The sequence below is a fragment of the Ailuropoda melanoleuca genome, chromosome 2, assembly GCF_002007445.2.
Source record: "Ailuropoda melanoleuca isolate Jingjing chromosome 2, ASM200744v2, whole genome shotgun sequence".
NCBI lineage: Eukaryota > Metazoa > Chordata > Mammalia > Carnivora > Ursidae > Ailuropoda > Ailuropoda melanoleuca.
In genome coordinates this window covers 77,952,126-78,096,304 of record NC_048219.1, presented here as the reverse complement: position 1 = coordinate 78,096,304, position 144,179 = coordinate 77,952,126, and the positions used below count along the sequence as shown (strand labels likewise).

Here is a 144,179-nt window from a genome sequence, read left to right as displayed (position 1 = left end):
GACAAATTTCATTCTGTTTCTTATCCATATTTCTAGTTTAGTATCACTGGTATTTTCTGAAGATGAGTTTTTCCATTATGGTTTTAATTTTTTTTAATTTTTTAAATTTTTATTTTATTTTTTAATTTTTTTTTAGGTTTTATTTATTTATTCATGAGAGAGAGAGAGAGAGAGAGAGGGAGGGAGGGAGAGGCAGAGAGAGAAGCAGGCTCCTTTAGAGCAGGGAGTTTGATGCAGGACTCAATCCAGGACCCTGGGATCATGACCTGAGCTGAAGGCAGATGCTTAACCGACTGAGCCACCCAGGCACCCCATCAATTGGTTTTATTATTTTTAATTTTTTTTCATAATATTTCCTGAAATCTTCAAAGTCACTCTTCATAGCTAATCATTTTGAAAATGCTGATACCTTCTGTGTTAGTTTGCTAGAGTCCCATAACAAAATACCACAGCCTGGGCAGCTTAAACCAGAATTTTATTGCCTCACAGTTCTGGAAGCTAGAAGTCCGAGATCAAGGTGTCTGCAGGATTGGTTTCTTCTGAGGCCTCTCTCCTTGGCTTGTAGACGGCCACCTTCTCCTTGTGTCTTCACATGGTCCCCTGTGTGTGTGACTCAGTCCTAATCTTCTCCTCTTGTAAGGATGCCAGTCAGCCTGGACGAGGGCCCAACCTAATGACCTCATTTTACCAATTACCTCTGTAAAGCTATTGATCTGTTACTCTGTGTATCTAAAAATATTCGAAAATTTGACAATTTTTATTTTGCACGATAGAATATCACAGTTTGTTTTGGACACATCAATGAGTGATTTGTGGTCTCCACCCACACCCCAGGGCATTTCTGCTTTGTATGTTTTTTTTTAATTTAGAAAAAAACATTGTTTTCACCTAATGTACTCCACTAATACTTGACTTTATTATTATCACCAAAAAATACTTGCAGTGTTGAGCTTTTTCACTGGATTTACAATAGCATTTACAATAAGGTCAGATGTTTTATCTTTGACAAAATGAACCACCAAAAGCCTTACTTTTATTTCATGACATGGGTGAAAAAATTTCACCCATTATTACAATTAACTTACCTGCTTTTCTATGAAGCATCTGATGACTTGGCTATAAATTTGATATTACTTAAAGCCTTGTGAATTTGTTCTGTAAATAGAGCTTCACTTTTATACCTGTACAAACACACACACACACACAGAATAGAAAAAAAGGAAAAATTGATGTGGCCCAACTGTCACCAGATCTACCTAAATGTAAATTTATGCTTTACAGGATGACATAAAAAAACACCTTTGGCGACTACCTTTATTAAGTCACGAGCTTGAGGTAAAAATCCCCTTAAAATAATTAGTACTTCTGATGTAGAAGCTGGTGCTAAGAGCAGATTCCTTTGGTTTCCACACAGCGTCAGACAGCCCCATGGCAGAGAATAAATGCCAACTAACACACGTTATATATTCGTCTCGACTTTCTTGGAAAATGGAAACGGAGTACTGAGTTTTTCATTAAATAAGCATCTTACATTTATTTTCCTTAGCTCGTTGTTGACAAAAGCATTTCCTTGCAAAATAAAATGTGTTTTCAAACAATAAAATAAATACGTGGCCATAGACTTATGCCACACAATAAATGGCAAAGCAAGTAGCAAGAGCATTTGGAATACTCTCCAAGCTCAGTGGCAGGACAGCTTGGCTTCTGTTTCCCTATTCGTAGTCCACATACCCCCAACCTGTAATTTCCCACATTGCCCACTGATCCCACCACTGGTGGCCTGACAACTCCGTGCACCTCGCAGGCTATGTATGCTTCGTGCCATGGCACAGGTGACTGGTCACCAGGACCTCCCCATGCAGTCCCAGAGAGCAGACAGGTAGTTGTCCCTAGTCACTTCCACACGAGCAAATGTCAGTTGATCTGCAAGCACCCTGCTAGGGGTCATCGCAAGACGCTGTAATTTAAGCCTTGTTGTAAAGAGCCAGGAAAGGGAAAATTGGTTATCCCTAATGAACATTTAGATGCAACCCCGTGTTCAAGGGAGAACTCTGTGTACGGAACACAGCAGAAAGTGAAAGTATAACATGGAAGTCTATCGAATCCATTCCAGATCATTTTGATCCAACTAGTAACAAAAACATTCTTGTAGCAACATTGAAAAACCAGCCAAATTGCTAAGTGAATGGGAGGCTGGAACCACAGTTACCAGCCAGGACCACCCTCAGCAAATGGAGATGGCTACACATCCCGCTTGTACCCCAGCTGAGGGGAGGGGAGGGGGAAAAACTCCCCCCACTGTTTGTATGGCTTTTGTCAAAAGAGCATAAGCCAAAGAACCCTCCACCTCCACCGCCAGGGAACTGGTCAGTGTGGAAGCACCTCCTCGCTTGGTGAGCTGCACCCTTCCTCAGCTTCTTCAGCGGGGACACTGGCCTGGGAACGGGCAGAGGCCATGCTGTCCTGAAGATGGTAGGAACGACACCTCCACTCCTGCTGTAATGTGCCTTTTCCTTTCAATTTCTTGGTGCCTTCCCTGAGGGAACTGAAAGGTACGTTTGGGTGCGGTGTGACAATAAAGACGATAAGGAGGTAACTTTTTGTAAAGGTAATTTTGGAGTGAGGGCTGACAGTCTTTGTTCCTAACTTCACAGGTGTGGAAGTGGAGTGCTCAGTCTATCCCGTCATCATGCTCTGTCCTCAATCAACCAGTACGGCTGCGTGGGGTTTGAGCTCTGGAGTTGGGAGATGAAAACTTGGGGAAGGAAGAGTTCCTGAAGGAGGTGAGGCAGTAAATTAAGTGTCCTGAGTCTAGTTACTCTTCTCGGTCCTTCTGTAAGACCCTTTGGAGGCATAATTGTGGGAAGGAACAAGGACTTGATCCCTCTTTCTTCCCAGAGCCTCCCATTTCCTTTCCCTTCATCCTCAGGATGGGCCACAGAGATGCTCAAAGAGATCCCAGCCACGCCTCCGCCTTCCTTCCAGCCCCAACCTCTGGCGAGCAGGAAGGTGGGCTTCTCCGTTATATGCAGGGCAGAAGCGCACAGATTTATAAATCCAAACAGACAGCTGGCATTCTGAGGCAAAACCTCCATCTAATCATCCTTCCATCCTGTAGTCCCCAGTGGACCCAACAGGTGGATGGCTTAAGAATAGTTACAGCAAGAGCAGCTGGCTCAAAGACCAGGCCCGTCTGACAAGCCTCCTCATAGGTGTGCCCATCCACGTAGACATGGAAGGTGTGACGGGGGAGGGGGGCTGGGATAGAGACCCTTGGACCTCCTGGCACAGAATCCACTATCCCTGGCACTCCCACCCCAGGAGCCACCGTGATGATGGGGGCTGAGCTGGTACCCCAGTAGAGGTGGGCGCTCTGCAACTTGAAGAGAGTAAGAAAAGGGCCCCTGTGGGTTCTGGAATGGACTCCTTTCCCAGGATGAGTGCTGTGTCCTTAGGGTCACTTGGGGTTCCTCTCAGCCAAACCAGTGATTAAGTGTTCTGGGCCTGAATCTGTGCTATCCAAGTTCACGGCCCAGCTCTGCCACGAGCTGTGTGACCATGAACAAATCACTAACTTCTCTGTGCCTCAGTTTCCTCCATTTAATGCTAGGATAATAGTACTATCTCTTAGAATATTATTATGAATATTAATCCAGGAGGATGGTGGGAGGTGGATGATCCAATCATGGGGAGGAGGGAATGGGAGAGGGGCTTTCTCACAGTGTCTCTGAGGGACTCATGGACATATTTGTTTCCAAGGAAAGATTTTGGGACTGCCAAGGGGGAGAATGAGTCTTGAACTTCAAGCATCCCCTTCCCCCTGCCCTCTGTTATGACCAACCACCTTTGGAGAAGGCTTGTCTGAGTTGGAGCTTGGGGGGGTTGTAGTGTCATAAGGGACATAGGGCCCTTCACACAACAGGTGCCTGGGCAAAGAGACAGGGCTCCAGATGGGGAGGTATGGGGTGAAGAGCCACGGGGTTGGTCAACAGGTACCACCCACACCTGAGCTTGTAAAGATCAGGGGAAGATGCCTAATGGCCTGAAAGCTCTCTTGCCTCCTGTTTATATTTGACAGAAGCAGGAGGGGAGCAAAGTAGGAGAGGAAACTCTGATCTACACTGTGGTCTTTGAGCTGGATCAGGAGCAGAGCAGAGCAGAGGAGAAGACCAAAAGGGAGTGTCCAAGAGTTGGGGGGACAGGAAGGTGCAGGAGCTGGGGGGAAGGAAGGCAGCCAGCTGCAATTGCACAGGAGCAGAGGGGCTCCTCCAGTTGCCAGACTCTGCAGCTGGGTCATCAGCTCACCTCGAAACCTTAGGGCTTCCCTGGGTCTTGCGTCACCTTGCCTTCCCTCTCTCAGGTGTTCCTGGGGTTGTAATTCATCAGATGCTTTGGGAGGCGCTCTATCTCTCCCACGGAGCAGAAGGAGGAGTGTGGAGGGCCTTACCTTGAGGGTGAAGCTCTTAAGGTTTACATACACAATCCACTGGTCCCCCTTCTAGGCACAGGGCTCCTCCTGGGGGGTGTTCCACACCTTGGTGGCCCCTGTCAGGAAGGAACAGTCCTGGGGCAGGTGCAGGAGGACCTGTCCTGACTCCGATGTGCCCTGCTCTGCTCGGACCGCCTTTCCCTCGTCCCTCCCCTTCTTTTCTCTGCACCCCACCGATCCTTGCTGGAAATAAGAGTTCATGGTTCCATTTTCACCCCAGATCCCCTGCTTTGCTTCCAGTCCAGCGCACAGTGAAGAGGTCACTGACTGGAAACCACCATCTCATTTGACCTTCAAGTGATATTCAGAGAAATTAAGCCATTTGTCTGAGATCACCTAACTAGGAAGGTGGCAGAGATAGGATCCAAACCGAATTTCTCTTTTCCGAGATGTCTTCCAGCACACACCCATGTCCCTAGAGCTTGACCTTGCAACCTGTGCTCTGGATTCCCAACAGGACCAAAGTGCCAATTAACCGCTCTGCTCAGGCATTCCTGGGTTCTGCCCCTCACTAGTCTGTGGCTAGGGAAAGCTTTTAACCTCTCTGTGGTGCCTTCTCTTCAACTTTATTTTTTTTAAAGATTTATTTATTGGAGAGAGAGAGAGAGAGAGAGATAATGAGAGAGAGCAGGAACAGGGAGGAGAAGGAGAAGCAGACTCCCCACCGAGCAAGGAGCCTGATGCGGGGCTCGATCTCAGGACCCTGGTATCATGACCTGAGCTGAAGGCAGACGCTTAACTGACTGAGCCACCCAGGCACCCCTGTTTCCTCAACTTTAAAATGTTTTTTAGAACTTTAATACTCCTGCTTCATGGTGTTGGTTGTGAGGGTTACGTAAACAGAAAACGAAAAGCATCCAGCATAATGCTTGGCGCACAGTTGTCATCCGGTCAATATGCTGAGCGTTTAGCCTGCTCAAGACCCACGTTAGGTAGATCGGTAGCGAGCTCATAGGTAGCTGCGAGGCTGTGCTGCACAGGAAGACTGCAGCGTACCGGATCCACAATGAGTCCCTGGTGGACGGCACCTCCTGGGACAACATAGAAGGCAGTGCTGAGGACCTGGGGAGAAAATAATCCAGAAAAATGACAGCATCGCACCTGTCCTGGGAAGAGCGATGCTGAGAGCTCGGCTGCTCGGGGAGATAAATACTCTTATTATCCCCATTTTGCTGATGAAAAAACTGGGGCACAGAGAAGATAAACAACTTGCCCAAAGCTGCACCGCCAGCACGTTAGCGACCAAGCCGAGACGTGAAGCCCGGCAGTCTGACTCCAGCCTGTGCTGTCGAGTACTCTGCTTTTCTGCTTCTTTTTTTTTTTTTTTAATTTTTAATGCTTGATACTGATTTTCTTATTTTTTTATTTTTTATTTTTTTTTAATTTTATTTTATTATATTGTGTTAATCACCATACAGTACATCCCCAGATTCCGATGTAAAGTTTGATGCTTCATTAGTTGCGTATAACACCCAGTGCACCATGCAATACGTGCCCTCCCTACTACCCATCACCAGGCTATCCCCTTCCCCCACCCCCTCCCCTCTGAAGTCCTCAGTTTGCCTCTCACAGTCCATAGTCTCTCATGTTTCATTCCCCCCTCTGATGACCCCCCTTTTCTGCTTCTTGAGAACACAATGACCCGAGGAAACCACGAAACCACTTAGAAGATCAGAGAGCTGTCCCAGATAACGTCTACCTTATCGTTAGAAAATCTGAGCACTGGGGCAGTGTTTAGGGGGCTTTGGGGACTGAGTTCCCCTACTCCAGCAGAGCGTGCCACCCCTGTTCTGCGGTACGTACATCTGGTGTTTTTGCAGTCATAAGAGAATATTCAAAGCCCCTCAGAAATAAATCCCCGAGTGTCTGGTTCTCACTGCCTTTCAGATTGCATAGCCACCCCCAGCCGCTCCTCCGCAGAATTCCTGGTCTTCTGCTCCCTGAGCCCCCTTAGCTCATCTGCAGATCGGGCCTGTGTGACTTCCTTCGTAAGCTGTAACGATTAAATAGGCTCATGAAAGTAGGGTTCAAAGTCTAGGTTAAAATCATTTTTCTAGAAGGAAAAGAAGGGAAGAGAAGTGGGAGAATCAGGGGAAATTCATGCTGAAATGAAGGTGTCTGGACCCAGAAACAGCCTTACACCCTAACAGCCTTAGTGCCTGCTTGGGCACCATGCTTTAGAGGAAGATGTGCAAACTTTTCTATAAAGGGCCAGACAGGAATATTGTGGGCTTTGCAGGTCATACCGTGTCTGTTGTGACTTCCCAACCCTGCCATTGCAGAAAGAAAGCAGCCATAGGCAGTATGTCAACAACTGGGCATAGCTGTGTTCCAAAAAAATTTAATTACAAAAACAGGCAGTGGACTGGATTTGACCTACGGGCGACAGCTGGCTGCCCCCTGCTTTTGGTGGTTCTGCTCTGGTCCTCCTCCAACTGTACCCCTTGCCACAAGACGAGACTCCAGGGCTAAGGGCACATCCACCTGGATCGCACATCTCTCCTCTTCTAAACCGTGACATAGGATTCCTGTCCAAATAGCTTGGTGTCCACTGTCAGGGCTTGCCTAGGCCTTGGCCTTGGTCCCGTCATCCTGAGTGTGGACCCCAAGGCTGGTGTGCATACGCTTGCCCCAAAGGATCTTTTGTGTGTGTGTGTGTGTGTGTGTGTGTGTCTGTGTGTCTGTGTGTTGGGGTGGGGGTGGGCTACAGTTGAAGCTTGGGTGCCAAGACTGAGGTGCTCACAAGTGTGTGTGTGAAGCCCTTGCTGTGTGAGAAGCTGAAAGGGAGAAGAGGGCAGTTGCCTGTGGGCTGAGCGCTGAGCACATGCTTGTACCGAATTCCCTGGAGTGTGAGAACGCTAAATTCAAACCTGATCTCCTAGGCTGTTGTGAAATCCTGTTTGTTAACATGGGAGTATAAATTATATGTTAACAGCTCTTTTAAATATTTAAACATATGAAATGCAGACCTCCACGTGTGCCCTAGCCCTGGGCCCCACAAATAGTAAGAACGGGACAGCCTTACACCACAGGGTCAAGATTGCACAAATGAGGCCACACTTGCTGAAGCAAAATGATTTGTGTGTGTGTGTGTGTGTGTGTGTGTGTGTGTGCGCCTCAGGGAACAAGTCAGCAGCTGCAGGAGAACAAAGCCAAGTCCAAGATCTGGGAGGAAGTCAAGGGAAGGCCCCGAGGGGGAGATTTGGAGGGCCTCATCTAGCCTCCCCAAGAATCCCACACAAGAATTCCTGGAGACGAAGCACACAGTAAGGTCACCTTGCCTACTCTGATATAAGTGAAGCTTGGAAACAAAAAGAAATATTTCAAAGCCCAAGTTAGTAACCTGAGGCCTGAACTGAGTCACTAAAACATAGAGGCTCAGAAGGCGGCTGCCCAGCCATTTGGTCGAGGAGATTTCAAGATGCTCAGGGCCCTACTCCAGGACAGCATGGCCAGTCCTCTCTAGGTGTCCGTCTGCAGGGAGCCCCAGCCCACTGCTCCTCCCCTCTGACCATCTTGGTCTGGCTGGTGGGTCAGCAACAGCCCCTACCTGCCAAAGAGGCCATAGGATACCCATGACCCAGGGATGACAGGGGCAGCCAAGCCACCTGCCTCTAGAACAATAGATAGGCTTGGGCAGGAGCAGAGCAGTAATGACCGTGGGAACTCCTGAATATCTGGACTAAAGTCAGATCAACTGTTGATGGGGGGGAGCGAGCATTACCAATGATTAAGATTGGATTTCTCATCAGTCCAGTGAGTTAAGGGCACAGGATCAGATTTATTCTGATTTAGAAAATTAAAACTGATGCTTTTGTAATGAAGGATTGTGGTGGAGTCAGTGTTTACCCTACTACACATGTGGGGAAAAAAGCTCTCAACTCAGACTGTGCTCAGTAAATGGTAGTCAAGATTATTACAGTTATTATTTCAAAAGTCTAGGGGAAACCCACCAAAAGGACAGAACCATGTAATCAGTAAGAAAACAAGGTAGAAGTTTGCAAAGGACGTAAGAATGGATCAGCCCAGAAACGTGAAGATGATCTCCCCCAGGTTCCTGTGTCTCGCTCTGCCCAGCTCTCTGCCCTCTTCCCAGCCCGCCGGGATTGTGTTACCTTCAAGGTCATGACACTTGTTTGCAGACTTTCTGAAACAAGTCGCATTGCAGGTCCAAGTTGTGGATTCTGTCCCAAGGAAGGTTTTTTGCTATTGTTACATTGCCTATCCTGACTCAAAGCCGAAACTGAAGACATTCCTTCCCAGACTTCTGCTCTTTCCCAGTCACACAGACTGTCTGTTCTAAACTCAAAGCTCCACTGTGGAAGAGGAAGAGAACATGGCTGGAGGGGTTGGAGTCTAGAAAGGGAGGAAGACTTTTAATCACTCAGTATCCAACAAGTACCGCAAACTTCATGGGAAGTCTACACTTGGCAATGAGCTGCTAGGAGCTTATAAGGGATGAATCCAATCTGCGTCAAGGAACTTCACTCTACTTAGCGAGGCAAATACCTAAATACGAAGAAATATAATCCTATGGGGAATGAAGGATACGCTAAATAGAGTATCAGCCTTTAAAATGTGTAAAAGGAATAATGAATCACGGAACATTACATCAAAAACTAAGGATATATTGTATGGTGACTAACAGAACATAATAAAAAATTATTATAAAAAAATAAAATGTGTAAAAGAAAATCAATTCAAAATATATGAATGGATGGGGCATCTGGGTGGCTCAGTCGGTTAGGTGTCCGACTCTTGATTTCGGCTCAGGCCATTTTCTCAGCGTGGTGAGACTGAGTCCCACATCGGGCCCTGTGCTGAACATGGAGCCTGCTTGAGATTCTCTGTCTCCCTCTCCCTTTGCCCCCCACCAACACCCTCGCCAGCTTGCACGCACGCATGCGCTCTCTCTCTAAAAAAACAATATATACGTATCTATAGATATATAGATATAGATATATATGTGTGTGTATATATATATACACACATATCTATAGATATATATACAGTTCATATATGAATATATATTCATATGGAATATTTCTTTTTTTTTAAGATTTATTTATTTATTTATTTGACAGAGATAGAGACAGCCAGTGAGAGAGTGAACACAAGCAGGGGGAGTGGGAGAGGAAGAAGCAGGCTCCTAGCGGAGGAGCCTGATATGGGGCTCGATCCCATAACGCCGGGATCACGCCCTGAGCCGAAGGCAGACACCCAACCGCTGTGCCACCCAGGCGCCCCAACATGGAATATTTCATATGTACATATGAGTGGAGAATTTATGCCAGCTACTTTATAAATACAAATATGATTTGGTTCCAGCTTTCTAATAACTTACATCCTTAGGGGGAGAGACAAATACATAAACAAACTGTTCCTTTTTTCTCCAAACTGGAAATTTGAAAAAAAAATTATAATTGTAGCAAATGTGCATTGCAACCAAACTCTAAAGAATATGAAAGTATATAAGGCAGAAAATGAAAGTACTCACTGTCTTAAAAAATCCCACTGTTAATGGTTTAGTATATATTATTCCTAAATTTCTTTTTTCTCTGTCTCTGCCTATCTCTGTACACACACTTTCAACAGTCTAAGATAAAGCATCCTTACATGTCATCAATTTAGATATATCAATTTTATGCCCTTTTAATGGCTACAATCTCCCACTGATTTTAGTTGCTTCTAAATTCTACAATAACAGGCAATACTGCAATGCGTTTGTATAAAAGAACATGCACTTAACTATTTCTATACTACTCTTCAAAACGTGCTTCAGTTTATCTCCCCTCCACCAGTGTATGGAGTATGCCTGTTACCCCCATTCTAGCAAATAATGGGTATTACCAGTCTTTTGTAACTTTTATATTAAGCAATGATTCTTTCTTATTTTAACATATTAACATGAAAGGTTGAGCAAGTTATTTTAACTTATATTAACAATAAAGGTTAACTTATATTAAAATAAAGGTTGAGCAATTAAAGGTTGTATTCATTGGCCAATACTATTGCTACTCTGAGTTGCCTGCCCATGCCTATCGGACTGTCCATCTTTTTGGTACTGCTTTTCAGGAGTTCTCTCTGTATTACATATATTGATCTTTTCTCTCTCATATTTATTTCCATTTTTCCCCTCTCTTCCTTCATATTTTGTTTATATTGTGTTTGTGCAATTACAAAAATGTTTTTATGAAGTCTAATCTGTCAATCTTCATGTGTGGCTTCTGATGGAACCCGGGAAGGAGGACGTGGGCAGGAGTGATGCACGGTGAAGGAGGAAGGAGCAGGGGGTTGAGTCCGAGCAGCACAGCAATACCAACGGGCCAGAGATAGTGAATGGAAGGAGGGGACGCTCTGGCAGGGATCAGACGGCGTCCTCTGGAAAAGAGCTTTGATAAGAGAAATGAGTCAGTCTGAGAAAGACAAATCCCATAGGATTTCACTCATATGTGGAATTTATGAAACAAAACAAAAGAGCAAAGGGGGAAGAAAGAGAGGAAAACCAAGAAATAGACTCTTAACCATAGAGAACAAACTGATGGTCACCAGAGGGGAGCTGGGTGGGGGGATGGGTGAAATAGCTGATGGGGATTGAGGGGGGCACTAGTGATGAGCCCCAGGTGTTGTAAGGAAGTGTTGAATCACTATATTGTTCCCCTAAAATTAATCTTACGCTGTATGTTAACTAACTGGAATTTTAACGAAAATTTTTTTTTAAATGTGAGCTTTGAGATAGGATTGGAAAGACAGTCTGGGCATTGCCAGGGTGCAGAAGAAAAGTTATTAACATATTCAGCACTCAACCATCAGTGAAGTCTTGGGGGCAGGAATGGTCTCCCTGGGCAGACACAGGGAGCAAGAGTGACCGATGAGACTTTAGGGGCTTCACGGCAACTGGGCATTGCCAGATGGCCAGAGATGTGAGGACATCCATTTTTGGTTAATAAGGTCAGATTTAAATGACCGTCCTGGGTCACCTTGATTTACAGTGCCTAAGAAGGCAAGACCTAGCTCTGAAACCCCACGGAAGACTTGAGTCCCTAAAAGTGGGACCAAACCCAAGGTTTGGTCAGAAACCATATGCTTTAGTGATTTGCTTGAGTCGGAAATTCAGAAGCCTGTTCTGCTAAAGGAGCGAATAAGAATAGAAGATGGCATTTTATTAATCAGCGAGGCAACAGAGGCACTGCCACGTCGGGACAGAAACCTGGGTGGAGGGGCGCCTGCGTGGCTCAGTCCTTAAGCGTCTGCCTTCAGCTTAGGGCGTGATCCCAGGATTCTGGAATCGAGTCCCATATCTGGCTCCCTGCTCTGCTGGGAGCCTGCTTCTTCATCTCCCACTCCCCCTGCTTGTGTTCCCTCTCTTGCTGGCTGTCTCTCTCTCTGTCAAGTAAATAAAATCTAAAAAGGAAAGAAAGAAAGAAAGAAAGAAAGAAAGAAAGAAAGAAAGAAAGAAAGAAAGAAAGAAAGAAAGAAAGAAGGAAGGAAGGAAGGAAGGAAGGAAGGAAGAAAGAAAGAAAGAAAGAAAGAAAGAAAGAAAGAAAGAAAGAAAGAAAGAAAGAAAGAAAGAAAGAAAGAAAAGGAAAGAAACCTGGAGGCCCCTGCTGTGCCTCTGAACGCCCCCCCAGACTCCTTCCCCGCAGGAGGCCGGGGGAAGCAGCGCCCTCTGGTGGTGGTTGGCAGGCGGCTCAACACCTGGTGGGCTCCTGGGCAGGGTACTGTCCCCCCAGCCTCTCAGTCTTTTCTTGGGATAGGGTTTGTCTCGGTAAAGTGGGGAGGATGAGTAGGGAGAGAGGAATGAGTCTATAACCTGGCTCACTGTGGAAATAGGTATGGACCCAAAAGAAGGAGGAAGCAGAGGGGAACACCAGGGAAAGTCAAAGGGGAAAATACAGAAAAAGGAAGAAGAAATGCTCTGTTCTAAATATGGCAAGATGGGTTTTCCTTGCTGCCCCAACACGCATGCATTCCTAAGGCTTGACACCTCTCCATGTTGCTTTCTGGGACCTGGCTCAGGCCTAAACTTGGTATAACAGAAAGGGGCATTTTGTTTATGTGCCTATAGGCAGAAGAAGGGATGGGCTTTCTCAGCATTTGTCAGCCTTGGGAACACATGGGAAGCATGCTAAGAAAGGCTGGTCTACAAGACAGAGCACTGGAAAGGAAAAGAGGAGAGAGCAGCTTCTGAAAGAGGTATTTGTTCCTTGGTGAAAAGAGTGCACCTGCGAGACAAGTCCCAGCCCAAAAAGAACTAGGGAGGAACCAACCAAAGGAGATGCCCAAACACCCACCTTATCTGAGAACCCCTTCTGCGTGAGAAGTCACTACCCCACCTGAACTAAAAACCTCTTGTACGCCCTTCTGGACTTTGTGCGTGAGACTGGACTATATAGTAAAATAGTTGAATAATGGACTCTAACCCTTCTCCCTTCCCGAGGAATGCAAGGTCAAGACTGCTTCTCGCTCCCACCATTTCGTCAGGATGTATTTCTGACAAAATAGGATCTCAGTAAGTCGTTAAATAAACAAGCGTACTTCCAGCCAGCCCCTGTACCAAGTAGGGCCATCACTGGTCGTTCATTGTTGATAAATGGATGAATGAATGAGTGGCCTCTTGAGAACCCAGATTTGGTGGTTGCCAGACTAGCGGTAAGCTGAAAGATGTTGCATAAAGTCTTGCCTGGGTTGAACCACCTGTGAGAACTTCGCTCAGATACAGGATGTGGGCTGAGAGCTTCTCATGTTCCTTCTTTCAAGGGTGGGTGTTGGGCATTGAAAGTGTCTCTGCTTTGCTAGTGGGGCCAGTGCAGGGGCTTCCAGATCTGCAGAACTGAGAGTTGGGGGAGGAAGGAGGAAAAGGAGGATGTAAGCACCAGCCAGAGATGAGAAGGAAACCATTGTCAGGGGCTCATGCTGTAGAAGAGAGGGCCAGGACCCTGGAAGGAGCCTGAGACAGTCATTCATCACCTACCCTTGCACCTGCCCTGACTCTTCAGGGACAGAGGCTAGGGAAGATCTTTACAGAGTGGGGATGATAGGGTTACCTTTCCCGTGGGATCGTTTGTGGAGATTAAATGTGATCACGTGTGTGCAGCACAGTGCCTCGGCCCAGAATGTACACTCAATAAATATCTGATATTATTTTCCAATACATTCTGGATGTTCACTTCAATTTCCCATCACATTGGTAAAGAAGGGAGGTGGAAAGTTACGAGGAGCCCACACCTGTAGTATCAGGTCCTATGGCGTTATCACCCGTGGCCTCACCCTGAGGCCGTGGCTTCAGGAAACTTGGACTGTATAGCCCAGTGATGGTTCCTGGAGTCACAGATTGGGTTCTCTGGAAACAGATGTGGAGCCATAACTTGGGCACAGATCATTCACCAGGAATTGTCACCTTGTGAAAGGCTGGGGAGGAGGCAGGAGTGGGCAGGGGGAGAAGCCGAGTCACGATGAAGCCCTGACAAAGCTTTGGCTGACCTGGCCAGGAGCTCCAGAACAAGGGCTGTCCATCACAGTGCTCCTGCTTCAGACCAAAATGCCTGAGCCTCAATCAGTCACCTCATTCAGTCACCTAGTAAGGAAATGACCTTGGGAAAAGGGATCTCTGCATCAGAGCTGACCGTGAGAAAACCAGCAGCTGAGGCACCCCTGTGGCTGGGCAGCAAGTCCCTGGAACAAGCCCTTCTGGAGAAAAGAGGCCTTTTGTGACCCTAGCCCCTCATCGCCTGCCTCACAGAAGCAGATGTTTTCTACTCTAATTATTTTTTGATGAGCCCCATTTGCTTAAGTGTTGATGGTCACAACACATTTTCACAGACATGGTCTCCTCTTGTTGCAGGCTGGTAAGAGGGCCCTTTGGGGGAAATCTGAGGCAGATGTCAAAGTGGGGAGAATCAGAAACCTCATCCCACTGGTCTGTGATGGAGTGGGTCTCAGTCCTTCTAAATGGTCTGATGCACTGGGCTTGAAAGACCTTTCCCAGCTAGTCTGGAAGAAGGTAGGGGGAGGGGGTCAGTACCGCAAGTGTTAGAAGACAGGAATTGAGGGGGAGGGAGTGCTCAGAGGAGCTAAGCCGGGAAAAAGTGACATGGTTTGAGCATAAAGGTCAGCCTAAGCTCACAAAACACCTGGGCACTATTCCTAGCTCCAGCAACAGCCTTTGTCTTTAGGCAAATTAGTTCCCCACTCTGAGTTTCACTTCCTCTACCACATGCCAATGGACTCACACTCAACTTGGCATCCTAGAAACTAGCATGGAGGCTGAAACACACTGCGTGTTTAAGAAGAGTTTGTGGTTATATGGAGGTTCCTCAAAAAGTTAAAAATAGAGCTACCCTACGACCCAGCAATTACACTACTAGGTATTTACCCAAAGGATACAAAAATACACATTCAGAGGACACACCCTGATGTTTATATTCACATTTACAGCAGCAATATCAAAAATAGCCGAACTATGGAAAGAGCCCAAATGTCCATCGACTGATGAATGGATAAAGATGAGGTCTATATATACACAATGGAATATTAGTCGTCCGAAAGAATGAATTCTTGCCATTTGGCAATGATGTGGATAGAGCGAGAGTGTATTATGTTAAGGGAAGTAAGTCAGTCAGGGAAAGAAAAATACCATATGATCTCATGCATATGTGATATTTAAGAAACAAACCAGATGAACATAGGGGAAGGGAAAAAAAAGAGAGAGAGAGGGAAGCAAACCAAAAGAGCCTCTTAACAACAGAGAACAAATGAAGGTTGATGGAGGGAGGTGGGTGGGGGATGGGCTAGATGGGTGATGGGGATTAAGGAGGGCACTTGTTGTGAAGAGCACTGGGTGTTGTATGTAAGGGCTGAATCACTAAATTCTACACCTGAAACCAAATTGCACTATATGTTAACTAACTAGAATTTAAACAAAAACTTCAAAAAAACAAAACACGAGATATTCTGTCTCTTACACAGACTGAACACATACTCTCTTTTGGTGGTTACTGTGCAGGAAGGACCTGGGGACCCCATTCCGGTACTTGGAGTCACTCTGCTCTTCATAACTTTTTTTTTTAAGATTTTATTTATTTATTTGACAGAGAGAGAGACAGCCAGCGAGAGAGGGAACACAAGCAGGGGGAGTGGGGAAGGAAGAAGCAGGCTCCCAGTGGAGGAGCCTGATGTGGGGCTCGATCCAAGGACTCTGGTATCACACCCTGAGCCGAAGGCAGATGCTTAACGACTGTGCCACCCAGGCGCCCCTGCTCTTCATAACTTTTAAATCCACTCGAGTTCCATCCATTTTCCAAGGAGCTGCTGCCACCTTCACCTCCACCTTCTGCATCATTATTAATCGTTTCATCTGAAGGCAAAAATGGCAACGTGAAATAAAAAAAGCAGAATTCATTAAAAAATGTGTTTGTGGGTACTTCCAGTTATTACTGAGTAACCCTCATGCCATAAACGAGAAATCTAGATTAAATCTACGAAACTAGGTTTTCAGATGTTAGGCGACCCAAAGTGCAGGACTGTGAACTCTGAGTCCAAGCGGAAAGTGTTGGTTGAGCAGCTAAGAAATTAAATTGGGATCTCAGAAGGTTCAATGCTTAGTAAAGGACACATTGGCCCTTAAAGACGACTCTAGCCCTTCCCTGACAAAGCTTAAACACGAGCTGCAGAATGCTCGAGTCAATCTGTAAGTAACTGAACTGCCTGCCCACACACTCTAAACGTTCGACAGCGTTACAGTGTTCGGCATCCAATGATAATTATTAGATATGTCAAAAAACAGGAAACATGACTCAGAACCAGGGGGAATAATCTGTCTAGAAACTGGCCTAGAAGTGACAGAGATTAACCCACAAGGGCCATGAAGCAGCTATTGTAAGTACGTTCAAGGATGTAAAGGGAAACGTGAGTACAATGAAAAGAGAAACCCAGTTAAAAAAGGAAGTTAAAAAATGAAATACTCAATATGAAAAATTCAGTGGATGGGCATAGAAGTTGATGAGATTATGAAGAAAAAGATGGCAATAGAACTTCAAAGCAGGGTAATGGAAACTAGAGAAAATGACAAAAAACCTGGAGCTGAATCGTGCAGGTGCCCTGTAGGTCACTTTGAGGATTTTGGCTTCTACTCTGGGTAACCTGGGCACCACTGGAGAGTTTTGGTGACGGAAGTGATACCATCTGATTTGTCTTTGAACGGGATCACTCTGGCTGCTGTGTGGAGAACAGACTGCAGAGGGGAAGGTGGCCTGTTAAGGGAATGCTAGTAATATTCTGAGTGAGAAATGATGGCAGCTTAATCCAGGTTAATATCAGGGCAATGAGAAATGATTGAAATCTGGGATATATTTTGTAGTTTTGTTTTGTTTTCTTTTGTCTTAAGTAAGTTGTGCACCCATCGTGGAGCTCAAACTCATGACCCCGAGATCAAGCATCCCATGCTCTACTGAGTGAGCCAAACAGGCATCCCCAGGGATATATTTTGATGGAGGAACAGACAGGATTTTTTCATGCACTGGATTTAGAATGAAGAGTGATGGCAAGTTGTATACACTGAGCCATTGACCACTTCTTAAGAGCAAGAACTATGTATCTGTTAGGACTGCATTTAGGTGTGTGTAACAAAAATCCCAATGACATAAACAAATGGAGGCTTATTCTTTTCACATGACTGGTTAGACCAAGGTTGTTCTATTACTCAAGGTTACCATTGGTATCCCAGGTTCTTGTTATTTTTCTGTGAAACCATACTTTAACAGGCTGTATTTTTGCCCTTGTTCTTGTGCCTCATGGGCCCAAGGTGGCTGCTGTACTTCCAGGCATAGCATCAGTATTCCAGGAAAGAAGAAATGACAAAGGAACAAAACATGCCCTGCTGGTTGAGTTTGTCCCTTTTTTACCCAAGAAAGCAAAAGTTTTCCTGGAAGCCACATCCAGCAAACTTCTCCTTGTATTTCCTTGGGTCATGTAGCCAACTTAGGAGAATGAGATTCTATGTGTGGCCTAGGCAAACTGCAATTCATTCTTTATGGCCAGCATAGGAGGTCTTCTTTCCTAGAGTCAAAAGATTTCTGCTGGTAGCTAAACGCATGAGGTTCTGTTAGCAGAGTGAAAGGGGCATACTTCATGAAGAATGTTGGATTAGTGATTGACAATTTCTACCATTGATTGAATGCTTTTTTGCAATTTTGTTACAAAACAACTTTCCCCACTTCCTGTGTTTGGCAGGTATGTATCATAAACATGTCCTGCTACCATGTCGGCAGGATGGCATAGTGATTTTGAAAGACTTCACAAATAAGCTAGTTGAGAGAAAGACAGGAGAGATGTGAAGGGGGAAAGGGTGGGCGTGGTTGATCTCAGATTGCTAAAAACAGCAACAACAACAACAACAACAAACTGGTCTGTGAGAAGAGCAATGCACTGGAGATTCGTGAAGTCTGTAGAAGAGGGTAAGCCAGTGTGGCTGTCGGTTTGTCCATCTCATTCATTGGAGGTTATCTTGAGAAACAAGGGGAGGGCAGAGTGAAGCACCCTTAGAGCTGTGAGGGGGGAAAATGCATGTTCTGTTAAAGCTGGAGGCACAACCCCTTTTAGAGAGCTTCTGCTGTTGTTGTTGTCATCAGCAAAGCACTTGCCTAGCACTCGATTCTGAAAAGTTAGGTCCTAGGATCTGGTTTAGAGAGCAGCACATGGCACAAAGCAAGCAAAATTGCTTTGCCAAATAAAGAAGAATTTTGAGTTTTGGCTGGCCACACCACAGGAGGGGTAAAGGGATCCTGGGAATTCAAAAGGGAAGGGGAAAATTGAGATGGGTGGGAGAGACCATGACCCTCAGCCAGGAGGCATTACACCCTGTCCCCATTTTACAGGGAAGGAGTCCCATGGCTTTCACATGGTAGAGCCAGGATTTAAAGCCAGATATTCAGGGGCACCTGGGTGGCTCAGTTGTTGAGCGTCTGCCTTTGGCTCAGGGCGTGATCCCGGCGTTATGGGATCGAGCCCCACATCAGGCTCCTCCGCTGGGAGCCTGCTTCTCCTTCTCCCACTCCCCCTGCTTGTGTTCCCGCTCTCGCTGTCTCTCTCTCTCTGTCAAATAAATAAATAAATAAATAAATAAATAAATAATCTTTTAAAAAAAAAGGAATAGGATTATTCTATTAAAAAAAAAATAAACCCAGATATTCAAAAGACTGGGAAAAAAAACAAAAAACCAAAGAACCCAAACCCAGAACCAAACAAAAGCCTGGTGCTGTGCCTATCTGCAGCCCTGCCCCAGTCAGGGTCTGAGCGGGAGGCAGCTGGCTGGTCATTCACAAACCCTCGGGGCGTCTCCATCTCTGGAAAGGCTCTGTGGGGAAGGCCCACCTCAGTGTGAACTCCGGTGTCAGGTGCTCTGGCAGGAAGCTCTACGCCAACCTTGGGGAACAGGCAGTTTCCTCTGGTTAGGGCTGTGGGTGACAGTTCCCCCTCCTTCCCCAGAGAGAACTGGTAAACAACCTTGGCCCCAACTTCCACTCCCAGGTCTCCAGCAGCCAGGCCCCTGTTCCTGGGGCAACTGGTACGTTTCAATTTCCGGGTAAGCAAGGGGTTGGGATCTGTGCCCCCATAGAATAAATACCACTCTGAATTTGGTTCCCTTTGGGTTTTTTTTTTTTCTTGTATATCACAAAAAGCAAAAACGATAAAGCAAAAGCAAAACAAAGCAGGTTTAATTTCATAGCCCCGTTCACCCTGGGAACCTGATGCTCATGGTCTCCCACATAGTCACACCTTGAGTGCAGCTCAGACTTCTCAGCCGGCATGCGGTCCGGTGGGTGCTAAGTACTGCTTCGCTCCGCTTCCTCACGAGTGAGCTCTGTTACATACACCACTGAAGTACCGGCGCAATATTAGCTCAGATACTCCGCTTATTCAAATCATTTTCACAACTCACGTCTGCCCTGGGCTTTGCAAGAAGCCCACAGGTTACGTTGGGTGTGAAAACTCTGAGCGCTGAGATGGTGCGGCCTTGGCGTCAAGGTCAGGTTTGTGTGGCTCACTCTGCAGCACCGGGCGGCGTGCCTGGGACGCAGGAGGCGCTCAGCAAAGGACAGGTGCAGGGAGAGGTGTTAGAGTGACAGGTAGAAGTGATGACGTGGGCGTGGCGCATCTCAGCTCTCAGGTCTGGTACCGTGCTGGCCGAGGCTGAGCCTGACCCTTACCCTTGAGTCGGTGTCTAATTTCAAGGCACCAAGTTTGAGTGGCCGTATTCCGTAGAGGGTGGTTTTGCAACACACGTCAATGTGGTACCTATAGTTAAATAGACCCGTGCGCACCTATGTGAGTGTGTCTATCAGTCCAGACACACATCTTTGTGCATCTTCTCTTTAAGTATGACCGAGACATGAGATGGAATGATATTCTCTCCAGGAGCGAAAGGGAAGAGAAGAGAGCAGTCTCGGAGACCCAGGTGGGAGGCCATGGTTGTAAGGGTGACGCCAGTCCTACCCCCAGCCTCTCTACCCAACCACCTTTCCCTCTTCCCTCCAAGTCCCGCCCACTGTGGCTTTTCCTTTCCCTTCCCCCTTTCTTCACACGCTTGTCTTTCAAAGTCTTTCATCATTTCCTTAGCTTCCCCCACAATGGCCATGGTCACAGTTGTTCAGCACAGCTCCTTCCTGGGCTGGGCAGGGACAGAGGAGGGGAATTGTGGGGGGTTGGATGTCCTACCTTCCTGGGCTTTGTTATTAGGGTGAATGTGGACAGCTGGGTGTCGATGTCACTAATCAGTCAATGAACAAGTATTTACTGATTTCCATGCCCTAGGGCTGTGCTAAGTGCTCGCTGCTCTCTGTTGTCTCTGCTCATTAAGTGAATAAAAAGGAAAAAAATAGAAGATAGTTATTCATCAGATCCCTTCACCGGGCTGAAGATGGTGGGACAAAGTCATCTCGGATTCTGATCCTGACAGCCACAAACCAGTTGTGTCGTACAAGACTTCCCCACCATCCCACACACACCCTCCACCCCACTCCCTACCCTTCCAGGAAGGCCCGGGACTGGCAGACTCTCATTTTCTCAAGGTAGGGATTTTCCTATCCCCGAGACCGTGCCCGCTGACAGGCCAGCATGTGACAGAGACAGCCTGGAGCATAGGAATGCCTCAGACACAGTCCCTTCTGACTTGACAGTCTACAATTCTAGGCTTCTTCTGTCAATAAATGACCAGAATATGATGGTTAATGAGACAAGTGAGATGCAGGGGGACGAAGAGGGTGTGGAATTCAACCAGGCAGTAGAAATATTTCAGTGCAATTCAGACAAGGAGAAGAGTTTGGTTTCAAATTAGTCAATTAAAATTCGTGTGGAAGACATCTTGGTAAAAGGGTTATAAAGGGTTACCATTCAAAAAATCAAAACAGTGATAGAAGATGCACTATATTCTGAGAAAGGCATAGGATTGAGAAGACTTTCTGACTCTAAGAAGGGTTCAGCTTATTAGGGTAGGGCTCATCTAGAATGATCTTGGAATTATTGTGCAAGCCTTGTTTCCCCATCCAGAGTCTCAGACCAAACCCTGACTCTAAAATGTCAGTTACTGCTGTCATGACACTGAGGTGGTTTTTAAGTTGGTCAGATGAGAACATTATGCAGTTCTGGAAAATTGTACAGAGAAGCAGCGAGACAATAAAGGAATGAATACAGGATCAGTGCCTTCATAAATTGTGTTCATTCAGGGAAAGTAATTTGTCTTTGCGAGGCTGCTTCGGTTACGTTCTGTCTGCTTACCACATTTAGGAGGATGGTAGGCTTGATTTGCAAGACTTGTCCACCTGCTTGGAGAGATTGTGTTTATTGGATCAGAAGCTGGAAGCGTTGAAGAAAATCAGGTATGTCTCATTTCTAATTGTAGGTGGAAATGTCTAATGATCTTTGATGAATTACAAGCCCTCCCTGATCTTTGAGTCCCATTCCTTCCTCCTACAATGGTGAATGGTGGGCTCATTTCCCCAGCATTACAGAACGATACGTCTGCCTTATCTCTGGAGGTGTCATGTACATCGCAGGACTCCCAGCAGCTGTGACACCTATTATGATGAGCCTCTGTCCCATGTATGAAACAACAATGACAAAAAAACCAAAACAAAACAAAACCAACAACACTCATATGTAGTTTGGGGAATCCCTCAGTGTGGAAGGTATGGCATTTTGGGAGCAGTGAACAGACTGGTCTGACATAATCACACAGGATATCTGTTTGAGGGCATCATAGAAGGCTTTGAGTACTGGACTTCCACAGAAGATTCCATAGCAACTGCTGGTATACTCATCAGCAGTGCCCCACACCACACCCCAGCCCCCAAGAACCTAAAGATAAGGTTCTCATCTGAATGTGAATGAAAGGTGCACTCTCCCTGCTTTGTGACTTTGGGCTGGTTTCTTAACATCTCTGAGCCTGTTTCTTCATCTATAAAGCAGGGATAGTAATACCTAGCTCAAAGGATTATTAGTAAAGCTGATTGAAGTAATGTTTATAAAATGCTTAGCGTAGTGCCTGCACATAGAAAGAGTTCAATCCATGAGAGTTGTCTGTTCCTATTAAATGAATGGCCAGGGAGAACTGGGAAATTCCTAAACGTAATCAAAGGATTAGGATTATAGTTTAGTTCAACAAATACGTGTTGTGCATGTGTTAATGTTGTAGTCATACTGCTGGGAATGTATTCATATTCATTCAACAAATACTATTAAGCAGTTGCTTGTAAGAAATCGGTTCTGCCTATCGGTTGCTCAGAGCCCTGAATAGTGCCAAAAAGACTCTCAAATTCTATTCGTTCTTTTTCTTCTGAATGTATTCTGTATCTAGAAAGGTTTTTTAAAAAGTAAGTAGACATTGCTAAGTGAAAGAAGCCAATCTGAAAAGTCTACACACTGTATGATTCCAGTTCTATGAAATTCTGGAAAAGGAAAACTCTGGAGACAATACAAGGATCAGTGGTGGCCTGGGATTTCAAGGGAGGGAAGGCGGAATGGATAGGTACAGCACAGGGAATTTTTAGGGCAATGAAACCATTCCATCTGATACTGTAATGATGAATACATGTTACTATACATTTGCCAGATCCACAGAATGCACGGGACAAACAGTGAACTCCAAAGTACACTATGGACTTCACTTAATAATAGTGTATCGATATTGGCTTATCAATTGTAACAAACGTAGCACACAAAGGCAAGATGTTAATAATGGGGAAAACTGTGTGAGGGTGAAGGTGACGGACTATACAGGAATTCTCTGCACTGTACTTTCCTTTCGATTTTCATATACCTGAAATTTCTCTAAAAATTTGTGCATTACATTTTTTAAGTAGATAGAAATTTCTGATTTCATTTTATCTCGCAGTCCTACCTCTTGGAGATTAGACTTTATTTCTCGGGCTGGAATGCACGTTTCTCCTTCATGTCCCTAGGTTGCTGTGTGTTTCTCTTAATCCCGGTACTTCTGCATTAAAATATCTTTCCCATAGGAATGGAAACTCTGTAAGGACAGGGACCATACGTTATTCATCTTCATGAGATCATGTCAGTTTTCTGTTCAGACCTCCTAATCGCTCCCCATTCCAAGTGCTTTACGCATATTAACTCATTAAATCTTTAAAACAACCCTAGGAAGTAGGTACCATTCTTATTCCCACCAGATAGGCAAAAACTGAATCACAGAGAATCAAAAAACTGAAGAAACATGTCCAATTTAACAAAATTATCAACTGGCAGAGCTGAGATACCCACTTAGATAGTCTGACTTCAGAATTTACAGAAAATACCAGAAAACCACCCAATTTTTTAAGCAGTAGGTCACACACAATTTTGGGGTGGTGTAATCATTTTAAGGTGTCTCAATTATGTCTTTTAATTTTTTAAAAACTTACATATTTATTTTAGAGAGAGAGTGTGTGGGGGTGGGTAGAAGGAGAAGGAGAGAGAGAATCTGAAGCAGATTCCCCACTGAGTGAGGAGACTGATGTGGGGCTCAATGATCCCACCACCCTGAGATCATGACCTGAGCTGAAATCAAGAGCTGGACACTTAACTGACTGTGCCACCCAGGCACCCCACTCAATTATGTTTTTTGAAAAATGCAATAATAGAATGGAAGAAAAAAAGGAGAAATACCTTGCACAGAGTAGGAGTGGTATTGTCCTGCGTAAGTTTTTTCTTTTGTATATTACACGCGTGTGCATTTGTGTTGGATGCTATGTAAGATTATTTAGAAAGCTCACTGCCTTCATCAGGAGAACTAGTACCTCGTGTAACGAGAAGTGCAGAGTTGAGGCAGCTTCAGGGTCCTGCCAGCCACACCTGGCACCTGTCCCCTTACTCTGAGAGCATGTTGGCCTCGTTCTGCGCATGTGCTGGCTTCATCTCAGCCTCTTCTGTGTCCAAACCCAGTGATGTCCAGGGGCAGAAAAATACCATCCCTTCTAGAGAAACCTGTACCAAACATCCCTAGCAGATCGCCCCTTGACTAGAATAGATATCTCCTTACTAGTCAGAGCTGAGTCGTATGCCCCCCATAAATGAGCCTCAGGAAAGGAGACTGGGACTTCTATGATCGGATTCCACCCACGTGATACAACTCTGGCCAAAGACTGCCAGCAAAGATAAAAGGCAGAACGGGTGTTAAGCAACCTAAGCGTTTGCCATGAGTAGAACCCAAAAGAAAGAAAACATGTCAAGCAATTTCCTGTCTCCTTAGAGATGGAAGCTTAGGGCAGACTATCCTTTGATTTATCCATTCATTTATTCACTCAAATATTTACTGATTGGGGCGCCTGGGTGGCACAGCGGTTAAGCGTCTGCCTTCCGCTCAGGGCGTGATCCTGGTGCTCTGGGATCAAGCCCCACTGTGAGCCTGCTTCTTCCTCTCCCACTCCCCCTGCTTGTGTTCCCTCTCTCGCTGGCTGTCTCTATCTCTGTCAAATAAATAAATAAAATCTTTAAAAAAAATATTTACTGATTACCTTGTATGCTCCTGGGACACAGAATTAAGCCAAAAAGACACAATTGATGCCTCTTGGGGAAAATTCTAGAAAAGGAGAGAGTAGTTGTTGGAAAATCTCAGAAATACATGTTTAACTACAAATTGTTATAAGTGGTTTTACAGAAACAAAGGAAATGGTGTGAATTGAGGCTGTAGCAGGAGGACCTGATTTACATGGGGGAGGGTCAAGGTTTGATCAAGGTTATGCAAATACAGAGCAGAGACTCTTGTCTAAAAGAGAGATTTGAGAACTTTGGCTCCAGAAGCTCTTTGCTGTAATATAAAAGGTCATCTTTGTTTCCATTATTCAGATGTCCTTTACAAATCCTGGCCACCAGGGCTTTTTCCTGGTGGGTGTATGGGTTATTGCCCAAGTCATTTATCACAGGCGATCAGAAGCCAAAACTCCAAGATGGCTTGAAGGCTAGATAGTTGAGCTTCTGTTCACCTCAACCTATGAAGAGGAATTGTACAGGACTATTGATAATGTTATTCTGTACCAGAGAGCTCCTCCTTTGGAATGGTGTTTTATTTTGTTGTTGCTCTGGTGTCTTTGTGCCAAAGGGCAAGCTCACATCCTGTGTATGGGTCTGCATTCTCCCTGAAGATAATAAATACTGTCATCTTCAATCATTCTAGAACATGTGGATATGGAGGAAGGGCTGGACTCCAGAGCATTTCCACTGCAGTCAGGTCAGCTGGCCCCTGGAGCATGGGGGTGGGTGTGAGGGCAGGCAGAGAAGTATCCAGGAGAGGACCCCACTGCAGGCCCCAAGAGTAGTGATACTTGGGTTTTAAATTCCCTCTTTGGCAATATCCTTCTCATATCGTTAAGCCTTCAGCAAAGTCCTAACAAACCTTCTTTCCTGATCTTAGCAATCACTGTATGGAACTGGAGATAGGATCAATCTCCAGGTTGAGCAAAATGGCACAGGGGAGAGCAGTAGCAGTCTGTCTTGAAGCAAATGGGTATAACTGCGGAAGGAGACGGTAGTAGTTTGGATCCCTATGATGATGACAAGCCACTACCAGAATTGGTCTGTAGAGCATAGACACACTTCTTAAGGGTTTCTCAGGAATACCTGGAAACAGGAGCCTGGTAAAAGACAGTACTTCAAGGGGGGGCGGTAAACAGAAGGGGGAATGAACCATGAGAGACTATGGACTCTGGGAAACAAACTGAGGGTGTCAGAGGGTAGGGGGTGGGGGAATGGGATAGGCTGATGATGGGTAGTAAGGAGGGCACATATTGCATGGTGCACTGGGTGTTATACAAAAGTAACGAATCATGGAACTTTACATAAAAAACTAGGGGTGTACTGTATGGTGACTAACACAATATAATAAAAACATATTAATAAAATAAGACAGTACTTCAGCAACGAAAAGAGAGACTACGGTGATTTGGCGCATTAAAGTGATATGTGAGGTTTGGACGTTCAGATTGCAATGTATGCTTTCTAGTGCTCGCAACCCCCCTGCAAAGTGACTTTATTATCTTAGAGGCAAGTGAGGCTCAGGGGAATGCCAACCTCAGGCTACAGGGCAAGTAAGGGCTGAGTCCAATGTCAGTCCGTTCTGCCACGCTACCTCCCTGAGTAAAACTCACTTGGGAGCTTCCTTTCAAGACCGTCAAGAAAGAAAGGCTCATATCATTTTCTTCTCCTCCATCACCAGACTCTGGGAGAATAGCCTGTGGAATGATGTGGGGAATGGCATCTACAGGAAGAAAAGAAGGGGAAAAAAACTTTACTCTTAGCAGAAACTGAGGTGTCTTATTCTATCCTGTCATTTCCCACTTCTTCATCCACAAATCAATCAGCATCCATACCCATTCTCATCTCCTTTTTTCCCCTTTCAAATAAAGTTCTCTTTTCCCTTTTGAAGCCGGTCTTGTACGTATGCCCTCTCCCCTCCTTTCAGACCTTGATCCACCTGCCACTCTCATACTTTACATCTCGTCCCTGCTGTTCCCATCCCTGGGCTTATAAATACCTTCTAATCTTTCCCATTTTAATCCACCATTCAAGCCCATATGTCCCTCTAACTTAGCAACAGTTAACTTTCCTGGTGTTATCTGTACTTCCTCATTCTCAACTGGCTTATATCTCCATTTATGTCACCCTAAGGTCCTAATGAGTATTTTTAAAAATGCTTTAAAATTAAACTCATATAGGGGCACCTGGGTGGCTCAGTCAGTTGAACAGCCAGCTCTTGGTTTCAGCTCAGGTCATCATCTCCAGGTGGTGGGATCAGGTCCCGCACTTAGCTCAGGGTCTGCTTCAGATTCTCTCTCCCTCTCCCTCTAGTTCACACACACACTCTCTCTCTCTCAAATAAATAAAATATTTTTTTAAAAAATGAATAAAATTAAATCAAACTCATATACATATAGAAAAATGCATAGATGTGTACAATGCAAAGAATGATCTCATAGTGAGCACATCTATGTATCTGCCACCAGGTAAAGAATTAGGACATTCCCAGCACCCCAGAAGCCCTACGGTGTTCTTCCAGTCATTACTTCCTCCTTCCTCTGTAAATCTACCATCATCCTGGCTTCTCATATCATATATTAGTTCTGCTTGCTTTTAACTTTGTGTAGATGGAAATTTACATTATGAGCTCTTTTGTGTCCGGTTTTTTGGCTCAATGTCATGTTTGTGTGATGTCGTCATGTTGCAGGTGGCAGGGTTTAGTCACCTTTTCCCTGCTGTATAGTACTCCATTGTAAGAATGTGCACTCCATCCGTTTCACTGTTTCGGGACATACTAGATTATTTCCAGTTTGAGGCTATTTCAAATAGAATTTCCACGAATATTCGTGCATATCTTTTTATTGTGCATGTGTACATATTGCTTCATCTATGTCTAAAGGAAGGAAGGAGTTTGGTTGGCACCTCCGTAAAATAGGTTGGGAAAATTAAGGCACAATCGTACTCAACCAACTGGACAGGTTGCTCGTGAATAACCACTATACTTACACAGAGAAGCACAAGACACCAGGGCAGCCAAGAGAAGATGCTTGGGGAAGAGATGTGTCCTTGCGTGCGGGTGTAACACACAGAGAATAGGGAACAGAAACAGACCGTGTAATTAAGTACAAAATTGCATAGGCCCAGAGTACAGACAACTTTTAGAACCTCCTGGCAAGCTAGACAGTGTAATACCAGGGCTGCATTCTCTACTCTTGCTCACCCACCCTGTCTGTGACAGAAGAGGTACCTGGAGGCCATTCATGGGAGAGGGAAAGGAGCTCTAGGTCTGAGGGTCATTTCTATAGATCCCAGACATATTTCTGGCTGTGTCTTCTGCGCTCTGCCTCCCTCACTGAAACCAAGGCTAAAATCTCTGTGAATGGAGACACTTCAGATCCACTCTGCACACCCTCCACCCTTCCTACCCTACAGATGCAGGTCTGGGAGGGAGAGGGGAGCCCTGTAGATGCCCCAGAAGCAAGTGGGGCTTATCAGATGCAAATATTCACCCCTGACAACTAAAGCTTGAAGCCTCTGTGTGTTTGGAAGCCAATGAATATAAGAAGCGTGGAGTAGGAGCTGAAAGGCTGTAGGGGGATTTGGGATTAGAGCACGAGGGTGGCCAGCTGCAGCTGACATCATCATTATCATCACCATCACACCACCACCATCATCATCCTTACAGTTGTATTACATAAGAGTCTACAAAGAGCTTTCTGCTCCTTAGCTTTCACATCGCTGCAGGGTGGCAGGGCAGGAATTACCCCCAGTTCGAGGATTTGCCCCAGAACACTCTGGAGGGAATGCAGGGTCAGAACTCTAAGCGCTTCTCCTGTCCCTCCCTCGGAGCCCAAAGGGCAGCCGTTGGCTTGCTGGGTCTTAGGGAAGTGAAACCGGGAAAAGAGCGAGGGACACGTGCCCTGTGGGTGCAAGGACACAGAAGGCAAAAAGGTCTAGAAATGGCCAGAGGCTAAAGCGGTTGCGGGGTGGGAAGAGATGAAAGGTGGAAGGGTGTGCTGACTCAGAACTCTGTGCCCTCTGAGGTAAGTCCGGAGCCACCTGGAAGAGGCACCAATGTCCACAGGGCACTCCCAGCCGGTGCCGCGGAGGTAGGGCGTGACCGCGTCGCACCCGCGCGCTTGGGGACTTCGGGCTTGGGCAAGTCCATCTTCCCGGGGCGCCCCACGGAGGGTGGGAGCGCGGTGGCGCCGCCCCCTCCCGGACGCGCGTCGAGCGCCCTCTGTCACCCCACGCCACCCCGCCGGGGGGCCGAGGGCAGAGTCGGCCCGCCCAGGTGCGCCGGGGGTTGGCCCGCAGTCCGGAAGGTGCGCCGCCTCGTCCCGGGCCTGTGCCCTCGGCCTCCCCGCCTCGTGAAAGCGAAAGTGCCGGGCCCGCGAAGGGCGAGCTTCGGAGGCGGGGCCGGCGCGGACCCCGGACGGGCGCCGGGCACTCGCCGGGCCATGGACGGGCTCGGCCGCCGCCTCCGAGCCAGCCTGAGACTGAAGCGCGGCCGCGGGGGTTAGTGTGGGGCCGGGGCGCGGGGGCGGCACGGACGCCCGAGGCNGCGTGGCGAGGCCCTTGGGGGGCGAAGGGGAGGCGGCCGGCCAAAGGAAGCCGTTGTGGGGCCCCGGGGCCACGTGTCCTTCCAGCCAGGAAGCTTGCGGTGCAACCGCAGTGTGCTTGAGGCGCCCTCCCGGAGCCCCCGCCTCAGCCCCGCCCCGCCCCGCCGCTGGGCTCGGCAGAAATTCGGCTCTCCGACGTGACCACCCCCAACTGAGGGCGGAGGGGCCAGGGAGAGCGCGGCCCCCAGCAGACCTGGGACAGACCTGCTCTGCTGCTGCTTTAGAGTGTGCGAACCAGACAGGGCACGCCTCCCCCGGCTCCCGGCACCCGCTACCACCCTCCTCTGCCCCTCCCACCCCCCCAGGTGAGGGGACAAGGAGTACAGGGTTGTGAGGATTCAATTAGAAGTCACTGTACCTTCCCTTTCTTCTTAACAGGGACACTGGGCTTTGCAAGAAGGCTATTAGGAAATCATTCATGTTTTCATTCATTCAACAAACATTTATTTCGACTTGCCGGTAGCCAGTACTGTGGCTGGACAGCAGTAACCCTTAGATACTTGGCCCAGAGATCCCACCTACCGAGGAGAAAGGAGCCGATTGGGAAGTAAATCGGAGCCATTCCCAGCTTTCTAACATTGGCAGTCAAAAAGCTGAGTGAGACCCCTTCCTACTCCAGGACCCCCGAATTGGGGAGATCTGGGAATGAGATCAGTGCCCCTTCTACCATCATTCCCGCCCCACCCCCATCCCACCCCCAGTGCTTGCTGTTCTCCCTAAACACAGGCTTCCAGTATCTGGTCATTTCAAGGCAGAGAGGTCAGAGACCAGAGTGGGGGCAGGGCCTGGAACTAATGGTTGGAACAGAGTTGAGCCACTCTGGCGCGCCTGGTGTCCTCTTTTCTCTGGAGAGTACTGGTCTGGTCTTCCCTGGGCTCCCTTAACCCTCAGAAATCTATGTGAATGGAAGAGTTCTGCTTTCTGCAGCCCAGAGGAGACATTCCAGTTGTTTCCACTGACTCCAGCTGCCAAACTGAGCTGATGATTGTGCCTGGAGCGGCTTCCTGGGCATGGAGTGGCTGTGAGATGAGCAACCTGTATTAGCTGTCCTGAGGTCAGCCACCTGTCAGGCCAGGAGAGTTGCTCTCTTCATCTTTTACACCATCCTCCACCTTTCTGGGGAGTTCCCCATCCTCTTTTGCCCTTTTGGCCTCAGGGCAATTGTGTGATAAGAGGGTGTGTGCGTGTGTGTGTGTGTGTGTGTGTGTGTGTGTGTATACATGCATGTGTAAATCATCCTGTGGGAAGAAGTAGCAGTGGTGGTGGTCCTGAGTTAGGAGAAGCTGAACTAGAAAGGAAGGGCCAGCCTTCTAAAGCAGAGTTCCAGAAAGTCCCCTCACCTATATTCTAGCTGGTTGTGTGACTTTACTCAGGTGCCTGTGGGAGGGGCTTCCTGGTGAAGGAACAGGCGTAACCAGACCCATGACTTCCCCAAAAGGTTGGCTCCCTCCTCAACTAAAACGCTCAGGATAGTAATTTCATTCCAGGGCCCTGGGGATTAAATGAGATGGCCTATATTAATAGGATAGAGGGTTTTCTCTTCTGCTTTTCTCTTCTGTTGATAAACCTCTTTGAAAGGAAAAAGAAAACAATCTTTTTTCTGGATTTCTTGGGCTTCAGCCCAAAAATCTAGTAACTTCTTTTGTTTGATTTTGTGAGTTTTGCTGTTCTCCTGGCTCTCCTGATAAAGCAGGAGGAAATGGGCTGAACATGCAACCCAAAGGGTTTAGGGAAAGGAATAATTTCCTGAGGTTCTAGAATGATCAGTGAAAAGATTTGGGTTCTCAAAAGACCTTTGCAAACAGGAAGAACTCCACATTGGTGGGAGGTTTGGTGTGTACTGCATCCAGAAGGCGGGAGCATAGACATGGGAGCTCTCATAATTCCTACTCCAAACAGACTCTGTTAATAGTCCCTAAATAGTCCCTGAATTATTCTGTGCCTCAGTTTCCCCATCTGTATCAGGAAGATACTTGTTCCTCAGACTGGTGGTGAGGATTGTGCAACAAGTCTGTTCAGGTTGTGAGTAAGGCGTGGTGACAGTTCTGAGTGTTCTGGGTCATTGTCCTCACCATTACAGCATTTGTGACATCCTTATTTACTGTGATTGGGGTTCTCCCCACGAGTCATGCCTGGGGCCCTGAGTACTGGTTCTTACTGGTCCCACAAAAGCCTGATCTGGAGCTCATAAGAACAAGGCAGTCATCTCCCCCTATTCCAGCAATCCACTTTCTGCCAGAAAGCTGCAAATTCTTTGCTGGAGTGCCAGACACGGACACCAAATGCTTTGGCCTCCTGGCTCTAACCCCATGCATTTACTCATTCAGAAGTTTATGTGAGAATCCCAGGTGATTTATTGCTAGTTTTCCCACAGCCTCGAGACACCACTAGAGCCCAAGGGGCCAGCTGCTCTGCTCTTAGCTCGGGCAGAACTATTGACCTGACCCAACAGGGAAAAAAAGACCGAGCAGGAGTGGGGGTGGGGCAGGGATCACCCCGTTGCTTTCCACTGTCATTGAGAGAGCCTCAGGCTGCTGATGCAACCAGTCCCCTACTGTGGGCCAGGGAGAATGTCCTGAGTCCGTGCTTCCTATCTGGGAAGAGGGATTCTTTGCTGGAGCCCTGGAGCAGGTCCCGTGAGAGCAGTCAGTCTTAGGATATATTGCAGCAGGAGAGACATGTCCCCCTCTAGATCATTCTGACGTAGCAGGAACTCTCCAAGGCTCCAAGATGGATTTGCTCTCTCTTTTACCTCCAGGAGAGGACGGTTTTAGGTTCAGATCGATTTCCAGGACTCTCTCACTAGAAAAAATTTTCCATGGAGAGAATTAATGGACCGAGTCTATTTATCTTAATCAGGGGAGGCAGTGGCACGCTGGCTGTGGGGAAGGTTTGGTCCCGTGCGCTTGCTTGCAGTCCTCAAGTTCTGGAAGCTTCAGCGTGCTGCAAGGGGGCTCGCAGGGTTTTGCTTTTGTTTGTTTGTTTGTTTGGCCGTAGTGAATCAAGTTGAATGGGAAAGGTCAGGAGTCAAAGTTAGGGCGATATAAGATCCCTGTGCTGGGGCTGGTGAGGTGGTAATGCCCAGTCAGCTGCTGCTGGGCATTCTTCCCTGCCCCGAGGTTGTAAATAAACCCACTGCCCAATCAGCAGCGCAGGATTCAAAGCCCTTAGCCCCGAAGCAGCTGGGCCTTAGAGGTGTTTACTCATGACCTTTTTTCTTGCCACACCCTGGGGCTCTTGGGAGGAGCTGAGGTCAGAGCTGCAGTGCCAGGATGCTGCCTCTGTCAACGCAGGCGTTCGGCTGCCTTCCTGGGTCCCGTCACATCCTTCTTGCTCAATCATTGGGTGCTCAGGATGGAAGCTGATCTCCCGTGTCTGGAAGGCATTGCGCGGCGTGGCTTCATGGAGTCAGGGTTGCAGGCCGAAGCGGCAGCCCCTGTCTTAGGCTTTCTGTAGCCAGCCCGGGTTGAAGGGGAAGCGCTCCATGCCCCTGCAGGCTGGAGAAGATGGAAGGACAAGTGGGAGGCAGGATGCTCAGGCTCTTCCGCAACTGGCTGCCTCGACTCCGAGCAGGTCTGAACTGGATTGCCCGCTTCCTGTTTTCTAGGGTGACCCTCTTCGCTGGGGCTGTTTCTTCCTTGAAATGTTTCTTCCTTGTCTTCCATGTAGAGTCTTTATAGCCTGAACTCCACCTGGCCCCCCATGGGAGGCTTCCCCTGTTGGATGGCAGAGCCAGTCGTGCCGGCCACGGGGGTTGGTGTGGCCACAGACACAGGACACTGGTGGGACCTGTTCTGATTCGGGTCCATGTCCACTCAGGCCTTACTGCTTCGGGTACTGCCCTGGGCACCTTGGGTGGGCACAGTCTCTGCCTTGGGGGCAGAGGGCCTCCCGAGTGGCTCCCCAGTCCATTTCCTTGGCTTCCAAATCAGCGGTTTCTGTCCTCCTCGTGGCTCCCTGTTGCTTTCAGAAATCTCCCAGGGCAGGCATGAACACTGCCCAGATGGCTCTGACCCTGTGCCAGGCCCTGAGTCACTGGGCAGACTCCGGGGAACTTAGAGGCATGGTGGCCCTGAGGGGTGAAGTTGCCTGGAGCCACACAGACCCCTTGGGGCACAGGCCACTGAGATACCAAGTGGGCCCTGTTGTCTTGGTTTCAGGATCTCTCCAGGACAATCTGAGGGACACCGGAAAGGAACCAGAAAGGGCCCAGGAGCACTGTCTGCCCGCTTTTGCTGGAGGGCAACACTTCTTTGAATACCTCCTCGTGGTTTCCCTCAAAAAAAAGAGTGTGGGGGCTGACTATGAGCCCACCATCACCTACCAGTTTCCCAAGGTAAGGACGGAAGGAGTGGGCAGGGGGAGACAGGGTTTGGGTGTTTGAGAGGTGGTGGGGGGAGGGGTGCCCTCTCTCCCACTCCACCCTGCCAGGGCTTGAGTCTAGAGCCGCCCTGTGTTCAGTGCTCCTGTTTCCTTCAGGCCCAGGCCGGTTTCCTGTTATCACCCACAGAATCTAGGTCTGGCTTCTTTGCAGGGAACTGACCTGGGCTCCCTAGCTAGGAAACGAGGCTGGTTCTTCTGCCCCTCTTGGGGCCTCCTTGTTCTTCCAAATTGCAGCCTCAGTCACCCTTCTCTGTAGAGAGGCTTGCCTTCTGCCAAACCTCCTTGCAGGCCTCCCCTCCCTGGGGTGGGGGGGGAAGGAGAGGGTGGGGCAAGCTCACAGCTGGTGGGCAGGCTCAGCCGGTGGCCACAGCCCCAATACCAGGCTCCTTCTTGTCTGCTCCCCTGCTAGGGTAAGGGGTGGGGTTACAGCATCCTTCTCGTTAACCCCGACGGCTCCGCAACTGAGCTGGCCACGTCTCTTCTCTGATGTGGTAGCTGTCTCACCTGGCCCTCCCAGGAGGCCAGGCAGCCTCTGGGGCCTTTCTGTATCCAGTGAAGCCTTGGCCCCCTTCCTGCCTATGTGGGTCCTTAGGAACCTGGTGTCTAACTCAGGCTGGTGTAGATTTGGCCTAGGAGGGGCTGTTTCAGTCTTGGGGTGGGTCCAGCCCCAGAACGAAGTCCCTGTGCACAGAGTGACAGTGGCACACTTGGAGCCCCTGCCAGCAGGAAGGCTTATCCTCAGACTGCTGCAGAGCTTCAAAAGAAGCCTGTCGACGCTCAGGCCCTCTCCGCCTGCCTGACCTCCGCAATTCACTGGTCTCTTTCCCGTTCCTTCTAGCGGGAGAACCTGCTTCGGGGCCAACAGGAGGAGGAGGAGCGGCTGCTCGGAGCCATCCCCTTGTTCTGCTTCCCAGATGGGAATGAGTGGGTCCCGCTCACTGAGTATCCCAGGTAATTGCTTGGGCCTGGGACAGAGGAATCTGGGACTGGGGGAGACGAGACAGGTGTGAGCTCTGTGGGCCCCGTGGCTCCCTCACTTGCTCTGTATGCCAGTTTCTCACCAGCTTCCCTCCTGACGGGGAGGGACTGGAGTTGACTCACTTATAAACATCTTGCCCGGCGTCCCCCAAGGCCAACGATCTTGGCCAACCAGGTGGACCAGTCTGTCACCTGTGTCCAGAGAAGGGCAAGAATCTCTCACCTGTCCTGGGAATGATGGTTACCACGTGTTGACTGCTTCTGGCAGAAGCTGGACTTCGTGGAAGGCCTTTGGCTTCTAAGAGGGCAATGTGGCCAAGTCCCTTTGGCATCAGCACTGGAATTGGCTGCCTGAGTTCGGATTTTGACTTTACCACTTTTGAGTCGACTGACTTTGGATAAGAACTACCTTCTCAGCCTCAGTGCCTTTGTCCTGAAAGTGGGGATAATATTTGAATCCACCGCAAAGGGCTGTTTTGAGAATTAAATGAAGTGGCGTGTTTAGAGCTGGATGCTGATAAGCCCTTAATAAATTACTGATGTTATTATTACTCTCATGATTAATCAGCAACTCCCCTCTGCCCTCCTGACCCCCCTCGGCAGCTGTCTGAGGCTGCCCACCTTCCTCTTTTAGGATCCGGTGAGTAAATGCAAACCGTGTGTCTGCTCTTCCTCAGGGAGACCTTCTCCTTCGTTCTGACCAACGTGGATGGGAGCAGGAAGATCGGCTACTGCAGGCGCCTCCTGGTCTGTGCTGCTCAGAACTGCCCCCTCCTCTCTGCGGCCCGCTGCACTCCACGGCTGGGCTTGCTCGAGCTTCAGCTGCAAAAGCCAAGGCTCCCTGGCAGTAGTGGTTGCCGGGAGAGCCCAGCCCAGCACCTGCTGCCATGTTAGTGCCCCCTGCAACCCTGCAGGAACGGGGACACAGGCCCCTCCTTGCCCACCCAGGGGACCTTGGCTGGCCGTGCTGCGATCTCTGCTCTCCCCAGGCTTTCAACAGCTCGCTCGGTGGGAGGCTCCTACCGGATCCTCCCTCCAGCTTCTGTACCCAGGCCTAGATGCCTCGGCCCCAGGAGCCTCCCAGAGCATAGACTGGGATTCAATGATTCTTGGGTCTCGAGAGCATTCTCCAAGTGCATTTACAATGCTGTTGTCTCTAGCCATTCCTTCATCTCCACAGCCCACTTGCTCCCTTTCTCTGCAGTCCGCAGATGGTGCTGGTGCTGATGGTGGCAGAGCTTGGCCCCTGCCGGGCCGTCTGCTTTTGACTTTGGTGGCTGCTTTGGCCTCGCTGCTGCCCGTGCCACAAACAGAACCTCTGCGCAGCCAGGCCTTTCTCCATCCGACCCCCCTTTCCCCACGAGTCCCCGGGCCCAGGCTCCAGCCTTGTGCGCCATCAGCCCCAGCCAGGAGGAGCCCTGGAGAGGCTGCAGCCCTGAAGGACCTCTCTGTCCCTCCCCAGCCCGCCGGCCGCGGCCCTCGCCTGCCCGAGGTGTACTGCATCATAAGCTGCATCGGCTGCTTCGGCCTGTTCTCCAAGGTAGGGGTGGAGCGGGATTCCTCGGTGCCTGCTGGGCCCATGCAACTCCCAGGGCTGCCCGGCCGCCTGACCCGTCTGTGCTCCCCAGGGCCCTGAAGGGAGCTCTGCCCTCACAGCCAGGGGGCAAACCAAGGCACGCTTGGGGACACTGAGGCAGAGAGAGGCTCTTGGGCTTGACTTGAGTTTGGAGAAAAGTGGGCACTGAACCCAGGGGACGGTCTCCCCTCCAGAGAGCCCATGCTCCCCCTCTGGTCAGGTGAGAAAGCAGGGAGAGCCCCAGGTTGGGAGGCGGGATTTTCCCGTTCCTCACCTGGCAAACGCCTGCAACGATCCTTCACCTCCCTGACTCACGGTCTGGCGCAAGGCTTGAATGAAGTGACATGGGAGACCCGGAATACTGAACAAATACGAGGACAATTACCATACAGAGTCGTAGTATACCATTCCGAGACTCCCTCTGACTCCTCTGAGGGTTGAGATCTCTAGGGCTTCTCCTGCTGGAGTAACTGGAGTGCCAGTACCCCTGAGTCAGCCCTCAGAATGGACGGGGCGTGTCTTGGGGGTCGCGAAATAGCTTCCCTGTGGCCCTCCCAAGCAGGCCCTTGGGAGGATGAGGGCGGGACACTGTCAACCTTTGGCCTTTGCTTGGAGGAGTGTTCCTCCGCACAGGGCTCTGAGGGATGGAGTCTGGCCCAGGCCCTGGGGAGACTCTAGTGGAAGTCGGGGGGCAGCATGTCCCCCAAGAGGCCCAGGCTCCGAGGCTCCCACCGCATCCAGCATGACTGGAACATGGTACCATCGTGGATGATGGTTTACTCTGGGATAACTTCTGGGGGGAAGGCAGTTTAGGGAGGAGAGTGAAGCAGCTGGCAGAGGGGCCTGGAAGGTCCTCAAGGACTGGCTGGACCAGGGCTGGGGTGGGGTTGGTGGGATGGTGGTGGCAGAAGGCTCATATGGGGGGGCCTCCCGGCGGCTCCCTTTGAGCCTTGCCTCCCACGAGCCCTTGCCTTGCAGATCCTGGACGAGGTGGAAAAGAGGCACCAGATCTCCCTGGCAGTCATCTACCCCTTCATGCAGGGCCTCCGAGAGGCGGCCTTCCCTGCGCCCGGCAAGACCGTCACCCTCAAGAGCTTCATCCCCGACTCGGGCACGGAGGTGGGTTACTGAGGGCGTAAGCCCCTCCCTAGCTGGTGAGGGGGGCGCCACTCTCTCTCGGTCCTGCCATCCACCGGGTCAGCACGAACAGACTGAGCCAGGCAGGGCTGGGGGCCCGACTGCAATTACCGACAGAGCTGAAAATCAAGCCCACAGTTTCTGATCCTTGCAACCTGACATTCACAGGCAACTCATGACTGCTCAAGCCACCAAGACTTGTATCTATAATAAATGAAGCACGTAAGCTGAGGTTCCTGGGGCTAGAATGGACAATGCCCGCAGCCCCCAAACTGCCACTTTCCCCCATTCTCCCCCTTCTCTTCCCATGTATGTCCAGTATCTCTACCGCATGGCCTCCACCTGTCTACTTCTTATCATCCGTCTCCACCCCTGCGTCCCCACCCATGCCTCGTGGGGTTGCTGTAGTGGCAGGCACTAAGCAGACAAGGCAGCAAGCAGGACATGGTTTTAAGAATCCCAGTCCCGACCCTGGGGACCTTGGAAGATCGGTGTCTCTCTCCGAACCTTGGCTTCCCCACATAAACATAAGGGGAGGGGCTAGACTTTTCCCCTTTCTCCAAAATGCTTGCCACGCGCCAAGCTATACTGTTTCTGGATATGAAGTGTTGAGTGCAATGAATGCAATTCCTGACCTCCTGGAGCTTAAAGTCTAGCAGAGGAGACAGACATTAACTAAGTAAACGCACGAAGAAAGTCGATAATTGAAAAAGGCGCGACAGGGATGCAAGGGAAGAAATGCTGCCTGAGGACATGACGGGAAACACACATCGAATTGGGACACAGGGAGGGGGAGACAAGAAGAGTGACCCAGGGGAGACCTGACCTCTGAAGGCTCTCTGGCAGGAGAAGTGCACTGGAGGGGCAGGTGTGGCCTGTGGGCCAGGCTGGGGACGGGTCAGCATGGCCCTGAGCGCGAGGGAAAGGGAGGAAATCGTGGATGGGCTTCCAGCAGGGGAGAGGTGGAATCAGATGGACATGGGTAGGGAGACCGGAGTGGAGGCCGGTGGAGGCCCAGCATCCGGGGCCCTGCGCTGTTTCAGTGTGGTGAGGCCTCCTCTCTCCCAATCCCCTGCAGTTCATCTCTCTGACGCGGCCCCTGGACTCCCACCTCGAGCACGTGGATTTCAGTTCTCTGCTGCGCTGTCTCCGCTTTGAGCAGATCCTGCAGATCTTTGCCTCTGCGGTGCTGGAGAGAAGAATCATCTTTCTGGCAGAAGGTCTCAGGTGGGTCCAGCCGCTGAGCAGCTCTCCTGGGCTGACTGGCACCCCCCAGCTCAGGGGACAGGGCCGGAGGGCTCTCTAAGTCTGTGGGACCCCTCACCCTCCTGCCTCCGGCTCTGATTTTGTATGAAGCCTCGTAGAGAAACAGCTGTTGCAATGCCCCTGCTTCTGCCTGCAAACTTGACTGCTTCCCAAGCCTGAAGAAAGTTCCAGATTCAGCTCTGAGCAGGGCCTGAAGTGTTCCTGGGCCAGCTCAGGCGGAGACCAGTCAGGGTGGGTGCAGATGTAATTCTACTCGTGATGGCTTAGGGAGGGAGGGAGGGCACAGGACAGGGTGAGAAGGCCTATATATTGGTATGGAGGTCAAGCCCGTCATCCTCAAGGGCAAACACATCTCATGTATCCATTTACTCACTCATTCAACAAACATTATACTGTGAGTCAACTGTCTTCCAGATGCCGAACATCAGGAAGATAGACAAACAAGACATGGTCTCTGCCCTTAGGGCATGTAGAATTCTGTAGTGGTTGGAAGCAGAGGTGTTGAACTCAGCAGGACGAGGTTCAATCCAATATATTCTCCTCCTTCAGCTGTATGCTTCCCCTTAGGTCAGTTTCTTAACTTGAAGTCACGATCTCCTTGTCTGTAAAATCAAGAAAACGATTGTACCTACCTCACCAGGTGTGTCGAGGGTTAAATGAAACAGGTTCCTACCACCCTGCCAGGCACACACATATTGGTAAGAGCTAGCTGGGATTTTTGGGGGGAAGCGGGGTCTTATAATTTACTTATTTTATTTATTTTTATTTTTTAATTGTTCCTTTTTATGACGTATAGCTGACACACAGTGTTATATTAGTTTCAGGTGTATAGCGTGTTGATTCAACAATTCTGCACATGATGCAGTGCTTATCAAGACAGGTGTCGTCAACACCTGTCACCATGCAACATTATTACAACATTATTGACCATATTCCCTATGCTGTACTTTTCATCCCCACGACTTATTTATTCCATACTAGAACTCTGTACCACTCTTAACCCCCTTCACTTATTTCGCCCATCCTTCCTCACACCTGCGCTCTGGCAACGACCAGTTCGTTCCCCGTAGGTATGAGTCGGTTTCTGCTTCTGTTTGGTTTTGTTTTGTTTTGAGGATTCCACATAGAAATGAAATTATACTGTATTTGTCTTTGTCTGACTTATTGCACTTAGCCTAATGTCCTCTAGGACAGCCAGGCTGGTAAGAATGGCAAGCTTTCATTATTTCACGTGGCTGAGTGACGACAGTCCCCTGCATATACGTGTTTTTATGCTTTCATCAGTTGATGGACACTTAGGTTGTTTTCCTATCTTGGCTACTGTAAACAGTGCTGCAGTGAACCTGAGGGTACATACAGCTTTTCAGATTAGTGTTTGCATGTTCTTTGGGTAAACACCCAGCAGAATTTCTGGACTGGATGGTAGTTCCACTTGTAATGTTTTGAGACACCTCTGCCCTGTTTTCCACAGTGGCTGCACCAGTTTGCATTCCCACCATCAGTGCGTGAGGGATCCTTTTGTGCCACGTCCTCGCCAACACTTGTCATTTCTTGTCTTTTTGGTACTAGCCATTCTGACGGGAGTGAGGTGGTAGCTCATGGTGGTTCTGATGTGCATTTCCCTGACGATGAATGATGTTGAGTATCTTTGCGTGTGTCCGTTAGGCCATCTGTGTGTCTTCTATTCAGGTCCTCTGCCCAGTTTTTAATCGCATGATGATGATATTTGGCGCTGAGTTGTAGGAGTTCATATATTGTAGATGTAAACCCTTTATCAGACGTATCATGTACACATCTTCTCCCATTCAGTGGGTGGCCTTTCCATTTTATTGAGGGTTTCCTTTGCTCTGCAAAAGCTAGCTGTTATCCTTAATAGTAAGTTCATAGTTGAATGTATCTCTGGGCATAGTCGAGGAAGGGTACGGTCATGTCTTGGCCTCTGCCTCTCAGGGGCCTCAAGTCTGAGAAAAACATGGGGAGACATGTGACACAATGGAGGAGAAAAATATCATGAAAGAGTGGGAGGCTGACCGTCTATTGGCGTCTGGCAAGGGAGAAAGCCAATGAGATTGGGCTGACAACCCTGGTTCTGTCTTTTAGGGAAGAAGAAGAAAAGGACCTTAAGGACTCAAATGTGAGGCCAGAGGGTCAGGTGGATATCATGGGTTTTGGAGGAGAGGAAGTTTGGGCAGGGAGGAAGGCCTGTGGGTTGAACCTTTTACAAAATCAGTGATAACCAAAAAGGCCCTCATTGTGAGCCAAATCCTTAAGGGAAGTGGTGTAATCTTTTGCTCTGGAAAGAGTGCTTCCACTTTCAATCCTGTAGAAAAATGAGAAGGTTCTGTTGTGGCTGGAGCTGGGGTTCCTACCTTTCCCCCAAGATCAGTGTTCAGGAAGTAAAGGTGATTCCAGGTGCCAACTGACCTGGATACAGGCCCAGGCTGGCAGGATCTGCCTCTCAGGTGCTCACTTTCCCCAGGGAGATCCCACCACTCCCCACTTCCTTCCCACACTGAGTTTGTCAGGTCCCCGAAGCCCAGCAGGGAGGGGACTTCCAGTCAGCCTCAGCCGTGGCTGGACCCTCAGAGACCCAATCTTTCTAAGTCAGGAAGCACGAGCTCCATACCAAGAACTGAAACAGGGTTTCTGCCTCCGTGTTTTTATTGGCCTTGGTTTGAGGGTTGTTTGGGGAAAGGAAGAGCCATGAAGAGGCAGTGGAGAGGCGAGCACAGAGCGGGGCTGGGTGTGTGTGTGTGTTGGAGGGTGGGGTGAGGAGTCGGCCTGAGCTGTGAGCGAGGCAGTAATCATACAGGGAATGCTTCACTGGAAGGGTGAAGGGGCCACCTCTCTGGGACTTTCCGGCTAACAATCGCCGGGCAAAGGTTCCTGGAATCTAGGAATTTCCCATGATAGCTCAGGCACCAACCTGTTAACTTTAAATAACCTCGAGGGGTCAGAGGGAGCTGTGAGAGGTAAAGACGGGGTGGGTGAGGGTGGATAGCCACACGGAGGAAATAGGGCTCGGCCTCTCTGGTGTGCTCCACTGTTTACATGTTTGTCTCCTTAACTATGCTGAAGTCTGTTAAGCAGGGTCAGTGCCTTGACTTCCTGATACCCACATCCTTAGCGCAGGGGCGAGTCTATAGAAGGGCTCACCCAGTGACTTGCTGGAGTGAAGGCATTTCCTCTTCCCTCCTCTTTGGGGCCACTAGTGTTCTTGTGCGGGGCTGAGAGAGAGGACTAACTGGGAAAAGAAGGATCAGAGAGAGGCCCTGTCCTCTAGGAGAGGAGCCCCAGCCTCTCCTGGTTTCCATCCCTCCCCTCCCAGCTACCCTTGGTCACAAGCTCTGCGACCCGACCCGCAGAGCTCCCAGACTTGCTTCTACGGTGGGCGGGGGAGGGGCCGTGGGGGCTGTGTGGGGGGTGGAGGCACAGGGAGGCCTCTCTGACTCTTGCTGTCTGTGCCCTGTCCCCAGCACCCTGTCTCAGTGCATCCATGCTGCTGCCGCACTGCTCTACCCCTTCAGCTGGGCACACACCTACATCCCCGTTGTCCCCGAGAGCCTTCTGGACACTGTCTGCTGCCCCACTCCCTTCATGGTCGGAGTCCAAACGCGCTTTCAGCAGCAGGTCATGGATAGCCCCATGGAAGAGGTATGGTGCTGGTGCCGCAAGACGGGGGCGTGACTCGGAGCCCGGGCACAGCCGGAGTCAGAGCTGGGCTCTGGGGCTAACAGCTGTGTCACCTGGAGCAAGTTGCTTCACCTCTTTAAGCCTGAGCTTCTGATCTGTAAAATGGGGATAGCGGTGTCCGGGTGCTAGGGATTGGAGGGGAAATAACCTGCGAAAAGCTCATAGCTTGGTGCTTCTCATAATTGATGCTCAGTAAGGGGCTGCTTCCTCCTCCTGAATGATTTCTTTTTGAATGTAAGGGGCAGCTTTTGCAGGGGTCATCCAGCTGTCCTAGGTCAGCTCTGGGCTGTCCCCTCTCTCGTCGGAATGGACAAGCACAGCTGGTCTGTACAACACACAGCCCACTAGAATGAATTTGCATTCCTTGCAAGTGAGCTAACATAGCCCCCCCCCCCCGCAAACTATGATTTTTGAAAAATGTGGATTTTTGTAGCAAGAGTTATTTTTTTAAATTTATTTATTTTAGGGGGGATGTGCACATACAAGTGGTGGGGTGGGGTGGGTGCACAGAGGGAGAGGGGGAGAATGTTAAGCTGAGCGCAGAGCCCGAACGTGGGGCTTGATCTCACAACCTTGAGATCATGACCTGAGCTGAAATCAAGAGTCAGATGTTTAACTGACTGAGCCACCCAGGCGCCCCAGGTTATCTTTCTCTTTCTCTTTCTTTCTCTTTCTCTCTTTCTCTTTTCTTTTCTTTTTCTTTCTTTCTTTCTTTCTTTCTTTCTTTTTCTTTCTTTCTTTCTTTCTTTCTTTCTTTCTTTCTTTCCTTTTTTTCTTTCTTCTTTCTTTTTCTTTCTTAGATTTTATTTATTTATTTGACAGAGATAGAGACAGCCAGTGAGAGAGAGAACAAAAGCAGGGGGAGTGGGAGAGGAAGAAGCAGGCTCCCAGAGGAGGAGCCTGATGTGGGGCTCCCAGAACGCCAGGATCACGCCCTGAGCCGAAGGCAGACGCTCAACGACTGAGCCACCCAGGCGCCGCCCCAGGTTATCTTTCTGATGACCTCAGAGCTCACTGGGCTAATGAGGATATAGGTCCCTATCCCCCTTGATTCTGCCATCTTGTTTCTTAGCAATGCCCCAGCCACACCGGAGGGCGCAGTGGTGAACATAGGCACTGGTAGCATGAAGCTATCCCCAGTGTGGGAAAGACAACTCAAAGCATGCGCTCTGCTGTGAGTTGTCGGTAGCCACTTTCTGAAGATCACGTTACTATAATCTCAAGCTACAAGAGTTACTTAGGTATGCCTGCGTTGGCTAACCATTGACGCCCCTGTGCAAAGGGCTGACCAAGGGAAGAGGTGGGGTCTCGTGGTAAGCTGCTAAGAGGCAGGAACCAGCCCTGGCGGGAGGACTTTTACCATTTGCATAAGAAATAACAGAGGCCCCAGAGGCAATGATGGAACCTAGCGCCACAGATAGACCCAAAGCCCTTCTTATACAAAGTGTTGCTGGGAAGTAAAGAAGCAGGCAGTTTCCCTTCCTCGTTTTCCTTGGCCTTCCCAGCCCTCCTCAGAAGTGCTGAGTAGACGGACCCTTTGAAGGAGCCTTTGCCATGTGACTAACTGGGTCAGAGTATCAGCCCAATGTTTGGCAATGACTTAAAATGTCCCAACCCTAGGAGTTATGAAACTTGCTGATGCTGCAGTTCCAGCTCCTCCCCCGACAGCCGGCCAGGAAGACACCCCAAGGCCAGCCAGACTGCAGCTCCTGCTATCCAAGAGCCTTGGCCACTTTAGTCCTCAGCAGCTGCTCTGTGAAATGGGCAGGGGATGAGGAAGGGGGAGGGTCAGGGGCCACTGTGGCTGCGGGGGGGGGATTCTCTGCCCACGGAAGCTCTGGAAGGCACTACTCGACAGCAGTCATGTAGCAAATATTAGAAAGATTTTGGGGAACTTCACAAAAAATTCTTCATGCACATTCTTAGCTCCCTGAAATGAACAGCCTTTCTTGAATAAAGGCCTCTGAGCCTGTGTATTCAGGTGGTCTCAGGCCTGGACTAGTTCAGCTCTTCTCCCCGATGACGAATAATTACACCGCCAGCTCCGTCTTTTGGCACACTTTCCGGTCCCTCTTTCTCTTTATTTGGAAGAAGGGAGCATAGAAGGATCATTCACCAAACATACAAGACCAAGAGTCTAAACCGAAAAGGTGGGCCCAGCAGGTGTTTAAATGACCAACCCAGGCTTCGGGGGATCCTGGTAAACTGCGGAGCACAGGCCCTGTCTAAAGGAGGCAGGTGCACTCCGTTCCATCTGGACATGGTCCTTTGGAAACGTGGACCAACCAGTGTTAGGGCTGCTGACTTGTCAGAAGCCCCCAAAGCAAATTTTATGTGAAATTTTCCAATTTAAGTATTGGAAACCAACTCAATTATTTAAAAATACTCTGAGCCTCAAAGAAACAAATCGGCAGGTTGGAATCTAATCAGCAGAATGCCAATTTGTAACGTCAGGTCTAGACGGAGGGCCCCTCCGGTAGTGATGTGCTGTGCTCCCGTTCCCCGCAGCCTGCAGACACATGGTCTCCTCACTGCCTTTCCTTCCCTGTTCCTGTTGCCCTGGGCTCATTTCCTTCTCTTCCTGTTTCCTGCGGGAAAGCCCAAAGATCCCAGGGGGTTTTCAAAGGAGGACTCCCTGGCAATCATAAAGTTGTTGCAAGCATTAAAAGACCAAAAGGTGTCCATTGCTGGCCTCAATGTGACCAGGGGGCAGGGAGCTGAAGGCGTGGGGAGGAGAGCGACGCAATACCTAGGACAGCTCGATCTAGGCTTGGAAACCCATTCTCCTATTTGTAGGACCTCAGGCGACTTCTTTGCTTCCACACCTGCAAAATGGGGATAGTGCCTCCCTCTACAGGACTGTGGGGAGGACTGAACAGGAGAAAATGTGTAAAGTCTGATCGTGTGTGCCATGTGCTAAATGTTCCATATATAAAAGCCATTCCTACGATCAGTGTTTCAGTAAGAGAGTGACTGGCTCTGGTTGCCCCAGTTGTCTTCCCTCCTACCTCAGAGCTCCCCCCACCCTTCCTACACCCTCCTGCCTTTTCCCAGGAAGGGAGAATTGCCCGTGCTGATCTTGTTGCCACTTGGGCTGACAGGTGCAGCCACAGGCAGAAATGCAGGGGCTAAGTGCTCCTGAGGCTCTGATGGGAAGAGAGAAAGCCATTCGTTCTGTGTTTATTTCAGGTCCTGTTGGTGAATCTTTGTGAAGGAACCTTCTTAATGTCGGTAAGTGTCTGGGCTCTGACCCCCTACAGGCCCACCACCACCTCCACCACTCTTGTGCCTCCAATGCTCCACCTACTCGCACAAGCGTGAAGTGCTTTTCTTGGGTGAGAACCCATGCTAATAAGGGTTCTCGCAAGGAGCCCACGGCAAAGACGCAGACGGCTTCACTATGAGGCGGTCGGTTTTGGTGCCTCTGGAGCAGGGATGTAAGCCCCTTGCCACAGGGGTACAGGGGAGACTTGCTAATGTTTACCGTCAGATGGAAGGCCAAGAAGCAGCTTCTGTTGCTTCTCTCCTACGTGGCCGACTTGGGGCGGAGTGGGGGCGTAGAACTGATGCCCTCATCAGGCTTTCTGCCAACACTGCACACCTCTTCCCAGACTGCTTGACTTCCGAGCTCTCCTCTCCTAGGTTGGTGATGAAGAAGATATCCTTCCACCCAAGCTTCAGGATGAAATCTTAGACTCCCTTGGTCAGGGGACCAATGAGCCACAGAGTAAGTCCTGGGCCCCCCCTTATTTTGGGTTTTTCCACAGAACCCGAGGAAAGGATTCCCAGCCATCCCAGCCAGAACTAAGATGGACTCACTCAGCAGTCCTGGGCTAGTCGCAGGGGCCTGGATTCTAGGGCAAGTCTGAGTGTGAGATTTTATTCTTCCTAAGCCCTGGTGGAGAACCTGTACCCAGTCTCCCATTTTAATCCGTAATTATGAGCCCGATCCTAGCCACTTCCCCAGGAGCGTTCGGCCTGCCTCGGAAGCCACCTGGAGGCAGGAGCGGGTGGTTCTTCTGAGATGGCCTCTGTGTGTCTCCTGCAGCTTCAGAACAGCTCAACGAGCATGTTTCGGGCCCGTTCGTGCAGTTCTTTGTCAAGACTGTGGGCCACTATGCTTCCTATATCAAGCGGGAGGCAAACGGGCAAGGCCACTTCCAAGAACGGGCCTTCTGTAAGGCTCTGACCTCCAAGGCCAACCGCCGATTCGTGAAGAAGTTTGTGAAGACACAGCTCTTCTCCCTTTTCATCCAGGAAGCAGAGAAGAGCAGGAACCCTCCTGCAGGTAAACGGTGACAGCCCCTTATCATTCCAAGCCCAGGGAGGGCCACTGCCTCCAAGGCAGGTGTGGCCCTAGGATGAAGAGCGTTGGCTCTGGAGTCCCACAAAATAGATGCAGTCTTGTCAGTGGGATTGGACCAAAATAACCGGAAGCCTCAGGAGAGGCCTCCGGGATGCCATTTTGCACAAGTTGCTCTGTCTTCATCTGGAGCTAATGTCTATTAATTATTCTATCTGTGGGCCCGGTTTTGGGCCAAACTGAAGACCTGGCTCTCAAGAGGCCTGTGAGGACCTGGGAACCCTGATGGGAATGTGGGTGTAGCAGGGGAGCACAGGGAGCAGACGGAGAGGCTATTTCTGATCCTCATTCCTACACTCATCATCGTCCGCCTGCCCAGATGGCATGACCCTAACACCTGTATCTGAACCCACAGGCTACTTCCAACAGAAGATACTTGAATATGAGGATCAGAAGAAACAGAAGAAATCAAGGGAAAAGACTGTGAAATAAGGGCTGTGGTCAACAGGAGGGACTGGACTCACAGGCCAGTTTTGGACTTTGGTCCCTGCCAGCACGGTGGGATCGGCAAAGCGTGCCGCCTCCAGAATCCACAGCCTTTTTCTGAGTCCTGGTAACCGGGTCTTGCTTCAACCTGGCGTCTTGAGGGTGGGATCCATGGAATCAGCCTTCTCTGGACTGTGGAAGGCTCCGACCTCGGTGCCCCCAGAGAGGGTTCCACGCGGCACGGGGACACAGAGCAGCAGGCCGCAGGAGCACAGGTGTCATGGGGACTCAGATGGTGCTGGGGCCACCCTCTTCCAGGAACCACTGTCACAAAACCCTCAACACAGAAGGCAGTTGTGGCCCAAAGGCTCAGTCTCTCCACGTAAGAAAGAATCTGTGGACACGTGAAGCTAGGAATAAAGAAGAAAATCTCCTTGTTGTTTTTGTGTTATCTTTAGCTTCCACTCCAGGGTGGCGCTGTGGGGGAAGAACCAGGAGCACAAGGCAACAGATGGGAGAGTAAACTGGACTGAGAGTGGGGGACCTGGGCACAGTGGCCCAGAACTCTGCGGCTGTGTTTGGAGTGGGAGAACTATGCGGTCAGCAGCTCTGCTTCTAACAGGAAGGTGGGGGACACTGGGAGAAGCAGCAACAGCTCTGGGATGGGGCAACGGTTCTTGGTTCTAGCCAGGTGTGCCTTCCAGAACCTGGAAGGAAAGTCTGCTGGCCAGGGAAGCATCTGTGGTCTAGGGCCACTTGAGGGTAAGAAATTTCAGTTTCTGGAAGCTGGTGAAGAGCTCTACGCTGCCTCCATAGACAGGTCTGTCTGCCCATCACTTCCGGTTTGGAGCCTTCAGTTGTAGACATCCAGCTTCCAACTTGGTTATTTTGAGAAGCCCAGTTCAACTCTTTAGCTAAAGGTAGAGGGACTGCTTCACTGCCATTTTTCCCCTTTTAGAAAAGAGTATCATAATCTTAAGAGCCCGAAGGAGTTTAGTGGTCACCTTGTCCATTTTCCCTCTATATTTCTTTTTTAAAAAATATTTTTACTTATTTGAGAGAGCACACGTGGCACGGAGTGAGGACAAGCAGACTCAGCACTGAGCACATAGCCTAACAGGGGGCTTGATCCCACGACTCTGAAGATCATGACCTGAGCTGAAATCAAAAGTCGATGGCTTCACTGACTGAGCCACCCAGGCACCCTCTCCCTCTATACTTCTAGTGACAGCTTCTGTTTCAACACTCTAAGGGATGGGAAACATTTAGAAGCCTCTTGTCTTTCAAAACTTTCATCTTTTTAATGTGTGTATGTGCCCTCACATTCTCCTGCATGCACTTCTCTACCCCAGATGCTGGAGAAGCTGCTAGCAAACAAAAATAGAGATTTCTCTTTACTGCTAGAGTCTAGCAAAAAAAATTGAACGTTTCGCTGTCACTGCTACTCAAGATTACACGGGATTAATGGAAGCCTTAAAAATGCAAGAAAGCAGAGTTCCGACTGCCAGCTGAGGCAGTGCTGCGACTGTTCAGCCAGGATTACGGAAACAGAGTATAAATAAAAATAAGACGACACTTTGTTTTAGTCAAGTTTCTTTTCTGCTGTCCCCCTCCATTCAAGCAAGTGTACTATTCACATACAACAGAAGGAGATCTGGATGAGAGCTAATGAAGCTATCTGGTTCTCATTTCAAACTGCAGTATACTGATGAGCCAGAATAGGAGTACGACTTTTCGGTAACCGTCCAGACAGGCCTAAGCCTCTCTCCTTGAAAATTTCGGGGAAAGGTTTGAGATTCCTAAAAGACATAATCTTGGGGCACCTGGGTGGCTCAGTCAGGTAAGCCTCTGTCTTCAGCTCAGGTCAGGATCCCAGGATCCTGGGATCGAGCTCTGCATCCGGGCTCCCTGCTCACGGGGAAGTCTGCTTCTCCCTCTCCCTCTGCCCCTCCCCCCTGATCGTGCTCTCTAACAAATAAATAAATCTTTAAAAATAAGGAAGTAAAAATAAATAAATGATGCTCCCTTTAAAAAAAGAAAAGATATAATCTCAAGGGTGACAAGTGCAACAACAACAAAAAAAACCCATTGAGAGGGAAAATGAACACAGTTCTCCTATGTTTCATTTTTTTGTTTTTGTTTTTAGTACTCCTAGGTTTTAAGTTAAACAGCTTATACAAAATAGACCGTAGGACACATAATGACAAAGTACCTGACCAAATTTCCTTATTTATTAAAGAAGAGAAATAAATTTTGCTTGAATTTTTTAAAAAATGACATTAAAACTTAGTTATCTTTCTACTGAATAAAACTGAGAAAAAGGCTGGCTTTCAGGTCATATATTTATTTAAAAAAATAAAATGGATCAACAAAGTTACCACATTATTCTGCATGCTAACAGGATTTCCCAAGCCCATGAGAGATACCATTTCTTGAGCAATAAAAAAAATGACTTCCTCAACAATGTAAAGATAGGAAGCCTTTCAATCCAAATTCAAGGTCTTTATCACTAAGTCCATCTCACAAGCTAGTGGGATATGTCTGTGCCACAAGCTGAGCTCCTTAGTCAAAGAAAGCCTGAGAAGACACTAAACAAAGATGTCACTAAAAGATGATGATTTGTTAAAATTATAAAGCAACCATCTTTTGGCCTGCAAATATTCTACATGAGAAATCTCCACCACTGGGGGTCTGTTCCCCAGGACAGTTTTATTCTGAATCCAGGATAATTACAAAACATGGCAATTTTTCCTGCATGCTTCCTGGGGCCAAACCCTGTATGACAACATGTACAATTACAGGATGGGACTTGAAATTCCCATTCTCATACAGGATAGTTAAGGAGTGTTACCAATAACAAAGAAAAGTTATACAACATTGATTATTATAAATTATATTTGTTCTTATCCACCCCATTTTCCTTAATATGTTTGGATTCTTTCCTGCAGAAAACATGAGTTTCCTATATAACACCGAGTCAACATCATGAATGATGATTAGAATGAGCTGTAGAGACCTTGATTCTGAAGACATGTATGTGCAGGTGAGACGCAATCTGATTGCAAACACTGACACAGTAGCGGATCAGATCAAAGAAAGAGAAGACCTGGAGGGAGAGAGAGACTGTGAGATTCTCGGGACCTGCTTAGGCCATCCCTCAGCTTCCTGAATGTAAAGAGGAGGGCTTCTCTGACTTTCTTCCCTTCTTTTCAGATTCGTCTTCAATTTCATACGATTTAGTAAAACTTAATTTCCTCACGGATTTTTTCCTTTACACTAAGGATCAACAAACTCTTTCTCGGAGAGACAGTAAATATTTTAGGCTTTGTCTTCACGTCAACTGCTCAGCTTTGCCACTGTAGCGTGAAAGCAGCCACAGACAATACAGAAATGAAGGGCCACGGCCGTGTTCCAATAAAACTTTATTTACAGAAACAGATCAATGACCCACAGGATGTAGTTTATCAGCTCTTGCTTTATGGTCAGAAATCTGGAATTTTTGAGCCCTAACAAAGGCAGGACTAATAAGAATAATGCAAAAAATGGCTCAAAGATGAAGCCACAAGGAACTCTTGCCAAGTCCCATAATTGTGGTTTTCTGGCATGCTAAATCATTACAATTATATGATCTATCTTTCAGGACTGGACCACAGAAACAAGAAACCAAGTGGCTTCCAAATCATGAAATGGGACACAGTACAATACTTACCAGGGCAATCCAAAGTACAATATATTCATCAATAAAGCTGTTAAAATACTGGTCCAGAAACAAAAGTGCTGGGCCTATGAATGCTGTGTCAAGCAAATGCATTTCACTTTTAGTCATGTGTGCCACCTGCAAATAAAAGAGAAAGTGTGATGAAGGCAATTTCATAATAGAGCAACTGTGAGCTACACAGCAAATCAGTTTTGTGCTCAAATCACAAGTTTTAAGAATCATTTAGCAATACTGAATAAAAAGCTGAATTTCCAAAACTAAAAAACTGACAAGAAATATGCGTGAGAGCTACACATCAAAGGGAGAACCCATGTAGCAAAGCCTCCCAAAAGATGCTTTTCATAAAGAGCTTTAAGTTGAGTGTACAGCCTGAGACTGGAGAAGGCAGATAAACTAAAGCACCAAATTAAGCCGCAGTAGAAGGAAGTGCTGCAGAGGTCCACGGAGTTTCTGGTAACGTCAAGTTGTAGCTCCACAGAGGAGAAAAACAGCTCCCGTGTTTATGGAGAACAGCAAACTCTAGCACTGCTCGGGAAGCTGTGGAATGAAAACTAGGGCCATAAAACCAAAATAAGATGAATGTTAAAAACAAAACAAATAAAAACTCTGGTACTTACCACAAGCTTATTAGTGATTTTAGCAGATACAAAACCGAATGTCAGTATATAAAGACAGGGATGCTTTTCAAAAAGCTGAACTGCCGATTTCTTATAGATCATTGCAGCTAGAGTAATCACCGATCCAATATGGAGAAAAGGAGAGAGGACACTTGTTCCCTGTGCAGAGTAAAGAGAGGGGAGGGATTAACGGCACTCAATGCTGTCAGATACTACATGGATGTGCTGTAAGGCAGATCAGCTCAAACTTTTAAGAACCTCATGGTGCCTGCCAGCCGGCAGTTTCTGTAACTGAACAGCAGAAGAGCTAATGAAGAAAGCAGCAGCATGGGCTGGTTAGGCACAAACTGAGGATTTTACTTACGTGGCCAGGTTTATTTTACAAAGCAGATCATACTTCTATTTACTTTTAAATAAAGAGAGAGAGAGCACAAGTGGGGAAGGGACAGAGGGAGAGGGAGGGAAAGAATCCCAAGCAGACTCCACGCCAAGTGTGGAGCCTGAAGCGGGGCTCGACCCCAGCACCTCCAGATCATGACCTGAGCTGAAACTGAGAGTCAGGGGCTTGACTGAATGAGCCACCCAGGTGCCCTGATTATACTTTTAAAAATATATTATGTGTATAAACGTGGGTGTGTCTGTGTGTGCATGCACAAAAGAAATGCATGTAAGCATATAAACATATACATGTATAGATAAAACTGAGAAGCTCTGGATATCACTTTTGTTGAAGACTAAGCAGAAACTCTAAATTACCAAGTATTTTATACAATTGAAATGAAAAAGCAACTACGAAACCGAGTCCTGGTATAAACAATTGCTGGAAATCTTAAGATGTACTCACTGCTATTGTTGATCCATTTTTTCCAACACCACCTGTGAAGATTACACGGAAGTAATTTGTACAGGAAAATATGGTCCCTGCTACAGTACAAAGTGCAGGAAAAATTTTCATTTGAATATTCAGCACTGGAATCTTTAATGGGTAGAGAGAGAGAACAATTAAAATATATACACATTAAAATAAGAAAATACAACAAACGTTTGATTTATACTGCCATATACCCTCCATTCCCTCTTTCCATTACGAACAATATAACCAAGAGAAGAGGCTATACAGAAATTAATCTCACTTCTGACACCAACTTTTAAAAAAATCACTGATACAACTTTATTAATTTGTGCCACAAGCTAAGGAGAGTTTACCTAATGCACCCCAGATGTCTGGTGACAGTGGAACAGGCTGTCTTCTGGACTTTGGATAAATGAAGTGTACTTTGCCTTTTTCTTTGTACATTTTTGGAACTCTGCCTTTAAATCTGTAGTTCGTTACTAATTGTTATGGGAGAGAAAGTGTGAAGCATAAAAGACTAGAAATATCTGCAACTAGATTTTAAAAATCTGCTAACTAGGGACTGGAAGACGAAGGTTGTACTCAGAAGAGTTCCCAACTCCCAACTGTTAGGATACAAGCAGCTTGAAAAAGCAGAGGGTAGCTAAGAAGACAATCATATACAGGGCAAAAAAGACGTCAAGCACATCAAGGCAGGTACAATTGTGCATCCAAAATTTTAACATGTTAAGTTTCCTTTTCAGAATAAGCAAATAATGTATTTTTATAGTGTACTGAAAATATGGATTGATTTACCTAAAGTAAAGGGGGCTGAGGGCACTGGGATCATGTATTCAATCTTGCAAGCAAAATATCCATCATTTCAAATGAAATACACATGTACTAACTTTTTAAAATCATTTAATATTTTCTTCCTTTTTGCACCTCTCATTCAGTTTTTAAGAAGGCTCACATTTTGTCCAATATGGGTTGAAGATAAAGCAACATAAAGTGATATATTCTATTAATAGAAACAAAATGAGTATAGATAGGTACAAAATTCCAGAAGCCCACAGGGTTTAATAGGCAATGAATTCTTATAATGAAAAGATTTTAATTAGGGCTGTTTATACTTTTTAGGGATACAATTTCAAAACCAAATAGAAAATGTCACATTTCCTACTTTTTTTGTACATATAAAACCCAAATAAAATTGGTACAGATGTAAATCTTAATGTTTAAATACTCTATTTCTTCAAAACTCTGAAGAACTCAGTTTGTTTACACAACTCTATGACCTCTTGCAAAACTGTATCTCTAAAAAAAAAAAATGTAATCAACTGTTCAAATTTCAAGTTGTACTACGGCAGTGTTTAGTTTTCCAAAATGAAGTAGGTCAATTTAAAAATTAAGCCCAGAACTTTACAGAGCATCCTCAATGGTCTTCTTCCTTCCCTAATTCATTTCTAAACCCTACAGCCCAAATCAAAACTTGTTTACAGTAAAGGAGAAAATCAACACCACAGATGCTTTGAGCTCCAAGAGATTTTTCTGTTCTAGTTCAGAAAACCAGGGATACTGCAATCTTAATCTGATGCACCTGGCTTAAATTTAATACCCTGGCTAGTTTCCTTTTCCCTCCAGAGACAAAGGACTTGTATGGCAAAGGGGAAATACTATACTCCCTCAGATTTCAAAAGAAGCAAAGCATTAATCCATTACAGGGCCATGCCTATATTAGGGCCAGGGTATCAAATGAGTGCCAACCCTAGCGTAATCTGTGCCACAATGCTACTACAACTGTAATTAAAATTTGGTGAAAATGCTTTTAGGTAAGTGGAAACTGTTGCCTATTGAAAGAAGAAAGAATAAACAGAAATATTAAAGAAGCCAGGCAAATTAGTAAATGGCTTGGACCACAAAGTAAGCAAGCAAGCTATAGACTTAGGAGGAAGGTATCATAAACATTCTTAGGACCTGCTCCACTTCCATCATATAGGACAGCTATATGCACTAAACCATAAGCTCCTGAGGGTAGAATTTTGTTTGCACTGGTTTTTATATTCTCTCTAGAGCCATGCATATTATAAGCGCTCAATATACACTTGTCAAATGAAGATTAAGATCTCCCTTTCTCTTACTCTCTATGCAGAATTACTGTTATGAGAGAATATGAGGACACATCTTGCCCCGTATTAAGAAGGAAAAAAGATGTTAGCTACAAAAAAGTCTGAGGCAAAGTGAAGGGAAAACTAGAATAAGAGGAGTCCCAAGGCTCACCAGGCAATCCCTTAAAACTCAGCACCAACTGAACCACTTATAAAAAGCACTAAAATTGTTGCCATTTTCACCTCCCACCCAAGATCAAGGAGGGTGGGCACATTCTGTCTTTCTCAATCTTTCCCTTTCTCTCCTCCTCTTGGAACTCGTCTAAAGCAACCAATATGTATCCACTCTACGGAAATAGTAAGAAAGCTATATTGAAAACACCTTCATCAGAGCTCCAGGTCTTTTAGACTAGGGAGAGTAATAAGAACTCCCTTGGGCCATGGTGTCTGCTCTACATCCAGGGTAAAACCCTCTGGATTCATGCTACCACATTTAAATAGTTTCAATCCAATGTAATTCATTTTAAATAAGGTTAGAGATAGAAAAGCAATATTAAATTCTCAGATTTACCAGTTTACAATGTTCATGTTTTGGTTCAATAGTTTGAATTAATATAGAATATCAATTATTAATTTGTTAAGACAAGTTTTCTTAAAGGGGCGCCTGGGTGGCACAGCGGTTAAGCGTCTGCCTTCGGCTCAGGGCGTGATCCCTGCGTTATGGGATCGAGCCCCACATCGGGCTCCTCTGCTGTGAGCCTGCTTCTTCCTCTCCCACTCCCCCTGCTTGTGTTCCCTCTCTCGCTGGCTGTCTCTATCTCTGTCGAATAAATAAAATCTTTTAAAAAAAAAAAAAAGACAAGTTTTCTTAGGGACATAATAAAATATTCTTACAGGCTTTGCAAATTTCAGCAGAAATATATCACTTTGAGATTAGATACTATTCACTGTCTTCCAAACAAGGTGGCAATGACTGTTTATAAATACTTTTAATGTAAGTGATTTCCATCAAAATTTACTATAACCATGACTACAGTATCTATGAAGCATTTAAGGAAAATCACCATATCTGAATTAAGTGTAAGCGTGCTTCTTCAGTCTTTTAGTTTAAGAATGAGACACAAATAGGGGCGCCTGGGTGGCACAGCGGTTAAGCGTCTGCCTTCGGCTCAGGGCGTGATCCCGGCGTTATGGGATCGAGCCCCACATCAGGCTCCTCCGCTATGAGCCTGCTTCTTCCTCTCCCACTCCCCCTGCTTGTGTTCCCTCTCTCGCTGGCTGTCTCTATCTCTGTCAAATAAATAAATAAAATCTTAAACAAACAAAAAAAAGAATGAGACACAAATAAATTACACTAAATACTAAGTCTTTAGTTCTACCTAAGGAATTCTGAAACTTCACCTGACGTCTCTCACGACTTGCCTTAACTGGATTCCAGAAGGTACCTCATGGTTTAGTACCCACTTAATCAACTACTATATTTAAAAGAATCAAACATCAGTGAAAGTAACCATGAGGGGATTAACATGTGGGTCACTTTAAAAGTGATAATATTCTCCTTAAAAAAAAAAAGAGTGATATGACAAAAGACAGTGTCAAGACATTCCAAAAGAATATACTCTTTTGGGGAAGCAATACAGAAAATCAACAATATGGATTGTGTTTTGTGTCCTAAAATGTGTAAACTTGTGCACTGACATTTGTGCATGAAAATAATTTCTTTCCTTAAAAAAACAAACAAACAAAAAACAAAAAAACTCCACACACACACAAAAAAAAACCCAACCAAAACCAACACAATTCATTACAGACTTTGGTAAAAACCCACCCTCTCTGAAGAAAAAAAAAGCAGCAGGAAGAAATGGGTAATCCATAAGCAGCAGATATAAATCACTTATCTTTGCAAAACAGCTGATCTTCTGGAATCAGCTTTATGAAGACATTTGTACTGTTTTTGTTTGTTACCATAAATTTGCTTCCTATCTATCAATAAAAGCCTTTTAACGAGGATTTGGAAAGCAATTTCCATTTAACGCCCTCAACTTCAAAAGAGATGAAAATTTCAAATCTGGGCCCTAAACAGGTATCTTTTCTCCATTTTGGCACACAAAGGAGAGTGTTACATGTAATCTTTCCTAAACAAACATAATGCAATTTGAAACACAATGTTCAGGGATGAAAATGGGCCAAGTAAAAAGAAAAAAAATACAGTGGTCTGAGGTCAATTATGGGAATCTGTACTGAGAATTACTCAAAGAATACACGATATTTCTTTGAGCCTCCAAATATCACCAGAGAAGTCAGACCCTTCCCTTTCAGTTTAATGATGGTAACAGTAGGGCCAGTAACACTAAGACAAAGGCCTGGGAATCTGTTTCCCTACTGTAACCTAGCCTCACTACTACTGGACCTGGATTGCTGGGCCTGGGGATTTTCTGTCTTAGATCTGAGAGTTCCTAAGGTAACTTTTTAAAATATGTAATAAAAAAGGATGATTATATTATCTTAATTATCAATAAAGACAGGACAAAATATGATCCTTTTAAAAGAAGAAGAATCACTTCATTAAGTATATGTATATAAATCCTAGTAAGAACGGTAACAAGAGTACCTGAAGCAAATTCACTGCCAGGCACCACCTAAAAAAATAAGGATATATAGGGGCTCGGTCAGTTAAGTGCCCAATCCTTGATTTTGGCTCAGGTCATGATCTCAGGGTCGTGAGATCGAACCCTGAGTTGAGTTCTGTGCTGGGCGTACAGCCTGCTTGGGACTCTCTCTCCATCTGTACCCCCTCATCACCCCCCACCCCACCCCGCTTAGTGCATTTGCATGAGTGCTCTCTGCCCACTCTACTCTAAAAAAAAAGAAAGAAAGAAAGAAAAGATCCTCCCTCTCCCTCTGCCCCTTCCCCCTTGCACTCTCTCTCTCTTCAAAAAGGATAAATGTATAGCGTAACTTCATTTGCAATAATGCTTTACGTACTTCCATACGGATAAGGATGATCAGGTATATATACCCAATGCTGACTTGTTTTCCAATGATCGAGCCAAAAATCAGTTTTTTGGTTACTGGTATGACAAAACTTTATAGGTAATTTACATATGTTTAAGATAAGATACTTAAAGAAAGTTTGGAAGAGGGGAGATTTTGGTATAAAACACAAAGCCTGTGAAGATAATAATCAACATAGCTGAGAGATACAAAAAATTTAAGTTAACATACAATTTACCTTAGAACAACACAAGGATTAGGAGTGCCCACCCCACCCCCCAGCTCCATGCAGTTGAAAATCTGCACATCACTTTTGACTCCCTGCAAAACTGAACTACTAATAGCATACTACCGACCAGAAGCCTTACTGATAACAACACATATTTTGTATATGGATTATATACTATATTCTTACAGTAAAGGATGTTAAAGAAAATGATATTAAGAAAATCATAAGGAAAACACATTTATTGAACTGTATAAAAATTTTTTTTGCGTATAAGTGGGCCCTCACAGTTCAAACCTGTGTTGTTCAGGGGTCAACTGTATATATAAAAATAACTATATTTAACCTACTGGAAAGTAAAAGTAATAAAATTCTCTCTCTATATCTATGTATTTCCCTATGTATCTATGTCCATATATCTATCCATAGAGCTCAGATTTCACTAGAATGTATCTCAGATTTCACTAAAGACCCTACTGGCTTTTGAGGCTAATGTGTAGGAAAGATGTGAATTTGAACATAACTGGATAGTTTCAGAATTTTCCTGGTTGACTCTGGATCATTTTTATTCCTCTATCTCCTCCCTCCTCACAACCCTACCCCTCTCAACAAAAGGCATTAAACAATTTCTCGTGAATACTCAGGGAAGTATGTCAATTACACCTCCTCAAGTATCTAATTTACCATCATAAAGTGAATTAAGTATGGGAAAGATCTTGTTCAGTCAATTTCCCTTATACCTTAAAATCCACCTGATTTTTTAAGAATCGTTTGTTTAGGAGTAGTACGTATTTGGTGAGATCACACCAAATGAACTGTAAATTCTGAAGCAGTGGTGGTAGTGGTCAGCAGTTAACGGCACCGGGGATTACAAACTACCGTGACTCAAATCCGGAAGGAGAAATCGGAACTGAAGAGCAGTTTGCACTGATACTGTACTTGAAACACACTGTTCTAGATGCTTTACATGTATTACTCATTTAACAAAAAAGAACAGCCCTGTGAAATAAGTACTGGGATTGTCCTCATTTTACAGAGGAGGAAACTCAGTCACAGAGAGTGCGGAATAACAGATGGTGTTCACGTAATAGGCAGCGGAGCCTGGATCGAACTCACACAGTCTGGTTCCTAAGTCTTGGCCCACATATAAAAATTATGTCCCCTCTTTTAAAAATTTGTGGAAAAAAAAATTTGTGTTTATAGGTTAGGTTGAAAATCAAGGTCCTGGCTTGTTAAAACAATTCCATAGCACCGATTTCAATAAACATTTGCTCTGTTTGGGGGCTAGTTCACTTACTACCTCAAACTGTGATTCAGCTTTAAGCATATGATAGAAAAACTAGTAGAAAGAGAAAAAAAGTCTCATCTTGTCATTGGCTAACTTGCTATACTACCTGCTGTTTCCTCAGATGTAAAATGGGACGACAAATAATAATTCAAGTAGCCTTTAAAAACAATCGCCCTGGAATGGACCTAATGCCAAGCAGTAAAATTCACCATGCCCTAAAGAGAAGTTTGTGGACAACCATTGCTGTGGTTTTTCATTTTCATAAGGAATAAAATAATTTTACATATCACCTTTTAACTGTATTATCCTATATTAGAAACACAAGCAAAAGACAACATGCATTACATGGGATACACAATGTGAACAAAGTTACCATAGATTGCCAAAAAGGTGGTCCTCCAATCACTGCCAGCAAATGCATGATTATTATGAAGATTTGCACTTCAGTCACATCAATTCTGATTAGGTACAAAAAGCCAAAAAAGCAGAATTACTCAAAACAATTTCAAGTTAATTACTTTGCAAGCTTAGCAGCATTCCTCTATCATGCACAATAGAAAAAAATCTCAAATATTGAGGAGAGGGGAAAAGGAGGTGTCAAAAATTTGTTATGAGCAAAATCAAATAAAATCCAGAGGCTTTTAATTGAATTTGATGAATTTCACAGAGCAATAAAAACCCCTCCTTTCCATAGGAAATTTGTGACTCATTGAACTTGGACTGAAACTATAGCTTAACCTTTCCCACCAAAAAATAAAAACAAAACAAAAAACAAGAAAAAGAAAAAAGGAGCTGGGGCAGGGTATCTGTGTATTAAAATTTTGAGTGTCAAGCAGAGAGGACTGCATTGTACGGCTATATAACATGAAATCTTGAAATTTACAGTGCTTTGTAATACCAAGTGGAGGAAATGGTGAGTTTTTACTAAAGTAATATAAATCACTGAGATCTTACAAAACTTACTGCCCTTTAGTTATATTCATTTAATGCCTTCCATGGTAGGGGGTTTGAAAAAAAAAATTCACTCAATTGTCAATCAAATTCTTATGCTTATTAGGTCAACTATTGTAAGATTTCTGGAAAGAAGAACTGAAAGAAGCCAAGAATTAGTTTTGAGGTTGCTGAAAATGATCTTATAGTCAAGAAAAGACAAACCTGGTACAAAAACAGGGCAGCAGAAATTAGAAGTCTGAAAGTCTGAAAAAAAAGAATATGGACAAAAAGACTGAGGAGCAAGGCACAAACTGGTATTCCTTTCCTTCTATAGACTAGCACTTTGTATAATCTTGAGATCAGATTATTGGATCCAAAGTTAAAATTCTCAAAATTTATCCTAGCGATATGGTTCACAAAATGTTTGCCAAAGGTTATTTATTACAGCATTATTTATAATAGAAAAAAAATTTTAAAATAGCCCTCAGTAAGGGAGTAGTTACAGAAATTCTGGCACTTCTATACAATGGAATATTTGGTAATTTTTTAAAAAAGGAGTTGGTAGCTCCCTACATAGCGATATTGAAAAATATCAAAGATATATTAGGTGAAAAGGAATGTTGCAGAGTGTATAAATGCTATTTTTTTGCATAAAAAAGAAGAAAAATAATATTCTCTCTTTATTTCTGCCAGTAATTACATAACAAATTTCTGGAAGGATACATTACAAACTAAGAACAGTGGTTACCTATTGGAGAGGACAGTGTGGGAATGGACAGCTGGGAGATGAGGATGGGAAGGAGACCATACACTGCATACCTTTTTTATAATGTTAGTTTTAAACAAAGTGAATAATTTATCTATGAAGGTAAATTTTTTTAAAAAATTAGTCTAAGAAAAATAGGTATCAACATTAAGGGGATTCAATTCTCAGAGTGGAATGGAGCCCCCATTTCTAAAATTGACACTTAAAACATATAATGTGAGCTAGATATGTAAGCTTTCATTCCCATAATAAGTTGAAACCAGTCTCTCACAACTAAAAAAACTGAGCTTTGTTTGCTCAAGAATGTTTTTTGAACAGAAGCTTATTAAGTTGCAAACATATAGTGATGTAGTTAAAGATATCTTTAAATACACATTTATTGGGGAAAAAAATGGACTGAATTAGGCTAAAAAGAATCTGTAACGCTGACCTGATGAGTGGTGTTGCCAATAAGGGGAATTACACTCAGTAGCAGATTCAGGAGACTAAGCAGGTGTCAAAGATGATCGACTCTGTCTTGGGTGGAGGAGGGTAGACATCTTACAACACTGTGCTGGATATATGAAGTAGCCTTTTGGGAGGGGAAGGGCCAGAAGTATAGAATTACAAAATAAAAATGGAGGGAACCTCATGCAATTAATCTTTGTACCTCAGATGAATGTAAAAGAGAATAGGAAACATGAAAGATCTTTATAAAGCCCCAAAATGGGATTCCTAGGTAAAGTTTTATGGATTAACTTTTTTGGAAATTTTGGAAGACAGAATTTTCTAAACCATTCAGATACTGTCATTGTAATTAGATCAATAATGCCTTAATGTTAGGAGGGAGAGCCCGGGAAAACTTACTTACCAGTTGTAGGTAGTTAAGAATATTTTTTCCTGTTTGCTCATCTGATTTAGAGGAATACTCAGTACTCCTGGATGAGCCCCTCCTGCTCTGAATCATGAGAACTGCCTATCACCACTCCTGGAGGTGTGGCTCTAATCTTGACTGTCAATGAAAAAGGGCGCAGTAGAGGCCATCCCCAGAGACAGGAACTAAGCAAGCTAAGAGGACAGGTGGCAGAAGCTATTAACAATGAACAAAAGAGTCAATGATTCTATTTAGGAAAGAGCTCATTACGTGGCGTTCGTCTTCCCACCCTTCCACTAAGAAGTCTCTTAGTATGGGCTGAATTTATTGTAACATGTATTAGGACAGGGCTCATTTCACTCCCTTCAGCTGAGGAGGAAAGAGTTATCCAGAAGGAAGAATGTTACATAAAGGCAGGAATCTGGCATTTCTGTAGTCATTTCCTTATTATTATTTTCAAAGTAACATGGGTGCTAAAATTCCCAAATGTTGGGACTATTTCTCAAAAAAACAAAACAAAAAATCATCCTTCATAACTACAAGAAAAATAAGCCCTTCAAGATACAAAGAATGTATGGTAAAAGAGCATCCAAAACACAAGACTCATTTTTTCTTAAAGACATATGGGAAAACAAATCTCTTCTCTACAGCATTAGATTTCCACAGCCTAAAAGTTTCAGAAGGGGGAAATTCGATGATAATACACTTAATTTTCTGTAACCACAAAGGTATTTGAATATCCTGAATGGCATTGCTTTAAATAATTTCCCATTTCTACTTTATTTTAGTATAGGTTGTCAAAGTACAAAAGGAACTTCCCCAATTGCTGTGTAAAATCCACTTAAAGTACTACAACAAGCCAGCAATAAACAATATTCTGATGGCTGCCGCAGAAGACAAATGGAAAAAAGCAACCCAGTTGTGGATACTAAGCTCCCTCATTCTTCCGCTGGGGAGGCTCTAAAGTGGCACTCAAAATAACTTTGAATATTCATAATAAATCCCCTGGGTCCATCACTCCTAACAACATCTCAACGGTCTACTGAGTAAGAGGTAAAGAGATCAAGGTATCTTAAATGTATATGAGTAATTTTAACTTCCAAACAGGGAACAGAAACTCTCTCTAGTTGGAGTGAAGAACTCACGGGGCCTTCATCACAACAGAAAGCAGCCTAGATCAGTTATTATATCAGAATTACAGGCTTAAAATGTGACTCAGGAGTGTAACAACCCCAAAGTACCTAAGTTAACTAATTATGAAGAAAATTTCTATTTTGAGTTTCATTTTTATTTTTCAACATTCAGCGAGATACCTATCAAATGCATTTGGTTTGAATTCCAAGACTCAGGAATAACTGAGGGATGTGCAGGGATTTAACTGACATTCTGTGGAAGTTGGTAAACATGTTAATCGTCTCTTCCCAGAATGTTTTATGTCTTTCCACTCTAATATCAGAAATAAGACCAGTTAATCTATTTTTCTTGTACATGTAACATACACATTCAAAGATATATTTGCAGCTAATCTGTAAACATAATTTGTTAGACCACACATAGTAAATGTAATTGTGTTATAATTTGGGTTGGCTATTAGCTTGGTTAACACAGAATATGCACTAGGGCTAAATTCACAATGTCAAAAAACCCCAGATTTACACAACTTGACTTGTGAGCTATTCATTATTTAAAAAGAATTTTGTTTGAAAAGACATCAACGGAGGGTGTCTGGAATCCTATTCGAGAATTAGATCGGCATTAACTACAGATTCGCAATTATCTATAAATGGATCTAAAGTTCTAGGGAATTTATGCATAACCAGAACACTTATTATACCAGAAATACCATGGCTGGGGTGAAATCTTGGTAGACTGCAATGAAGATTGGTCTAGAAATTGATCATACTGCCTTCCAATATTTTACTTTCTACCCTTGGTAAGGGACAAACTGGGCATGGCAAGGTCAATGTTAGGTAACATTAGCCAGACAGGTGAATGATAACTATGATATTTTAAAATCAAGTGGTACATACAGAGAAAACCTAAGCACCTATTTTTTAGATAAGCTGAATTATTTTAAACCATATTGTCTACCACATGAATGACTACAGGGATCTTTTGATTATCTGAGAAGACTAAAAAATACAAACGACAGCAACCCATCCAGTGACTTTTGAGTAGGAAGACAGTAGGAAGATAAAAACAGCCAAAGGCTAAAACATAATAAGTCCTCTAAGAGGAACTAAAGCTCAGGTCTCACATTTAAGGGGACAGCAAACACACCCTTGGAAACAGAAGTATTAGGAGAGTCCTCTCACCTCATTTTAATAATGTTGATGGAGTTAAATGAAGGGATCATGGACCTATGCTTCCTCTCAAACTAGCACAATCAATTCTGCAGGAAATCTGGAAACTGTTGGGAACTACTAACACAGGTCTTAAAATTAATATAATAATAGTGGTAAACAAATATCATACACCAGGTGCTATAGTTAGCACATTACATTTGGAGTCTTTTAATCTTCACAACTATCCTAGGAGGTAGGAACTATTGCCACCATTTTATAGATGAGGAAATTCAGTCAGAGAGGTTAATTGACTTTTCTAAGGTTACAGAGATAATACATGGCAGAGCCTTGAAAGAAATTGGAAGTGTTCTACCTACACAGTGCTAAAACTCTTTAGTTTACTGATCAACAGGGGTAAAATCTGTCCTAAGTTTTTAACTTTTTATCACTAAGGAGCCCACACAGAATGATGTTTCTTATATTCTAAAACAACTTTCCTTAAAATGGTAGAAAACAACAGGCAATAGAATAGGAAGTTTAGACGCTAATAAATTAACTGGAAACAAAATATAGTGAACAACTATTTCTTAAGCTTATTTTCTCCCTGAACTTTGTTAAAAAAAAAAAAAAGCAAAAAGAAAGGAAGAAAGAAAGAAAGAAAGAAAGAAAGAAAGAAAGAAAGAAAGAAAAGAAAAACCCACAAAGAAACATGACAGTCTCATTTCAATGATCAAATCAGTTAAAGCAACAAATATTGAGAACAAAAGAAAATCTCTGCAAGTTAGCAACTGGTAAAATAATGTATTTCCAAAAGATTTTTCAGGATATTAAAATTAAAATGCATTAGTTTCTAGAAATATTTTAATAGGAAAGGCTCTATAAATACAGGTACTTTGTCATCATAAACAAACAAGGTGAAAATAATACAGTTAATATTCTATTTTCACTAAGAACACTGGGAAAAAAGAACTTTAGTGAGTGTAACTAAAAATAATCACAAGTGAGCCATCAAAAATTATAAATCTAAACAACTGCAGTGAGCAGAAAGTTTCAGGTCTTTGAAGAAAGTACCAGAAGACAGGTTATGGGTAGAGGGGTGCTAAACAATGACACATTCTGAACTAATGCATATTATTCTACCCTAGGAAGGACTTCCACAAGTAATTGTGCAAATACATTGCAAATTCAAATGAAAATGGCTTTGGTTTTGCTTTTAAATCATGCCTATAGTACTTCTCAGTATTTTCCAAATTCTAAGCTTATTTTGAAAAAAAGATGTAGACTATCCCTATTAATCTGTCCCCAAAGACGTCACTACTGCCACTGAATAAATGGATTTACAATGCTACAAGATACCTTTCAGAAAGAACTCTGCTACCAGACTTACTATTTCTATCACAGTATTGAAACATTTTTGGGCATGGCGATTCAGTATAGGAAACCTAATGCAGCTTTGTACTGCTAGAATGATCTGTTAGGTGTCCATATGAACAGTTCCCCAATACTCCCTGAATGCAAAATAAATGGAATTTAAGCTCTGTTTTTCTTGTGAATAAAGCTTTCATACTAAAGTGTAAAGGATTCTTGGCTATTTTACTGGGAAACCATTTCTAACAAATCTTTTTGAACTTCTAAAAGTTGTAAGGTCAAAATTATGATTTTAACATGAGAGGAAAAGGAGATATTATTCACTCAGCACTAATTAAGGAAATATGTATTTACTAAAAACAAACCAAACCTGAAAAAGGAGGGTATTCAAAAGATGGCTGGCTATAGTAACATGAAAAGCAAAGGATACTTAGTTTTAAAAGCACAACTAGAGAAGAAAACAATAAACAATACAAATAGGAATGAGAATAGCTTCAAGCATTAATTTTTTTAAAAAACCAAGATCACTGAAAACAGAAGCAGAAGTGCTACTAGATAGGTTAAAGAACATATTGTAAAGGAGTTAAGAGAATACACAAAATCTCTCCTATTACTATTAAGAGTCCTCTCAACTAATTTATCTAAAGGAAACTCTGCTTGCTTTATTCTGTTTTCAAAATATAAATATCAAAAAAAAAATCTAGTTAATGGTGGAAAGGTATTTGTTTTAAAAATATTACATATAGCAAAAATCGTATTAGGTATAGTAGGCAAGTGAGAGAGAGAATTTTTTTTAGCATCAAATCACCAGAAATATTATTTTTAAAAAATTTTAATAGGGTGGATTTTTATTGCCCTATATATATTAAAATAATTTTCTATTAACCTGTTTGTCTGTGAAATACCACCAGAAGACTTTTTATTTTTTATATTTTAATTACTCTGTGCATGACAAAGGTGCTGACTTTATTGAGTTTACGCCACTGTTCATTGGACAGCATGAATATTCTAGCAGTTACCGTGAAGTTCCAGAACCAAGGTCCCAGGGTTCCTGTGAGAAGCTGGCATATTATAATTATGATCTGGGACTCTGTAACATCGAATCTATGCATAAGGAAACAAACATTTCAAAATAACTTTACTCAGAGCTTTTGCCAAAGAGCCTTACAGGTAGCAAAAACAGATTTAGAAGGTAGCATTCCCCTTATAATGACATCTAAAGATTCAATGATACAATTTATACAGTACTATTACTATCCTTATGCAAACATGTATATTTTTTACCCAAACCAAAATAGTAGAAAAGTTTAAAAATTCAAACTGTAACACACTGAATAAATGACTTGTAAATAGGGAGCTGGGAACACAAGAACTAAAAACCCAGTCAACTCTTAATTACCTAAGTAGTGAACACTACTTGCCAAATAATCACATTATCGTTAACAGAGGTCCCATCAGTGCCAGAACCTACCCAGACTTCTCAGGAGAGGAAATGTTTTCAGGAGCCCCAGGGCACAGTCATCTATGTGTTTGAGGAACCACTAACCTATCCCCCACCCCTTCACTGCCCCACATCTCAATCATACTCCTACCTCTGCTATCTCAGTAGAATTAGCACATGTATGAGGAAAGGGCAAGGGGAAACTGTGACTCCTTTGGATAAGGTTAGAACCAAATCAAACTGGTCAATTCCTTGTCCTGTTTCCTAATAATCTCTAGTCCAGAATCTTATCCTTTTTCTTCTTTCTCTTCCCTTAATTCCACACCAGCATTATAACTCTCTACTATATCGGATAAGCTTATTAGTGGTAAAAATAAGTGAAATGTCCAATTCAATCACTAATGAAGCTGTGGAACACAGATGGTGACAGAAAAAGACCAGTGGTATAGAACAGACTTCAAATCAAAACCATGTAATCAAAATTGAGCGGAGGAATACTAAAGGAGATAGAAAGAGGTCTACGATTTTACCTGATGATCCAAGAGTCCAAACTGCAATCTAGGCTTTACATTAATATAAATAGGTGTTTTAAGATATGTTCTATAACAATTTAATAAAATTAAAATGAGCACAGTCCTAATGACTGAATCATTACCAACAACAAAAAATACATAGGGAAACTAGAAACTGACAGGACAATCTCTGATATTTATTAGTTTATGTGATAAACCTAAACTTTTAAAGATACAAATATCCTATATAGGCATTCAATAGGAAGTTTCCTAACTCTTAATCCACAAAAAGTAGATTATACATTAACAGTTTGGATTATAACATTAATGGTTTTAATTACTAGGATATCTTCAAATATTTATTCTTTAGAGATTTCTTGGGTAAGAACTGAACTGAACTGGATCTGTCAGACTACCAGTAGAACACATTTAACTAGAAAAGAAAAAGTCAGACGTTATCTACTTACATAGAAATAAATGTGGTAGCAGAGTTATTAGCTAATGTAAATGGAAACATTAGAAGCATGAACTGAAAAATGTAGTAAAGATAAATACTCTGCCTGCTATAATTATAAATAATAAGTACACTGGAAATAACATCTGTGAAATTAATAGACTCACAGAAGGAACCTCAGACACCATCAAATCCAAAACTTTGATTTACGAATTAGGACATGACAGTTACAGGCCTTGCCCAAGTTAATATACAGACAATAATTTGGAGATAACACTTGAGGCAAGATATACTCATCCAGTTCAATTCATTATAATTTTTTTGTCTTGTGAAAAGAGTGTGTCCCCCGCCCTCCATGATAATTTAAGTATGAATTCTACCTTTCACAGTGTGGAAGATTTTTTTAAGGCCAGTATTTTGCCTAAACAGTTTTATTAGAGATTATTTAGAGTTTCTAAGCATTTAATTTAAAAAAATGATTCCATATATACGTGTAGAAATTGATTTTAAAATATCTAGATATATAGGGTTTAAGCCTTGAGAGGAAACGTGATCTCTTCCATTTAATATAATCCATAAACATTTTAAAGAGTATTTTACAAATGTTTACAAATGAGCTTCAACTCATAATTCTTATCTTTTTCCACTGACCTGTTCCTTCTGTGAAGTTCTAGCCTCTGAGCCCATGTCCCTCCCCAGTCTTTCAAATCCAGGCTAGTAAAAATCCTAACGGGCTAGGCTGGATCTAGAAGGGTCCCAATGAGCAGTACTCATCTCTGTCAGACCTCTACTAGCTCAGTCCAGAAGGACTGTCATGACAGGGGTCTGTCTAGATGTGAAAGGTACTAATATTCTCTGTATAAGGCAGCTTTCAGCTGTGATCAGAGCAAAGTGCTGAAAGATTTAGCTCATAATTTCAGGGATGATATAATCACACTGGCTTTCTCATCATACCTGACTTTGAAAGGAAATTACTTAGTTATAGATGAATTAAATTATGGAGACTATTTTTGGTCAAGATACTATGAACAAACTTAAAAGCAACTAAAAACAGTGATATTAGGAGACTAAGGAAAACAAACACATCTCTTATTTGGTAAATATGCTATGTGGTTATTAAACATACAGCAACCTAAACTGGTTATATATATAAAAAAGAAATCCTTGTGATTTTTTTCACTTGAGTGTAAATCAAAATAAAACAATTAAAATAAAAATATTTTAAAATAAAATTCCTAAGGTACCTAAAGTTGTTTTCACTCTTCTTCAAAAAAAGAGTAAGAAAAAGCAAGGGATTTAAAAAACTTCCTTTAGTCAAATTCCATTTCAGAGTTTATCTTCTTATTTTCTAATTAAACAAAATAAAATTTGGACTTTCTCCTCCATACAAATAAATTTTAATATTTAGCTTATTATACATCTGCCTATTCTCTCTGCTCTTAAATACAAGGAAGCACTAGAGTCTCAGGGAGAGAGTGTCCTGCCATCCAGCCCCTCTGCCTGTTACCCTACACTCCGGTCCTGCATTTTCAACGATCTAGCTCCATATATCCATCTCTCCCTTTTTTCCCCTAATATCTTCAATCTCTTCTCTAGTCAATTTCTTCTGTGTAAATACAAAACCCTCCTTCCTTTGAACCTATGTTCTTTCTTCTAACAAATGCCTTGCTCCTTCTCATCCTCACAGCCACACATTTTGTAAGTCACCTGTACTAAATGTTTGCTCATTTATTCCCTTCACTTCTCATCCCTTATAATCTGGCTTCTACCCTACTGCCACAGAGAAACGACTCTGGATGGCCTCCACACTGCCAAATTCAGTGTACAATTTTCTGTCCTCATTTCGAGTCTTGGCAGCATTTAGCATTGTTCTCTTTTGAAATCTCTGGCTTTTCATTCTGGTATGCCTCCTTCTCTGGCTGTTCAATAATTTTCATAAGCTTCTTTCTAGGCTTGCTTTCTAAGTTTTCTAAGCTATTTTCATTCTATTTGGATGTCTAAAATCCCTCACATACACGTTCTAGGTAGAACTCGCCCTTTCAAATAGGTTCCTCTACTCTAGTGCCTTTCTCCACCTTCCATCCAATCACCCATGGAGGGGAACTGGGAGTTACTTCAGTCCCTGCTCGTTCATTTGCTCCCCATATGCAGATAGAGACGAGGTCCTACAGTTTCTACCTCTTAAACCTCTCTCCAACCTATGACTTTCTCTCTGATTGCACTGTCATCGCACTAACTCAGGCATCAGCATTCCTCACATTAATGATGCTGATGACTCCTAAAGGTCTCTTTACCTGTCACAGCCCACTCTAATTCACCCTCCGAATATTGCCAGCCTGCTCTTTCCAAACTGTCCTTTTGTCATGTCCTGGCTTAGGTCCTACAGAGGCTCCCCACAGGTTCAGGACAAAGGCCCATATTTCTTGGCAGGACACAGAAGTCCCTGATTCTCTGGATCTTCTCCAACCTTATCTCCTGCCATTCCCCTATAAGCACCTTATGATTTAACAGTATAGAGCTGGTCATAGTTCTCCAAGTACATATTTCATCAAACGAATACACCACAAGGGACACTCCAAGACTGGCAAATAGAAAGCGGTGCTATCAAATCGCTCCTAAAAACACTATTTACTCTTCCCCTATGTCCATGGTTCCTTCACTCTCCTTCCTTCAGTTCCCATACCACATGGTTGGTGCCGCTTTACTTGAAAGGGAAAGATGATTAATTAGGGTTGATAATAAATAAGCATTCAAAACAAGGGCTTGAAAATTAACTATGAGATAATAACCACTGAAACAAATTATGTCAAATCCAGACATTAAAAATTCTGCTATTTTTGAAGACAGTAACATCACTAAAAACTACAATTGAATTAGGGCAAACCAAGTGATCTTAGAAGTCTAATATATTTTGTGGTTTTACCAACGCAGAGAAATACTATGAAAATATTATTGAGATAAAGGCTATAAAAACAACATTGAGAAAATACATCTGCACATATTTTCAATTACTGCTTTTTTCTCAGAAATCCAAATATTTTATGAGCACTGATCATTTTATAAACTGCTGAAGAACGCAGAGGCAAACAATTTTCAATTGTACATGTCCACTATTGTCACTAAGGGTATTACCTTAAGATGGGCCTTAAATATGTTTTCTAAAAGTCCAGGACATGCCTTTTAGTTAACATCCAAAATATTAATAATTACTGTTACTGTCGTAAGTTAAGAACATCTTAAGTTCTATTTAAATAAGTTTAACAAAAATCATTTGAACTAAACCTGTAAGGAATGGCTGAATTTCTGTGCATTCTAGGTCTTACAAGACCTAGAAAACTAAGTTTATGAGGGATCTAAAATTTAAGTATCCATTAATGATTCATCTTAAAGAGACTAGGTTAAGATGTTCTATCATTTGCAATCAGAGATTTTTATTTGGATATTTCATGAAGTATTCCGTCTTTTCTCAAGTTCTTTGTCTTTTAATCCTACACCATGAAAAAAATAAGACTAACTTGAGCAGTGTAAACAGGATCTGTGATACTTAATTAGACACCAGTTGATGAATTCCATCCTTTACCTCATTCTAAGACTAGTTTACTCATTAACATTTATAGAAAAGTACTGATGATCACCAGGCAGGAACCATTCATTTTGGAGTTTGAAAGCAGTCTGTATTTCGTTTTTTAAATTCTTGGGCATTTTGTTGGTGGTCGTAATCTACATGGTATGGCATGTCAGCTGAATTATTAAGAGCTTAGATTTTTATAGATTCATAAACAATATCAAAAGCATAAAATCTAATTACACTATGATATTTAGTTTATGAGAGCAAAGAGCAACTCTCATCTCTATCTTATTTTTCCTGAAAACGCATTTTCATGTGTCAAAATAAAACATGGAGTGAAGATGAACAACAATAGGAAAAAAACAGTGAATTTACCTGAGGGAAAAACAAGTGGGTATGAGTGAGGAGGGACTACTGCTTTTCGTATTATTTGAAAAATAGTGGTTGGGAGGTTCTAAGAGTTCCTTTTAAGCAGTATGATAGAATGACAGAGATCATTAGGCAGCTATAATAATGAGTTTTAAATTTCTTTTATTTGTTAAACTAATTTAGTGCTTTGATCAATTCCTAATATTGAAATACCTAAAAGTAACATTCCCCATATCTGAAAGAGGAAACAAACAAAAAAATCACCATTAAGTATTACTTACATTCCAAATCGCAATGTTCCAGAAACATATGTCTGCCAGTGTGCACAATAGAACATGAATGTCCCAGCAAAACAACAAAAAAACATCCAGTCAGGGTTTGTCCCCAGCTGCACTGCGATACAAGTTCCAAGAACCACGAAAACTGCAAGAGAAAGATCACAATAAAAACTGAATAATCTGAAAAATCAACATTAACTGAGCGGGGAATGATTTTAGATGAGGTAAAAAGAAGACATGCTATGAACATACAATCTTCTCTCAGTTATCCAGGGTACCAAAACACCAAGATACAATCTTTTACATTACCTTTTACCCCATAATTTCAATTCCTTCTTTCACTGTACCACAAAGTGGAACCAAAGGTCTCAAAAAGCAACTAAAATACTTGAGCATTTTTTGGAGTATTCTCCCAACTCAGTGATAGTGATACTAATGAACAGCAAAAAATTACAAACCAGATTTAAGGGGAAAAAAAAACCAAAAACAAACCACCCCCTGTGCCTCAGTTTCCTCATTTGTAACATGATGATAAAAAAACAGATAAAATGTATCAGTATTATAAAGGATTTCAAACAGTGCCTGAAACATATTAAACACTATGGGATTGTTGGAAAACAAAAAAAAAAAGAAAGAAAAACTAAAGGCGTACATAATTCACAAAAGGACTGACTTTTTTTTAGATTCATAGCTCTTTTCTTAGGTAGCAGATATAATTACGGGTGACTTATATAGAAAAATACTTCCTATAAAAGTTTGGAACTCAAGCTACAGCACAAAAATGATTATCACTTAAAATAAAAAACAGGATACCTATCATTCCATAGTCACCTAATTATAAAATCCTTTCAAGACACCCAACAAGCCTTTATACTCAGTGGAAGTCTTGAGTTTTTCTTGAGTCCTATGAGTTATAAGTGCTTAGCTATTTAATCTCCTCTATTAAGCTGGCTATTGTTAGGACACACTGAAACAATGATTTCTCACATGAACCTACATCTGCAAATCTGAGTTCAGGAGGTAAAATTATCATGGGTTTTTGTTTCTTTTAAAAATATTTACCATGCTATACCAAATGACAAGAAACCAACAGAAAAACTAAGTAAAAATCTGTGTGTGTGCAAGGGGGTGGGGATATTCCTATCAGGAAGGCTAGACAGAAACCGTCATTTAGTTCTAAATCTCTTTCTTTCCTTTAAATAAGTACTAAAATATTCTTTTTAAAACAGTACAAATAAAGATATATCACCTATAATCTAATATATAGTAACTCATCTACTGCTAGCACATTAGTATATTTCTTTCTAGTTTTTTTTTCTAAAGGTTTTATTTATTTGAGAATGAGAGACAGAGATAGTGACAGAGATAGTGAGAGAGAGCACAAACAGAAAGGTGAGGGAGAAGCAGGCACCCCACCAAGCAGGAAGCCAGAGGTGGGGCTGGATCCCAGGACCCTGGGATCATGACCTGAGCTGAAGACAGACGCTTATGCGACTAAGCCACCCAGATGCCCCTTTTCTAGTCTTTTTATCCAAGCCCATTACCAGTTATACTCCAAGTCTACAACATAATTTTAAATGTCTACAGAATATCCATTTAAATATAAAGACCACGAATTTCCTAGCCTCCCACTATTGTACTTGTCTATAATTTATGAGATTTTTATGATGACAATTATGCCTAAAGATTTTAAAAACAACAGGTGGCAAAAGAATAATATTTAGGTTTAAAAACAACTTCAGTAGAAATTAACTCAATTTCTAAATTTCCCCACACAGCCAATAATATAGTCTTTTGAAAACATTACAACTTGATATCAATCACTTATTCTGATAACTATCATAACACCATAAACCTCTTATTTATTCCAACATTTTTTTCCACATTAATTTTATCACTACTAACCATCAACATTAAAAAATCAACAATACCTGTTGATAATGAATCACAACCATGATCAAAAAGTTCTCCCAAAGGAGAACTGCTATTGGTTCTTCTTGCCTGTTTCCCATCTATAGCATCCAAAGACTGGTAAATGAAAAGGCCACATGCACAAGCAATATATGCCCACAGAGGAGCCTGTGAAACAAATAAGAAACACAAGAGTTATAAAGACATTCATTACTATGTTTCACTGACAGATTTTTACTTGCAGATTTTTATCTTTATTCTCCAGAGAAGTACTATTGGTTGGAAGCTATGGGAGAGAATCCAAGGGCTATGTAATGAAAAACTTTTCGAGACAATCGAAACTATAAAAGAATCAAACTCTTTGCTTTGTAGGGGTGCTCAAGCAGATGCTGAATAACTACTTCCTAAAGTTATGCAAGAGATCAGACTAGGTAACTTGCATAACATTCCTCCTAACGTTTAGACTCTAAGAGATAATTAAATAATAACCCAGTATCGTTCTTCCCAAATTGTATCTTTCAAGATGTTTACAGGTCTTCCGTGAAGAAAATGAATCCCATGCTAAACTCACGTGGGAAACACTGGATTAAACAATGTTAAACAACCTTCTCTACTGCAGGACTTCTTCCAGCTCTTAATGTTGCTAATGCACTGTGAATATTCAAGAAGGAGGATGCAATATTCTGCTATTTTCCAAATTTATTTGAGCATGTAACCTATCTTTCAACACACCTCTTCAAAGTTTCATGGACTGACAGTAGGGAAATGATCTGGTACACGGGGGGCTTAGAACATTATTTTTCAAATATTTGTGGGCACATTTTCAAAGAATAATTTCTCTTTTCCCAGACAGAAATTGAACAACTAATACTGGATTTAAATGTCGTGTTACAAAAGGAGAGCTTCTATTTGACGTGTTCTCTTTTAGAATGTAGAAGAGTGTTTTGTATCACTTCTCACTATTTTCCCATGCCCAAGCCATGAAAAAATTTCTATAATCACGAGGTATTTTGTCGGATACTGGTTATCAAGTTAAGCTGAATGTTAAATGCTCACAGCAGTAAATTAAAACTACTCAGAGCTTCAAATAATATTTATATTCTGCACTGCAAAGAGGTTCCTCTCAAAATTCTATTTAGTTCCCAGTATTAGAGGTAAGAATTTTCTCTTAAACATTTTCTCAGTCTCGGATTTTAGAACACTGAAGTTGTCAAAAGGACCATAGCATAAACCAGAGTTACAAACCCTGAAAGCAATCACTGTGATTGTGTAATCCTAATTTATATGCAAGCTCACTGGACTGATTAATCTTGAGTGACTAAGAACCCTACCTTTCAGACTTTGAGTCTACTGCTTCTTGCTCCTAAAGGAATCTAGTAACCCTCTAGAGCTGCCCTGTCCTACACAGTAGCCACTACCCATTTTAGTTTAGATTATTAGATACATTTTAGTGTAGGTTATTTTAGTTTCAGTTTAGATTATTAGATGTATTTAGATGAGCTATTTTAGTTTAGATTCATTAAAATTATGTAAAACTAAAAACTCAGTTCCTCAGCTAAACTAGGCACAATTCAGGCGCTCAGTCAGCTGTGGCTATGGCTACCATACTGGACCACACAGAGAACATAACCATCATCACAGAAATTCCTACTGGAGAGTACTGCTTTAAAGGACTAGAAAGCTAGGGACTTCTTGGGGTCTAAACTCAGGATTTTAATGGGGACAAACTGTTAGTCCGAAACAGAGACAACTTCAACTATTAGTATACACACCATCTTAGAAAATGGCAAAATAGTAATTACATATATACATAAGAGAAAGCAGTCTTGTGGTCTTCGGATCGTTCTTTCTCCCTGTGAATCTGTAGAATACTAAACTAATATTTATATATTTCTTCCTTGTTCCCATTTTTCCACAACTCGGAAGTGTTTTAGGAAGAAAGCTTTCTTGGGGTGCCTGGGTCTGCCTTCGGCTCAGGTCATGATCCCAGGGTTCTGGGATGGAGCCCTGCATTGGGCTCTCCGCTCAGCAGGGAGCCTGCTTCTCCCTCTCCCTACTTCTCTGCCTACTTGTACTATCAAATAAGTAAAATCTTAAAAAAAAGCAGGGGGGAGAAAACTTTCCCATTCAGGAATAAGCCTGGTCTCAGCTGGGTTAAGACACACTGAATCAATAAAGGAACACATTTATCACTCAGGAAACCATCACACCGTGATAGGTGGGTGGAGAAGAATCAGCATAGGAAAATAATCTTATCACAATGAGGCAATGAACTGACTTGCAACATCTTGTGGAGATGTTCTTATATGAGTCAACTCTGGTGAAAAAATTCTAAGAAACATGGTTTTACGGAGCTTTTGAAACAGAACTGTGGGGTTTACATACACACAAATGTGTACATATCCTGATGCAATAGTGTTTATTTTTTTCTTTTTCTGGGAGGATATATCAAAAATTTGTTGACGATAACAGGAATTAGAGGTAAGAGTGGGAAGGAAAGTCAGGTAAAAAAGATTTTACTTTTGTTTTTTATCTTTCTGTCTGAATTTTTCCAACTATGTAATGTTTCCCCTTTCCTTTTCAATGTCAGTAGGAGTTAACTGGGCAATAAGATTATGGGCAACGTGCCACTTCAACTTTCTTTCCAATTTTCTATATTAAAACAAAATCTAACAAATTTTTTAGCAAGTTAGATCAAAAACATTAAATTTAGCAATATAAAACAAAAACAAATGAACATTGAAACAAATAACTCTTACGGTCATATTCCAAAAAGTTGTATTAAACCTGATGGGAGCTCTTACTGGTAACAGCACATAGCTCAATTCTGGCTTTCCTGTGTATAAAATAGCTAACGCCAATTTTTTAAATCTATTTTATGCAGCAAAGGTAACTCAAGCATATGTAACATATATCAAGCTGCAAGATGAACCGAAAACCAAAGCTACTAGCTGATGAGATTTAAATACTCAGTCTCAGAAACAGATCATGAGGATATTTTGGTATCCATATAAAAAGGGCTAAGTCTACATTTCTATCTTAGAAATGTGAAAAGTAAGGGTTGATTTTCCTTTCTAATCTACTGTAAAGTTATTTTCTAACAAAAATGGCAAACTCCGCTGAAACCATGACAATAGTGACATTCTTTTCTACTAGAAAGATTGGTATCTGAAACTCTAATGTATTAAAAAAAAAAATCAGTAACATAAAAAATACATGGAAAGTTCATAATACCTAGAGACATGAAATTTAATGTTCACCCACCAGGACAAGGCCCAAAGGAATTAGAGCTAAAATGAATGAGAATGTCCCTGAGTAAGAAATTTATGGAACTCTCTGACTCCAAAACAGTGATTAAAAAAAAAAAATAAGAAATTCAGTAAGAACTTATATAATTTGTGATTCCATATAAATGTATTAGAGGAAATCAGGAATAACAGGAAGGTTGTGGGGAACAACATGTTACATACTCAATGTTTTTGACCAATGAAATAATAACCACTTACTGAGCATTATATGTTAGGCACTCTAAATGGATAATTTTATTTCTCTTAATACTACAAAATAAAATTTCAAAGGATAAACTGTGACTTAGAGAATTTACATACTTTACTGAAGATCACAGAGATAACAAGAACATACCGTGCAAGACAGCCATGACCTATTTTAATGCACTGTGATCTAAAACCTAACAAGGATTTCTACTGTGCAACTGTAAACGCATCCAGGCATAGCCTTTGTGGGACACTATCTTCCCTAGCAGAGCACCAAACAGTGGCTCAGTCATGTTCTACCTTGATTCCTCCTACCAGCAATTCTGAAGCAGCAATTCTGAAAAGTTCTCTGTGATTAAATAGTTCCCATTCTGTAAGTTTCCTCAAAGATTTAAACTAATTCAAGGATTACTCCAATAATTCCAAATCACTTAAGCACAGAGGCTAAAGTATTATAGGGAACATGGTACCTGGTACACTCTGGGGTATTCAATAAATGACTGTTAGTGGTTGAGCTACCTTTGAACTTGCCCTCAGTCCCTGATCCCCATCATGGAACTAGGTTAGGATTGTTGGAGGGCTTCCTTTGCAATCAACACACCTCCCTTGTTTTGCTGTATCTCTAAGGATATGTGAGACCTAGACCAAGTTCCTCTGCAAGTGGCTATCAGGTCCTCAAATAAGCCACAGGTAAAATAATTCAAAGGACATGTGATAAAGAATCCTGGGACACATTTAAACAATCATACTGGTTTTTGTTTTTTTATGTTTCCTGATTGATATAAAGGAAGACAGTTAAGAAAATGATAAAAATCAGAAATATATTCATATAATCTGTATGGACTGGATTTGTATAGTAAAAGAGGAATTAAAATAAAAGTATTCAAGGGTGAAGAAGAAATGAACATCTGGAAGGAGACAAAAAAAACAAACAAGCAAACGTATTTTATAGGTAACTGTGATGTTCAACAGCCATTTACTTTAAGTGTATATGTGGAAACAAATGAATTAATGATAACCAAAAGGGAGGGATAGAGGCTTGGATGGTGATAAATTTATCACAAAGAACAAATCCTCTGAAAATACTACTTAAATGATTACCTCAAGCTTATAACAAGATAAGGAGTATTGTGACCATGATGGTTTCATATGGTTCAGAGTCCCGTTTGACACCTTCAGTCGAGGATCACCTTCTATCTTCTAGGTTACCTGGGACTGATCACTTGGATGAATATAGGCACAATAAATGTTTCTGATTCTCTTCCATTTATCTCACTACTTTAGTTCCCTTTTTATCAAGGAAATTTTAAAACCAAAGAGATAAACTTTAATTTAGTTATTTTGATGAAGAGCTCTAGTTTCAGTTTTGGTTTTAAGTAATGGGTACAGAGGGTCAAAGAGGGAAGCAGCAGTAGAGACTTGTACTTAAGAAGGCCCAGGAAGAAAGTCTGTCAGCAGTAACTGCTCCCCTTAACAGCAGCCATTGCAGAATACAGAACAGGAAATGCATTATATTGACTTTTTCTTACATGTCTTTTGCTTTGTTAGTATAAGAGAGATATACCTGAGGTCTATCAGTCACATATATTTACAGGAAGAGAAAAGGGATATTCAAACAATTCTCACGGGAATGGAGAGGAAACCACTTTTGATAAAACTGATCTACAGCTGTGCTGACTACCAAAGACTTTTTCTCTCTGATCATTTTAAACTTTGCTAAGATTTCATTCAGCTATTAAAAATTCAGTCATTTTTAAAAACTTTTTTTTATATTGAGATTTACTGATTTTAAAAGGAATATCTTACATGTTAATCCCTGATAGCATTAATTTACCTACTAGAATCAGACTCTACCTTTCGCTTCTGGTTTTCATAAACAGAGGGTATAAAGTAGATGGTAGTTATAAGCTTTATTAATGGTATGTGTGATAAGATATTTTAAAACAGTTGATAAACAGCTGTCAAATCATCTTATCTTTAGCTAAGATGACCTAAAAATCCCAATTACAGAGTTTTGGGTATATAACAAATGCTCAAATCTGATAAGAAATTCATCTTACCTGCTCTGTAGCTGTGGGACAATAGAAGACTAATAAAACAGTTGTACAGATGTTTATTAACAATCCAATGATGGTGATGAGATTTGGGGCAATCCAGGAGGGAACTCTTCCAACTAGCCATTCCCAATAACCCTGCATTAAGGGCTCAAGCAGGGACCGTCCAGCACTCTGATATCTGTGTTCTTCTAGCCGCTTTAGTTGGTGTCTTGACAATGGTGGTGTAGGTAACTGAAACAATTTATTTAATACACACCCCGGAGTACTCATATGCCCGAAGCCCACAGGGGACTCCGGGTGAGAATCCCCACATCGTTTCCTTGTTGACCGATGCCCACTCATGGATCTTGGCTGTCTTTTGTTTCAAGAGAATAATTTATCTTGTTTCACGGCTTTTTGTGTCTGGTCTTTACCTGAAAAAAGAGAAAAAGACACATCCGTCAGCCACTATTTTTATCAATGTCAGTAAATTTTAAAAACAAACTGGTAACAGTAATGCATATCAAACAGATCAGAACACCAGGGATCTGTTTTTAGTTCTTGTTCTTACTGACAGCATGAGCCAAAAGAAATCATATAACTTCACCCTCAGGTGAAAAATATTAAGGGATTTTAATAGTAATATGCTTCTTGATACCTTATAGCTTGCCTGACTTCAAAGCTCTTGCCTTTTTTTCCCTATCTCACACTGATTTCAGTAATACAATGGAACAAATCTTAGAAATGACCTAATCATTTCACATACATGGACACTGAGGTCCAAAGGCATACCCAAAGATAGCTAGCAAATTAGTATTAATTAATATCAGAGGAATGACTTGAATGAAGTGGGTCCTAAATCAGATTTTAATTTAATGTTAATAGCTAACATTGGGCACTTACTACACACTAACACTTCAAGCATGTTTCACATTTTAACTCATTTAATCCTCACAACAACGCTAGAAGGCAAGGATTATTAATTGTCTCCATTTTTACAGAAAATGAAACTAAGGCACAGGCTAACTTGTCCAAGCTCATACAGCTAGTAAGTGAGGTTCACACAAACATAGGGTTTCTGCCTAAGCTAAATTGAAAGATAAAACTTATTAGTGGAAAGGGATACTGATGACATTTCAGGCAGGGGTGAAGAGAAAAAAAAACACGTAACCATAAGAAGACAGAATATACGTATTAGCTGAGTGACATGATGAACTGAGGTAGTAAGAAAAAAGGGTAAGTATATTAAGTGATGAATATTTATAACGGACCTTGAGTTTAATCCCTGAAATACTTGCACTTGACTTAGAAAAGATTAAAGATAACATAATCATTATAAATTACTAAGCAACATAAGAAAATAATGACAAGAATATTTTCAAGATTAAAGGGTAGTTATATATATATATTCATCAGACTGCAGAAAGTAGTGAAAACACTCAAAAATTAGTATGGTGACTTCAAACGTTTGCAGTAGTGAGCGCCTAGAGGAGGGTGGTAAAAATGGAAATGTGAAAGACAAATCTGTAAGCAATTTCTGTTTAGAAGGAAGAATAAAGGGAAAGCACTTAGGAATTAGATACAAAAGGTGAAGGAGCAGAAGAAAACACAAATCAAAAGAGACTAAAAAAGGGAAGTTAGGAAAGAAAACCAGTTATTTTGGCTTGGAGGGTAATGGAAGGGGATCTGGGGATAGAGGTTAGAAAGTCATAAAAGTAACTTTAAGGCAGATATGTTTTACACAAATCAAATACCTGGAGATAAGCAAGAGATGAAAATTTCAAGTTATCAACTCTGGATGCTAAAGTCTAATTTTTTGTTTGTTTTTTTAAGTAGAAAAGTTCTCGAAGAGATTAAGTATGAAGAAAAAAGGAAAATAATAAAGAACTTGCAGGAAACTCAGGGTTACAGAGCAGAAGAAAGGGAAGCCATAAAAGGATTGGGGGGGGGGAATAACCTCAATAAAACTAAAAGGGTAGTGGCATCAAACCAAGAGAGGCGTACTTCTATCTTCTGGTAGAAAGTTATCCAGAATGCATAGGAAATTCCCAGGAATGTTTCACTAGGGGAATACAGAATGTGATCCAGGAAATAGGACATCTCAACAATGGACCCCATATCAAACATGTCCAACACTACTTCTCTCTATTCCCATACATATCAAGTTCCAAAGTTTCAACGTCATGAAGGATCTAGAGTGACAACCAAAATCTCAATCATGTGTCTCAATAATTAGTTCAGAAAATAGTTTTGTATTATCAACTGCCTTAAATAAATTTTCAAAAATCTTAAAAGAATCATCAGCACCACAATTTACCTAAAGTGTTCTGAGATAAAAATACTGAAATAATTTTCAAACCAAGGCAAATCAAAGCTAATATCTTATTATTTCAAAGAATTCTTCCACACACCCAACTGTATCACAAAACAATTCATGTCAAACAACTGGCTGTAAGATCATTTTAGAGGAAGTGACAAACTGATAACCACCAAAAACTTAATTTTATAGTAGTCAAATTTTCTATAGTTAAATTAAATGAAGGTCCTCACAATTCATGAGCTATAATAAATCAGCTTTTACAGAATTCAGCTTAAAATGGGAATAAAAAGTTTATTCATCTCAATTTATATTTTATTATTGTAGTATTCCATTTTCCTACTGTAAAAAAAAAAAAGTGACATATTGAGGGTGCTGGCCTGCTTTTGGCACTAAACAACTACAAGCAACTGATCCTAATGGCTTTAAGTTTGAGCATTTGGCAGGATTATACGATAAACTGATACCTTCCTTCTGAGTGTTTTCCCCCTCTGACCTAGATTTTTTTTTACCTTTTATTTCTCTTTTAGAAAAGTCTATATTTTGACAAGCCTTTCTAGATTTAGCCATTACATAATTCATACATGAAAAAAACCCAATGAGTTTTTAAATATTTCAATTTGGCAACATTGTCTCTGTGAAGCTATTAGCAACAAGACTGCAAATATAAATTCAGATACATGTAGCCCAACATACAGATTATCTACTTTACTTTCAATACATGACTATAGACATAGACACAGAGGTTGTTGTCACTGCCATAGGTCCATCTCCACTCTTCCTCCATCTGATCACATGTGAGACCCAGAGGCTATTGCAATTCAAACCATCTCAGGAAAAAAACAGGAGCTTTTGAACTTCAGCAAATGAAAAGCAAGCATATCTCAAGGGAGAGCAACAGGGTAGGTGACTATTATAGGAAGATCGAACTTTATGGAGAGAAAGGGAAATAGGATGTGGGATGGGAATATGGAATGGAGAAGCAAATAGTACAAAAACTATTAGATTTTTTACCTAGTCAGGCCTGTGACCAAAAGGGTGAAGAGAAAATGTCCTTTTCTTGCCACACTGCAAGGAATTAAAAAAATTAATGTAAGGAGTTAAATTTATTGCTGGCTAGCCTAGAAACCACCAGTCATAAGTTTTTATGAGAAAATGAATTCCAAGTTCCAAATGCATTCAGCCAATATCAAGTGCAGTAAGCAAAATAGACATTGTCCTGGTTCCCATGTTCAAATGGAAACTAACTAAAAATAGGTAAACAAGCAAATAGCATTACACATTGTTGATGGGTGCTCTGAGGAAAACAAAGTATGGAGCCAGAAATTAGTTAGCGGTGCACATTTTAGATAAGGTGTTTGAAATCTATGAAGACGTCGCATTTATATCAAATTCAGAGGAAGAAAAGGAGCTAGCCATTCCAAACGCAGAAGAAACAACAGCCCAAGTAAAGGGAATAGGCCCTGAGGAAAGAAAGAGCTTGTCTTGAGATCACTTTGAGATCACTATGGCTGGACAGCAATAAATCAGATGGAAGAGTGACATAGAATAAAGTTTGAAAAGTCAGACAATGCAGAGGTTTATAGACCATGGTAAAAAATTGAGATTCTATTCTGATGTTTTGAAAAGTCATCAATGAGCTTATAAAAAAACTTCATAATTTTGTAGCACAACCTATTTATTAACTGAGGATATGTTTCCATAAATCATAATAGTTAAAAGTGAGTGTTTTAAGCTGAAAAACTTCCCATCACCTGGAAATTCATTTTAGATAATACTGATCACAGGCCTACAGCTATTGTAAACTTTCCACCTGTAATCAGCTTGCTATTTCCCTTCTCAGTTATAACCTGGCTCTAGTGCAATACTCATTTCATAGCACTTAATCACATTTTGAACTTTTCTGTTTGTTGTACTGTTTTTAGTCTTTTCCCCACACTGGTCTATAAGCTCCATGAATGCAGAGACCATGCCTGTCTTAACATTCTTTTCCCAGACTCTCATACCATACCTAACATTAAGTAGGTAATCAGGACTGATTTGTGAAGCAAGGAACAAAAATCGTTAATCTAGTATTTAATGAGCCCCTAGTTGTTCTAGACCCTGAAGAAACAGACAGACTGAAGTATGCCATCCATGATCCCAAGAAACTCAAGGGGGGTGGGGAGGAGAGTCTTATGAACAACTAAGTTATAATGTGCTGTGAACAAACTGTTGTGGGAGTCCAGAGGAGGGGGGCACATATGGTCTAACAAAAAATTTTCTTCATGCATGCATGAATATTTATGTGAAAAGCCCAACAAAGGTACAAAAATATAATCAGAGATATTTAATGAATACCTTTACTAAAATTACACACAAATTGTGAAGCTAAATCTATGACATAGAACATCTGTGCTTCTAGCAGCTGAGTAAAATGGCATGCTGCCTACATTATTCCTGTGTTCAGCTTTGGGGAACATCTGATAAGTATCCCACTAAAAAAGGCATCTCCACCTGCTCAGCAGAGCATAAGGTAAACTTACACAATATCCAACCTGTAGTGTGAAATTCCAGAATTCCCATCCCCCACGTCTAAGGGTGCCAAGTTTTGAGCTGCACTGATTCAGCAGTATGTTTACAGTTCTTTCAGAGGAATTAGTGACTACACAGCTCTTTCCAACCTTTATGGCACTGCTAAAGAAAAATACTAATGGCCAACACTGGAAGGCAGAGCAAATTATAAAAAATTAAAAAAAAAAAAGGAAAACTAATAGGATCACAGGATTACATTTGGCATTATTTAACAAGTGATACATAGAACAAGTTAGCAAAAACAAAAGCCTTTTCAGCAGACTTGGAAGCAAAAACAGTACTGTGTAATACAATTTAGATCTACTGTTTTGCTGAAGTGAAATCTTGCATTCCTTTTAAAAAAAGGAAACAACTTCCTCCAGAAAAAAGAAGAAAAAAAGCAAAAGCCTGGCATTTTATACATTATTTTCGTATTCCCTTAAAAAAGCACAGCGTGACCCTCAAAAGAACATCACCAGCAATTTTAGCCAGCTTTAAAGAACAACCCTACTGCTGCGGAAAAAACAGACAATGCAATAAAATGTAATTCGGCTTATAGCAAAGTTTAGAGTTATAGATATCAAACACTTAAGTGTTTATAATGTAAATCTGAAGAGAGATTGGGTGTGGGAAAGGAGGGAGAATAAATTTATGAAACCATAGTTGTAAATATTCAGAACAATCTATTAACTGGACAAGAAACAAAGATGCCTCTGGTGGAACAGGTAAATATTGAGGCAGATTTATTGAATTTACTTCTCAAATGGAAGCATTGTACAGACAAGTTGTACAAGGGGCTCTGACTAGTTTTTCTCAGCACAGAACAGATATGCAGCAAAATAAATGCTTTTAGAACTTCAATCGCTGGAACTTTATGTGAACGCCAATGTTCTATAGTAATGCTAAGTATATCTTGAGGACAGTCTAACTTGTGTTATTAGTGAATTAAATACACACATTGAACACATTCCTATCCTAGTACTTCGAGAGTAGAAACTGAATATTCTCTGACCACATACAACGACACTAACATTTGCTGAAAGATAGCTATGAATTTGCCTATCATAATACGGATTCATTAATGAACTAAGAGACCTCAATCAAAATTATATATTCGATACCAACGATGCAAAACAGCAAAATGACACCAACGCCAAGCGCCGAATTGGAGAAAACAAGTTAAACACAGCTAATTGTAAAGATCCCATTCATCCAATGTTCCTGGGAACACCTGCAGACACTAGCAATCCTCCTGTCCTTTCTCCTTCCAAGAATACTGCTGAAATAAACCCTAGCTATTTATAAATATACGCTGAAATGTCTATAAAAGTTGCTGAACAAGAAGCGTGGCCCAGCCACGAAACACCAGCCCCGCATTCCAAAAGGCAGGCCGCCCCGGCACCGGATGCAACACGGTTTGGGGACCTGGCAGCACCTGAGTCGGAGGGTGTGGACCTGACATAGCAAGGTCGGTTCCACGCGGGCAGCGCCCCCAGCCCTCAGCCCGCCCAGCCCCGGCCGGCCGAGGTTCTCCGCACCACGACTCCCGGCTCCTCCACTCAGCACCCCCCGAGCTCCCGCACTAGCACTTCGCCACCTCAATCTCTCCACCGGGGGCCAGAGGGTCAGGCGCCCCTCGCCCTCCCCACAACCCCGAGCGCGAGGCCAGCCAGCGCGAGGAAGCACCGCGTTCGCCTCTCCGAGTCCATACACACCTATATTCCAATGCCCCACCCCAGAGCATGCAGCTCTTTCTCCACGCCTCTCGAGATTCGTGCCCCCCAACACGTCCGTCACACCCGGCCATCTTCCCAAGGCCGAGCCCCGCAGCCTTACCCCGACCCCCGAAAGCAAACCGCTAGAAATAAGACCTCCGCCTCCAGACGACTGAGTGACTCTGATCCGCAGCAGCCCGTTCGCGACACTTTCGCGTTGCCGTAAAGGGATACAGGGTCGGAACGAGCGGCGGCGCGGGCGCGCTCCTCGGGGCGGTAAGCGCGCCCCAGGCCTGGCCTGGCTGCTCGGGAGCGCGCCGTAGGGTCCCGCCCCGTCTCGATCCCGGTGGCCGGCTTCGGACGCGGTGGGCAGCCCTGGCGGGGTCAGCCGAGCAAGGTAGGCCGAAAATGGCAAGAGGGCGGGCCCCAGCCCCCTGTAGGGGTGTGGGTTGGAGAATGGGTTCGGGCGGGTCTGGGAAGTGGAAGCCTTCCGGAGCACCCCCACCCCGTGGCCCGCGCCTCCCGGGACTACCCTGTGTGGAGCGCCGGAGAGGGACCGCTGGTGGCTGGAGCGCAGGCGGGCTCCTGGGGACCTGGGGGACGGGGGCGGGTGCGGGCTGGGCTCACGGCTCCGTGCGTTCACCTTTGCCTCCTCATCCTTGGTCTCTCGCGGTTCTTCTCCCCTCCTACCCCCGCGGGGGCCGAGTCAGGCTCCGCCTCCCGCATCTTTTCCTGGCCGCAGGCAAAGCCCCGCAGAGATCTGCGTCCCAGGGCTTTGCGCCTCTGGAGGAAGGCAGCCGTGTAAATAATGCCTTGGTTTCGTTTTAAGCGGCCATGGAGAACATTCGCCCTAGTCCCACAAAAACTGTGGTTGGGTACCATTCCAATTTTCACTCCTGGACTCAGATTCCCTGGTAGGGGAGTTGGGGGCAGGTTTGAAGTTGAGATCTGTGGTGACCTTGTGTTTACCCGAAGCTTGTCTACCACGCGCAGTTCTGTCGCGGAGCGGACCTGAAGGATGTGTGGGCCCAATACAGAAAGGTAAATGGCTGTGGTCATTTGTATCCTCATACTGTTCGTGCTTTACATTAGCATACATTTGAAAACCGGTAAACATACCCGGGAAATAATTTTAAATTCTCCCAAATTTAAATTTACACCCAAATGCATGTCTGTAATTCTTGTGGCATTATCAGATTCTCCCCCCATTTCTCCACTTGTGACAGTTGATTCAACTTATAAAAAAAAAAAAGTTACCTAATCTTCTAGACTCTAGGATTTAACAATTACTAGAATTTCACATTTGTCAGAAGGCCAGGTTAGAGATTAGAAAAATAACCATTTTCTGTTATGCTTTGCTTTGGGCCTGGTGATTCTGTGGACTTTTAAAAAAAAAAGGGCTTAAGGCTTTCTCTCTTCACTTGGGATATCCAGAATTTACTTTCTTATTGTTTTTTAGCAGTCACCACTTAGAGGAGACAGTATAAAGAATTAATCTTATTACCGGTGGCATTCAAATATTTGTGAAATTTAAGGATTTTAACTGCAGTTTTGATTCATGGATCTTCAAAGAAAGCAGAGAAGGTAGGTGGGAGATGCAAGACTATTTCCTTAAGCATTCTTACTACTAGATGGAGGTGATTCTTGCATATTTTCAAAGGTTTCTTAAATTATTAACCATTAAAATTTTAACTTTGTTTGCTTGGCAATTAGCCAGCCACACTTCTAGCTTTCCACTGTGAAAATACATGGGCAAAAGTAGTCTTCCTCACCAAGTCGGGGCATTTAAATGTTTCAGTTGTTATTAGACTGGTAAATCATTTCAAGCCCTGCTTGTCTTCTAAACTGCTAGTTTAAACAACGAGAACCCTCAAAGCCTGAGGAGATACACATGCAAAATGATTCACACGTGCAAAGAATTAAGTGTTGTTCCCTATCCTTATGGCTAGTTACAGTTGTACAGAATTGATAAATCAGCTGTCGTTGTTATATTGTATGCTTTCTCTGTTCTACATCTAAAGAACAACCCTTTGAGATAGCTACTTTACAAATCAGAATACTGTGACTAAGAGAAGCTTAGTAACTTTACTAAAATCTTTCAGCTGGGACTTGATAAAGCTAGGATTTGCACTTGGGTAAAGCTGATCTCACAACTGTGTTCTTCCCATTGCATCACACAGACTAGTTAATGTTTTATTTTGCTTAATAATAAGCTATCCTTCTTTCCTCATTTTTGTCTTTCCTTCCATAGGAGGACATTCAATGTTTTTCCTTTTCTTTTATCTGTTTTTAATGCCAGCAAAAGGTGTCTAATGTGAGAAAGGATAGGAAGACTGATATCCTAGATCTAAAATATTACTTAATTTCAGATGGTACAACATCATTATAAAACAGGCTAGTACACTTAACCCGATGCACACCAGGTATGGTATGGAAGTGTTGAATCACTGTATTATACACCTGAAACTAATATTACTCTGTACGTTCACCAAACTAAATTTAAAATAAAAAACTAAACTCAAGTATTGACTCTTGAAAGAAAAATAACTTATTAATAATTCTATAACATAGTGTCCTACCCATGAACAAATATTGGTGCATTGACTTGAAATTGTACATGTTTAAAAGAAGGTGGTTTGAAACATTTTCTTATTTTCTTTTTGTGTAGATTTCAGGATTTACAAAGGTGCAGGTTTGTGCAGATTTGAAGACCAAAATCTTATGCACTTGTAAAACAGGTAATTTCATCTTTAACAGTCTAAAAGGAACAGCCATTTATTGATCATCTATGACAGTATTTTACATCTGTTAACTCATTTAGTTCTTGCGTAAACCTCTGTGAAGTGGGTATTAATTTAGACCATTTAACAGTACTAAAAGCTACCACTTATTATGTATCAGTAATGTGTTCTTTACTTGTGCTATGTCAGTGCAATCCCTGTAATAGCTACTAAGCATCGTCCAATAGAACTTTCCCATGATAGTGGAAATGTTCTCTGTGTTCACCATCCTTTATGGTAGCCACTAGACACATGGGGCTTTTGAGCACTTGACATGTGGCTAGTATGACTGGAAGACTGAATTTTTAAGTTTTATTTTAGTCAATTGAAATTTTAATTTAAATAGCCGCATGTGGCTAGAGGATACTGTTTTGGAACCTAGGGTTACTCTGAGGTCTTAGAATCTGGATAACCTGGAAAAATGGCAATACTGTTACTGAAATAGAAAAATCATGAATCTTTTTGGGGTTTAAGAGGATTTGGTTTTGGCTGTGTGTTCATTCAGAACATTTAGTGATTGCTATGGGCAAGGCCCTCTGCTATGCACAGTGGAGTCTCTCATCAAGGATTTTATCCACTTAAGACCCTTTCCTTATTTGTCATACGGTAGAAGACAATAGCTGTTAAGAGATGTGCAACTCGAGTGTTCTCAGAAGGAGTACTTATTTCCGGATGCAAAGAGATTAGGGAAGGTTGTGTGTGGAAGATTGTATTTGAGCTCGATTTTGAAGAGTAGGAAGGATGTGGGCATAAAAAATGATTAAAGGAAGAGGAGGTTATACTTCTAGCAATAAGATGGACACAGTGTTTTGGAAATTCCTTTTGCCAAAGCACCTAAATGCTGGATAAATTATATTAAAATAATAATTTTAATTATAAATTATAATAAATAATATTATATTTTAAATGCATTGCATGCCTGTAGAACAGAAAGGGAAATCCCCAGGGCTAAAAGGTCTAAGAGAGAACAGAAACCAGAGTAGTAAACTAGCAGTGTGTCTTTTGGTTTGGCTGATAGCAGAAATAAAGCACAATTAGGGACAGGTGATAGGCTCCTCTTGGTCCCCACCCAAGGTAGAGAGAGAATTCATAGCCCTTTGACCTCTCAGGTATCCAACTCCAAGAGGCATCATTCACGTGGTAATTTGTGTAAATGTATTTCAGGGGATGACTTTGTTCATAAAAGTTAAAATGTAAATATTTCTACTTGAAACTGTACAACCCGTGGCCTTGGGGAACCACCTTCCCCCAAATTCAACCAGGAGCCTCCAAAAAATTCCTCAGTGAAAGGGGGGCTAGGAAAAATATCTCCTTCCTGGCAAAGGGGGATCACAAAGAAACTTGTTCATTTTCACCCAGGTCCAGGTGGGTGAGTAAAACTACCTCTTGAGAACTTGAAACTATAGGATCTGCCATCACTCAGATTCAAGGTTCAAATTTACATATCTACGTGGTCTAAAAAACCTGGAAGTCAGGAAATTAAAGTTGGCCCAGGTTGGTAATGTGCCAGACTGCCTGGCAAAAAGTAGATATAGACTCTCCCTGGAATGATTCACCCTTAACCTAAGCCTTTTAGAATACTCCCAATTAAAATCATCCAAATACAAGTTCATGGTGAAAAACTATAAAACAGGTGCAAGGGTTGGTGGAACCGACAAATGTGAAACTAGACTCCTCTAAGGATGTTATGTTAGAATTATCTGAAATGAAATTATTTTCAAAGAGAAGAAAGAAGAATTAAAGATTTTAGAAGTAATTCAAAATTTATAGAACTTGAGAATCATTGTCCCAGAAACTTATGCTGGGGAAAGCACTATAGAAATGTGGCAAGGGGGGCGCCTGGGTGGCACAGCGGTTAAGCGTCTGCCTTCGGCTCAGGGTGTGATCCCGGCGTTATGGGATTGAGCCCCACATCAGGCTCTTCCGCTATGAGCCTGCTTCTTCCCTCTCCCACTTCCCCTGCTTGTGTTCCCTCTCTCACTGGCTGTCTCTATCTCTGTCAAATAAATAAATAAAATCTTTTTAAAAAAAAAAAGAAATGTGGCAAGGAATTGTCATGTTTAACTAAATTGATGAAGAAAATTTATAGAATGTTAAAGACTAAAAAGGGGAAAAAAAAGAACAAAGGAGATTATGATAATTCAAGCAGGAAATTATTCAAATCAAGTCTATAATGGTGACTTTAGGGATAAAGGAAAAGAAACTTATTTAGCAAGATTTAAATGTACATATTTAGCATCGAGTCAGATGATCAGAGTAAATGACAAGTACAAGTAAAAAATGGCTGAGATTTCATTATTAGGAAGAAACTGAGCACAGCCTAGGGTTATGCAATTAAGAGTTGTTCTTACAGAGTTCATGGGAAATACTCAATTTCTGTCCATCAAACTATGAGAAGATACTCCTCCAAACATGACATTATTTTCACATGCATAGGAGTAATTTCTTATAATTTGAAAGTATTTCTGTATTTATTTTTAAAAATTAAATGCATTCAGATACATTAATGTCAAGTAATCATAAGTGAATTTGGAAACAATATCCTCAGTCTGGAATTTTAGAGAGAAAGTGATGATGTATGATACGTGTGTATTTAGGTGCTCTTTTTCTTTTCCCCCTCACATAGGAGCTGGAAATATAATGGTGAACGAAACGGTTCCTGCTCTGTCAGAACCTAAGGTTTAGTGAGGAAGATAAAACCAAGCAAACAAGCAACAGTTAAGTGAGATGAACACCCTGGTCAGGGAAGTAAAGGGTGCTCGGAAACAAAGTAGGGACACTCAGCTGAAGCTGGAAGAGTTGGTACTTGAAAATATATAGGCGTTAACAGGTGGTAGTGAGGCTGGAGGGTGATAGCATGGTAGTCTGTTACCCAGACAGAACAGTGTACATGAAGGTCTGCGAGTGTACAAGAGAGCATGACACATTTGAACATCTGAAAGAAGTTTGTTGTAGCCGTATAGCATAGTGATTGGTGTTGGAACAGAGCTGCCTGAATTTGAATTCTGTCTCTACTGAGTCCCAGCCTGTGACCTTGGACAGTGCTCTTAACCTCTGTAATTGTGTTGTGAGAAGTAAATGAGATCATGTATTTAAGGTGATAAGTAATGTGCTGACACAGTAGACACTGTTTGCTTTTGTAACGATGATGAAAATGATGAGAGCTAGAGCAAGGAATTGGGAACAAAGAAGTAGCCAGACATGAATTACCTAAAGGTAAGTAGAGATCCGACAATGCAAAGACCCTATAGACCGAGTTAGGGAGGAAAGACAATTTATAAGGGCACAGGGAGGCCCTGAAAGATTCTCTGTAGGAGAATAGGTGGTCAGATGGGTATTTCAGAATTAGAAGGATTACTCTGGTTTTAGGGTGGAGCCTAAATTGGTCATGGTCCACGCTACAGAAGGACCATTTGGGAGATTATAATAATAATCTGGCCAAGAAATGATGGTATTTTAGATAGAGTAGTGGCAGTGAAGATGGAGAGAAAGGGTAGATTTGAAGGAAATTCAGGAGTTTGAATAAACAGTGCTTACTACTTGATTATGTGTGGAAAGCTGAGGGAGAAAGAACGTTTCTGGATATGGCAAGTGGGTGAAGCGTGGTTCCATTTACAAGAAATTGAAAGCAAGCAGGTGTTAGTAGATGGTGTGGGGGATGATTTCAGAAGTGGAACAGCTCATGGTAATAAGGACAAGATAGTAGGAGTGGATGGCTAAAGTAGAAGAGATGAAATACTTGTGAATAATCTTCTCTAATTTATTTTTTCTACCTCAGAAAACCTGTTTGAGATGTGGTGGTTTCAGCAAGGTCTCAGTTTCCTCCCTTCTGCCCTAGTAATTTGGACAGCTGCTGCTTTCATATTTTCATACATTACGGCCATAACACTTCATCATGTTGACCCTGCTCTGCCTTATATCAGGTCAGTGCAATGTATTTTTTTTTATGAGAGACTATGTATGTATCATTCACATTTTAACAATGAAGCCAACATTCCATGTTAACATTTTAAAATACAGATTTTATGTTTGACATTACAACAACAAAAGGAACATTAAAAAGGAAGTTGTATTGGTTCTTTCTATGTGATAGAGAAAGGTGGAGACAGACGGGTATGATTCACTTAGTGAATTAGTTAGTGAATTAGGACACTTTAAGTGCCTTGTCTTCCAAATAAATATTTGAGGTTGTCTCAGAAGATGGAAGTGGATAATGCTAAGTGAAATAAGTCAAGCAGAGAAAGACAATTATCATATGATTTCTCTCATCTATGGAACATAAACTAGGATGATTGGTAGGGGAAGAAAGGGATAAAGAAAGGGGGGGTAATCAGAAGGGGGAATGAAACATGAGAGACTATGGACTATGAGAAACAAACTGAAGACTTCAGAGGGGAGGGGGTGGGGGGAATGGGATAGACTGGTGATGGGTAGTAAGGAGGGCACGTATTGCATGGTGCACTGGGTGTTATACGCAACTAATGAAGCATCGAACTTTGCATCGGAATCCGGGGATGTACTGTATGGTGACTAACATAATATAATAATAATAATAATAAAAAAAGAAGATGGAAGTGGAATTATTCTCCCCTTAAAATTCAAAAATACTGCAAACAACAGTAATAGTATTAAAAGATAACAGTAATGATAACTATTTATCAATCTACATACTGTGTACAAGGTCATGGTCTAAGCATTCTTCAGATGATAGATCACTGGATCTCTACAACTACTCTTTGAAGTAAGAATTATTACCCCCATTTAAGAGAGAAGGAAATAAGTTATTTGTTCAGGGCCACAGAACTCAGTAAGGGATGGAACCAAAATGCAGTTTTGGGCAATTTGACTCTAGAGACCCTGCTTTTAGTCTTTATGACATATTGTCTAGATCTCTCTGACACATTAAGTATCAAAATTTATCGTAATATTTTTGAAATTTTAAAACTAATAATGATATAAGTATGGGTACTCAGTTGCTTGTGCTATGTTCGTAAGTCTTTTTCCAGTTATAAAGGCAGTATATACTTAGCCTAACAAATTTTAAATGATACTAGACTGATTATAAAAGTAAAAAATGAAAGTCCGTTTCAACCTCTCTCCAGCTCCTGCCCATCCAGAGGTAATTAATAGTTTGGTTGATTTCCTTCCATAGTTTGTTTTGTCGTTATAGTTGTTTCATTTATTTATTTGTTTACATCCTGAAAAATAACCTCTCCAACATAGAAAATAGTGAATTTTTAAAGGATGACAAACCAGAAGGCTAAATTTATCTTTTTAAAGTATCAAGAAGAAATCAGAGTGTTACTATCTACATTTGTTCCCAGAATGCTATGGTGTGAAGCAAAGGATAGCAACAAATTGGGCACATTTTGGGAAGATGTACAAAAACCAAAGATATTTTAGAATTTAAGGTTCCAATTCTAGGAATAATTTGATGAATAATCACCACTGATCACCACGCTGCTAGGGGAACATGTAGCTTAAAGAGCCAGTTCATTCTTTAGTAACTTTAGAGAACGTACATCTGTAATTCCTGAGTGCCTTTCAGCATTTTTATTTCCCCTTTGAGAACTTGTCTGCTTTCATTTTAAAGAGCTTTTAATCATTTAAGAGGCCTTTGGGTTCTTTTTCAGAGTTTCAGTTCTCTGATGGTACTGCATGTGATTTTCTGATAGTACCCTAGACACTTCCTTTTCCATCCCTGTTCTGCCCTTTTATTTTTCTGCTACTGACCTTACTATTATTACCCTGGGATCTTTCTTCAGCATTCTAATACATTTAAACTCAGTACTACTTAATTTTACTTCTCAGGCTCATTTCCTTCATCTGAAGAATGATTAAGTTAGACTAGATGCTCTGCAAAGTTCCTTTCAGTTCATAGACCCCATCTAAAACGTTTTAATTATTAAGTCCCAAAGACATAACCAAATGTAAATTTCATTCCAAAGATAGTTCCACTGCAGGTATGTTTCAGGTGTTTTCTTAGTTGGTTCAAGTAGTGGATGCCCAGGTAGAATGCACAAGATGAGTACTGGGGCATGAGAACAAACTTTAGAATTTCTATGTATATTTTTTAATCTCGATATTTGAACTTATATGATAAATACATATATTTTGAAGTTACATGATCAGACTTTTTTTTTTTTTTGATGGCATGTGATCAAAATAGTTTGGCGACCACTGGGTTGGAGTGCTGTGCTGATGAGGTGATGGACTTGGCTGTTTTCATTTGTAGGCCAGTTTGTATTGGTCTGTTCCAGAGCCAAGGCAGGAGCACACTTAGCTGGCCATCTTGGAAATGCATGCTCTTGTTTCCTTATAGGGTATTTTGAAACTATAGCATCTCTTGAAATGCAATATTAAAATTTTACAAGAATTTTACAAGAATATATATATATATATACACATATATATATATACTAGAAAATTTGAAAGGTAGAAGAAACATAACAAAACCATAGCCTCCATTCCCTGAAGATGATCAGAGTAACAAAATCTTTTGTTTCTAAAGTTGCATCTTTCAGGTGTAAGGAGCAGTCCTTAGAATTTATATGTGTTACTTTACTTTTTGTAAACCTAACCCAAATGTTCACCAAACCTTATTGATTCCTTACCAGACGTGACTTCCCATCTCTTTTTTGTTCCTGTTACATTGTGTTAGCTGAGATCCTTCTTATCTCTTTCCTCTAGTACTTCAGTTCGTGGCCAAAGACTGTCTTTTTCATTTTTACTGTAGTTTGAGGGAAAGGAAAGGAACTAACATTTAATGGGTGTCTCCCCTGTGTCTGCTGCTGTGCTAGATCTTCACATGTATTGTCAGTTTCATTTCCTCATGTTGAGCTGATGAGGCTGGGAGGGAATTATTAGCACCATTTTGCAGATAAGGAACAGTCATAGATAAAAGAGCATACCCAAGGTTCCACAGTAAATGGAAGGCATGCTGTTGATCTGGGTTTATGTTTTCCCTGCTGTCCTGAAACACAAGCATGTAAGCCAACGCATTGCAATACATTGTGATCAGTGATTTTAACACAGGTCTGGACAGAATGCTCTGCGAGTCCTCATTCTGCTAGAGGAGTTGGCCAAGGCTTTGGAGGGCAGGGAAAAACTGGTCTCACGTGCAAGCTCCAAGAGGGGAGCTTTGTCTCTTTTACTAACCACTCTACTCCTGTCCCTAAAATACTGTTGGGCACATAGTAAGTGCTTGATAAATGTTTTTTAAATTAACATGAAATGATTAGGTATTAACTGAATTATAAACAGGGTCAATAACAGATGACGAAAGCAGAGCTGTGAAAGGACCTGTAGTGTTTAGGGAACATTCAGGTGGGACAGAGGAACACACCTGCCCAATTGATGGAAGTCAGTAACACGGCCCTAACACACCCAGGATAGGTTTGTTGGGTTTTTTTTGGGGTTTTTTGGGGGGTTTTTTTGGTAAGATTTTTATTTATTTATTTGAGAGAGAGAAAGCAAATGAGCGGGGAGGAGGGGCAGAGGGAGAGGGAGACGCAGACTCCCCACTGAGCAAGGAGCCCTATGCAGGACTCGATCCCAGGACCTTGGGATCATGACCTGAGCCAAAGGCAGCCACTTAACTGACTGAGCCACCAGGCGCCCAGGTTATTTTTTTTTTTTAAGTCAATTTCTCTTGATTTCTGTTATCTGAAAGAGAAATAATCTCAAGTGATAGCAGAAAAAAGTGAACTAGGGTTCTTGGGTGGCTCAGTAGGTTAAGCATCTGCCTTCGGCTCAGGTCAATCCCAGGGTACTGGGATGGTGCCCTACATCAGGCTCTTTGCTCAGCGGGGAGTCAGCTTCTCCCTCTTACTCTGTGTTCTCCCTTTCTCTCTCAAATAAAATCTTAAAAAGAAAAAAAAGTGAGCTAGATAAATGCTGTGAGCTCGAACTGTCGTTTTCTCATAAAATTATATGAGTTTGAACTTACGAATGTATAAAAAGATATAGGATTTGAAGTAGCCCGTTCTTATTCCTTAGAAAAAAATACACATGTATATTTAGTGTGAGAAATCCACATACCTTCTTTTTTTTCTTTCAGTGACACTGGTACCGTAGCTCCAGAAAAATGCTTGTTTGGGGCAATGTTAAATATTGCCGCAGTTTTGTGTAAGTAATGGTAATTGTTTTAAAAATCAAAATTAATAGTGAAATTGCCCTTTCCTTCTTTAAACACTTGTTTGCTTGTTTTAGTTTCTGGTTATACCTGAGGGAATGTTATCACTAAATTATTGATCCCAGATATGTTCCTCTTACAAGCAGTTTCTAAAAATGCTAAATTATAGAAATAAATCCTTAAAAAATATCTGTGAGGCTATTTGACTACTCATCCAAATAGAAATTGTAAAGTATAACCAAATATTTCTTGAGACCTTAAGTGGATTTCTTAAGTGACCAGTAGAGGACAAAAAACTATAAACACACTGACCACAACTAACACCAACTAAATTCATTTAGGATAAATAATTTAGAAGTTTAAGAGTAACAGTGGAACCATGTTTTAATTTTTGAATCGATGTTCTAACGCCAAAGGAATGGAATTCTACTGTATTTTACATTCCTGTTCATTATTTATTTTTTGAATCAAACTTTTATTAATGGTTAACTAAAATATTTTTCCATCAGTTGTGATTGTTTTAAATATTTGCAGTCTTCCATATGATATTTATTACCTGCTTGGATCAAAAATGGAAGTCAAGGAAATGAATGATTCAGTGCGTAAAAGTTCATCTTATGACTGAGGTTTTCAAAAACATGTCTCTGTTTCATTTATATAGAAGCATATAGAAGCTTATCCCTGTTTCATTTCTTCATTTCTTTGGCAGTATTTTTGCAATGGAAAACTTGATTTGATTTGACCCTTTCTTGACTAACAAGGATGGTAAAGTGGGTGTTTTTATTTGTTTTCTGTGTAATCGATTACTATATCTGATTGAACCAAGTTATAATAATTTGAAATAAAATGAAATGGAAGTGAGGCAAATTACCCTTTGGTGTTTTTTTGTTTTGGGTTTGTTTTTTTTTTGCCAATACCCATTTTATCCATATTTTAGCATTAATTACTTTAAACTTTAATGCTAATCATATAGAATATTTTGTTTTAATAACACTTACCATTAGAGATTTTCAGAAAACATTAAACTTATCTCTTAAATTTTATCCAAAATATTTGTGAATGTGAGGCCCACGGGAGGCCAGTGCATTTCAGTCGCGCAGAGATATTACTAGTTCCATAATGCAGCCTTAAAGGTTCTTTAAAATCAACAGCTGGGTTTTTTTTTTTTTTTCCTCCCTTCTCTCAAATTAACTTTGAAAGGAAGATTTATGTTAGGTGACCTTTGTTAACTCTTTGTTGGCAACTTTATTCCCTGGTTACTTATTACTTTGTTGTCTTTTGGGTTATCTCTTCGCAGGCATCGCTACCATTTATGTTCGTTACAAGCAAGTTCATGCCCTGAATCCTGAAGAGAGTCATATCATCAGATTAAACAAGGCTGGCCTTGTACTTGGATTACTGAGTTGTTTTGGACTTTCTGTTGTGGCAAACTTTCAGGTTTGTGTTTTAGCCCAGCATAGGTATTTTCCCGAGATACATAAATTAATACATGTTAAAAAGGAAACATGAAACGTTCAGTTACACACTGTTATTGTTTCTTTGCCTTAACAAAGTAGAATCCCCTGCCTTTAAATTATTTGACCTTCTTAGGGATCACTACATACATAATTAAAAAAATTCATTCTTACTAAGCTACTGAGCACCTATAAATTATTCTGACCTTTTAAGAATTCACAAGACTCTATTAGACTCTTTATTACTACTTAGTTGGAGATTACTCCAAGACCAGAGAGAATTGATATAAATTATAAGTGACACAATTATAGATTTAAACTTAAAAAAAATATATAGCTAGGGGCACCTGGCTGGCTCATTTGGTAGAGCATGTGACTCTTGATCTTGGGGTTGTGAGTTCGAGCCCCATGTTGGGTGTAGAGATGACTTAAAGATCTTTGAAAAAAAATATGCTGAACAAGTTATACTCATTTACCTATTTTATATTCTTGTTTAGATGTTCCCATTGATCACCTCTATTTCTAGGTGCTCAGCCCCTCATATGAGGAAGTAAAGGGAAGATATGGAGCTTTTCCAGCTTTTTCTCAGGGAATTCTTAAAGTAGCAAATTAAACTTCACAAATATTTGCAAACTCTTCACATTCCTTTCTATTGACATTCTTTCAGATGAGTCTTTGGTGATACCAGCTGTATCCTAGGCATATGGGTGTTTTTTGATTAATCTCTCTGCAGTCTTCAAAGTTTCAGTTTAGACATCTGATGACATATTTAGACATCTAGTAACTATGTATACACACTCCTACAGATACACATATAGAGGCATATTCATACATCCACTCCAGGTATTTTTGGCTGGTAGATGGCTTTCCTCCTATGATGATTTAAGGTGCAGACACTATCCATGTTTGAGCTATCCCATTCCCTAAGTCCTTCTTGTCTTCTGCATCAGCCTGCTGAAACAGTCATAGAGAACATGCGGGAATCACACCTGCTTAACAACCTTGACCTGGCAGTGACTGACATCATTCCACTAACATTTATTTGCTAGACACAGAGGGGCTGGGAAATGAAGTCTTGCTGAGCATCAGTACCTGGGGCAACTCCGTACTATGGAAGGACAGAGAATTTTTGGTGGATGCCTAGCTGCCTTTGCCACAAATAGGATCCTGCCTTCACAAATCAGTTTCTAAAGCTCAGTGTTAAAAATATGTTTTGAGGAATTTTTAGTATATGGATAGTGATTCGTTGTTCCAGTTGTCCCTTTATCAATTTGACAGTATCTCTCATCCCTGTATGGTAAAAGTGAATCCCAAAGTGACCTCCACACTTAAGATGCTGCCTCTGTTAGTAACTGATTGTTGTTTACACAATGCAGTAAATTCCAATGGCAGTTGCTGATCGCAGTGCACGCTTCCTTGCTACCTTTTTCTCATTTACCTACAAAAACGGTTTATATACTTTTTTACTGTGTTCCTTTTAGCTTTCATTCTAATTAACCTTCACCACAGGGGTCCCTGGACCTTTTGATTTTGAATCAAATTCCTTTTTTCTCTCTTGATCACATCTTTTTTCATGCATCTTTGGACCTGTTGAATTTCCTATACGTCCTTCGCTGATGGCTTCATTGCTGGGCCTATTCATAAGCAGACTCTGTAATAGTACCCTGATATCCCTCCTTCTTTTCTCATATAAACTTTTACTGCTTATTTTAAGTGGTGAGTGCATTGCCCCCACCTCTTCCCACTTCTGTCTTGCAGAAACAAACTCAAGTTATAGAGTTTGACTTGGAAGAGACTCCAGCACTGTTTTAAAGTAGGGACTTGTTGGTTTTACCCCTTAAACATTTCTTGAAAACACCTGCTTCTCTCCATTCCCGTCTCTGCTTGCGCTCCCTACCATCTCCTCAACCAGTTCAGATTTCATGATCTCTCATAGCCTGGCCTACTACCATAGCCTCCTAAATACTTCCTCTGCCTTCACTCTTACATCCCTTTCATTTAATATGCAGCCAGTGTAATCTTTTGGAATTATGTGTACATCTCGCTCTGTTTCCCTGTACCCCTGCTTAAAGCTGTACGGCTCCAAAGTTCCATGAAAAGAGATGTAATCGAGAGAAAAAGGAATTTGATGAGCTGCCAAGCTGCTTAATTAATTCAAAGGTCTTACATGATCTGGCTGCATGATGTACTTCTCCAGCCTCGTTCTACATCATTCCCCTTCTTAATATCCTCTGTTGTACATAACACTGCACGCACTGTGCTTCTTAAATAAGACAATTTTATTTTACCCCGTTTCACATGTTTCTTTTGTTGGACATTTCACACCCCAAACCTAAATAGATCTAGGTGTCTTCAAGATCTCCATGCAAACTACTTACTCAGGGAGGTCTCCTCTGTGAATAGACTTGATCCTATATAGTTTGAGTTTTCTTTGTGTTTTTTGTGCTCTCTAAGCCTCTGGAAACAAATTCTTCACAGCACTTACTATGGTCTAATTTTATATCTATGGTTTTTAAAATTTTTTAGCTGATCTATTTCTCCATTAATGAAAGCACAATGGTTTTGTTCACCATTGTCTATTCAGCACCTAAGATAGTACTTCAAACGAAGATGTTCTCATTGTTTAGTGACTTACTAAATAGGCCAAAGGGACTAAGCAGGATGGATAAAAATTCTCTTGCTATTACTGTGGTTGTCTATGCTTAAAGAGACCTAATGGGATTTGAAAAACTCTGACTTAAAAAATACAAATTTATGTCTTTGAAAACAACTATGTATAATAATATTCACAAAATAAACACATGCTAAGCGTCCTTAGTGCCTACGTAGAGGAATTTTTCCCTTCTTAAGACATTTATCTTCGAGAAACTTGGATGGGATAAGTAAGCAGAAATCTATATTAATTTCGTAGGCCTGCCATAATAAAATACCATAAATTGAGTGGCTTATAATAACGGAAATTTATTCTCTCAAAGTTCAGGAGGCTAGAAGTCTGAAACTAAGATGTTAATAGGGATAGTTCCCTTTTGGGGACACATGCCTCTTTTCTGGTTTCCGATGGTTACCAGTAATCCTTGGTATTGCATGGCTTATGGCAACATAACTCTGTAACTTATGCCTCTGTTGTCACATGCCATTCTTTCTTCCTATAAAATTTATCCTCATGGAAACTTTGGAGAGAGGATAAGGATAAGTAAGGAGATTAGTTCCTAAGTTTCATTAATTGCTTTTAGGTAAAGATTACAGACCATTCAATATATAATTTATAAGTTCTTTTTTTTTTTTTTGCAGTGACATTTATTTAGAAGCTGTTGGTTGGAACAGTTTTTTAAATTTATTTTATTTATTTATTTTTATAATCATATTTTTTTATTATATTATGTTAGTCACCATACAGTACATCCCTGGTTTTTGATGTAAAGTTCGATGATTCATTAGTTGCGTATAACACCCAGTGCACCATGCAATACGTGCCCTCCTTACTACCCATCACCAGCCTATCCCATTCCCCCACCCCTCTCCCCTCTGAAGCCCTCAGTTTGTTTCTCAGAGTCCATAGTCTCTCATGCTTCATTCCCCCTTCTGATTACCCCCCTTTCATTATCCCTTTCTTCTCCTACCAATCTTCCTAATTCTTCTGTTCCATAAATGAGAGAAACCATATGATAATTGTCTTTCTCTGCTTGACTTATTTCACTTAGCATTATCTCCTCCAGTGCCGTCCATGTTGCAGCAAATGTTGAGAACTCGTTCTTTCGCTACTGACCACACATATCTCTGTAATTTTTCTTGTCTTTGTCAAAGGATAAGTTTTTGTCTTTGTTTTCTGAAAGGTTATCGTTTTAAAGAGGACAAAATAACTTTTGCAGGTGTGTCAAAGATTGTAACTTATTAATTAATGAGGAAAATAGTAGGTATTACACATAAGCTCAAAAGAGAAATTAAGGTACCACATGTTTGTGGTCAGATAAGGAAGCTAAAATAAATTTATCAGGTAAAACTCATCATTATGCACAAAGTGATAATATTCAAAAAGACAATTTGCATTTATATAGATATGGATTATTTGCATTATATCAGTTTTCTATAAGCTAACTTCTGTCCCTGCACATAACTTCTTTTTTTTTTTTAAAGATTTTATTTATTTATTCAGCAGAGACAGAGACAGCCAGCGAGACAGGGAACACAAGCAGGGGGAGTGGGAGAGGAAGAAGCAGGCTCCCAGCGGAGGAGCCTGATGTGGGGCTCGATCCCAGAACGCCGGGATCACGCCCTGAGCCGAAGGCAGATGCTTAACCGCTGTGCCACCCAGGTGCCCCTCTGCACATAACTTCTATCATTATAGAAGTTTTCTGTGAAAAATAGCCTGATCAGAGCCANTGCACATAACTTCTATCATTACAGAAGTTTTCTGTGAAAAATAGCCTGATCAGAGCCAAGTAAAACTCACATTCATGTAGAACCAGTCCCAGAGGCTCTAACATTTCACTGGAAGATACTCTCTGGCCTATTTTCAAGATCTTTTGCTGTTTCCCTGGTCTCTAAAATGACAAAATTGAATCTACAAGCAGAAGTACTGCCAGTTAAAACCAGTTTTAAATGCCTTTATTTTTAATTATAAAAATACAGTAATTGCTCTTCATTCTTTATTTTTACTTTTTAATTCATAGGATTTTGTTGTTGGGACTGTGTACTGATCACAGGTGGGCATCAATCAAGCTATATCTATATTTAGCTTCATCAGTATATATGAGAATATTTTTAAGGGGAAAAATTCACCCATATTTCCTGCTCGTAGCCCTAAAATAGTTAATTTCGATTTTGCCTCTATTTTTCTAGCCTTTATTCATATGTATAGATAAATTCCCATAAGAAGATGATACTACTTTGTATTATGTTTTATGGGTGCTGAAATTTTTTTTCTTTGTTACCCAAAGTGGTAATAGCAATGCATTTTTTTTTCTCTTCCCAGTACTCATCACTTATTGCCAGTTATAATACCACAAACCAAACCAAGAGGAAGAGCCCTTCCTCTCCAAAAGAAAACCAATGGCTTTGGCAGAAACATTGTTATCTTTTACTTCTTATAGCTTCAGCTAAAAAATTGGGCTCTGTGTTTGTGAGTTAGCACAGTCTATTGTGAAAGAAGGGACCCAGACCCTAACTTCTCCCCTCTTGTTACTTCATCGTACACCCTCTGCCAGGTGCTATATGGTACCTTCTCAACCAAGTGAAATGCAGACTGCATCAGCTTCGAAAACTAGAGCGGTTCAACCAAAAACGTTTTAGAATTTTTGGAGAGCTGTTGTCACTTTTAAGCAGAGGGTACATGTAGTCAGAAGTAAAATGTAAATGAATACCTGTAAGAGTGAGGTAAAGGAGAAAAAAATTGGAATTTATGGTAATCTCTTGTATAATTTTCAAAACCAATCAACGAGGGGCGCCTGGGTGGCTCAGTCATTGAGCGTCTGTCTTTGGCTCAGGGCGTGATCCCAGAGTCCTGGGATCGAGCCCCACATCAGGCTCTTCCGCTACGAGCCTGCTTCCTCTCCCACTCCCCCTGCTTGTGTTCCCTCTCTCACTGGCTGTTTCTCTCTCTGTCAAATAAATAAAAAAATCTTAAAAAAAAAAAACAAAAAACCAATCAAAGAGAGCCAAGAGGGAATGCTTTAAATTTTTGAGCCTTTAAATTGCACTTAGATTTAAATTAGATTTAAGTTGGAATTCCATCCCTCCAGCTTCCCTACCATCCTGATTCTCCTTTGCCAGGCACTACTCTTTTCTGTAACCCTTATTACCATCTGACATATGATGGACTTCACTTATATCTAAAGTTTATTACTTATTGTTTGTGCTGCTTCACTTGAATGTCAACTCTGAGGGCCAGATTTTTGTCTGTTTTGTTCACTAGTATATCTGAGTACTTAGAACACTGCTTGACACGGAAAAGGTACCCAGATAAACAAACATATTATTCAATGAGTAAATGAATAGTAACGCTCGTATTTTCAGGAGTGATATAGGAACAGTTTGGTTTATTGTAATTCCTGGCTTTTGCGGAGTACTCAGAGGGAATTGCTTCAGGAAGTAATCTCTAGAACTCAGTGCTTTTCCATTCAGTGACTGTTCTTTTGAGATCACTCGCTTGTGCTTTTAAATACTGTGTTGGCAACATGTTTTGAGTTTCTCTTATTTACTTACTTACTTCTTTCTACCTCTCAGAAAACAGCCTTTTTTGTTGTACACGTATGTGGAGCTGTGCTTACCTTTGGTGTGGGCTCATTATACATGTTCGTTCAGACCATCCTCTCCTACCAAATGCAGCCCAAAATTCATGGCAAACAAGTCTTCTGGATCAGACTACTGGTAGTTATCTGGTGTGGAGTGAGTGCATTCAGCAGTATCCTTTGCTGTAAAATGTAACTATACTTGGAAGGGAATGGAGTAACAGAATTTAGTGAACGCTGTTGGCATCTTGTGAGCAGGCATTCTGTGGGCGAGATTCTTGGGTTAATAACCCTAAATGAAAGGACTTGAAACATGAAATTCGAATTTTACATGGGACCTCAGTAATTGAGCTGGGAGCAAAGATAAGATTCAGCCTGATCATACTCACCTCAGAGATATGAAGGATGAGTTAATGCTCTCCCGAGAACAATTACATAGCAGAATCTTAGGCTAGTACTGCTGATTTACTGAGCAAAGAGGGAGTGCAACCATTTCTTAGTAATCCTCTGGGTACATTTCAATTTTCACTACTGCTGTATAATATCTAGTCTTTAAGAAAATGGGTGTGGACCTTGGAAACAAATGTATGAGTAATCCTTGTGGACCTTTAAAGTGATTTTTATTTTGAATCTAATTTAAACTTACAGGTTTTCTCTGAGATTCTCCTTGACTTTTTTTATAGTGCTGACTTGCTCATCACTTTTGTACAGTGGGAATTTTGGCACAGATATCGTACAGAAACTCCATTGGAACCCTGAGGACAGAGTAAGAACTTGGAAACTATAAAACTTACTTTTATATTAAAGTTGACTGTTTTGGTTGATTTTGATGTATTTTTAATGTCATCACTGAAAATGATACTTTTTCAGTAGAATAATCATTTTGTTAAATTAGGATTATTTTCTACTTACGATCAAGTTTATGTAGCACCACCTGTATTATTCTCTCATATTTCAACAGTGAACATTTTCAAGACACAAGGACAATTGTGATGGCAAAGAGTTTTCTCAGAAATTGACTCCCCTAAATATGGATATAATGTACAACAAACCCAATTGAGATCTTTTATTATTGGAATACTCTTTTTCTGAATTACCATCTACAAGTTTATTATTACGGACTCTGCATCTGGGTTCCAATATAGTGGATATCTGAGTGGAGATAACGTCTTTGACCCTGAGGAATAAAAGAGGAGGAACATCCACTAAATAGATGATAAAATAAGTTCATCTGTTTTCACAAACATCTCAGTGGCATTTCATTTTGAATTATTTTTTAAAGAATTAGCCCTGGATAGGTCATGTTTGTGAGAATGAAGGAATGAAATGATTTACTAGTTTCCCTCAATTATAATCCATATATAATTTAATGCTGTAAAAATAACACTAAGTTTATCATGAGCATTTTTTACTGGAGCATTTTTAGTGGCATTTAAGGAATCTTATGGCTGTGGGAAAGGCAGTAACTTCCCAGTTATAGAGTAGAGGTTCTCCTGTTCTTAGTTCTTCAAATAGAAATTTTATTTGCTCTTGATGAAGTTACAATAGCTAGATCATTTAAGAGGACTTTCCTAATGTCTTTCTTTAATTTTACAGATAAGTTCAATAAATTAAGGATTGTTTTGTTTTGTTTTTTTCTAGAAAGTTCATATATGGAATTATTTATAATAGAATTAAGTTTTTAAACAAGCCTTATTTCAGACAGTTTTATATTTACAGAAAAATTGTGAAAATAGTGCAGAGGGTTCTATATTATCAATATATTCTGTACCTACACCTTTTGTTAGCATCTTTAATTAGTATGGCATATTTGTTACTATTAATAAACTCATATGGATACATTTTTAACAAAAGGCCGTAGCGTATTAATATGTCTTTAGTGTTTACCTGGTGTCCTTTGAATTTCAGAAGGCAAATTGGTTTGCAGGTTTTATGGGTCTTCTGTTTGAGAGAAATTCCAGATCATTCAGATGAAATGTCACAGAATTATTCTTTTTTTCCGTTGTCATTCAAGGGTTACGTGCTTCACATGATCACAACTGCAGCAGAATGGTCTATGTCTTTCTCCTTCTTTGGTTTTTTCCTGACTTACATCCGTGATTTTCAGGTAAGAAAACACAACATTAGATTCATGCAAACTTCCCTCAGGTGGAATAAAAGAAGTTGCTATAGTCAAGTCTCCAACCTTTTTGGGAATTAACTTCAGAAGCAGCGATACCAGAAGAGGAGCTTCTCAGGTAAACCATTTCTGTGTTCGGGAAAGTAGTGTGTTGTTAGTAAGGGGCTCAACCTTGAAAATAGGATTATAAAGCAAGTAAATTTGCAGAAAACTTTTCACAGAATTTTCATCAACTCTGCCTATGTTTACATAGGCCATCCTCAACATTTTCACGATTCCTTTTAGAAACCAAAGAAAAATGAAGAACTTCTGAGTAGAAAAGCTTGGTTTTCCTAACTCTGTTGGTACTACAGATGATACCTTTGGCAGTACAACATCTGTCTCAATCTTGTTACTCATTAGAATTGATTTACGTCTCCAATCCCAAAAATATTCTCCAGAACATATTGAAGATGTGACATGGAAGACATTGAAGATGTCTTTAAGGAACAAACATCTATATATAATTTTCTTTTCTGTTACAGAAAATTTCTTTACGAGTGGAAGCCAATTTACATGGATTAACCCTCTATGACACTGCTCCTTGCCCTGTTAACAATGAACGAACACGGCTACTTTCCAGAGATTTATGATGAAGGGATAAAAATGTATCTGTGATGATTATGATTCTCAGGGATTGGGGGAAGTGTTCATGAAAGTTCCTTATTCTGCTCTGAAATTTTTAACCAGTTAATCAAGGCTGACAGTGATATTGATGAATACTGATAATCAAGAGATATGAATAAAGCCATTTGATAAGTTATTTTAAAGGATATCTTCAAGAAGACCATGTAAAAACATTTATGCCTATACTTTTTTTTAACCCCAGAAAATAAAACCAAAGGACTACAACACTGTAGATTTTTTCTACTTTATTTAAGAGAAACAACAAGAAGTGCACCAACCAGTCCTCAAAATCCAGCCTTTCATATTTTCTAAATCATTGTAAGCCATGTTTTGTTTGGAGCACTTTTATAAGAGACATTTTCCAGGACCCCCAGATACTCAGCATTGCTCAGCATCTCCTTTAGAATTGGATTTTGAAGTAATAGTTTCACCATATCAAACATTTCTTACAGTCTTTATAAAATTTTTTTCTTCTGGAATCCACTTATTAAGGGGAGCATACCTGGATTCGTGTAAGTGCTTTGATTGCTTAAGCTTTGCTCAAGTGATTCTGTAGGTATGTACTTGGTTCCTGCCACAAGGCCAAGTACTATGCCAAGTGGTCTGTCACACGTGCTTGCAGTAGTTTCATGAAGCTTAGTCTCTGGAATGAGATTTTAATCACTAATGCATGAGAGAAGTAGCTATAGGCAGATTTACTTCAGTTGTGTTTTACCTAAAACAAGGGTTAGCGTTCATACATGAGGCCGAGAAGCTTGTGCATAACAGCAGATATGATTAATATAGGTAACTGCAAACTGCAATCAAGAGCTTCTTAGATTTTTATTTATAGAAAATTGCAATTATTTATAAAAGTAGTCTTAACTGGGCAGATATTAAGCCTTTTAAATAGGGTGTGATCTTTGTAGAACCCAAATTCTAAAGGACAAGATCAATACCAAAAAAACCAGGTACAAAATAATTGTGATACTTGTATCCTTCAAAGCAGTTTTCTCTCTCTCTGTCATGCAAATGATCGGATAGCTTCTGCTTGGATCCCTATCTATGCAGGTAAAGGATGGTTTACAGATCCCAGATAAAATTCAAATTGAAATTACTCATCCAGAAGGTGCTCAGTGACTGGTTCTCAAAAGAATCTTTGAAGAAGATTAACAAGGTTTATCATTTTAGAAGAAATGGTTCTGTAGCCAAAATAAAAAATGGTGAGAACAAGTTTAAAGTACAAAGGAGGAGCACTTTTAAGGGAAAATGAATATATGGTGGAATCAGAGCTTAATTAGGAATAAGTTGCTAGATACAGGGCTGTGTAAATAATATTTCTGAAGACTTCTGGCCTAATAAGACAAAATGGAATAAAATACTGTTTACGTATATCATGCAGCAGTGAACATTGGAGCTATTTCAGTAAACACTGATTCATTGAAATCTGGCATCACTAGAAAAAAATTTGGATACAAACCATGAAAAATTTCTGTTATGCCTCTGAAAATTATGGTGCAGCCACACCTGAGAAACAGCATTCAGTCCTGACTTCTGTACATCAGGGAAGTTGAAATTCAAGTTATGAAGGACCACAGTGTGGTGAGAGAGGAATTGATAGAATCGAAGTTTATAAATTATATGTGGGGAGGATGGCATAGAGAAGCACTTAGATCTACAGGTCCGTACTAGAATATTAGGCTTAGAAGTATTTACTAACACGTTAAAGAAATTATTTTAAAACAGTGTTACTTTGATTGTATTTTAATCCCATCATTTAACCTTTACTCTTAGGCATAACAGAGGCTGAAAATACTAAGTTCAAAAGGGGATTGTAAATAAAGAGATTTTTGAATGTATGTTTATCTTTCACTTGTCTCTGAAGTAATGGATGGTAACCACCCCCTCCCTCAAAATATGCCTTGCCTCCACTGTCAGTACAATAGCTTGGATAAACAGATAAGGCATTCCTTTTCAATTCAATCAACATTTTTGTATTGAATATTTATCTTTAAAAATAGAAAGTGACAATAGAAAATAGAAGCTGACAAGATTAGCAGGTTCTATAAACTGAGTGTATCTATTTCTTTTCTGTCCTGGATACACAGCAAGACTATATTTCCCAGCTTCCCTTTCAATTAAGTATGAGCATGAGACTTGAATTTTAGCCAGTGAAATGTAAGTGATATGGATGTCCATTATTTTCTTATTAAGATTCTGAAAAATGGGAATGCTCTTACTCAGTTTTTTCTCCTTATACTAAATGGATATTGGTGACAAGATTTTTGGAGATGACAGAATCACATCATGAAATGAACCTGAACTAATCTGCTTCTAATTTTAGATTTTAGAAAATCAAACAAGATCTTTTTTTAATTTAGGAACTCCATTTTTATCCATCCCAGTTACCTAGATTATATTGTATGTTGCCAGAATAGTGCCATATATCGTAAGTGTTCAGTGAATTTGTGAAAGAGAAAGAGAACTTTTCTTATCTCTTCAGTGTCCTGTATAGACTCACTGTGAAATGAAGTTCAGTCAACATTGGCTTATTAGCATCTTTATAAATCCATGATGTATGTCTTGCTTCTTTTCAACCAGCCAGATTGCTAATTTTAGTAAACCACTCATTTACTAGGAAGATAAGAACGTAGAACAGAACTAAAACAAAGAAAAAGTCTTCTGAGGCATTGTGAGTATAAGCAACTATATCCTCCAAAAGGCGTGGTAATTTGAGAGAGAGTTCACCTACTCAGGAAGCCTCAGTAGACTACAAATAGAATACTTCAGGAATTCTAAAATATGGTGTTGGAATGTAGTGCAGAGAGAAATCCCCCCCCCCCCCCCNCCCCCCCCCCGTTTGGAAGCCTGGCAGTTTAGCTGAAAAGCACAAAGATTCCACTAGCATCTCACCAATGCTCAGATCCCAATCCCTACTGAAAGGAAACCCTTTTCATTTAAAATATTTCAAGCAAGTGGTAAAGTTAAACTAAATCAGCAGCAAAACTCATCTCCACCTCAACTACAGATTAGATTAACTCAGCTTCCCACTCTATGAGCCTGACAAAAGAGCAAAGGTATTTTCATACCTACTGTTCTTTTATGGAAAATATCCAGCATATAGCAAGAAATTATAAGACCTGCAAATGAGCAAAAAATTTGATCCAGAGAGCAAACAGTCAATAGAAGCAAACTCAGAGATTGCCCAGATGTTGCAGTTATCAGAGGTAGATTAACTGTGATAAAAATGCTGAAGGAAGTAGTAAAAAGGGTGGAAAACATGCATGAAGAGATGGGGAATTTCATCAGAGACATGTAAATTATGGGAAATAAAAAAAAATTCTAGAATTGAATATGATAGGATTAAACAGAGTAAATGCTTTAATAAACTTGGAAGATGGGACAATTGAAAGTAAAAAAGAAAAAGTGAGGGGCGCCTGGGTGGCACAGCGGTTAAGCGTCTGCCTTCGGCTCAGGGCGTGATCCCGGCGTTACGGGATCGAGCCCCACATCAGGCTCCTCTGCTATGAGCCTGCTTCTTCCTCTCCCACTCCCCCTGCTTGTGTTCCCTCTATCGCTGGCTCTCTCTATCTCTGTCAAATAAATAAAATCTTAAAAAAAAAAAAAAAGAAAAAGTGAAAATAGAAAGTATAGAGTATTTGAGTTTTGTAGGCAAAATCAAATGGCTTTGCATCTCGTAATTGGGTTTCTGAAGGTNAAGTGAAAATAGAAAGTATAGAGTATTTGAGTTTTGTAGGCAAAATCAAATGGCTTTGCATCTCGTAATTGGGTTTCTGAAGGTGAAGATAAAGAGAATGGTACAGAAGAAACGTTTGAAGAGGTGATATTGACTGAGAACTTATCCACAATTGTTGGAAATTAACACAGAAAACCAAAATTCGAAGTGAGATTTCGAAAATGGTAAAAATTGAAAAATACCTAGCAAGATAATATACTGCCTTGAATAATATTTCCCAAAAAGTCATGTCCATCTTGAACTTTAGATGTGACCTTATTTGGAAATAGGGTATTTGCAGATATAATTAGATATGAGATCATAATAAATCCAATGACTTGGTGTCCTTAAAAGAAGACCATAGAGAACAAAGACAGAGATTGGAGTAATGCATCCTCAAGCCAGAGATGGCCAGCAACCAGAAATTGTTAAGGAGGAGGAATAATCCTCTCCTACAGCCTTTAAAAGGAGCCTTGATTTTTTATTTCTGTCTTCCAGAAATGTGAGAGAGTACATCTCTGTGGTTTCAACCCACTCAGTTTATGGTAATTTGTTATGACAGCCTAGGAAACAAAAACCTGATCAAGTGAGAAAGAGAAAACACAAATTACTAATATCAAGAATGAAAAGGAAGATATCACTACATAGTTTGTTGGACATTAAAGGTAATAAGAGTAGTTGTGGATAACTTTATACCAATAAATTCAACTACTCAGATGAAATGGACAAATTGCCTTTTAACCCATAGCTTGTCAAAAATGATACAAGAAGAAAAAGTCTGAAAACATTTCCATACTTATTAAAGTATTGAATTTGTCATTACATATCTTTCCAATAAGAATTCCAAGCCCTGATTAATTCACTGGTGAATTTTGCTAAATAGATCTGTTAAAAATATATTTAGTTAAAAATTAAATTATATTTAAATAAAAATAACACTGAATTCTCCATAAACTTTTTTGAGAAATAAAGAGGACTTTTCAAGTTGTTTCATGAGGCTGGCATGACTCTAGTAACAAAACTTGACAAATACGAGAAAAGAAAAAGATTAATATCCCTCATGAATACAGATGCAAAAATACTTTAAAATAGTAGGAAACAGAACTTAACAATGAAAAAAATGATATAGCATGACCAAGTTGGGTTTATCCCAGCAATATAATTCACCAAATTAACACAAAGGGGAAATGACAGTAATGAAAACAGTTGGACAAAATTAAACACTCAAGATGAAAAACTCCCAGCAAACCAAAAATAGAAGAGAATTTTTACCGTTCCATAAGGACATCAATGAAAATCTAACAGCTAATACCTTGTTTAATGGTTTAATATTAAATCCTTTCCCCCAGAATTGGAAAGGAGGCAAAAATATCTGTCCTTGCCCCTTCTATAGAAAAAGAAAAGAGTAATGGAGGATTTGAGAAACAAAAAATATATTACCTACAGAAAACCAACAGAAAAATGACAAGCAACTCATTCGTATAAGGCCATTGTTATCCTTCTATTCAACATTGCAATAGAAGCCCTAGTTGGGAAAATAGGCAAGAAAAAGAAATAAAAAAGATTAAGGAAAAAAGGGAAAGGAATTGTGTATTTACAAAAATTATGTGAAATTTTCAAAACTAGTTTTGGATGAATAAGTGAATTTAGAAAAGTTATAGAATGATGATAAACTGATAAATGACAATTCTAGATTAACAATGAACACTTGAAAACTGAAATAATCTATAATATAAAATAGTCATATACCTAGGAACAAATCTAATTACATACATATGAGAGCTTTATACTGAAAGGTACAAAAGTTGCTGTGAATAATGTAAAAATGCCTAAATAAATGGAAAGGTATGTCACATTCCTATGTTGGAAGACTCAGTATTGTTAAGATGCCAATCTCTACTTGATCTGTGGACTCAATGTAACCCCTAACAAAACCCCAGCAGGATATTTTGAGGAAATTGACAAGCTGATTGTACAATTTGGAAATTTACAACATCTAGAATAGCAAAAACAATCCTGAAAAAATTGGAGGACTTAATATTACACTATCCAACTTCAAGATGTATTCTAATTAAAATAAACAGGGCAATGTAGTGTTGACATATGGATAGACAAATACACCTTGGAACATAATACAGTCCTAATATAGACCACACATTACACAGTCAATTGATGTTCAGCCAGAGTAAAAATTCAACGAGAAAAGGAAAGTCTTCAACAACTGATGATTTTACAAATTAGACCATCCAAATGGAAAACAATGACCTCAACCTTTACCTAGTCCTAAATAGACATTTTGAGGTGTTTCATGGACTTAGAGGAAAGAGCCCAAACCATAAAGCTTCTAGATGAAAACCTATAAGGATACATTTGTGACATTGGGGAAGGCAAATTTTCCTAGAAACATAAAATGATACAGAGGACTTTTTCAAAATTTAAGATTTCTGTTCATCAAAAGATACCTAAGAACCTAAATAGGCAAACACAGACTGGGTGAACATATTCACAGTATGTACATTTTATAAAATACTTGTTTGCAGAATATATAAAGAACATGAACAAATACAAAATAAAATGAACCATCCAGATTTTTTCAGATATGCAAAGGATTTGAACAGATACTTCGCAAAAGAAGAAACATGAATGGACAAACTGCACATGAAAAGCAGCACAACATGGAGTAATGGAAATAAGTGCCAGAATCAGATGTCATACCCACTAGTGGCTTAAACAACAGTTGTTGTTGTGTGTGTGTGTTTTGTTTTGTTTTGTTTGTTTGTTTTACAATGCTGGAGGCTAGAAGTCCATGATCAAAATGTCAACAGGTTTGGTTTCCTCTGAGGCACCTGCTTGGCTTCCAGACAATTGCCTTCTTGCTATGTCTTCACACATGCCCTCGTGTGTATGCACATGTGTCTCTTAATGTGTCCAAATTTCCTTATAAGGACACCAATCAGATTAGATTAGGGGCCACCCTAATGGCTTCTTTGTAACTCAATTACCTCTTTAAAGCCCTGTCTCCCAAAACAGTTTTATTCTGAGGAACCAGGGATTAAGACTTCGTCATATGAATATTGGGAATGAATACACAATCCAGTCCCTAACAGTCCACCCTCTGGGCCACCAAAATTCATGTACTTATATGCAAAATACATTCATCCTCATCAAAACACCTCAAAAGTCTTGGCCAATTTCGTCATCAACTCTAAATCTCATCTAAGTATCGTCTAAATCAAATGTGAGCAAGACTTGAAGTATGATTCATCCTAAGGCAAAATTCTCCAGTTGTGAAACTATGAAAGCCATATAAGTTATCTGCTTCCAAAATACAATAATGGAAGAAGAGACATTGGTTAAACATTTCCGTTTCAAAAGGGAGAAATCAGAATGAAGAGAGGAGTCATGGTCTCATGTGAGTTCAAAACCTAGGAGGGAACATTTCACTAGATTTTAAGACTGGAGAAGAATCCTCTTTAGCTCAGTGCTGTGTCTTCCAGGCCCGTTGTGGAATAATCCCACCTTCTTAGCCTGCTAGGGTGGTTGTGTGTTGCCCCTGAGGCCCTGGACGGCAGTCTTTACAGCCCTGGGCAGCAATCTCGCCTACTGAAAACCAGGAGGTGGCGCTGCCTCTAGAATCAAAGGAAACAAAGACTTCAAGAGGAAACAAAGCCTTGACCCGTGGACCTGTGCCTTATCCCGTGGTAGCAGTGGCAGTCTTACTGATCTCTGAATACCTTCAGGGTCACTCATCCCTTTTCTTGAAGTATAAAACATGTTCACAGGTGGATAGTTCTGAGATCCAATTCTGTAGTATCCCGGAAGTCTGATAGCCTGCCTTTATATTTTCCCATCTCTGTCCCTTTCAGTCCAAGCTAGTGATGCTCTGCTGGTATAACCCCATCTCTCTATTCCTAGCTACTGCTGAGACAGCTGATTGGATCTATGAGTAACATTCTGTCTTAGTCCATTCAGTCTTCTGTAACAATACTATAAATATGGTGGTTTATAAATAAAACATTATTTCTCACAGTTCTAGAGACTAAGCCCAAATCAAAGTGCCAGCAGTTTTGGTGTCTGGTGAGGGCCCTCTTCCTGGTTAATGGATTTTTTTCCCCCTGTATCCTCACACGGAGGAAGGAGAAAGGGAGCTCTTTTGGGTCTCATTTTTAGAAGGGCACTAATCCCATTATGAGGGCTCCATCCTCATGACCTAATCACTTTTCAAAGGCCCTACCTCTAAATACCATCGTATTGGGGAGTAGGTTTCAACATTTGAATTTTGAGGGTTACAAACACTTGTACTCTCTTTATCAAATGAGTGTTTAGCTATACCCTTAGTGTTATCTCAAAACATGATTTCTTGATTTTTGTAATATGGATGGGCTGAGAATATTCCAGATCATCAAATTTAGGGGAGGGGCAGAGGGAGATGGAGAGAGAGAATCTTAAGCTGGCTCCATGCTCAGTGCACAGCCTAAGGTGGGGGTTGATGTCACAAATACTGAGATCATGACCTGAGCTGAAATCAAGTCAGAAACTTCACCAACTGAGCCACCCAGGCGCCCCACAACTCCATCTTCTTTTTTTTTCTATTTTATTTTATTTAAATTCAATTAACATATAGTGTATTATTAGTTTCAGAGGTAGAGTTCAGTGATTCATCAATTGTATATAACATATGGTGCTCATTACATCATGTGCCTTCCTTAATGCCTGTCACTCAGTTACCCTATCCCTCTCCTTCCTTCCCTCCAGCAACCCTTAGTTTGTTTCCGATGGTTAAGAGTCTCTTATGGTTTTTCTCCCTCTGATTTTGCCTTATTTTCCCCTCCCTTCCTCTGTGCTCCTCTGTTTTGTTTTTTCTTTTTGTTTTTTAAATTCCACATATGACAACTCCATTTTCTATTATCTCTCTCCTCTGATATCTTACCATAAGTAGTAAGTAGGAACAGGCCACTTCAGCAACACTTTGCTTAGGAATCTTCTCAGTTAGGGGCACCTGGGTGGCTTAGTTAAGCATCCAACTCTTGATCTCAGCTCAGGTCTTGATCTCAGGGTTGTGAGTTTGAGCCCCACATTGGGCTCCACCCTGGGCATGGACCCTACTTTAAAAAAAAGAGACAGAGATCTCAGTTAAGTATTCAGTTTCATCACTTAAAAATTCTGCCTCCCACAAAACACTAGGAAACAATCCAGGCAGGTTCTTTGTCACTTTTTAACAAGGATCACCTTTTCTCCAGTGCACAACACATTTCCCATTTCATTTGGAGTCCTCCTTAGAAGCACCTTTAAGATCCGTATTAACTGCCAGTTATCTCTTCAAAACAGTGTAGGCTTTTTCTAACATGCACCTCAGAGTTCTTCCAGCCTCTAGTCATTAATTAGTTCTAAAGCCACTTTTTTAGATATTGTTATAGCAACATCCCACTTTTTGGAATTAAAATCTGTATAATTTTGTTAGGGCTCCCATAAAATACCACAGACTGACATCCTGCAGAGCATCTTCTTTGACCACAATGGGATGACATTAGAAGTTAATAACAGAAGAAAACCAGAGAATTTACGAATTCCTGGAAAGTTAACAACATAATATTTAAAAATGGGTCAACGAAGAAATCACAAGGACATTTAGAAAAATGTAGGGATGAATGAAAACAAAGGCAAAAAACACCAAAACTTATGGGACACAGGAAAAGAAGTGCTAAAGGGGAAATTTATAGCTATAAATGCTTACATTAGAAAATGTAATAAAATACATTATTACAAAGTACTTCAACAACCTAATTTATAATTTAAAGAAGAAACTAAACCCCAAAAAGTAGCAAAAAGAAGGAAATAATAGAGACTTTAGAGGAGATTAGCAAAATAGAGCATAGTAAACTAATAGGGAAAAATCAATGAAAAAAAGTTGGTGTTTTGAAAAAGTCTGCAAAGCTGATAAACCATTACCTAGATGGACTAAGAAAAAGGGGAGAAGATTCAAATTACTAAAATCAAAAATGAAAGTGGGAACATTCCAACTGATTCTACAGAAATAAATAGGATTGTGAGGACTGTGAATAACTGTATGCCAACAACTTGAGTAACCTATATAAAATGAACAAGTTCCTAGAAATTCAAAATCCACCAAAACTAAATCATGAAGAAATAGAAAATCTGAATAGACCAAAAATCCTAAGGAGAATATATCAATAATAAAAAAATCTTCAAAGAAAGAATACCCCTGTACCTGATGGATTCATGGTGAATTCTGCCAAGCACTTAAAGATCTAATACCAACCCTTCTCAGACTTCCAAAAAGTGAGGGGTACATTTCCTAACTTATTCTAAAGGTCAGCATTACCCTTTAACCAAAGAAACTACAAGAAAATTATTGACGAATATCCCTTATGAGCATCAAAACAAAAATTCTCAACAAAACACAAGGAAACAGAATTTGGCAGCATATTTGAATGATTAGACAACCTGAGCATCAAAATTTATTCCTCGAATGCAAGGATGGTTCAACATACAAAAATTGATCAATGTAGGGGCACCTGGGTGGCTTAGTCGGTTAAGTGTCTGACTTTTGATTTCAGCTCAGGTCATGATCTCAGGGTCCTGTGATCAAGCCTGGGATCGGGCTTGATGCTCAGCAGGAGTCTGCTTGGGATTCTCTCTCCATCCTCACTCCAACTTTCCCACCCCTCTAAAAAATATGCTAACAGTGAGCAATCTGAAAAGGAAATTACAACAATTTTATTTAAAATTGCATGAAAAAGAATAAAATACTTAGAAATTAATTTAATCAAGGTGGTAGACAACTTGTATGATGAAAACTACAAGACACGCTGAAAGAAATGAAAGGAAACATGAATAAATGGAAATACATGCTATGTTCCTGGATTGGAAGACTTAATATTGTTAAAATGCCAGTACTACACAAAGTTATCTACAGATTCAGTGTAATTCTTATCAAAACTCTGATGAGATTTTTTTCAGAAATAGAAAAATGTATCTTGCAATTCATGTGGAATCTCTTGACCCTGCGTAATCAAAAGAATCCTGAAAAATAAAAAAGCTGGAGGACTCACACTTCCTGATTATAAAACTTACTACAAAGCTACAGGAACCAAAACAGTGTGGTATTGGCATAAACACAGACTTATAGACCTGTAGAATAGAATAGAGAGCCCAGAAATAAATCTTTATTATATAAAGATACATATGGCCAAGTGATTTTTTTCCTCCAAGGTTTTATTTAAATTCCAGCTAGTTTACATACAGTGCAATTATTAATTTCAGGTGTATAATTTAGTGATTCATCACTCACGTACAATACCCGGTGCTCATCATGACAAGTGCCCACCTCAGTCCACATCACCTACTTACCCATATCCCCACCAGCCTCTCCTCCAGTAACCCTCAGTTTGTTGTCTGTAGTCAAGAGTCTGTTTCCTGGTATGCCTCTGTCTCTCTTCCCCCACACCCCACTAATGTTCATCTGTTTTGTTTCTTAAATTATACATACGAGTGAAATCATATGGTATTTGTCTTTCTCTGACTGACTTATTTTGCTTGACCTAATATTCTCCTGCTCCATCCATGTTGTGCAAATAGCAAGATTTCATTCTTTTTATGGCTGAATAATGTTCCATTGTGTGTGTGTGTGTGTGTGTATATATGCCACATCTTCTTTATCTATCCATCAATGGACATCTGGCCTCTTTCCATAATTTCGCTATTGTTGATAATGCTGCTATAAACATCAGGGTGCATGTGCCCCTTTGAATCACTATTTTTGTTTACTCTGGATAAATACCTACTACTGCAATTGCTGGGTCATTGGGTAGTTCTATTTTTAAGTTTTTGAGGAACCTCCATACTGTTTTCCGGAGTGGCTGCCCCAGTTTGCATTCCCACCAACAGGGTGAGAGGGTTCCCCTTTCTCTGCATCCTTGCCAACCTCTGTTGTTTCCTGAGTTGTTAATTTTAGCCATTCCCACCAGTGTGAGGCGGTATCTCATTGTGGTTTTCATCTGTATTTCCCTGATGGTGGGTGGTGAGCATTTTTTCATGTGTCTGTTAGCTATTTTTATGTCTTTGGAGAAATGTCTGTTCATGTCTTCCACCTGTTTTTTGAGTGGATTTTTTGTTTTTTTGGGTGTTGAATTCGATAAGTTCTTTATAGATTTTGGATACTTGTTCTTTATCCGATATGTCATTTCCAAATATCTTCTCCCATTTTGTAGGTCGCCTTTAAACTTTGTTGATTGTTTCTTTTACTATGCAGAAGCTTTTTATCCTGATGAAGTCCCAGTAGTTTATTTTTGCTTTCATTTCCCTGGCTTCTGAAGGCATGTCTAGTAAGAAGTTGCTGTGGTCTAGGTCAAAGAGGTTGCTGCTTGTGTTCTCTAGGATTTTGATGGATTCCTCTCTCACATTTAGGTCTTTCATCCATTTTGAATTTACTTTTGTGTGTGGTGTAAGAAAGTGGTCCAGTTTCATTCTTTTTTTATTTTATTTTATTATTATGTTAGTCACCATACAGTACATCCCGGATTCCGATGCAAAGTTCGATGCTTCATTAGTTGCATATAACACCCAGTGCACCATGAAATACGTGCCCTCCTTACTACCCATCACCAGTCTATCCCATTCCCCCACCCCCCTCCCCTCTGAAGTCTTCAGTTTGCTTCTCATAGTCCATAGTCTCTCATGTTTCATTCCCCCTTCTGATTACCCCCCCTTCTTCCCCTACTGTTCATCCTAGTTCTTATGTTCCATAGATGAGAGAAATCATATGATAATTGTCTTTCTCTGCTTGACTTATTTCACTTAGCATTATCTCCTCCAGTGCCGTCCATGTTGCAGCAAATGTTGAGAATTCGTTCTTTCTGATAGCTGAGTAATATTCCATTGTATATATGGACCACAGCTTCTTAATCCAGTCATCTGTTGAAGGGCATCTCGGCTCCTTCCATGATTTGGCTATTGTGGACAATGCAGCTATGAACATTGGGGTGCATATGGCCCTTCTCTTTACTACGTCTGTATCTTTGGGGTAAACACCCAGTAGTGCAATGGCTGGGTCATAGGGTAGTTCAATTTTTAACTTTTTAAGGGACCTCCACACTGTTTTCCAGAGTGGCTGTACCAACTTGCATTCCCACCAACAATGTAGGAGGGATCCCCTTTCTCCACATCCTCTCCAACAATTGTTGTTTCTTGCCTTGTCTATCTTTGCCATTCTAACTGGCGTAAGGTGGTATCTCAGTGTGGTTTTGATTTGAATTTCCCTGATGGCTAATGATTTTGAACATTTTTTCATGTGTCTGTTAGCCATTTGTATGTCTTCATTGGAAAAGTGTCTGTTCATATCTTCTGCCCATTTTATGATTTGTTTATTTGTTTCTCGTGTATTGAGTTTGAGAAGTTCTTTGTAGATCTTGGATACCAGTCCTTTATCTGTGGTGTCCTTTGCAAATATATTCTCCCATTCCGTGGGCTGTCTCTTAGTTTTTTTGACTGTTTCCTTGGCTGTGCAGAAGCTCTTTATCCTGATAAAGTCCCATAAGTTCATTTTATCTTTTATTTCTCTTGCCTTTGGAGATGTGTCGTGAAAAAGGTTGCTCTGGCCGATGTCATAGAAGTTGTTGCCTATGTTCTCCTCTAGAATTTTGATGGANGGTTTCATTCTTCTGCATGTGGCTGTCCAAATGTCCCAACACCATTTGTTGAAGAGACTGTCTTTCTTCCATTGTATATTCTTGCCTGCTTTGTTGAAGTTTAATTGACCATAGGGTCAAGGGTCCCTTTCTGGGTTCTCTATTCTGTTCCATTGACCTATGTGTCTGTTTTTTGCCAGTACCATACTTTCTTTTTGACTACAGCTTTGTAATATAGCTTAAAGTCCAGGATTATGATCCCTCCAGCTTTTCTTTCTTTTTTTTTTTTTTTATAACATTACTTTGGCTATTTGGGGGCCTTTTCTGGTTCCATACAAATTTTGGAATTGTTTGTTCCAGCTCTGTACAAAATACTGGTGTTATTTTGTTAGTGATTGCATTGAATGGGTAGATTGCTTTGGGTACTATAGACATTTTAACAATGTTTTTTATTCCAATCCATGAGCATGAAATGTTTTTCCATTTCTCTGTTTCTTCCTCAATTTCTTTCCTATGTGTTCTATAGTTTTCAGAGTACAGATCCTTTACCTCTTTGGTTAGGTTTATTCCTAGGTATCTTATGGTTTTTGTGCAATTTTAAATGGAATCAATTCCTTGATTTCTCTTTCTGCTGCTTCATTATTAGTGTATAGAAAAGCAACAGATTTCTGTATATTGATTTTATGTCCTACAACTTTGCTGAATTCCTGTATCACTTCTAGCTTTTTTTTGGTAGAGTCTTTTGGGTTTTCTATATAGAGTGTCATGTCATTTGTAGATACCAAAGTTTGAGTTCTTCCTTGCCAATTTGGATGCCTTTTATTTCTTCTTGTTGTGTGATTGCTGAGGCTAGGACTTCCAGTACTATGTTAAATAATAGTGGTGAGAGGGGACATCCCTGTTGTGCTCCTTACCTTAGGGGAAAAGCTCTCAGTTTTTCCCCGTTGGGGATGATATTAACTGTGGGGGTTTTTATATATAGCCTTTATTATTGTGGTATGTTCCCTCTAACCCTGCTTTGTTTAGGGTTTTTATCATGAATGGATGTTGTGCTTTGTCAAATGCTTTTTCTGCATCTATTGAAAGGATCATATGGTTTTTATCCTTTCATGTATTAATATGGCATATCATGTTGATTGCTTTATGAATAATGAACCACCCTTGCATCCCAGAAATAAATCTCACTTCACTGTGGTGAGTGACTCTTTTAATTTACTGTTGGATTAGATTTGCTAGCATTTTATTGGGAAATTTTGCATCCATATTCATCAGGGATATTGGCCTGTAGTTCTCTCTTTTAGTGGAGTCTTTGTCTGGTTTTGGTATCAGGGTAATGCTGTCCTCATAGAATGAAATTGGGTTTTCCTTCCATTTCTATTTTTTGAAATAGTTTGAGAAGAACAGGTATTAACTTTTCTATAAATGTTTGGTAGAAATCTCCTTTGAAGCCATCTGGCCCTGGGCTTTTGTTTGGAGATTTTTGATTAGTGATTCAATCTTTTTTTTGCTGGTTATCAGTCTGTTCAAGTTTCCGGTTCTTCCTCTGTCCCTTTTGGTAATTTATATGTTTCTAGGAATTTATCCACTTCTTCCAGTTGGTCCAATTTGTTGCCATATGTTTTCTCATAAAATTATGTTATAATTATTTATATTTCTGTGTAGTTGGTTGTTTCTTTTTTAATTTAAATTCAATTAGCCAACATATAAGTACATCATTAGTTTTTGATATAGTGTGTTCATGGTTGTTGTTTCTCCTCTCTCATTTGTTGGGTCCTTTCTCTTTTCTTTTGGATAAATTTGGCTAGAGGTTTATTAATTTTATTAATTCTTTCAAAGAACCAGCTCCAATTTCATTGATCTTTTCTACTGGTGTTTTGTTTCTCTATCATTTGTTTCTGTTCTAATCTTTATTATTTCCCTTCAACTGGCTTTAGGCTTCATTTGTTCTTTTTCTGTCTCCTTTAGGTGTAGAGTCAGTTTGTTTATTTGAGGTTTTTCATGCATTTTGAGGTAGGCTTGTATTGCTATTTACTTCTCTGTTAGGACTGCTTTTGCTTATCCTAAAAGTTTTGGACTGTTGTAGTTTCATTTTTATTTGTTTTCATGTAATTTTTTATTTCTTCTTTGACTTCCTGGATGACCCATTCATTGTTTAGTAGCATGTTATTTAACCTCCATGTATTTGTGGTCTTCCCAAATGTTTTCTTGTGGTTGACTTCAAGTTTCATAGCATTCTGGTTTTGAGAAATATTCATGGTATGATCTCAATCTTTTTGTACTTGTTGAGGCCTCATTTGTGAACTAGTATGCAATCTATTCTGGAGACTCTCCCATGTGCACTTGAAAATAATTTATACTTTGCTGCTTTAGGATGAAGTGTTCTGAATATACCTATTAAGTTCCTCTAGTCCAGTGTGTCGTTCAAAGCCATTGTTTCTTGTTGATTTTCTGCTTAGATGATCTGTCTGTTGCTGTAAGTGGGGTATTAAAGTCCCCCACCGTTATTGTATTATTATTAATGAGTTTCTTTAAGTTTGTTATTAATTGATTTATGTATTCAGATGCTCCCAAGTTGGGGCATAAATATTTAATTGTTAGATCTTCTTGTTGGATATTCCCCTTTATTATGATGTAGTACCCTTCTTCATCTCTTGTTAGCCTCTGCTTTAAAAAACTAGTTTGTCTGATATAAGTATTACTACTCCAGGTGGGTGTCCATTTGCATGATACAGAGTTCTCAAATTCCCTCATTTTCAATCTACAAGTGTCTTTAGGTCTAAAATGAATCTCTTAGAGGCAACATATAGATGGGTTTTGTTTTTTTATCCATTCTGATACCCTGTGTCTTTTGATTGGAGCATTTAGTCCATTTACTTTCAGAGTAATTATTGATAGATATGTATTTAGTGCCATTTTATTCTTGTTTTGTAATTATTTCTGGAGATTTTCTCTGTTCTTTTCTAGTCTTTGTCACTTTTGGTTTTTTCTTTCCACTCAAAGATTCTCCTGTGGAGTTATTCTTAGAAAATATATTGTATATCCTAAGGAGTGACTGTGGAAGCAGCTGAAACATCAGCAGCATTCCTGTTCTTGGGCTGTGGAACGCAATGGCCCAGTAGGAGCAGGATCCCACAATCCCCAGGGGCAGGACATAAGTTAGGAACTATGAAAGAATGTGACCCTTAGTCCCCCCTTTCTGCACCTGGTGATTGCTAGGCCAAACATCCCGCTCTTCCCTTATCCCATGACTGACTCCCTGCATGCCTATGTGTAGGGGAAAATGCAAGCCTGCTTCAAGATATTTGCCATCCCTTTTTACTGCTTTCCCATGCTTGGGATAGCTTTTCTGATAAAAAACAAAATAAAATCTATGTGCAGGATTCAGCTGCTGCTGCCTTCCCTTGCAGAGGCAGCCCTGCACGGCAGCTCAGATTGGTGTCTGAAAACTATTTCATTGCGTGATGACAGGTCTCCTTTAGTATTTCTTGCAGGGCTGGTTTAGTGGTCATGAACTCCATTAGTTTTTGCTTGTCTGTGAAACTCTTTCTCTCCGTCTACTCTGAATGGTAGTTTTGCTGGATAGAGTATTCTTGGCTGCAGATTTTTCCCATTCAGCACGTTGAATATATCATGCCACTCACTTCTGGCTTGCCAAGTTTCTCTTGAGAGATCTGCGGCTAGCCTTGTAAGTTAGGGACTTCTTTGCCTTCTGCTCTTAGGATTTTTTTCTTTATCGCTATATTTTGCAAATTCAATTACAATATGTCTTGGTGTTGTATGGCCAAGTGATTTTTGGAAAGGGTGTCAAGACCATTCAATGGGGAAAATCCAGTCTTTTCAACAAATGATGCCAGGAAAACTGGATATCTACATACAAAAGAAAATATTGGACCCAAATTAACACCACTTAGAAATTTAAAATGGGTAAAGAATCTAAATATAACCCCTAAAAACATAGATAAAAAGCTTCACAGCATTTGATTTGGCAGGGATTCCTGGGATCTGACACACTAAAGGCATGAATATCAAAAGAAGAAATAGACATGTTAGACTTTTTGAAAATTAAAAAAATTGATATGTCAAAAGATACTATCAACAGAGTAAAAAGGCAACACACTTAAAGTTATAAAGATATTTGCAAGTCATCTATCTAATGAGGGCTTAATATCCAGAATATATAGAACTCCTAAAACTCGACAGCATAAAGCCAAATAAATCAATTCAGACTTGAGTGAAGAACTTAGATATTTCTCCAAAGAAGATATGTGAATACGCAATAAACACATGAAAAAATGCTCAATATCACATCATTAAAGAAATGCAAATCAAGAGCAAAATGAGATACTACCTCACATGCATCAGGATGGCTACTATTAAAAAAACCCCACAAAACCCCCCAAAACAACAAGACTCATTATTGCTTTTTTTTCTTTACCAAAAACATTGCATAGTATAAATATACCACATTTTACTTATCCATTTATCAGTTGGTGGAAATCTGTGTTTCTACTTTGGGGCTATTATGAATATTGTGATTATGAACATTTGAGTACAACTTTTTTTGTGGATGTGTTTTTATTAATTAGGTATATACTTAAGATAAGTTGGGTCATATGGTAATCATCATTAATACATTTAAGGATTTCCAAACTCTTTTTCAAAGTAGCTGTAGCATTTTATAATCCCACCAGCAATGTATAAAACTTCTAATTTTTCCACATGCTACCCAACACTTGCTTATGTGAATTTTCTGTTTTTTTTTGTCATTCCGTGGATTTGAAGTGTATTTTATTGTGGTTTTGCAAATGCAAATGCATTTCCCTGATGAGTAATGATATACCCATCTTGTCATTAGCTCATTGGCCATTTGTGTATGTTTTTTAGAGAAATATCTAAATTCTTTGCATGTTTATTAATTGGGTTATCCTTTTTGTTATTGAGTAGTAAGAGTCCTTTCTATATTCTAGCTACAAGTAGTTTATCAGATATGTGTTTTACATTCATTTTTACCATTCAGTGGATTATTTTCATTTTCTTAATGCTGTCTTTCAATGCACGAAGGTCCTTAATTTTTATGAGGTCTGTATTATCTATTTTTTTTGTCACTTTTATTTTGATGTTATTTCTGAGGAATCTTTACATAACCCAGGTTTATGGGGATTTATTTGTAACCTTTCTTCTAAGAATTTTATAATTTTAGCTACTTCTTTTTTGTGTATTATGCATTTGAGTTTTTTTTTTTATGGTGCAAGGTAGAGTTCCCAATTTATTTCTTTGTATGTGAATATCTAGTTGTTCAAACACCACTTGTTGAAAAGATTACTTTTTCTCCTGTTGGGTGTTGTGGCTTTCCTGTTGAAATAAATTTACCATAGATATCTGGGTTTATTACTGTCCTCTCAGTTCTGTTCATATATATATNCGCCCCCTAGCTACTTCTTTTTTGTGTATTATGCATTTGAGTTTTTTTTTTTTTTTTATGGTGCAAGGTAGAGTTCCCAATTTATTTCTTTGTATGTGAATATCTAGTTGTTCAAACACCACTTGTTGAAAAGATTACTTTTTCTCCTGTTGGGTGTTGTGGCTTTCCTGTTGAAATAAATTTACCATAGATATCTGGGTTTATTACTGTCCTCTCAGTTCTGTTCATATATATATGTGTGTGTGTGTGTGTGTGTGTGTGTTCACATCAGTACCATGCTTTCTTGAATTCTGTAACTTTATAGAAAGTTTTAAATTAAGAGGTGTGAGTCTTCCAAATTTATTCTTCATTTTAAAGATTGTTTTGACTATTCTGGGTCTCTTGCATTTCCTTATGAATTTTAGAATCAGATTGTGAATTTCTGCAAACAAGCTAGCTAGGATTTTGATAAGGACTTTGTTGAATCTGTATATCAATTTCAAGAGTGCTATCACCTTAGCAACCCATGAGCATAAGATGTCTTTCCATTTATTTGTTTAGTTTCTTTCAACAATGTTTTGTAGTTTTCTGTGTACAAGTCTTACACTTGTTTGTTTAATTTCCTCTTTTTCTTATTGTTTCTGATACTATTGTAAATGGAATTGATTTTCCAATTTCATGTTATTTTGTTTATTGTTAGTGCACAAAAAGACAGGTTTTTTTGTATATTGATCTTACGATCTTGCTGAATTTATTACTTCTGATAGTTTGTGTGTATATTATTTATATACAAAATCATGTCATCTGTGAGCCAAGATGACTTTGTTTCTTCCTTTCCAATATAGATGCCTTTCGTTTCTGTTGTTGTTTCCAAACTAGAACATTTGTTATAATGTACAGTAGAAATGACAAGAATGTACTTCCCTGATAAAGGACATTTCTTGCTTCTGATCTTAGGGGGAAATAATTCACTCTTTCACATTAAGTATGATATTAGCTATAGAGTTTTAAGTAATGCCCTTCATCAGGTTAAAAAAGTTCCCTTCTATTCCTAGTTTGTTGAACATTTTTATGAGCATTTTATGAATGGGCATTGAATTTTGTCAAATGCTTTCTCTGTGTCTCCTGAGATAATCTTGTGATTTTTATTTTTAATTATATCAACCTGATATATAGCGTTGATTTTTTGGTATTAGATAGCCTTGAATTCCTTGGATAACTCCTGCTTTGTAATGTTGTATGAAACTTCACTATGTGTTCCTGGATTTAGTTTCCTAGTATTTTGCTGTGGATTTTTCATTTATATTCATAAGAGATACTGTTTTTTGTTTTTATTTTTTTGGTACCAGGGTAAGACTGTGGAGGACTGATTATAGTTCGTAAATACTTCTTTTTAGTACTTAAGCTAGTTGGACCTGGGGTTTTCTTTGTAAGTTTTTTAAACCACTAATTCCATCTCTACTTGTAATAGGTCTATTCATATTTTCCATTTCTTTTTTTAGTCAGTTTTGATACTTTGTGTCTTTCTAGGAACATATTGGCATGTAGTTCATAGTATTTCCCTTTTTCCTTTTTTGTGTGTGTGTTTCAAGTTTTTATCTAAATTATAGTTATTTAACATATAACATATTTAGCATATAATTATATATATATATATATATATATAGTAACATATAATGTAATATTGGTTTCAGGTGTAGAATATAGTGATTCATATAACTTATGATATAACACCCAGTGCTTATCACAACTGCCCTCATTAACACCCATGACCCATTTAGCCCATTCCTTGTGCACTCCCCTCCAGCAATCCTCAGATAATAGTTAATAGTCTCTTATGTTTTGACCCCCATTCTCTTTTTTTCCTTCCGTCCCCTATGTTCATCAGTTTTGTTTCTTAAATTCCACATATGAGTGAAACCACATGGTATTTGTCTTTCTCTGACTTATTTCGCTTAACATAATGCACTCTGGCTCCACCCATGTTGTTGCAAATGGCAAGATTTCATTCTTTTTGATGGCCAAATAGTATTCCATTGTGTATATCTATATATCTCTATCTATATCTATATATATATAATGGAACACACACACACACACACACACACCACACCTTCTTTATCCATTCACTAGTCTATGGGCCTTTGGGCTCTTCCAATAATTTGGCTATAGTTGAAAGTGCTGCTATAAACATCAGGGTACATGTGCCCCTTCAAATCAATATTTTTGTATTCTTTAGGTAAATGCCTATTAGTGCAGTTAGTGAGTCATAGGGTAATTCTATTTTTAACTTTCTGAGGAAATTCCATACTGTTTTCCAGAGTGGCTGTATCAGTTTGCATTCCCATTAACATTGTAAGAGGGTTCCCTTTCTCCACATCCTTGCCAATGTAGTTGTTTCTTGTGTTGTTAATTTTATCCATTCTGACAGGTGAGGTGATATCTCATCATAGTTTTGTATTTCCCTTTAATATTCTCTTATTTCTGTTTGGTCAGTAGAGAAATACCTTTAATTATTCCTTATTTTAGTAATTTTAATCTTCTCTCTGTTTTTCTCATTAAGTTTTGGTAGGAGTTTGAATAGGATTGGTGCTGATTTTCTGAATTGTTTTTTTCTCCTTTAAATGATTGGTATAATTCAATAGTGAAGCTATCTACTCCTGGACTTTTCTTTTTTGGAAGGTTATTTTTTTAATAAGATTTTATTTATTTATTTGACAGAGATAGAGATAGCCAGTGAGAGAGGGAACACAAGCAGGGGGAGTGGGAGAGGAAGAAGCAGGGCTCATAGCAGAGGAGCCTGATGTGGGGCTCGATCCCATAACGCCAGGATCACGCCCTGAGCTGAAGGCAGACGCTTAACGACTGTGCCACCCAGGTGCCCCTGGAAGGTTTTGATTACTGATTCAATCTCTTATAATAAATCTTTTGATATTTTCTATTTCTTCTTGAGTCAATTTTGGTAATTTTTGTATTCTAGGAATTTGTCCATTTTATCTAGAATATCTAATTGGTGTATTATTATAATATTCTTTCAAAATCTTAATTTCTTTAAACTTGGTAGTAATGTCTCCACTTTCATTTCTAACTTTAGTTATTTGCATCTTCCTTCATTTTTCTTAGCATAGGTAAAGGATTGTTGATTTTGTTATTATTTTCAAAGAACCAACTTTTGGTTTAATTTATTTTCTCTTTTTTCTATTGCCTATTTCATTTATCTCTGTTCTGATTTTTTATTATTTCCTTCTTTCTGCTGGCTTTGGGTTTAGTTTGTTCTCCTTTTCTGACCACTTGAGCTGTTGAGTTAAGTTGTTGATTTGAGATTTTTATTTATTTTTAATATAAGCATTTTTAGACATAAATTTCCCTCTTAGCCCCACTTTGGCTTCATTCTATAAGTTTTGAAATTTTTATTCATTTTTATTCATCTCAAACTATTTTCTAGTCTCCATAGTAATTTTTTCTTTGACTTATTTGTTGTTTAAGAGTGTATTTAATTTCCACACAGTTCTGAATTCTACAGTTTTCCTTCTGTTATTGATGTCTAGCTTTTCCGTTGTGTTAGAAGAAGATATTTTGTATGATTTTAATTTTTAGAATTTTATTGAGAATTATTTTATATACTCGAGTGGTATAACCTGAAGAAGGTTCTGTGTGTACTTGAGAAGAATGTGTATGCTGAAGTTGGATGGAGGCTACTGTGTATATCTGTTAAGTCTAGTTTATTACAGTGTTCTTCGAGTCCTCAATTTCCTCACTGATCTTCTGTCTAGATGTTCAGTCCATTATTGGAAGTTATGTATTGAAATATAGAACTATTTCTCCCTTCAATTCTGTCAATATTTGTTTCATATGTTTTGGGGCTCTGTTGTGTGGTGCATGTATGTTTATATTTTTCCTTGATGAATTATCTCTTTATTAATATATAATGTCCCTCAGTCTCTTATAACAGTTTTTGATTTAAAGTCCATTTTGTCTGATACACACCCATCTCTCTTGGCTGTTATTTGCATGGGTTATCTTTTTTCCATCTTTATACTTTCAACATATTTGTGTCTATATATTTAAAATGAGTCTGGTCCATGAAGCATATACTTGGATCATTTTTTTTATTGATATACTATGGCAAATATATCTTTTAATTATGACTTTAATATATTTAAATGTAACGTGATTATTGACAATGAAGGATTTCTGTGATTTTGCTATTTATTTCTGTATGCTTTATACCTTTTCTTTAGTTCTTTCTAATAATGCCTCCTTTGTGTTTGATTTGTGTGTGTGTGTGTGTGTGTGTGTGTGTGTGGTGTAGAATTTTGATTCTCTCTTTATTTCCTTTTCAGTGTATATACATATTTCTTGGTTATTTTCCTAGTGGTTACTATGGGCATTAAAGATAAAATACTAAGTTTATAATAATCTAGTTTGAAATGATACCAATTTAGGTTCAAAATATACATGAATCCTTCTATTCAGCTCTGATCCCTCTTTTATGTTGTTATTGTCACAAATTACATCTTTTTATATAGATTTGTAATTAATCTTTTCTGTGTTTCTCTTTTAAATCTTATAGGGTATAAAAAGAGGACTTATAAACTAGGAAACAATAATACTTGCTTTTATGTTTACCAGTGTAATTACCTTGACCAGTGATCATTATTTATTTGAATGGCTTGGAGTTGCCATCTAGTGTCCTTTTATCTCAGCCCAAAGAACTACCGATAGCATTGGGGGGAGGGTAGGGTGACTCTGATATTGACAGTCCCTCTTAGCTTTTGTTTTTGTGAGACTGTCTTATTTTTTCCTGTATCTTTGAAGAGTATTTTTACCAGATAGAGATTTCTTGGTTGACAGATTTTTATTTTTAGCTTGTTTTAAAAATACATCATTCTACTACTTTCTCTCTCTCTCTTTTTTTTAAAGATTTTATTTATTCATTTGAGAAAGATGGAGAGCACACAAGCTGTGTGTGCTGAGGAGAGGGAGAAGCAGGCTCCCCACTATGCAGGGAGTGCAATGTAGGGCTCAATCCCAAGACCCCAGCATCAGGACTTGAACTGAAGGCAGACACTTAACCAACTGAGCCACCCAGGTGCCCCCATTCTACTACTTTCTTGCCTCCATAGTCTTTGATGAGAAATTGGCTCTTCATCTTTTTGAGAATCCTTTGTACCATGATGAGTTGCTTTTTTTTTTTTAAGATTTATTTCTTATTTGGAGAGAGAGATCGGGGGGCGGGGGAAGAGGCAAAGGAAGAGAGATAATCTCAAGCACACTCTGTGCTGAGCGCTGAACCCAGCATGGGACTCAGTCTCATGACCCTGAGATCATGACCTGAGCAAAAACCAAGAATTGGATGCTCAATCGACTGAGCCACCCAGGTGCCCCAATTAGTTGCTTTTCTCTTTCTGCTTTTAAGATTCTGTCTTTGGTTTTGTCTTTCAGTAGTATGAAATAATGTGTCTTAATGTGAATCTATTTGTCCTGTTTGTAATTCGTTGAGCTTCTTGGGTATGTAGACTTATGTCCATCATAATTGGGAATTTGGGTCTTCAAATTTTTTTGTCTTCTCCTTTTCTTCTCTCTTCTCAGACTGCCATAATATATATATTGTTAAGCTTACTGGTGTCCTACACACCCCTTGGTCTCTGTACACCCCTCCTAATCTCTTTTATTTCTCCTCTGAATGACTAATTTCAGTTATTCTCTCTTCAAGTTCTCAGATTCTTTCTTCCTATCTGGATCTGGTATTGCACTGTCTAGAGAATTTTTTATTTTAACTATTGTATTTTTCAGATGCAGGGTTTCTATTTGGTTCCTTTTTATAATTTTTTCTCTTCATTGATATTCACTACTTACCCGTACATTGTCTTCTGATGTCCTTTATTTGTTTGTTCATTATTTCCTTCAGGTCTTTGAAGATATTTAAGACAGTTAGAGTCTTTGTGTCATCAAGTTCAATGTCCAACCTTCCTCTGGGGTGGCTTCTATCAGTTTTTCTTTTTCCTTTGAATAAACTGTGCTTTTCTGTTTCCTTGAATGCTTTGTAATTTGTTGTTCTTCTTAGCTGGACATATTGACTATCATAATGTGCTGACTCTGGAAATCAGATTCCCCCCTTGTCCAGGGAGTTCAGTTGTTGGTTGATGACAAGCAAAATTATTGTTTCTTTAAAAGGTGACTTTTCCAAACTATTTGCAAATGTGGTATTCTTTGTCATGTATGATCATGATGTCTCTGCTCTGTTAGCTACATGTTTAGCCAGTGACCGCACAGAGGTTTCCTTAAATACTTGTACCCAAAAGGAAAATACAAGTATTCTCTCCCTTTAAGTTCTTTAGACAGTGGAAATCACTTCTGTCTGTGTTTGAAATGATCACCTACTGTGCCGTTTATGTGAACAGCCAGTCATACCAAAATATAAACCTAGAATTTTGGAGGACAAAGCTTCTCTGGAACTAACAAGCCACAGCAGGATATGGACCACTATCTTGATGGTTGGCTGCTGCAGGGCTGGGACTGGGGGATGATAATTACTATGCTAAGCTTAAAAATTTACCAGTATTTGCCAGCTTCTTTTTTTTTTAATAATAATATTTTTTATTATATTATGTTAGTCACCATACAGTACATCCCTAGTTTTTGATGTAAAGTCATGATTCATTACTTGCCTGTAACACCCAGTGCAGCATGCAATACGTGCCCTCCTTAATACCCATCACCAGCCTATCCCATTCCCCCACCCCCTCTCCCCTCTGAAGCCCTCAGTTTCTTTTTTCATCAGGGATTCCACTGATCACTTCAAGTTTTCAACTAGAGCAGATTTCTAAAATTCTTGATTTTGACAGTTTTTATCATTTCAGTAGTTGTTTTGCTGGAGGGATGGGTTCCTAGAGCTTCTTACTGCACCATTTACCATTCTATGACTCTTTGTTTTCTATATTTCTGTATCTTTATTTTTTCTCTGTTTCTATATTACTGGCTTCTTTTGTATTAAATAGATATTGTCTACTCTACCAGCTTAGCTCCTATATATTTTTGTGTCACTTGTATTTCCTTAGTGATCCCCTTGGATTATAATTATATTTTAACTCAAATCATTTATTTCACATTAGTACCAACTTAATTTCAATTGTATACAAACATACTGCCCTAGTATGGCTATATTATCTCTGCATGCCTTTGTGCTGAGATTTTCATATATATTACATCTTTATAAGGTCATCAATTTTAAGCCCTTCAAAACAATTTTGTAATTATTGCTCTATATAGTTATATTTTGAATCAAATTGGAGAAGAAAATATTTATAAGCCAAAATATATTTATACTGTATTTTATGTTTATTTATGTAGTTACCTTTAGCAGTGCTTTTTATTTCCTTGTGTGGACTTGACATACTGTCTAGTTTCCTTTCATTTTGGCTTCATGGTTTCCTCTTAGTGTTTATTGTATGTCTTGCCTGCTAGTGCCAGATTATGTTTTTGTTTGGGATGATCTTAATTTCACCTTCGTTTTTGAAAGATAGTTTTTATGGACTTAGAATTATTGGTTGACTGTTTTCCTTTCAAATTTAAATATGTCATTCCATTGCTGGCTGGACTTCATGGTGTTTGAGAAGTCAGCAGTTAATCTAAATGGGGATTCCCTCATGAGTAATTTTTTTCTGCTGCTTTTATTTTATTTTATTTTATTTTATTTTATTAATTCCAGTATAGTTAACATACAGTGTTACGTTAGTTTCAGGTGTATAGTGTAGTGATTAAACAATTCCATATGTCACCCAGTGTTCTTCATGATGTTAAGTGCACTCCTTACTCCCCATCACCTATTTTATCCATCCTTCTGGTAACCATCAACTTGTTCGCTATAGCTAAGAGTCTGTTTCTTAGTTTGTCTCTCTCTCTTTTTTTTCTTTTGCTCCTTTTTGAGTGCTTGTTTCTTAAATTCCACATATGAGTGAAACCATATGGTATTTGTCTTTCTCTGATTGACTTATTTCACTTCGCATTATACCTCTAGGTCCATCCATTCCATTGCAAATGGCAAGGTTTCATTCTTTTTTTATAGTTGAATAGTATTCCATTGTGTATATATACCACATCTTCTTTATTCATCAGTCAATGGACAAGAGCTGCTTCCATAATTTGGCTATTGTAAATAATGCTGCTATAAACATAGGGAGGCATGTATCCCTTTGAATTCAAGTTTTTGTGTTTTAGGGGTAAATACCCAGTAGTGAGATTACTGGATCATAGGATAGCTATTCTTAACTTTTTGATGACAGTGCATTCAGTTTTCCACAGTGGCTATACCAGTTTGCATTCCCACCAACAGTGCAAGAGGGTTTCTTTTTCTACACATCCTCACCAACACTTGTTTCTTGCATTGTTGATTTTAGCCATTATGACAGGTGTGAGGTGATGTATCATTGTAGTTTTGATTTGCATTTCCTTGATGATAAGAGATGTTTTCATGTGTCTGTTGGCTATCTGGATGTCTTTTTTGGAGAAATATCTGTTCATTTCTTCTACCCATTTTTAAAAATTGGATTATTTGGGTTTTGGGAGGGGGTTCTCCTGCTTTCAATATTCTTTTGAAAATGTCCAGCATTTGACACTTTGACTTTAATGTCACTGTGTGAATCTCTTTTAGTTTATTATACTTGAAATTCATTGCTTCTTGGATAAATATATTACTGTTTTTCTTTAAATGTGGGAACTTTTTTTTAAAAATGTTCTTTCTGCTCCTTTCTCCTTTTCTTCTGGAACTTCTTTCATGTACATGCTGGTGCACTTGGTGTTTCAGTGGACACTTACATTTTGTTTATTTTTCTTCAGCCAGAACCTATCACATTGCTCATGCAAGGTGAGTGGGAGGCCGCCTCAGTGGCTGCTCCACAGGCCCACAAATGACTCTGGCTGTGGTGGCCACCTCCCAAGGCATCCGACCTGGTCTCCTTCCAGCATCATTGTGACATATGGCAGGTCAGTGGCTGCAGCTCAAGGGGTGCTCTCTTTCCTCTGACAGCATTGTGAGGGAGGTGGGGACCAGTCATAGATGTTGGAGAGCCACAGCTGCACCTCCTCCTTGTACAAGTATCCTTCTTGCATCAGTGTGTGGTGCTTCTCCAGCATGTCCTCTAGGCTGTGCTTGTGTGTCACCAGGTACTGGTTGTTGCAGCCACAGTAATTGTACTGGGTGTCGAAGCCTGGGTTGTGCTCATGCTGTATGTCCACAGACACAAGCCAGGCACCCAGGAACACCTAGTCACTGTGTCATATGCACGAGTGTGGCTGACGGGCCCGTAGTGCATCAGGTTGGTCGAGGGCACATAGCCACCCCTCAGCGTGTAGGGTAGCTAGTAGTCGCAGAGCAGCCAGGTGGCCTCACACTAGCACCCCTGGGCTTGACATGGACTTGGCCTGAAAAGAAGCCTCAGTGGCTGCAATGCACAGGGTCACACATTGTGCACCTTGGCCAGCAGCTGGTCCAGCTGCACAAACAAGTCCGCATTGAGCACAACTTGAAGGCCACGTGCTCGGCCATCGTGGCCAGTACCTTGGCTGCGAGGTTCTCCTGCACATTGTGCACTGTGGGCAGCAGCAGCAGGTCACCATGCTCTGCCTGCTCATGCCCCAGGGCACACCCCTCCCTGGCACCCAGCTGCCTGTGCCCACCATGAATCATGCCCACACATCATCTGGGCTGCCTTGCCATGCTGCCACCAGCCACGTGCCATGTGCCAGGCCACCCAGGCCCAGTGCCATCTGGTGCCACCACACAGGACAGCAGCTTCATGATACACATGTGGGAGGCACCCAAGTTCCTGAAGCCAGCGGGCAGGCTGTGACCAGAGGGCCAGGGAAAAGCTAGTATTGAAGAACTCTAGAAATCAGCCCTACTCATCCTTCACCCCCAGTTCCAAAAGCTTGTTATTTTGCTGTTTGATTACTTATTTGGATCAGTTCTGTACATTCCATATTCTTTGTTGTGTGGAGCCAACAAAATCTTTGGTAAGCTTCATAGTCAGCTAGCGATTGGTAGAAGCTTTCTTAAATGCGATAAAGCAATAAATCTTCCACCATTTGCAAAGAGGCTCTGTGTATATATGTTGCAGTATGCCTTCAGTGCTCTAATAGTTTACAGTTCTTCCTTAGCTTTCATTTTCTGCTGGTGCAATAATTCAGAGTTTCCATAGGGGAAAATTAGGGTCTTTTAAATTATCTTCCTGAGCATCCATCTATCCTTGCCCGTGTATTCTGCCCTCTAGATCTCTAGGAATAGGGTGTAGCCTTTCAAAGCTATTTGTGAACTTTTATTCCCTTGATTTTCCTGTGTAATTTTCTTGGCCATCTTTTTTGCCCTAACTAGTTTTTCTGCCAGAGGCAGCTGCAATTTTATACAATTGCTATTATTTGTTTTTGACTAACAACCAGATGTTTCCTCACTGTGTGAACTCTCAAAGTCCTGTGAATGGGCATTTCCAGGAAGCTTCCAGTCAGGTCAAACTGTGGCAGTTCTGTGGCAGTGGGCTTTTTTGGAAACTTCCCAAACAATTGTCCCTTCCGTAGCTACTACACTGCTGGGGTTTTGTTTTGTTTTGTTTTTAGTTACTCTTGCTCTTAGGCCTCTCATTTTCGAGACTACCACTGACCTGTGGAGGTGAATAGGAATAGAGCATCCTCAGAGCTCACAGTTCTCACTGAGATTTAATTGTTGTTCTTGAAGAAATGCTCTCCAGCTCATTGCACCTTTGGGTAATTTCCAAAGTTTTGAAGAAGTTGATGTTGACCACTTTGCCAGTGTTCTCTCTGTGTCTGTCTGTCTGTCTTTCTCTGTCTGTCTCTTATAGAGAAGTGAATATAAGAAGTCCTTACTTGACCATTCCAGAAATGTTCTCTATGACACTTTTCAGCAACATGTTTAGAGTTTGAAAAAGTGAGGTGAAAATACTCTGTCAAAACAAGATTCTTGCCAGCTCCACAATCAGGTGAACCAATTTTTTCAAATAAATCTCTTCTCAGGAATTTAGTTTTAGAAGCAGGAGGTGAGGAAATGAGTCTTGCTTACAATAAACCTATGAAAATAATACATCATATATATCTGTCTACATATTTTTAACATGGGTTCCAAAGAAATTAGTGAAAAAGCCATAGTTTTTCATCAAATAGGGCTGGAACACTGAATAGACAAATAGAAACAAAACTGGCACTTACCTAATACCTTACACAAAATGCTTATTTTACATAGACATCTATTTAAGAATTCTAAAACTCTAAAATTGATAAAAGTTTATGAGTAATTTTGGCAGTCTTGGGATAGGCAAAGGTTTTTTTATATATAAAATGTAAAAGGCTTGAGTCATTAAAATTGATAAATTAGAATCATCATAATTAACATTTTCTGCTTCAGACACTCTGTGATGATTAATTTCATGTGTCCAGTTTGGCTAAGCTATAGTGCCCAGTTGTTTGGCCAAACACTAATCCAGATGTTGCTGTGAAGATAGTGTTTTAGATATGATTAACTTTTACAATCAGTTGGCTCTCAGTAAAGCAGATCATCTTCCATATGTGGGTTAGCCACTTCCAATCAGTTGAAGGCCTTATGAACAAAAATAGGTTTCTCAAGAATGAATTCCACTTTCAGACTGGAACATAAAAAGTCTGAATTTCCAGTCTTTTGACCTCCAGTGGATATTTTGTACTCAATACTGCAGTATCAATTTCTACCTGAATTTCCTGCCTGCTGACCTCCCGTATATATTTCAGACTTGCCAGCCCACACAATTATGTGAGACAATTTTTAAAACTCTCTACCCCCACCACATATATGCTTACATGCACACACATACAGGTTTCTTTGGGGAACCCTATACACACCCTTAAGAAAATGAAAAGGAAAACTGGAGAGTAGAACAAAATGTTTTAAACATATATTATACAAAGGACTTTTTAAATCCAGCACTATAAAGATATCATAAAGAAGGGAAGCAAAATTAAACACTTTGTAATGTGAGATAAACAAATGTCAATGGCAGAATCAAATTATATTCAGCATTGTTTGTCATTAGGGGAGTGCATATTGAAATGTCAATATAATTGTACTACACACCAACTAGAATTACTAAAATTGATATAACTGACACAAATATTGCCAAATATGGAGTACTTGAAATTTTCATATGTTTCTGGTTAGTGTAAAATTTATCTCCACTGTCAAATATTGTTTGGCAGTTTTTTATAAATTCAGATTACAATTACCATACAAGTCAGCTGGATATTTACCCAAAGTAAGTGAAAACTATGTCCACAAAAGCACGTGTATTGGAATTTCATAGCAGCTGTATTAATAATGACTATAAACTGGTAATAATACAAATGTCTGTCAACAGGTAAATGGATGAACACATTGTGGTGTATCTGCACAATGGAATGCTAATAAAAAGAAACAAATTGCTGATATGTGCAAAGATATAGATGAAATTTTAAAACAGTGTTTGGCTAGACACGAAAGAGTATGTTAATATAATTCCACTAATATGAAATTTTAGAAAAGGCAAAAAACAAATTGTAATTTGTAATTAGACAAATCCATCTTTGCCTGGATTTGGGTGTTAGGAGATTGGCTACAAAGGGAATTTGAGGGAAATGATGGAATACTTTTACTTCCTAATTTTAGTAGTGTTTACATTGCTGTATATAGTTTTCAAAAGTCATCTAACTCTATACTTGCAATGAACTCATTTATTTTATGTGAGTTATACTTCAATAAGGTTTATACTAAAAAACATAAATATGTTAAAAAGGCATCACAATTTATATATATATTGGCAAATTTGGGAGCCAAACTTTAAAAAGAAGTAATACTCAAAAAGCAATCCTGTCATTGGTGATGCTTTTTCCTCAAATTATACCAAGTGCCAATTCTGAAAGGAGATACTGAGAGGGTACAAAACCAAGCATCACTTTCTGGGGAGTCAATAGTAGTATACTGACAAATATTACAGTAATTGGATCTAGGAAGGAGGTAAGACCTTGGGAAATAAGCCCACACATTCAGCTGGGACTCTGAAAGGAGTGAGGCTTAGGTATATATAGAATTTCTCTTGTATAGTTTGAAGCCAAGCTTCAGATCATGTTATTCCTTAAATAAGTCATCCTGCTGTAAGATTTCTAGTTCCTTTAATCTATCTTCCTAACAGAAGCATGAGCAAATCCTGTCTAGAGAAAGGTCACATCAGCCAGTCTCAAATTATATCTATAATTTTTCACATTAAATCTCACATTAATATATCTGACAACCAAATGAGTATATGGGTGGTGGAGGGGGAAGACCAAATACCAAGAAAATATTTTAGACAACCAAGAAATCCAAATAATGGAGTTAACAGACATGGACTTTAAACCATACAAAAGGACAAATGGATGTGTTAGATAAAAACAGGTAATAAATGAAAATAATATTCACTTAAGATATAGAGGAAAAGAGAATAAGCAAACTGGAAGATTGGTCAGAAGAAAATATTACAGTGATGTCAGAGAAGCAAAAATGTGAGTATTAGATGAAGGACCATTAGAGATATGTTGGTTATAGTGAAAAAAGACTGATTGGAGTGAAGAAGATGGTGGAGAGAGAATGGGGCTGAACAGTACTTGAAGAGCTGCTAGCTAAAGAATGTTAGAAGATTGAAAAAAGATCAATCTGCAAATTTAAAAAAGTATATAAATTTACAAAGGTAAAAAGCAAAAATACATAGGTACATTATAGCAAAACTAATAAAAATTAATGACAAGGAGAAAATCTTCAAGGGACCCAAAGAAAAGAAAAATTGTGTTGAAAAGGGGAGCAAAACATTTACAAGTGACTTGCTAACAGAAATGATGGAAATCAGAATGCAGTGGAATGACGTATTCAAAGAACTAAAAGAATATAATTGCCAACATAAACCTGTGTATCAAGTGAAACTATCAAAATTAAGTAAAAATGATGACATTCTCTTCTTTTTTTCTTTTCCCCCTTCCCATATGTTCATCTGTTTCTTTTCTTAAATTCCAGATGAGTGAGATCCTATGGTATTTGTGTTTCTCTGACTGACTTATTTCACTTAGCATAATACACTCTAGCTCCGTCCACATCATTGCAAATGGCAAGATTTCATTCTTTTTGATTGCCGAGTGCTCTTAATGATGGAGAACAAACTGCCGGTGGATGGAGGGAGGTGGGTCAGGGATGGGCTAGATCAGTGATGTGTATTAAAGGATATTGTGAATCACTGAATTCTACTCCAAAAACTAATATTGCTCTCTGTATGTTCACTAACAAAGTTTAAATTTAAAAAAGTAAAATAAATAAATATTCTAAGTGAAAAAATAAATTTTTTAGACAAATAAACAAAAAACAATGACATTTTTGGACCTGTAAAGCCAAGACATTTCACCATTAGGCCTTCAGTAAAGAAAATATTAAAGGACGTTCTTTGTGTAAATTTAAGAGTCCAGAGGCAGTATTAGAAATTAAAGAATAAACAGAAACAGAATGGATATATAAATGGGTAATTCTAAATTACTGTTGATTGTATAAAATCATTATCATCATTATCATATCATCATCTGCCTAGGCCTAAATATATGCAGAAGTAAAATATATGAAAAAATACACATGAATCAGAAGAAAGATAAATGGAATAGAAATGTTTTAATTTCCTTTAATTGTCCAGGAAATGCACAGATTTTTATTTTAATAAGGGGTGCGTGCTGGAATGTCTGTATAACCCCTAAGACATTAGTATGCGAATGTGTAATTAAGAGATAATAAAAAGAAAATGGAATAATAAAAATTAAGCCAAAACAAAGCAAGACAATTGGAAGGTAATAGTGCAAGTGAGATGAATGTGAATATATTTCATAGATTTAAATCTGATGTATTAATAATTATGATAAATATTAACTATAAATTGTTTAAAAGGCAAACACTGCTACAGCTCAATAACAGAATGACAGTGTGATGAAAATGGGCAGAGAACTTATTTTTTTATTTATTGAAATATAATTGAATATAACATGGTGTCAGTTTAAAGTTTATGGTGTATTGATTAGATACTTTTCTATATTAGCATTAGCTAATACTTCTATCACATCACATAATTATCATTTATTGTAAAAACAATTAAAGTCTATCTCTTAGCAACTTTGAAGTTTATAATACAGTATTGTTAACTATAATCACTATGCTGTACATTGTATCTCCAGAATGTGTTTATCTACTAGTTTCAAGTTTGTACCCTTAAATATCTTCCCAATTCTCCTACATCTTAGTCCCTGGTAACCACTATTCTGTCTCTGTTTTTACAAATTCAGCTTTTTAAGATTACACATATAAGTGATATCATGCAGTATTTCTCTTTCTCTCTCTGACTTACCTCGCTTAGCATCATGCCTTCAGGGTCCCTCATGTTGTTTCAAATGGCAGGATTTCCTTCTTTCTCCCTACTGAATAATATTCCATTGTGTGGGTGTGTGTGTGTGTCTGTGCACTCACACACATCCACATCTTCTTCATCCATTTTTCCATTGATGGACACTTAGGTTGTTTCCATATCTTGGCTGTAGTAAATAATGCTGCAGTGATATGGAATTGCAGATACCTTTTTTGAAATCCTGATTTCATTTCCTTTGGATATATACCCAGAAGTGGGATTGATAGATCATATGATCACTTTTTTTATTTCTTGAGGAACCTCCATACTGGTTTCCATAGTACCTGTACAAATTTACATTCCCACCAATAGTGCACTGGGTGGGGTTTCCTTTCCAACATATTTTCTTTTTAAGATTTTATTTATTTGAGAGAAAGAGCAGGAGAGAGAGAGAGAGAGCATGAGCAGGGGTGAGGAGTAGAGGGAGAGGGGGAAGCAGACTCCCTGCTGAGCAGGGAGCCCCATGTGCGACTCCATCCTAGGACCCTGAGATCATGACCTGAGCTGAAGGCAGACGTTTAACCAACTGAGCCACCCAAGGGCCCCTTTTCCCACATATTTTCACCAACACTTGGTATTTTCTATCTTTTACATGATGGTGCACTGGGTGTTATATGCAACCAATGAAGCATCGAACTTTACATCAGAGACCAGGATGTACTGTATGGTGACTAACATAATATAATAAAAAAACATTAAAAAAAAGAAATTCTAACAGGTGTAAGGTAATATTTTACTGTGATTTTGACTTAGATTTCCCTGATGATTAATCATGTTAAACATCTTTTCATGTTTCTGTTGTCTATTTGTATGTCTTCCTTGCGAAACTGTCTATTGAGTTACTTTGCCCATTTTTAATTTGATTTTTTTGTTGTTATTCAATTATATTAACCCTTATCCAACATATGGTTTGAAAATATTTTCTCCATTCTGTAAGTTGGCTTTTTGTTTTGTCGATTGTTTCTTTTACTGTGCAGAAGCTTTTTTGTTTCATGTAGCCTCAATTTGTTTATTTTTGCTTTTCATGACTCTGTTTTTGGTGTCATATACAAAAACTCATTTCCAAGACCAATGCCAGGGAAGTTCTTCCTTATTTTTTTTTTGAAGGAGTTTTACAGTGTCAGGTCTTATATTTATATCTTAATCTATTTTGAGTGATTTTTAATGCTGTAAGATCAGGTTCTGATTTCATTTTTTTGCATGTGATTATCCAGTTTTCCCATCACCATTTGTTGAAGAGACTATCGTTTCCCCATTGAGTGTTCTTGGAGCCATTGTCAAATATTGCTTGGCCATATATACAGGCTGGCAGGGTCCTCTGCAAAGCAGGCCAATGGAAAATGTGATGGCACCCACCACATAGCTAATACTGATAACCCCCCCTTCTTTTTTGTTCCTGGTCATCTCCAGATATCTTAACTAAGGTGATCTTCCCAGTGATCCTTTCTGTGTGGTTGATCTCAATTTTCTTGCTTCGCTATATTGATTGTTACAGATTTTTAATTATACCCTTGAGCTCTTTCAAGGCTATTTTCATTTGTGAATAACTGTCTAATTGTTATGCTTTGGGGGGGGATGAAGGTTGATATCTCCTATTCTCTGTCTGGCCGATATCATTCATGTTCGTCATACTCAACAATGAAAAGCTGAAAACTTTTCATCCAAGATCAGAAAGAAGACAAGGATGCCTCATCTTGCTGCTTCTCCTCAACACAGTATTAGAAGTACTAGCCAGAACAGTTAGGTCAGAAAAAGAAATGAAAGGAATCCAAATTGGAAAGGAAGAAGCAAAATTGCCTCTGTTGGCAGCTGATGTGATCTTATATATGGAATACCCTTCCTTAAGACTCCACCAAAAAAAATTTACAACCAAATTCAGTAATGTTACAGGATATAAATCAACATGCAAAAATTATATCATGCTATACACTAACAATGAACTATCTGAAAAAGAAATTAAGAAAGCAATTCCATTTACAGGAGCATCCAAAAGAATAAAAGGCTTACAAATCTAACAGAGAAAGACCTGAACATTGAAAACTCTATGAAATTGATGAAAGAAATTGAAGACACAAATAAATGGAAAGATAGCCCATGCACATTACATACCCTCTCTGTCCAAACCGCTATACAGAATCAATGCAATCTCTATAAAAATTCCAATGATATTTTTCATTGAAATAGAAACAATCCTAAAATACATATGGAGCCACAAAAGATCTCAAATAACTAAAGCAATCTTGAGAAAAAGAACAAAGCTGGAGTCATCACACATCCTGATTTCAAAGAAGATGTTAAATATATTCATATATATAATAACATACATATATTATGGAATATATATATGAAATATTACTCAGCCCTCAAAAAGATTGAAATCTTGCCATGCAACAACTTGGATGGAGCTACAGTATATTATGTTCAGCAAAATAAGTCAATCAGAAAAAGACAAATACCATATGATTTCACTCAATGTAGAATTTAAGAAACAAAACTGATGAACATAGGGGAAGGGGGGAAGGGAGGAAAGGGGGAAGGAAACCATAAGAGACTCTTAACTATAGAGAACAACCTGAGGGTTGATGGAGGGAGGTGGGCGGGGAATGGGCTAAATGGGTGGTGGGTATTAAGGAGGGCACTTGTGATGAGCACTGGGTGTTATATGTAAGTGATGAATTATGAAATTCTACTGAAAACCAATATTACCCTATATGTTAACTAACTAGAAGTTAAGTAAAAACTTGAAACAAACAAAAATGTTATTAGTGATATATTTGCATTTAAATGTACCACATTTCTGTTTATTTTCTATTTGGCCCATGTGTTCTGTATTTTCTTTTTCCTAAGATTTTGGCCTTGTTTTTGGTTAAATATTTTTGCATTTGTGTGATTAAAAACAAACAAACCACCTATACGACAAAGGTACAAGATCAAAAGAGTATGGTACTGGCATAAAAACATATAGACCAACAGAACAGAAGAGA

At 40.6% G+C, this 144,179-nt stretch overlaps 3 protein-coding genes and 1 pseudogene across 17 annotated transcripts; 2 read left to right on the top strand and 2 right to left on the bottom strand.

Annotated features, from left to right (window-relative positions):
- Positions 1-28,737: 28,737 nt before the first annotated feature.
- On the top strand, positions 28,738-47,376 carry DENND2D (DENN domain containing 2D). Of its 2 annotated transcripts, none has more exons than XM_034654076.1 (12): positions 28,738-29,011; positions 33,276-33,451; positions 34,337-34,449; positions 35,154-35,223; positions 35,939-36,016; positions 37,031-37,171; positions 38,268-38,416; positions 41,932-42,109; positions 45,338-45,379; positions 45,791-45,875; positions 46,197-46,436; positions 46,867-47,376. In XM_034654076.1, the coding sequence occupies exons 1-12, from the start codon at positions 28,954-28,956 to the stop codon at positions 46,941-46,943; spliced, it is 1,407 nt and encodes a 468-aa protein (XP_034509967.1). In that variant the 5' UTR covers positions 28,738-28,953; the 3' UTR covers positions 46,944-47,376. The 2 variants fall into 2 exon arrangements, with proteins under 2 accessions (XP_034509967.1, XP_002927526.1); XM_002927480.4 differs by lacking the exon at positions 28,738-29,011 and adding an exon at positions 32,329-32,688.
- A 1,885-nt stretch (positions 47,377-49,261) lies between these two features.
- CEPT1 (choline/ethanolamine phosphotransferase 1) lies at positions 49,262-86,282 on the bottom strand. 9 transcript variants are annotated; one of them, XM_019808163.2, is made up of 10 exons: positions 86,217-86,282; positions 82,320-82,373; positions 79,013-79,422; positions 73,479-73,626; positions 71,551-71,692; positions 59,094-59,178; positions 52,117-52,248; positions 51,273-51,431; positions 50,647-50,772; positions 49,262-50,043 (listed from the first exon to the last, which is right to left on the bottom strand). In XM_019808163.2, exons 3-10 carry the CDS (start codon positions 79,349-79,351, stop codon positions 49,921-49,923), a joined length of 1,254 nt encoding a protein of 417 aa, XP_019663722.1. In that variant the 5' UTR covers positions 79,352-79,422; positions 82,320-82,373; positions 86,217-86,282; the 3' UTR covers positions 49,262-49,920. The 9 variants fall into 9 exon arrangements, with proteins under 9 accessions (XP_019663722.1, XP_034509963.1, XP_019663721.1 ...); XM_034654072.1 differs by lacking the exon at positions 86,217-86,282 and adding an exon at positions 86,106-86,124; XM_019808162.2 differs by lacking the exon at positions 86,217-86,282 and adding an exon at positions 85,730-85,862.
- DRAM2 (DNA damage regulated autophagy modulator 2) lies at positions 85,830-108,791 on the top strand. 6 transcript variants are annotated; one of them, XM_034654073.1, is made up of 12 exons: positions 85,830-85,970; positions 86,567-86,614; positions 87,036-87,157; positions 88,242-88,311; positions 90,980-91,070; positions 92,132-92,276; positions 96,413-96,480; positions 97,785-97,924; positions 104,164-104,341; positions 104,852-104,934; positions 106,183-106,275; positions 106,812-108,791. In XM_034654073.1, exons 6-12 carry the CDS (start codon positions 92,146-92,148, stop codon positions 106,917-106,919), a joined length of 801 nt encoding a protein of 266 aa, XP_034509964.1. In that variant the 5' UTR covers positions 85,830-85,970; positions 86,567-86,614; positions 87,036-87,157; positions 88,242-88,311; positions 90,980-91,070; positions 92,132-92,145; the 3' UTR covers positions 106,920-108,791. The 6 variants fall into 6 exon arrangements, with proteins under 6 accessions (XP_034509964.1, XP_019663726.1, XP_034509966.1 ...); XM_019808167.2 differs by having other exon boundaries at positions 87,033-87,157; XM_019808169.2 differs by having other exon boundaries at positions 85,832-85,970; positions 86,549-86,614.
- A 25,925-nt stretch (positions 108,792-134,716) lies between these two features.
- Positions 134,717-135,484, bottom strand: LOC105241219 (annotated as a pseudogene).
- Positions 135,485-144,179: the final 8,695 nt, after the last annotated feature.

Excerpts from the sequence above, each read along its gene's own strand:
- DRAM2 (XM_034654073.1), top strand. The coding sequence starts at position 92,146 with ATGTGGTGGTTTCAGCAAGGTCTCAGTTTCCTCCCTTCTGCCCTAGTA. Across the intron at positions 92,277-96,412 it reads CCTGCTCTGCCTTATATCAG|TGACACTGGTACCGTAGCTC; the intron begins GTCAGTGCAATG and ends TTTTTCTTTCAG. Across the intron at positions 96,481-97,784 it reads AAATATTGCCGCAGTTTTGT|GCATCGCTACCATTTATGTT; the intron begins GTAAGTAATGGT and ends ATCTCTTCGCAG.
- DENND2D (XM_002927480.4), top strand. The coding sequence starts at position 32,622 with ATGGAAGGACAAGTGGGAGGCAGGATGCTCAGGCTCTTCCGCAACTGG. Across the intron at positions 33,452-34,336 it reads TCACCTACCAGTTTCCCAAG|CGGGAGAACCTGCTTCGGGG; the intron begins GTAAGGACGGAA and ends CGTTCCTTCTAG. Across the intron at positions 34,450-35,153 it reads CCGCTCACTGAGTATCCCAG|GGAGACCTTCTCCTTCGTTC; the intron begins GTAATTGCTTGG and ends GCTCTTCCTCAG.
- CEPT1 (XM_019808163.2), bottom strand. The coding sequence starts at position 79,351 with ATGAGTGGGCATCGGTCAACAAGGAAACGATGTGGGGATTCTCACCCG. Across the intron at positions 59,179-71,550 it reads GGAACATTGCGATTTGGAAT|AATTGATGTGACTGAAGTGC; the intron begins GTAAGTAATACT and ends GTACCTAATCAG. Across the intron at positions 52,249-59,093 it reads CACCTTTTTGGCAATCTATG|ATTCCAGTGCTGAATATTCA; the intron begins GTAACTTTGTTC and ends TACCCATTAAAG.